Source organism: Pelobates fuscus, chromosome 8 (genome assembly GCF_036172605.1).
Source record: "Pelobates fuscus isolate aPelFus1 chromosome 8, aPelFus1.pri, whole genome shotgun sequence".
Classification (NCBI taxonomy): Eukaryota; Metazoa; Chordata; class Amphibia; order Anura; family Pelobatidae; genus Pelobates; species Pelobates fuscus.
The window spans coordinates 41,423,868-41,568,046 of NC_086324.1; the positions used below are offsets into that span (position 1 = coordinate 41,423,868).

The following is a 144,179-nucleotide window of genomic DNA, read 5'->3' on the forward strand; positions in this document are numbered from 1 at the left end:
TTCTTTTCATGCAGGCTCTGTCAATCATAGCCAGGGGAGGTGTGGCTAGGGCTGCATAAACAAAAACAAAGTGATTTAACTCCTAAATGACAGTGAATTGAGCAGTGAAATTGCAGGGGAATGATCTATACACTAAAACTGCTTTATTTAGCTAAAGTCATTTAAGTGACTATAGTGTTCCTTTAAGCTTGCTGGTCTCTCCGTGTGAGCTGTGCACCACCCCAGCTGCCATGAGCACAGCTCACACAGCCCCCTCCAGCCCCAAGACCAGGGTCATGGCACCCCCCTACCAGGTGGCACCCGGGGCGGTCCGCCCCCTCCGCCCCCCCCTTAGTCCGCCACTGAAGTCACGATTGATGTTTGGGTATGCGACGACGAAGCGCTTAATAGTTCTCACAACCAATCTGCTGGGATTTTGGGAGAGTACGAAGGAACGTACTATGCGAACGGGCTATAATTTACACAACCTTATAGGAGTTTGGAAGTGGGTGAACGAACGTACTATACGAAGTACAATTGGTTTGTTACATCACCCCATCTCGTCTTTCCTCCAAGCTATACATGTTAAGATCCTTTAACCTTTCCTGGTAGGTTTTATCCTGCAATCCATGAACCAGTTTAGTAACTCTTTCCAAAGTATCAATATCCTTCTGAAGATACGGTCTCCAGTACTGCGTACAATACTCCAAGTGACGTCTCACCAGTGTTCTGTACAATGGCATGAGCACTTCCCTCTTTCTACTGCTAATACCTCTCCCTATACAACCAAGCATTCTGCTAGCATTTCCTGCTGCTCTATTACATTGTCTGCCTACCTTTAAGTCATCAGAAATAATCACCCCTAAATCCCTTTCCTCAGATGTTGCAGTTAGGACTCTATCAAATATTCTGTACTCTGCCCTTGGGTTTTTTACATCCAAGATGCATTATCTTGCACTTATCCACATTAAATGTCAGTTGTCACAACTCTGACCATTTTTCTAGTTTACCTAAATCATTTCCCCCTAAATTTGGCTTATCCCTCCTGGAGCATCAACCCTGTTGCAAATCTTTCTATCACCAGCAAGAAGATATACCTTACCAAGACCTTCTGCAATATCACTAATAAAAATATTAAAGAGAATTGGTGGAAAATATCCACAAATGTATATATTCAACACATTTACTTAAATACTTAAATCCTGTGGACTATAGGAATACATTTAATGCAGCTCTGTCACCCCCTCCCCATCCTCGAAATTAAACATTTCACCCCTCCCATCTCCTAAATTGAGCATTTCAGATAAAATCTTTATTTTAGGGAAAGCTGGGGGAATGAGACACATGGGAGACTGGGGGAATGAGACACATGGTGGTTGGGGACACACACAAAGAGACATAGATATGCTGGTGGAAAAAGAGACAAGGTGCTGGGGGAAAGATACACACAGATGGGCTGGGAAGAGGAGGAATAGACACATAAAGGGGCTGGAGAGAGAAAGAGAAACAAAGAGGGGTTGGGGAGAGAAAAAGACACATAGATAGGCTGGGGAAGGGTCAAAAGAGACAGCCATGGCCTGATGAAGGGGTAAAAGAGAATGACATGAACTGAGGATAAAGAGACACAGAGGGATGGGGAGAAAGAGATACAAAAAAGGGGGTAGAAATTCAAGAGAGGAATTAAGTGACACATAGGTGAAGATGCATTTTTGAGGGGGGGGGCGGAAAATGCATCTTTGCCTGTGTATCCAAAAATCCTTGCTGCTCTGACAGTGCTCATGTGGGTCTGTCAGTAAATGGATGCGTCTGTCAGATTGTGTCAAATCCGTGAGTGTATGTGTGTGTATATGTCAGTGTATCTGAGAGTGTGTGCTGGTCCGTGAGTGTGTGTCTGTCAGTCAAAATGTGTGTTAATTAACAGGAAGAGGTGTGGCCTTGGCAGGAAGAGGCGGGTAAAGTTAAATTAGGGGATGCCCAAGATCTGTCATGCCTAGGGCAGCACCATTTCAAAATACACCACTGCCCTGCAGCTGTCATCAGTGATGGCTGGAGGGTTAAATGTGTCTATGGAGGATCTTGCAGGTCCCTGCAGACCTCAATGCTGTACTCTCGCGCATACAGTGAGGGAAAAAAGTATTTGATCCCCTGCTGATTTTGAACGTTTGCTCAATGACAAAGAAATGATTAGTCTATAATTTTAATGGTACGTGTATTTTAACAGTGAGAGACATAATAACAAAAAAAGAAACAATCCAGAAAAACGCATGTCAAAAAAGTTACAAGTTGATTTTAAGTCAATTAATTAAATACGTTTTTGACCCCTTCGACTTAGTACTTGGAGGCAAAACCCAGTTGGCAATCACAGTCTCTTGTAGTTGGCCACTAGGTTTGCACATGCACACATCTAAGGAGGGATTTTGTCCCACTCCTCTTTGCAGATCCTCTACGAGTCACTAAGGTTTCGAGGCTGACGTTTGGCAACCCGAACCTTCAGCTTCCTCCACAGGCAAACTTCAGACGGGCCTGTACATGTGCTTTCTTGAGCAGGGAGACCTTGCGGGCGCTGCAGGATTTCAGTCCTTCACGACGTAGTGTGTTACCAATTGTTTTCTTGGTGACTATGGTCCCAGTTGCCTTGAGATCATTAACAAGATCCTCCTGTGTAGTTCTGGGCTGATTCCTCACCGTTCTCATGATCATTGAAACTCCACGAGGTGAGATCTCGCATAGAGCACCAGACTGTGGGGGACTGACAGTTATTTTGTCTTTCTTCCATTTGCGAATAATTACACCAACCGTTATCACCTTCTCACCAAGCTGCTTGGCGATGGTCTTGTAGCCCATTCCAGCCTTGTGTAGGTCTACAATCTTGTCCCTGGTAGCCAGAAAGCTTGATGATTGATAGGGGATCAAATACTTATTTCACTCATTGACATGGAAATCAATTTATAACTTTTTTGACATGCGTTTTTCTGGATTTTTTTTTGTTATTCTGTCTCTCACTGTTAAAATACACCTACCATTGAAATTATAGACTGATCATTTCCTTGTCAGTGGACAAACGTTCAAAATCAGCAGGGGATCAAATACCTTTTTCCTCACTGTACATTAGAGTACAGAAGTGACCTCAGGGCCAAAGAGAACCATGCAGGACCAAGATGGCAGCACCTGTGAGAGACAGGTTCAGGTAAGTAAACTCACCTTTACCTGGCTCCCCCCTGGCCAGTGGACCCCAGAAGCGATGTCACCATTGGGGGACATTGGGAATTCTGCAAAGTCACCAAACGGTGACACTGCTGCTTTAAGCAGTGCAGAACAGAGTTCCAGGCTGCTTAGGTCACGTGGGCTGAGGGTACAACTAATCTCGGTACATAAGTGCAACTATCTCTGAATGTGTAGTGTTTCAAGCTGAAATGCTGCACATACAGGCTCCTATCACCATGACCAATTCAAAAAGCAGAGGCGATCATGGTTGTCAGAGTAACCCTTCAAAATTTGAATTCCACTTTGAATTTTCACTTTAGTTTTTTTATTTTTAATTGTTTATTTTGTAACTGGATGTGCGTTCCGTCATATGATAGCAGAATAAGGCAGCGCATATTACACCGAACATGTTTCCATACAAAAACAAAGGTACAGAAATAGCATTGACATCTCAAGTGCTCTTTTGGCCAACCTCTGGTTATCACATACAAGTAAAGTACAAATAGAAACAACCAAACAAAAAAACTAACAACGAGATCAGGAGAAAAAAAAAAACAACAAAAAATGAACACACTACCTATTGCAAGACTAGTTCCAAGTTCCAGTCTATCCTACGATCAAATTTAGAATTTTCACTTTAGTAAATAAGTCTTTATGTTTTTACTTCGATTAATTTGGCCTAATCTGTAATTTACTTTGAATTCACTTTGAGTGCTGCCAATCATGCTTTATCATAACTCTGCTAGCATTGTCCAAACAAATGTTTATTCACAAAAGGAGTAAATCTATACTTGAATTGTTGTGTCTGGGTTCACGTACTTTTTCCACCTGCACTGTGAATGTTTACATGGTGTGTTCAATAAAAACATGGAAACATTTAATTCTTGGTGTGTTATTAGTTTAAGCAGACTGTGATTGTCTATTGTTGTGACTTAGATGATGATCAGATCACATTTTATGACCAATTTGTGCAGAAATCCATATCATAGCAAAGGGTTCACATACTTTTTCTTGCAACTGTATATTTATTTTTTGTAAGGAATTCAGAGATTTGCACATTCTTAGCAATATCTGACCTTCCGTATAATACCAACATTTATGCTGCTATTGAGAGCAACAGAGTAAATATTCCTCGTCTATTTACAACAGTCAAAATGAGTCAAACAGTCAAAACAAACAAACAAACAAACAAACACATTTTGCACAAGCACCGCTTACACATAAAATAGAAACCAAATTGTCTGTTTTTGCATAAATTGCTACTTAGTGAGGGCGGCCTATACAATTACGGTGTCTTTTTCCAAATGGAATTTCTCCCTTTAGTGGATAATTCTTAAACTTTAATAACTTAAAATGCAGCTTTATTTATCAATCCACGTGGATTGTCAGGAATTTAAGGGAATTTTAAACTATAGGTGAAAACGATCAAACTGAAAAAAACCCCGAATGTTTTCCAATGTGTCTGTTAATTCTTTTATAAGCTTGTTTCTATGTCTGAACACATTGTAGCCCTTCATTAATATGTATCCCCTGTAATTACAATGGGAGAACAGGCACAAGGTTTTAAATGGACCAGAACGCTGTGCGCACTCCGCGCCCATAGAGGTCGCTGTCCCCTCTCCCGGCAGACAGGCACTTGCTTTCTCAGATGAAGAACGCACTCATTCATACGGTTAACCCATTCACTTCCAGTGCCCCTGCACCAGCCTCTTTCAGCACAGTAGCTTTCAGCGCGTTCACAGTTAATGAACGTCAACATGGCGCATGTTGTTTCTTTGCCCCGCAGCCTGTGATTGGCTGTTGCTGGCAGAGCGTGTCTGCTGGAGGAGGTTTACCCTGAGAGCAGGGCTGAGTGAGAGCAGGACAGTGGGATACACTGACCCTGTGTATTAGGTGCCAGTCCTGATATCAGGGTGTTTGAGCCAAGTTCACCCCACCTCTCCATCCCTGATCCCAAGGACCCACTGCCTGACCCAACATGCGGCTCCTGAGGGTCCTGATGAGGAGCGCCCCTCTTACCAGCAGCAACAGCACCCACAGCCTGGTGGACTTCTACTCCAAGTTCTCCCCGTCCCCCTTGTCCATGAAACAGTTCCTGGATTTCGGTGAGTTGGAGGTCAGGAGGTCCTCAATGGACCCATGGTGGCGGAGGTCCTCTCTGGACCCAGGTTGGAGGGGGTCCTCTCTGGACCCAGGTTGGAGGGGGTCCTCTCTGGACCCAGGTTGGAGGGGGTCCTCTCTGGACCCAGGTTGGAGGGGGTCCTCTCTGGACCCAGGTTGGAGGGGGTCCTCTCTGGACCCAGGTTGGAGGGGGTCCTCTCTGGACCCAGGTTGGAGGGAGCAGGTCTGGTGGCATTGTCCTGCAGGAGATTTTAATATTTATTGCCTCTGGAGAACCCCCTTGACCTGCTTTAGAAGGACCCTAAACAATGTTCGGTAAACCTTGCTAATTCTAGCTGATGTGAACTACCTTTCTTATCATGCACAGCCAACTCTTCTAAATGAATATATATGTATGTGTGTGTGTGTGTGTGTGTGTGTGTGTGTGTGTGATCATCCTAAAAAACACAGTGCACAGCAGCTGGGAGTTGCAAGGGTTTACAGATCCTGCTCTATAATAAACAGAATTAAGAAACATCTAAAAGCAGTAATAAAGCAACAGAGAGGTTTCAGATGCATGTAAGGGTCATCTCTTTTATAGGCCCCATTGAACCTCAATTTTACAAGTTATCCAGTCCATGGAAGAAGAATATAAAAAAACATTTTTATTATTATAATTTTTTTTTATTTTTTATATGTACTGATAAAGGACATCATTTTCCTGGTGGGCCAGGAACATGTTTCTGATTTGTACATATGTTCAAGGTCACCATTAGGCAATAGTTCTATTAAGAGACCATAATACAAGAGGAAAGGCTTCAATGAAGGGGAGAGTAATGGAAATATGGTAAGATCCTATTTAAAGGAAATAAACTGCAGGAGAGCTATGAATCTGTGCAACTCTTTACTAGCCATTTCACAAAAATCCTTGGAGAGCTTGTAATATACAGAGCTGTGTGTTTTGGAAGTCATACAGGATTAATATGTACGAAAGTGAGAGTTCAAATTTAAGGACAGAGTATCCGAACTGAAAGCATAGCTAAGTTGGAGAATGTTTCCAGTTCTGTTAATTTGACATTAAATGCACTTTGACAAATAACACTAATAGTGATAGAATCTGTCTTGGTGCAGTGAATCCCTACAGGCTGTTGATGTTCTTATAATGTTACACTGTGATGTTTATTTACTAAACAATGTATTGTGGTGATTCGAAAGCCGAATTGCAAATTGTAGGCCACAATAGCAAATGAGGATAAACAGATGTATTGAAGAACTTTTCCAATTCACCTGTTCTGGTTTAAATTTGAGACTTGAGTTTCAGTTCACTATTTATGATAATAAACCCTTAAATTGTTGCAAAACCCCCAACAGACAAATTGATTATAAATATTTTTTGTTATTCATAAGATGGGAAGCAATGAAAATGTGTTTGTTTTCTAATACATTAAACAAATCCTTATAAATTTAGTCCAGCTTTTAAATGAAGAATTAAATAAGTTTCTCAGGATTTTGATGTTGCAAAACATTATTGTGCTCTGTACTGAAATGTGCTTGTAAGTCCTATCAATAGAAGGTTGTAAGATGCACTCCTGATAGTAATGTAAATTACATGTGATAATGAGAGACCCTCTGGCAATTTGTTAATCTGCCTGACAAAGTAATTAGGAAGTCACGGTGACTTAATGCAACTGCTAACAGGTAATTTTTTTGTTTTAGAAGAAAAACAGCATTAATCCAAAAACGTATTCCACAGTGTGCTTAATTTCAGTGATGGTCTCCTAAATTAAACAAACCAAAAACATTGGGACCAAGTGCAAATTTTGGTGCAAAGTGCTAAATTTAGTAATTATCTTGGTTTGTTATATTGGTTTCCATGGTGACTGCCTTAGTGACATTATTGGTTTGATCTCTACAAATGTAGCCCCTTGTCATGTATGCATTGGCCTTATTTAAATATGAGTGAGTAGCTTATATGTTTACTGTGCTTATATCATTTTTCTGCCCTACATCTGAGATGTTTTGCAGGAAGTAGAACTTACTTCCTATTGCAAGAATTGCCAATTCATAGTCCTTTTTATGTCCTTGCAAATTAGTATTTTCTGCAGAGCTTATGTTGGCCCACCATACACTATGCCTACATGCTGCTAGGTTGTGCAGCTCAATAGAATACTGTATTTGCATCATACATCAGCCAATACGAGTTGCCAATTTCACATTTCCATTAACCATCTCAGTGCTGTTGCTTATTTGTCGTGCAGGCCTAAAATTCTTCAATCCAGCTCTAGTTTTGTATGTTAACAACTACAGAGTTCTATTGTGGAATGTAGGTCTACATTCCAGGCTGGCACTGTGATCAGTGGTAGATGGGTTAATAATGACCTGCTTTTTGATGGCTGTTACTTAGCAAACATTCGGCTGACCTCTGTTCTTGTAACAGCAGTTGGACTGATTGACCTTGCTTTGACTTGTCTGGCACACTACGTGAGACTTTACCACAAGTCTATTTCCTCCAAGCTCTGTCTAATCACAGGTCAGCTGTTCTTTATCTTAGGCAGTATTTTCTCTTTGTTTATGCCCTTTTCAGGCTATGGAAATTTCATTGTAATGCTAACAAAGGTCAGGGAATATAGTGTGTGCATTTAAATGCAATGGTATTCAACACCTCTAATGCAATCTCAGCATGGAGTTTCTCATACGATGCATGTTAAACACCACCATTTACGATTGTTTTAACTATGTGAACAATAAACAGAATCACATGAATTCCTCCTTTGTTAGACATTTGTAATTCAGAATGCTAATGCTGCTTATAGGACTGTAAATTTCTTCAAATTCTTTGGAGTTCCAGGAAAATTAGTTGTCCAGTAGCACTTGAGGGGTTAAAGGATCACTATAGGGTCAGGAACACAAACATGTATTCCTGACCCACCATCTAGCCCCCCTGGGCCCCTCATGCCTCCATAAATATAGTAAAAATCTTACTGTATTCAAGCCAGAGGCTGTAAATCTGCATGCTCTTAGACTCAGAAAAACAAGCAGTCTGCGGATCCAATCACAGTGCTTCACCATAGGAGTGGCTGAGACTGACAAGGAGGCAGATCAGGGGCAGAGCCAGCATGATTCAAACACAGCCCTGGCCAATCAGCATCTCCTCATAGAGATGAATTGAATCAATGAATCTCCATGAGGAAAGTTCAGTGTCTGCATGCAGAGGGAGGAGAATCACAGGATGCTGTGCACAGTGCTGCCCTGTGATCTGCTGACAGCAAATCTGAGTGGATGGAGGCATAGTATGCCTCCATCAACTCGGAAGTCCCTCTGGTTCACTCTTAGTGACTGCAACTGGAGGTTTTCCTAGCTTTCAATGTAAACACTGTATTTTCTCAGAAAATACAGTGTTTACATGAGAGAGGCTGCAGGGAGCTATCGTTCTCACCTGAACAACCTCATTAACCCCTTAAGGACACATGACGTGTGACATGTCATAATTCCCTTTTATTCCAGAAGTTTGGTCCTTAAGGGGTTAAGCTGAAGTTGTTCAGGTGACTATAGTGTCTTAATACTTCTGACAATATTAGCAATACGTATAAGGCCTACTGAATGATTTGGCTTTCTCAGTTGGAGTGTCCTGCAGGGACATTAATCCCTCCAGCTAAGTGCCCCCTGTAGCTCTGAGGATTGCATTTTAACGATTTCCAAACTAAGGTGTCTGGAATATGCTACCTAATCCTAGTCCTCAAAGGGTTAAACACAGTACATGATTGTATCCCTTTTCTTCTTTTGGTTTTGGTTCATCTGCATCACCCAGAGTCTGGCTTTTAACATCACATGCTGTAGATTAAAATTAGTTTGAGACCATTTGTACACGACTATATGGATATTAACCTTTCCTGCCCTTTGTATAATATAATGTACTTCTGTGATGCAATGGCATATTGTGGTGCTGCCAGGGCAAAATGGCAGTTCATTATGTTAAACTTGGCTACCCCAAATCTTCTTCCCCTCATTATCTTAACATTCGCATTTTAAAAGATGGGGCCTCTGTAAACAAAATACAAAACCTTATGTGTAAAATCATAGTAAAAAAAGCCACCTCTAAACCATGTGATGGCCATACGGTAAATATGTGGTAACTGTAGAATTAATCTGATGCTTTGCCAGCCCTCTTGTAAACTATATCTTTCTGTATAGGCTGTTTAGCACTGTATAACAGGCTTCATCTCAGCATTTCTGTTTGTCATTGTCAATGGGCCTTGTTTACATTTTATGCAAATATAACGTTTACATAAATAAATAAAAAAATACCATAACCTAAGATGTTTAGAATTCGTCATGCCTAATTGTGTTTCTTTCTTTTTCCCCTCCAGGTACTGTGAATGCTTGTGAAAAGACGTCATTTATATTCCTAAGGCAAGAATTGCCTGTAAGATTAGCAAATATAATGAAAGAAATAAACCTGCTTCCAGATAACCTACTGAAAATGCCTTCCATTAAACTGGTAGAAAGCTGGTAAGCTTGCTGCATGCCACTCGCAAAATACAGCACACTCTTCCCAGCCTCAAAAATGTGTTTTGAAACAAAAAAGCGTTAAACCATTTACGCGCCAGAGGAATCAACATATTGCTAGCCCCTAAGGCCGTAAAAAAGATGAACTATTCAGTGATCTAAATGTTTTCAGAAGTTAAATCTGTAACTTAGTAACAATGCTTTCATGTAAACATACTCATGACAAGTGCCTTGTTTCCAGTTACAAGAACACAATGTAACCAACTGTTAGGCAGATCCATATATGTCATGATTTACTTGTCCTACAACACCTTTACACAGAGTATTTTTCAGCCAATATTGCACCTTTCCCACCCCTCCCCTTTTGTATTATAAAATAGGTTACAACTTACCTGGAATCCAGCGCCAGGCGAAGCTTCTAGCACTGGTTTCCACGTCTAACGTCAGGCTGTGTTTTTTCTGTGGTCCAATCCAATACTTCTCATACAGAAGCATTGGGAAGGGGTGTATGGGCAGGAAAGAGTTAGTGCTTTACATAAAAAAACAAAAGCAGAACTTCACAAAACAAAGCAAGACTGGTAAGGATTGCACAGGTGGAAGGAGGGCACATTCTAGCTTTTCCTTACAAGCACTGCCTGCAATGATAGCAGCCTCTAACATCTTTGCACGCTGAAGGCAGATGTAATTCGTGCACCGAATTGACATTCGGTAGCCTGGAATAGAAATGCTGCATATACAGACTCCTACCACCATGACCACTTCTAAAAGCGAAAGTGGTCATGGTTGTTGTAGTAACCCTTTAAAAGGGTTAAAGTGAACACTTTAAGCATCTTAACCAGTTGGGTTTCTTGTAGTGGCCATGTTGCAAAGAGTGTTTTAGTGTTGTCTTAAATTTCAGCTCTATTGTCAATCAAATTATCACGAATATAATTGAGAATTTCACCTCCTTATTTATTGTACAAAATAGATTGGCAAGGGTGGACCATGTGGCTGACCAGGATCTGACCACACTGTTTTTGTTTCGAGTAAACAATGTATTTTTTTTTTTTTTTGGAGTACCCCATTAAACATTCCTGCGCAATGTTAGAATAAAACCTTTCCTTCTTAGAATGAATGCAATATCTTGCCATAGTGTGGGTAATGATCTTCAGAAAATCTTAAGAGATCTCTCCTGATCAAAGCAGTATATAGATAAACCATTCACACAAGTCCTAGTGTTTGCCTTTATAAAGCTATGAAATAGGGAATCGTTTTGCTTAAATCTTTTTAACATGTGTTTGTCCTTGCTATGTAGGAAGTACCGTATTTATCGGCGTATAACACGCACTGGCGTATAACACGCACCTCATTTTTAGAAAGAAATCCCCCCCCCTCATCCCATAGTATTCCCCCCCCCCTCATCCCATAGTATTCCCCCCCCTCATCCCATAGTATTCCCCCCCCTCATCCCATAGTATTCCCCCCCCCTCATCCCATAGTATTCCCCCCCCCTCATCCCATAGTATTCCCCCCCTCATCCCATAGTATTCCCCCCCTCATCCCATAGTATTCCCCCCCCTCATCCCATAGTATTCCCCCCCCTCATCCCATAGTATTCCCCCCTCATCCCATAATATTCCCCCCCCTCATCCCATAGTATTCCCCCCCTCATCCCATAGTATTCCCCCCCCTCATCCCATAGTATTCCCCCCCCTCATCCCATAGTATTCCCCCCCCTCATCCCATAGTATTTCCCCCCCTCATCCCATAGTATTCCCCCCCTCATCCCATAGTATTCCCCCCCTCATCCCATAGTATTCCCCCCCTCATCCCATAGTATTCCCCCCCTCATCCCATAGTATTCCCCCCTCATCCCATAGTATTCCCCCCCCTCATCCCATAGTATTCCCCCCGCTCATCCCATAGTATTCCCCCCGCTCATCCCATAGTATTCCCCCCGCTCATCCCATAGTGTTCCCCCCGCTCATCCCATAGTGTTCCCCCCCTCATCCCATAGTGTTCCCCCCCTCATCCCATAGTGTTCCCCCCCTCATCCCATAGTGTTCCCCCCCTCATCCCATAGTGTTCCCCCCCCTCATCCCATAGTGTTCCCCCCCCCTCATCCCATAGTGTTCCCCCCCCCTCATCCCATAGTGTTCCCCCCCTCATCCCATAGTGTACCCCCCCCTCATCCCATAGTGTTCCCCCCCCTCATCCCATAGTGTTCCCCCCCCTCATCCCATAGTGTTCCCCCCCTCATCCCATAGTGTTCCCCCCCCTCATCCCATAGTGTTCCCCCCCCTCATCCCATAGTGTTCCCCCCCCTCATCCCATAGTGTTCCCCCCCTCATCCCATAGTGTTCCCCCCCTCATCCCATAGTGTTCCCCCCCCTCATCCCATAGTGTTCCCCCCCCTCATCCCATAGTGTTCCCCCCCCTCATCCCATAGTGTTCCCCCCCCTCATCCCATAGTGTTCCCCCCCCTCATCCCATAGTGTTCCCCCCCCTCATCCCATAGTGTTCCCCCCCCTCATCCCATAGTGTTCCCCCCCCTCATCCCATAGTGTTCCCCCCCCCATCCCATAGTGTTCCCCCCCTCATCCCATAGTGTTCCCCCCCCTCATCCCATAGTGTTCCCCCCCCTCATCCCATAGTGTTCCCCCCCCTCATCCCATAGTGTCCCCCCCCCTCATCCCATAGTGTTCCCCCCCCTCATCCCATAGTGTTCCCCCCCCTCATCCCATAGTGTTCCCCCCCCTCATCCCATAGTGTTCCCCCCCCTCATCCCATAGTGTTCCCCCCCCTCATCCCATAGTGTTCCCCCCCCTCATCCCATAGTGTTCCCCCCCCTCATCCCATAGTGTTCCCCCCCCTCATCCCATAGTGTTCCCCCCCCTCATCCCATAGTGTTCCCCCCCCTCATCCCATAGTGTTCCCCCCCCTCATCCCATAGTGTTCCCCCCTCCCCTCCCATAGTGTTCCCCCCTCCCCTCCCATAGTGTTTCCCCCCCTCCCCTCCCATAGTGTTTCCCCCCTCCCCTCCCATAGTGTTTCCCCCCCTCCCCTCCCATAGTGTTTCCCCCCCTCATCCCATAGTGTTCCCCCCCCTCATCCCATAGTGTTCCCCCCCTCATCCCATAGTGTTCCCCCCCCATCCCATAGTGTTCCCCCCCCTCATCCCATAGTGTTCCCCCCCCTCATCCCATAGTGTCCCCCCCCCCTCATCCCATAGTGTTCCCCCCCTCATCCCATAGTGTTCCCCCCTCCCCTCCCATAGTGTTCCCCCCTCCCCTCCCATAGTGTTCCCCCCTCCCCTCCCATAGTGTTCCCCCCTCCCCTCCCATAGTGTTTCCCCCCCTCCCCTCCCATAGTGTTTCCCCCCTCCCCTCCCATAGTGTTTCCCCCCTCCCCTCCCATAGTGTTTCCCCCCCTCCCCTCCCATAGTGTTTCCCCCCCTCCCCTCCCATAGTGTTTCCCCCCTCCCCTCCCATAGTGTTTCCCCCCTCCCCTCCCATAGTGTTTCCCCCCTCCCCTCCCATAGTGTTTCCCCCCTCCCCTCCCCTCCCATAGTGTTTCCCCCCTCCCTCCCCTCCCATAGTGTTTCCCCCCTCCCTCCCCTCCCATAGTGTTTCCCCCCTCCCTCCCCTCCCATAGTGTTTCCCCCCTCCCTCCCCTCCCATAGTGTTTCCCCCCTCCCTCCCCTCCCATAGTGTTTCCCCCCTCCCTCCCCTCCCATAGTGTTTCCCCCCTCCCTCCCCTCCCATAGTGTTTCCCCCCTCCCTCCCCTCCCATAGTGTTTCCCCCCTCCCTCCCCTCCCATAGTGTTTCCCCCCTCCCTCCCCTCCCATAGTGTTTCCCCCCCTCCCCTCCCATAGTGTTTCCCCCCCTCCCCTCCCATAGTGTTTCCCCCCCTCCCCTCCCATAGTGTTTCCCCCCCTCCCCTCCCATAGTGTTTCCCCCCCTCCCCTCCCATAGTGTTTCCCCCCTCCCTCCCCTCCCATAGTGTTTCCCCCCTCCCTCCCCTCCCATAGTGTTTCCCCCCTCCCTCCCCTCCCATAGTGTTTCCCCCCTCCCTCCCCTCCCATAGTGTTTCCCCCCTCCCTCCCCTCCCATAGTGTTTCCCCCCTCCCTCCCCTCCCATAGTGTTTCCCCCCTCCCTCCCCTCCCATAGTGTTTCCCCCCCTCCCTCCCCTCCCATAGTGTTCCCCCCCTCCCTCCCCTCCCATAGTGTTCCCCCCCTCCCTCCCCTCCCATAGTGTTCCCCCCCTCCCTCCCCTCCCATAGTGTTCCCCCCTCCCTCCCCTCCCATAGTGTTCCCCCCTCCCTCCCCTCCCATAGTGTTCCCCCCTCCCTCCCCTCCCATAGTGTTCTCCCCCCTCCCCCTCCCATAGTATTCTCCCCCCTCCCCCTCCCCTCCCATAGTGTACTTTCCTCCCCCCTCCCCCTCCCCTCCCATAGTGTACTTTCCTCCCCCTCCCCTCCCATAGTGTACTTTCCTCCCCCTCCCCTCCCATAGTGTACTTTCCTCCCCTCCCATAATTACTTACCTGTCCTGAAGCGTGGGCCGGCTTCACAGCGCGCACCGCGGTACAGGAACTTTAATTTAAGGTTCCGGTTTCCGGCGGGACTATTGTGCACACTTCCTTTCAGTCCCGCCGGAAACCGGAACCTGAAATTAAAGTTCCTGTACCGCGGTGCGCGCTGTGAAGCCGGCCCACGCTTCAGGACAGGTAAGTAATTATGGGATATCGGTGTATAACACGCACCCACGATTTTCCCCCTTTTTCAGGGGAAAAAAGTGCGTGTTATACGCCGATAAATACGGTAAGTGCCTTTGTGTTTACATACGTTAAACATTTTCAGTCTAAACAAGGTATTTGTATAATTTTGTTTCTTGCAGGTATAGTCAGAGTTTTCAAGAGATTACTGATTTTAAAGACCGAAATCCGGACGAGCCAGAATCAATCCGGGAGTAAGTGAATTTTTTGATTACCATCGTTTAACTAATATTCTGTTAAAGCCAGCACATTTTTGATCATGCATGCATGAAGGAATGAATGTACCGTATATACTCGAGTATAAGCCGACCCGAATATAAGCCGAGGCCCCTAATTTTATCCCAAAAAACTGGGAAAACTTATTGACTCGAGTATAAGACTAGGGTGGGAAATGCAGCAGCTACTGGTACATTTCTAAATAAAATTAGATCCTAAAAAATATATATTAATTGAATATTTATTTACAGTGTGTGTATAATGAATGCAGTGTGTGCGTATGTGTGTGTGTATGAGTGCAGCGTGTGTGTATGAGTGCAGCGTGTGTATGAGTGCAGTGTGTGTGTGCATGAATGCAGTGTGTGTGTGCATGAATGCAGTGTGTGTGTGCATGAATGCAGTGTGTGCAGGGCCGGTGCAAGGATATTTGCCGCCGTAGGCAAAAAAATTTTTTGCCGCCCCCTCCCCCCCCATATGTCCTGACTTCCCCTCCTCCTCCCTCAGTGGTCCTTACCTCCCCCCCCCAGTGGTCCTGACTCACCCCTCCCCCAGTGGTCCTGACTCACCCCTCCCCTAGTGGTCCTTACCCTCCCCTCCCCTAGTGGTCCTTACTTCCCCCTCCCCTCCCATAGTGGTCCTTATCCCACCCCCTCCCTCTCATAGTGGTCCTTATCCCCCTTCTCCCTCCCATAGTGTTCCTTATCCCCCCCATCCCTCCCATAGTGGTCCATATACCCCCCCCTCCCTCCCATAATGGACCTTATACCCCCCCTCCCTCCCATAGTGGTCCTTATCCCACCCCCTCCCATAGTGGTCCTTATACCCCCCCTCCCTCCCATAGTGGTCCTTATACCCCCCTCCCTCCAATAGTGGTCCTTATCCCCCCCCTCCCTCCCATAGTGGTCCTTATCCCCCCCTCCCTCCCATAGTGGTCCTTATACCCCCCCTCCCTCCCATAGTGGTCCTTATACCCCCCTCCCTCCAATAGTGGTCCTTATCCCCCCCCCTCCCTCCCATAGTGGTCCTTATACCCCCCTCCCTCCCATAGTGGTCCTTATACCCCCCTCCCTCCCATAGTGGTCCTTACCCCCCCCCTCCCTCCCATAGTGGTCCTTACCCCCCCCCCCCTCCCTCCCATAGTGGTCCTTATACCCCCCCTCCCTCCCATAGTGGTCCTTACCCCCCCCCCTCCCTCCCATAGTGGTCCTTATACCCCTCCCATAGTGGTCCTTATACCCCTTTTTTTTTATTATTATTAATTTTTTTTTAATTATTTTATTTCTTATTATATTTATATTTTTTTTTTTTTCGTCCCCCCTCCCTGCTTGATACATGGCAGGGAGGGGGGCTCTCCTTCCCTGGTGGTTCAGTGGCAGTTCAGTGGGGGGGAGAGGGGGGCTGGCAGAGCTGTAACTTACCTGTTCTGCAGCTCCTGTCAGCTCTCTCCTCCTCCGCGCCGTCCGTGCAGCTCCTTCTATCAGCTCACACTGTAAGTCTCGCGAGAGCCGCGGCTCTCGCGAGACTTACACTGGGAGCTGACCGAGGTGCTGAACGGACGGCGCGGAGGAGGAGAGAGCTGACAGGAGCTGCAGAACAGGTAAGTTACAGCTCTGCCAGCCCCCCTCTCCCCCGGTCTGTATTATGGCAATGCAAATTGCCATAATACAGACTCTGACTCGAGTATAAGCCGAGTTGGGGTTTTTCAGCCCAAAAAATGGGCTGAAAAACTCGGCTTATACTCGAGTATATACGGTATACAGTAAAAACCAAAGGAAAAAAAAGTTACCTGCGCTCTTCCCAAATCCCTATGCCTATTTAAACAAATGGAGGTTATTTAGTTTCTCCAATGGCCATGAGAGAGTTTAGCCCACCTGCCACATCAAGGCAAGCCTGAGGTGGGCCCTACACTAACCTTTCACCTTGCTTCCTTCGAGCTTTGGCAAAGATCTCTCTAATGATGGATTTGATATGATATGGATGCACAAATTGGTCTGATCATCATCTAAGTCACAACAATAGACAATCACAGTCTGCTTAAACTAATAACACACAAATAATGAAATGTTGCCATGTTTTTATTGAACACACCATGTAAACATTCACAGTGCAGGTGGGAAAAGTATGTGAACCCTTGGATTTAATAACTGGTTGAACCTCCTTTGGCAGCAATAACTTCAACCATACGTTTCCTGTAGTTGCAGATCAGACGTGCACAACGGTCAGGAGTAATTCTTGACCATTCCTCTTTACAGAACTGTTTCAGTTCAACAACATTCTTGGGATGTCTGGTGTGAATCGCTTTCTTGAGGTCATGCCACAGCATCTCAATTGGGTTGAGGTCCGGACTCAGCCACTTCAGAAGGCGTATTTTCGTCTGTTTAAGCCATTCTGTTGTTGATTTACTTCTATGCTTTGGGTCATTGTCCTGTTGCAACACCCATCTTCTGTTGAGCTTCAGCTGGTAGACAGATGGCCGTAAGTTCTCCTGCAAAATGTCTTGATAAACGTGGGAATTAATTTTTCCTTCGATGATAGCAATCCATCCAGGCCCTGACGCAGCAAAGCAGCCCAAAACCATGATGCCCCCACCACCACACTTCACAGTTGGGATGAGGTTTTGATGTTGGTGTGCTGTGCCTCTTTTTCACCACACATAGTGTTGTGTGTTTCTTCCAAACAACTCAACTTTGGTTTCATCTGTCCACAGAATATTTTGTCAGTACTGCTGTGGAACATCCAGGTGCTCTTGTGCAAACTGTAAACGTGCAGCAATGTTTTGTTTGGACAGCAGTGGCTTCCTCTGTGGTATCCTCCCATGAAATCCATTCTTGTTTAGTGTTTTACGTATTGTAGATTCGCTAACAGCGATGTTAGCATTTGCCAGTGACTTTTGTAAGTCTTTAGCTGACACTCTAGGATTCTTCTTCACCTAATTGAGCAGTCTGTGCTATGCTCTTGCAGTCATCTTTACAGGACGGCCACTCCTAGGGAGAGTAGCAGCAGTGCTGAACTTTCTCCATTTATAGACAATTTGTCTTACCGTGGACTGATGAACAGCAAGGCTTTTGGAGATACTTTTATAACCCTTTCCAGCTTTATGCAAGTCAACAATTCTTAATCGTAGGTCTTCTGAGAGCTCTTTTGTGCGAGGCATCATTCACATCAGGCAATGATTCTTGTGAAAAGCAAACCCAGAACTGGTGTGTGTGTGTGTTTTTTTTATAGGGCAGGGCAGCTGTAACCAACACCTCCAATCTCATCTCATTGATTGGACTCCAGTTGGCTGACATCTCACTCTAATTAGCTCTTGGAGATGTCATTAGTCTAGGGCAGGGGTTCTCAACCCAGTCCTCAGGACTACCAGTCCAGGATTTGGGGATTACCTGGGTGTGTCTAAGGTGTTTAGAAAAAGGGGAAAAAAAAAACCACCTTGGAGTCTAGGGGGTCCTTGAGGACAAGGTTGAGAACCCCTGGTCTAGGGGTTCACATACTTTTTCCACCTGCACTCTGAATGTTTACATGGTGTGTTAAATAAAAACATGGCAACATTTCATTATTTGTGTGTTATTAGTTTAAGCAGACTGTGATTGTCTATTGTTGTGACTTAGATGATGATCAGATCACATTTTATGACCAATTTGTGCAGAAATCCATATAATTCCAAAGGGTTCACATACTTTTTCTTGCAACTGTATGTATTGGGGCTGATGTGTACTATGGTCTTGCTGCCGCCCAGGAGTGATGGGAGTTTGAGCGCAGGAACTTGTTTATTTTTTTTGTGTGTAAATTAATGAATAATTAATATGAGTACCCAAGGTTTTATTGCAATGTATTACCATTTGTTTTTGTTGTGTGGTATGACATGGTTTGAAGACTATACCTAGCAGTTGCAGGGCAAGCTTTGGGGACATAGATGAGTGCTCTCACCCGATTTGCTCTGATGGCTGGTTTGTTCTTTTAATCCATTGAAGTCAAAACAAGTAGGATGTTCAGTACACGAGTCCGATTTCTATGCTGCTCTACATTCAAAGAGTGGTTTTATTTTAATTATTTATTTTTAAGTATTTTTTATTTTGTAGTGCATAGGAAGACATATAAGCCGTGATATATATAATGAGAGAATAGACTATAAAGCGTATCATAGAAATGAGTCCTACAACATGAAGTTAGTTATTTATTTAAATGGCGACCGTTTTGGTTTCCAACTTATACCTTAATTTAATATTGTTAGACAAGCTTTCCAAATGATTTTTTACATATGGTATTTTTTTAAAAATTTTTTGTAAATTTATTCCTGGTATTTATAAAGTGCCAACGTATTCCGCAGCGCTGATATGCATTGCAAGAGTTTAATCGTTATCAATGTGTTTACCAGTATTTTGTGTTTTACTTCAGTTTTACAGATACTGTGATAACGGTCCGAAATCGGCACAATGATGTGGTCCCAACGATGGCACAGGGAGTTGTCGAATATAAAGACAGTTTTGGAGCTGATCCAGTAACGTCACAGAATGTCCAGTATTTTTTAGATCGTTTCTTCATGAGTCGCATATCGATTAGAATGCTGCTTAATCAACACAGTACGTATCTGGATACTGTCATTTTATTGAATGAAATTAGAGGGGTACTATAACCAATGGTTCTAAACAGCCATATATTTGTATGTAAATGTATACTTTTCATTTATCCTGTTAGTCACTACAATCCTCCATGTACTTTGTAAACTGCAGTTTTCTCCCCCAATCTGTCCAGTTTATGAGATTCTGCACTCTGTTCTGCTGTTTCCTATACTAAAAGACTGTTTCAAGGTGCAAACATATGCATTTGACGCACACGTAAAGATGTGAGCACGTGGATGGTTCCTAGTGCTGATGATTGTGACAAACAACTGAAGGTTTGGACCTGCTTGAACACCTTGTTTTGTTAATTTTAGTTTTAAATTGATGTATTGTTTTCCTGTTTACATTTCAGCATTGCTCTTTGGTGGGAAAATGAAGGTTAATCCTGCGCATCCAAAATATATTGGCAGCATTGATCCTGCCTGTAACGTTGTTGAAGTTATTAAAGGTACATTTTTTTTATTTTATTAAGATTGGTTCTGTCCCTAGAATATGGTTGGAGGCAAATACATATTAAGAAATAGGAAATGCACAGATTTACAAATCTGCATTTTAAAGAGACGCTATAGTCACCATATCAACTTTAGCTGAATGAAACATGATGTAACTCCAAAATTGCAGAGAATTGAGCAGTGAGACTGCATTGCATAATCTATACACTAAAACTATTTAATTAAGCTAGTGTTGTATTGATGCCAATAGCATCAGCTTTCATAAAAGTGTTTTTGGTCAGAGTAAGCCTTGCTGGCATAGTCCCCCAAAATTAAAACAAACTTTCCTCCGTTTCAGTGTAGAGGAACATACAGGCCCCATAACCACTTCAAATCAGTGAGGTGGCCATGGTGCAACTTAGACACCCTGCAAAAGGAATTGTCACTGACTTGTCAGCTATTTATTTAATATACTAGGTTCATGTTGGGATTTCATTTATGCAAACCACTATTTATTGCTACATAACGCCTAGTTTTTTGGCACTTAATGCTTGTTGTACCTATATATTGTTTTTTTTTTTTTTTTTTTTAAATGGCTCTGTAAAGGCATGGCATAGATTAACATAAATATTTTATATATTGTGGTTGAAAACTAGTGTGACTCTGGGCTAACTGTTTAGATTAAAAAAATATATATATATATCTTTTTTTTTTTTTTTAAATTTGTGTGTGTATGTCTTGTTACTACTTTCAGTTAGAAGAATATGGATGCATCGGTTCCCTGTGCGTTCATTTATGCTTTAAATAAATAAATAAAAAAAACATTAAGCATGAGATTTACCTGGCAACTTTGTAAATTGTCTTTAAATGCCTGACACTTTTCTGGGCATTGATCCATTATTTTTGTGTTTTTGTATGCCTTGCAGTGTTTTATAGACGCCTCCAGCATACTATTTAGAAAGTGCTTTGGAAACCAGAAGAACTGGTGAAAAATATGCACAGTGCTAAATCATCACACATTCAGAAGTTTTAAATTTTTTTATTTTTCTGTAACATTATTACTAGATTTTTTTTAATATAAAGCAATTGATAGGTCTGCAGCCTGAATAATGTAGGACAACTTCTCTGGTTGCAAAAAGATCATGCAAGGTTAATGGGTGTTGCCATAAGTTGGCATTGTGCCAGGACTTGCTGAACTTTGCAGGGTATGCTTCACTGCCAATTGCTGCTGCCAAGCAGAGACATGCCTTCTGTACAACAAACAGTTCGTTCTCTCCTATTACAGGCCTCCATTAAGTTATAATGAGGGCCGGATTAATGTCTCTATGGGGTGCTTTTTCACCAACTTTGTAAGCCGGCGTTGACAATTTTAGTCTAGTTCTATGCATCAACTTGGAAACTCAGTAGCCACATGGCAGTCAGACTGCACCCATTTCTTTCCATGTTACTGACCGCATGTAGCACAATCCGCATGCTGTGTTATGATGAACATCCGGTGAGCAGAGCTTTATGGAATAGACTCATCACTCACATTAATATTTGGATGGCAGAGCTTGCTGCAGAAAGCAACACATACTGTAGGGATGCAGTGGATGCACCAACGTCAAGTGTCTTTTCAAAGTGTTTACAAGTATGATTTGAATTTTCCATGTCAATGTATTCTTTATATAGTCCATTAAAGTGAGATTTGGCTCCAGCCTGGAATGCCCCTTTAATTATTTTAGCTTTTTCAGAGTACCGTGGTTAATCAGTCACAAAGTATAGTACAAATTGCTGCATGGTTCTGGTTGTATCTAGTGTAAAAAAAAAAAAAAAAAAAAAAAAAATTAAATTCCGATTTTTATTATTTTTGTGCTGTAATGCGATTTGACAATTGTGCTTATTTTATTTTTAGATGGATATGAGAATGCTAAACACCTGTGTGACCTGTACTACATGCACTCCCCGCAATTAGAACTAACAGAGTTTAATGGTGAGATATTAATTCTGTGTGTGATACAAAATATGATAAGACGTTTAAGTTAATTAATTTCATATATAACGTAACATGCAATTGTGAAGGACACTAGCGAGTTACTCTCTCCAGAAGGACACCCTTGTTAAATGTTTAAACATGAGAGCCATACCAGTTTAATGTTTACTTTGTCCTTGATTATTAATCTGTTCCATGGCATGTTTTACTGTTTTTAGTATCTGTTTTATTCAATTCGTTTTTTGTGGTTTCTTTTTGCAGCTGAAAATCCAGGACAGACTATCCAAGTGGTGTATGTGCCATCACATCTATACCACATGGTGTTTGAACTTTTCAAGGTAAGTGGAAGTCCCAGAAAGGTGACTATATATTGTCTAATGTCTAGGCTAACCTTGCTTACGCTTTGTGGTGATCATAATGTGTATCCTGTAGTCTGTTAAAATCCATACACTTCTTTTATACTTGCTGGCATAGCTTTAAAGGGACACCGCTCATTGAAGTGGTCTGTGTGCAATGTCCCATGTCACGTAACCCTACAGTGGTAATTATTGCAGTTTCTGAGAAACTGCAATAAATACATTTGCAGGGTGAAGTCGTCCTCTTAGTGGCTGTCTAAACGACGCTGGACATCCTCATGCTCTGCTCGTCGACAGCATTAAATCCAAATGCGAGCATGGCCATTGCCGCGCATGTGCATTAGGTCTCCCCTGCCGGCTGACGTCAGCGGGGGTGGAGCCTGACCCAGAGCCTAGGGACATCGGCGCTGGATTTAATTAAGCAACATGGGATGGGGGGGACACGAGGTAGGGAGGCACTGTAGGATTCTATAGTGCCAGGAAAAAGGGTTTGTATTCCTGGCACTATAGAATCCCTTTAATACTGCCTTACTGGCTGTTAATTGTTAAAAAAAAAAAAAAAAATATGATAAAACAAAAGCCATATATGCAGCAGAGTAAATAAAAGCATCCTTCAGTTTAATTTTATATAAATGTAGCTATAAAGTTGCAGCCTCCCCTCCAGCACTTAGATTCCTGCATGCTACAGCTTGTTATGGGTTAGGGCATCTGTAGGTCATTCACCTGTCTTTCATTTGCTACATCGACCAATCACAGAATAAATTGGCTATCCAATCATGTTGAACAACTTGCACACAAAATGGGGAAATAGACCAATCAGAATAACTTAATTTGCATTAAATACACTCTACATTCAATCAAGGTTATTTTTCCATTCTACCCATAGATGGAATTTTAATTGGGTCTAATAAAATTGTTTATTTTCCAGAATGCTATGAGAGCCACAATTGAGTTCTATGCGGAAAGTGGGAACTACCCACCAGTGAAGGTTCACGTGGCCTTGGGCAATGAAGATTTGACAATTAGGGTAACTATATTTTGGCTAACACTTTAGAGAACTTGTAATGATTTATTTTGTTAATGTAGGGATGACAAACAAATGGAAATATATATATATTAAATTTAAGATGGAAATATAGCACAAATTATAGACCATGTAAAAATAAATGCTTTTTTTTTGTTTGTTTTTTTTAAAGCCTGTTAAAATTAAACTTTCACAAATGCAGAACATTTATTCTATGGCCAAGGTCAGGTGTATTTCACACTGGAAGAGACTTGGCCAGTGGACCGAACAACCATCCCACATGCGGGATTGGTAGTGTGAATGTGACCCTGTATTATCATGCACTCCTGCTAGCTGGAGAACTGATCCCGATCTTGTTCACTTTGACGGACTTTGAATGTAATTATCAAGTTTTTGTATGTTGTTATATTTTCTGTAACTATTGCAATTCTATAAATAAAGAATAAAAAAAAAACACAAAACCACTTTCAAACTGCTCTGACTGCATACTTGGACCATATATTTACAGGATTATACAAATGAGCCATCTTTTCTAATAAATGGCAGTCAAACCTATATTAACAACATTATGAATAAAGCACCTTAAAGCCAAATGTATGGAAAAACAAAAATTTTTAGTGACCATGCAGTCCAATTTGACAATTTACAATATTTTTTTTTTTTTTGTAAAGGACCATTTTTACTTAAATCCAGTATTGATGTATAATTCACACCATGATATCCCTGTAATTGCAATGCTTCATGTGCTATTTATTTTTCTGCAGATGAGTGATCTTGGGGGTGGTGTACCCCTTAGGAAGATTGACCGATTGTTCAACTACATGTACTCTACAGCTCCACTTCCTAGATTTGAGACTTCGCGTGCTACACCACTGGTTAGTTGATATTTATTTTGTTCTAGCTAAATAATTGGCATTTAACACCTATCCTCTAAACCATGGTGTAGTTCTGGTGACTCTATAGTCACCAGAACCACTACAGCTTTATGTAGTGGTTCTGGTGTCTATAACATGTTCCTGCAGGCCCAGCAATATAAACTCTGCCCTTTCAGGACAAAGGCATAATTTACATTGCTGCCTCATAACTCCCCTAGGTGCTGTCACTCAGATGACCAAGAAAGGTGCTGCCTATTTCACTGCTACATGCGTTCAATGTCTCCATGCTCTAAATCGAGATGTTAAACGCTCCCCAATAGAGATGCATTGATTCAAAGCATCTCTATGAGAAGATGTTGGTTGGTGCAGCACAGTGTTTTGCCACATTTTCACAATAGCCTCCAAATGCTTTCCTATGGGAAAGCTTAGGAAAGGCTGAGTGTATCAAGGTTGATGATCTCCACCGTGGAGGTGCGGCAGGATACGGTGAGACCAGTGCGGCGATGGAGGAAGGGTAAATAAAATAGATTTTTAAACTCCCATTTTGAGGAACACTCTAGTGTTCCGTCAATCAGTTTTCTTATCCTCTATATATAAAAAAATACGTGTTTGAGGTAAGAAAAATGTTTACACTTGGAAATCCAGACCTCTATGTTGTAAATGAGTGCCTCTATCTTGGCTCCCTGTCAATAATTGTTAAACTCTGTCCTTTGCACCTGGAAGTCAATCTAGAGAAAGAATGGAACATAGTTTGTATCTCTCCTCATTCTTTACAATGTTGGCTCTGGCCACGTCTTGTCTGATGTCATTTCTAAATCTTTACCAAGTTTAAATGAAAGTGGATCATGTCATGGGTTTTGTTGAATGGTGTAATTTCAGACAAGTGACAGCTCCCTGTAAAGTCAGTGTTTTACTTTTTTAGCCTAAGTAGGCTCTAAGAGATTCATTTATTAAGGGACACAATGCCATCTGATCTCTCCTTACATCTTGTAATAAAAAGGAATTGCTTGGTCATGTTAAGAGAAATGTTTTGGGACTTTGCTCTGTAGTTACTGAAAGCTTAGCATGTGGCCGTATATCTATCTTTCTCTGCTCCCAACAGATCCCATTACTATTTGATCATGTTAAACGTCCGCAGTGACCTTGACATGCACAGAATTGTATCCAGTTTCCAGCTCTTATAAAAGGGATGCATCGCAAGGCGTCATGTTACTATGTCTACCTGAAGGATAGCTAAAGGTTTAATACATAAAAGGGAGTTAACTGTTTAAAATTTGGAGATGGTTTCAAATTCAGTGTTTCATTTCCTAAACACCAATTCCAGCAATTGTATTGAATCTTATACCAGATTGCAGAATTTAAGCTGAACTTGCCAAGAAGTAATCATTAGGTGAATTTTTGTTATTTATTTATTTTTTCTAATTTTTTCCCCTCTCAAATTAGCACTTTATGCCTACATTTCCCAATTCAGTTTTCAACATGCCACAGTTCAGTGTTTAGTGAATAAACCCTTGTTTAAATTCACCATCGTCAAGGCGTGTGTTTACATAACCAACAATAAGTGCATCATGTTTAGCCATCTTAAGGATAAAATACATAGGAGAGGAATGATATCTGATATTTATTGTCCCTGATTAAAAAAAAAAAATGGAATGGAGAAAGAAAATGTCTCCAAGAGAAGGCTAATTATTTTGTAGAGGTCTAAAGATTGGGTATTACACTTTTTTCATTTTTTTTTATTTTATTTTTTTATACGAGGCATGCAGAGAGATAAATATAGCATATTGAGTCCGTGAGAGCCCAAGCAGGAATATCACAATATATTCCTTAAAGGGGACTGATCTTGTTTGTTTTTCTGTCCCAGTATTGATTGTCCGCTTTAGGTAATGCTGAATAACTACCTTATTTAAGACCCTTTGTAGAACGCTGCGGAATCCTATGCCCATCATAATTCATATATTAACAGAATGTAGAACTTAAATTTCTTTTCTTTTTTTTTGTATTTTGACAGGCTGGGTTTGGATATGGCTTGCCTATATCACGTCTTTACGCGCAATATTTTCAAGGAGATTTGAAACTGTATTCTTTGGAGGGCTATGGAACGGATGCTGCAATATACATTAAGGTAAAGTATAACTAGCTAGGAATAATGTACAAAGATTGGGCAAGATTCTCTGCAACTAGAGGGAGTAAACATGGGTTGGGGTGTTCCAGAAGTCTTCTATAACTTAAAGGCACCCAGACCACTTCTGCCCATTGGAGTGGTCTGGGTGCCAACTCCCACTACTCTTAGCCCTGCAAGTGTAATTATTGCAGTTTTTATAAACTGCAATAATTACCTTTGCAGGGTTAACTCCACCTCTGCATTCAGAGGGCACTAACGTGTCCGTAGCACAGGAAACCTGTGCTAGAGCATCGCCGGACATCGTGTGTGTGAGGACCTCCAGCGTCGCTCATTTCCCCATAGGTCTCCCTGGCCGGTGGGCGGGATCAGTCTCGCCCACCAGCCGAGGCAATCACAGGGAGGAGCTGCGGCGGAGGAAGAAGCAGCGACGTGGGACATCGTCGCTGCCTCCTTCAGCAACCGGGGATTGGGGGGAGGGAGAGGGGACCTGCAGTGCCAGGAAAACTGACTGTTTTCCTGGCACTGGAGTTTCCCTTTAATAGCTTTAACTGCCATGGAATTCCATCTCTGTTCATGTTCCTGTTAACTTACATCAAGGACATGCAGTATGTTTTTGTACAGCTCTGTTGGGAGTTGGGGGTGCTGAGAAAGTAAGTATGCTTGATAAAAAGGAGTTAAAGCTTAAAGGAACACTATAGGGTCAGGAACACAAACATGTGTTCCTATCTAGGCCCCCCCTTACTCTTCTAAATATAGTAAAATCTTACATTTATCCTAGTTTGCGTATGCTTTCTCTGCCCTTAACCTGCCTTCTTGGCTGACATCATCAGAAGTGATGATCTCAGCCAATCACAATACTTTCCCATAGGAAATTATTTGATTGACTGAGATTTTCCATTCTGATGCCCTCAACCAAGGAGGTGGGCTGCGGGGCAGAGCCAAACACCGCCCTGACCAATCCGCATCTCCTCATAGAGATTAATTGAATCAATATGAGGAAAGTTCAGTGTCGCCATGCAGAGGGTGAAGACACTGAATGTCAGTGCTGCACACTGCTCCAGGATGCACCTCTAGTAGCCATCTGAGGTGTTCCTAGGCTAATCATGTAAACCCTGCCTTTTCTCTGAAAAGACAGTGTTTACTGTGAAAAGCCTGCAGGGACTGACTATACTCACCAAAAACAACTACATTCAGCTGTAGTTTTTTCTGGTGACTACAGTGTCCCTTTAACAACTGACTGGGGAGCTTCAGGTTGGCAATCCTTGGATCATATATATTATATTTTTGCTTTATTCCAACAGGCTTTATCAACTGATTCAGTGGAGAGACTTCCTGTGTACAATAAATCTGTATGGAAGCATTACAAAACAAACCAAGAAGCAGATGATTGGTGTGTACCTAGTAGTGAGCCCAAAGATATGACTACTTTTCGCAGCAGTTGATTCTTTAAAACTTTGAACCACAACCAGTATCCTCTTTGAACCTGGTGTTTTCATCATGTATCTTTTTTTTTAAAAAAAAATGTGACCCACCGAGTGCAAATGAATACTTCCGCTTATATTTTGCTACATTCATAAATGTATGTGAACACGTCCATTCTTCACACAAATTTCAAATAATAATTATTTTTTCTACTTGCTGGGAGAGCCAGTACCCCCTCTATATTAAGGATGGCCAAAAGATAGTGCTTGAAGTAAAACCAGCACCTCTGTAGCACTTGTGTGACATTGTCACCTTAAATGCTCAAATGCATTCAGTATCTGCACAGAAATGCCATATATGTGATTGTGTACTTGAGCATTTCTTCAGTAGTATCAAACTCATGCGTACATAATTTTTCAGGCCTTGCATGCCAAAATTAAAACTACAGCGATTTTTTTTGTAAAATAAAAGCACAACTGTAGTTAGCTTTAAGTTGACTGTCGAGTTTTGAAAAATAAAAATCTCTGTAGTTCTGCTTTGGGGCTGGCAAAGAATCATGGTAGTTGTAGTTCTGCAATAGCTGGGTATCTATCTTTTGGCTATCTCTTGTCTTGCATCTGTTCCAGTTCTGGAATGGTTCTTGGGAACAAATGTTGAAAAAGGGGCTTCCTGTAACCGGCTAGGTGAAAAAATATAAAAAAATTGATTTTTAAAGTTTTTTTTCTTATTTATACATATCACTGTATGTGTTTGTCAGCATGCACACACATATGATTTGCTTAAATTAGGATATTGGAAATACTAAGCTGTATACATTTTTAGTTGTTAATTTAAAAATTATTTTTCCATAGCTGCATTTTACTTTCATTTGTAAATCTGTAGTTACTTTACGTTGCCTACTTTCTAGTAAGTTATGACCTGTTTCTAAGGCTTCTTAGAAATCTATGATCACCCTGTTTTTAATGATGTAGCATGTTTTATACTACACTAATGCCCCTGTTTTCTTTTATTTAGTGAATACCTCCAAAATACTGTCCTGTTTTTATATATGATGTGTAATATGCATTGTGTGTTTATTTTGTATTTTTTAATTTAATGTAAAAAAAATTCTGTTGTATTTGTTTTAATTCTGATGCCTCAAAATCATATTTTAATGCAGTTAATGTATGATTGAGTGTTAATTATAGCCTGGTGTCTATTTGATACACCCCCACTCCCCCCCCCTCAGATTTTAGAAAGCTAGATAATGAATAGGAAACTCTACAGAGAGGTCTTGCTGGTTTTTGTTTTCAACATATGTACATTACTTTGTACTGTACATATGTTGTCTGAACTGCTGAATTATCATTTATCCATCTAGCAAAAGAGTATTCCTTACTGGCATGTATCTCACGCATCCCCCCCTTGAAATAAAATAAACTCCCCTGTAGTCCAGCACTGAGGACCAAGTTCCCGTTGCAGCCTGATCCTCCTCCTGTTCTGTTGTAGAGACAGGGTTGAAGGAAAGCTTAGCGTGGCACAGATGGGGGACATGCCATCTTTGCATTTTATGCACAGGTTTAACAAGCTTCCTGGAACGCACATTCTGGGCTGGCTTGTGCTGGACTTACATGTTACTGTTGACAATGTTACAAACCCCACAAAAATTTAGGTACCCGCCCTAAGCTTTCATGTATCATGATTGCCCGGCAAAACACATTCAAGGCTACATGACTCACTGATAAACAAGAAAAATATATAGAGCAAATAATAAAAAAAATCTCTATATTTCTTCTGTTCCTTATGATTGTTTGGTTTGTATATGCTATTAAATATTGCAATAATGTTCTCCCACCCCGTGTGTAACACGTATTTGTAAAGTGAAACCTGCAAGTCACACATACTCTGCTTTTAATGAATAAAATTGGGACATTATATTGTAATTGTGTGCAGATGCGTAGACATCTAATTTTATATTTAGAGATATATATAATTACATAGAACTTAATATTTTCTTGTCCAGCCACTGTACTCTGGCTGTCGTCCCATGACACAGTATAAATTGTGTTCTCTGGGATGTTAAGTGGTGCATTGTGTGTTTGTGCTTGTTTAACAGGTGTCCTTACTAACGTTAACTGTAGTGAAAAATGAATTTCAAACTAGACAAAGTATCTGGGTGGGTGCGGAAGCTCTACAAGTTAACTTCCTGGCAACTAACTCACAGTATAAGGTATTATTTATTAAAACCTGAACTGCCAGGCAGCAGAAGTACATTTTTTCTAAATTGGCTGTTTTTGTTCCATAATGTGGGGTTTTGTCAATAAACCCACGTGTGTAATTAAAATTACTAATTTAAAGTGCAATCTTGTAATTTATTTATTCCCACCCATCCCATGACTGATGCATATAAACTGCGAGAGTCCTAAAACTTGATTATATGTTTGGTGTACCCACAATCTGTACACAGGGATTTTCTGATCCTCCAAACTGTTACGTTCTTGTGCATCTTGCAGTTTTTACACATTTGACACGTATGTGTAAGAAGGGGGATGTTCATAGTCTGTGTGCCTTGACCAATCTGGTGTCAAAATGATCTCCGTGAAGTGCCAAAGAGGGGTACTTGTATATCTGACTGTTATAGGCCATTTTTCTGTGCATACAGTTGATTAGTTTCCTTTGAGCCTGGTCGGTGTGGTTTAAATGCCATGCTGTTTGTGTAAATAGTTCTCGTGTGTGTGTGTGTGTGTGTGTCCGTCCGTCCATCCTAAAGATACATTGTATAATTAATGTAAAATAAAGATTTACTCACTTTTTCTCCGTTCCAGCACGGCTTCATGGATGTTACGCTTTGTGTAACTCCCATCCCCCTGGCTGTCCACCTCTGTTCTTCTTTGATTTTCCCTGCCAGGGCAAATCTCATCAGGGACGTCTGAATGGAGTGCTATCACGTGACTGTTCCTATACTCCGCTAGGGAGTTTCCATAGCAACTGCAGCGCATGTGTTGTGTGCGCTATGGGTGGAGAGCGAAGGGACCTCCTGTGTGAGGTCTTTTCTGCTCTCCCTGGTCAGTCAAACTAATTTCAAATAGGATTCTCCTAATCTATACATTTTTACTAGCAAAACAGCTTGAACACAAGATTTTTCTCTATACATTGTTCTAGCAAACAAACTTGAGTTGTGTGAGGCATGACTGGTATATGAGAAATAATTTTGTGATGTCTGTACTAGATTTCACCACTCTATTGGGCCTTCTGCTCAGGACAAAGATGAAATGTTTTCCTTTTTGAAAAATCGCACATTGTATTGATGAAATAACTTGTAGATTTGGTATCATTATTTGCACTAGTTTGGGCTATATAATTAAAATGTAACAAACAAATTAGGTATTTTCCCCAAGTATTTTAATTCTTCCTGCTGCTGCATAAGGTATACTGAAACAATGATTTACCCAGTGTTTACATGTTGTAAATCTATTTGGGAATCACTGGGGAAATATGTAAAAGTATTTTATGAAATAATTTACGCATGCAAAATTACATTCTGAAGTGGACTATTCCCACCTAAGGCTACATTCACATCAGTAGATAATTTCAAATGTTTGTGGCTTTTTTTCTTTTTTTACAGGAAACTGTTTTGGCATGTTGGTGTTTGTATGGTCTCATGTTTATCAGAACGAAAACAAATTAAAGTGTTTGTTAGTGATTCCTGCATTTGCTGCAAATCCCAGCCTTTGCGGCTATTTGCAGTGTTTTCACAAAAGAGAAAAAGAGGAGACTCTCTCGATCAGTGTTACTCACTTTACTTTCTATACTATAGCATTGCTAATACTGTGCCAGAGGCAATTATTAATGGGCAGGCCAAGGATGTCTGGGACTTGTAGTTTGTCAGTGTTCTACTGTAGAACTTAGTGTTTTTTTTTTTTTTTTTTAGTGTGGGCTAATAGAACAAAACTATTAAATAAATTACCAAAAGCACTGCTTCACCCACTTGAACTTCTAAAAAAAAGATTTTCCCATTATGGTGTTAAATTGGAAAGTGTTGGTAGATGTATAATGTGTAGCCATTTCATATTGACTTAATGTTTTTATTTGGAACCTTAAGATGCATATATAGATTTATGAACGTATTTGTGACTGGAGTAACATTTGCACTAAATCTTTGTAATAACTGTAAATAATAAACGTAAATGTTTAACGGCCTCTCTTTCAAAAACGTTTCATTTGGAACTGAGTAGACTTGTATTGGAAACCCTGGTATTTTGTATGTAATCTGCCAGTATTTATATTAAATTTAGGTTATAGAGTTAAGAATTCTTCAATCCTTTTTGTGCAGGGGTGGAGATTATAAATCTGGCTTCTATTTAATGGATATTTTTACTACAATGCAATTTAGAACATTCTGTGTAGCAATCTATGAAACGCAGGTTATGAATTACATCACAGAAGGCTGCTTATTCAGCCAGTTCTCAAAGTGCAAGTTCTGGTCAGTTTGTGGCATTGAATAATTCCATTCTGTAACATTGAGACATTACACAAGCCAGACAAATTGGAAAACATACCAAACTTGTTTTTCAGGTCTGGTATTTTATTTTCCATTCTTCACAGTTCCTGGTCTAGTGAATAATAAAGTACTCCTATTTACTATTATGTTATAAATGGAGTAACAAGATTGATTACTGATTTTCTTAATCCTTGCAAATGAGTTTTTAGTAGCAGAGCAGAACAAGAAGTGCCCGCTGAATATTTATCTCCCCCCCCCCCCCCCTTTTTTTTTTAAGGTAAATGTAATGGTCAGATATTTAGGTGTTCTGCTTTAAAACACAACCTCTACAATGTGGTTTATTGAAAAAATAAAATGCATAAGTTGTAAGTACTGCAGGAATCATTTTATTTTTGAGGTTGCATCAAAGGGAAACAATGTAAATGAATTTTGAAATATATTGAATATTTTAATGCATGCATTGTTAAAAATAATGCTTCTAGAAACATTTGAAATAAAATACAAAAACTAAGCTGTCTTGTGCTTTTATTTCTGACATGTTGCTTTAATGTTAAACTGTTTATAAATCAATTTTAAAGGCACACTAGAGCATTAGAAATAAAACTGATAAGGAACAGTAATGCTTTCAGCTGCGGGGAGGGGGAAGGAGAGTGTGTGTCTTCGTGCTTAGGGTCCTTTAATATATAATATATAGATATATATATATATACAGAAAAGTTAGCACTCACGGTCTGCGGTTAAAAAGTCTTCTTTATTGTGCAAGAGTTAACCCCTTAAGGACACATGACATGTCTGACATGTCATGATTCCCTTTTATTCCAGAAGTTTGGTCCTTAAGGGGTTAAAACATAGTTCCAGGATCAATCATTGATCCTGATGAAAGTCCTGAGAGAGGACTGAAACGTTGATCCTGGAACTATGTTTTAACTCTTGCACAATAAAGAAGACTTTTTAACCTAAGACCGTGAGTGCTACCTTTTCGGTTTATACTTGGATATTTAAAGTCCCATGGTGAGCACCCAGCATTTTTTTCATACATTATATGGACAGCCTGTGTGCAAGGATTTTGCATTGAAATATATATATATATATTAAATTGTTCTCTTCTGTGAGTCACGCTTTTGCAAACTATTAAGCTGGTGTAAAGGTCATGATCTTTTTGAATCTTTAAGAATTGCCCAAAACAAATGTACAAAAAGGGGGGAGGGCAGGCAGGGATGTATTTACCACAAGGCATTTGCCTAGGGTGGCACTTTCAGGGGTGGCGTCAAAAAATGCCACCCCAAGCTCCCAGACAAATACCTTGCTTGACTTGTGTTCTGGGGCTGTCCACCTTACTGTGAGTGTAGCGGTCAGTGTGTGTCTGTGAGTGAGTGAGTGAAAGTCTGTGTGATTTTCAGTGAGAATGGGTGTGCCTGTGAGTGTGTCATTTTATGTGTATCTGAGAGTGTGTGCCTGTCAGTGAGTGTAGCTGACAGTGAAAGTGTGTGTCAAAAAAGTCAGTGGCCTTGAAACAAATTGGGGGGGGTGTCAGATTTAGATTTTGGGGGTGCCTGAATTTAGTTGTGCCTAGGGCAGCACAAATCCAAAATACACCACTGGGGGCAGGTAAAGATTTACTTACCGAAAACTGTCCATCACATTTGCCGCCATCTTCACCTGGCGGGTCCACTTTAGCACCAGTGGCCAGCATCACTACTGAAGACGTGTATGCGCGAGAGTACAGAATTGAGGTCTGTAGAGGATCCCGCGAGATTCTCCACAGATAAAGCCAATTCCCCTTAACCATCAATGGTGATAGCTGAAGTGATTAACACTTCTAAACATTAGGCGGAGCTACCACCGTCTAGAAGTGTCAGGCATAGGAAATATACAGAGACAACCGTCAAGAAGTATTTACTAAAGATTATCTTAAAGCAACAATGCCACCTCCCCTGAAAAATTTTATTAACTGGTGAAAGTACAACACTCCATATAAAACTTAAGACATTTGTAGAAAATGCCAGATTCTCTTTAGGTAACTATAGTGTTCCTTTAAATTACTTTAGCTAAATAAAGCAGTTTTAGTGTATAGATCATTCCCCTGCCATTTAGGAGTTAAATCACTTTGTTTCTGTTTATGCAGCCCTAGCCACACCTCCCCTGGCTATGATTGACAGAGCCTGCATGAAAAAAAAAACTGGTTTCACTTTCAAACAGATGTAATTTACCTTAAATAATTGTATCTCAATCTCTAAATTGAACTTTAATCACACACAGGAGGCTCTTGCAGGGTCTAGCAAGCTATTAACGTAGCAGGGGATAAGAAAATCTTAATTAAACAGAACTTGCAATAAAGAAAGCCTAAATAGGGCTCTCTTTACAGGAAGTGTTTATGGAAGGCTGTGCAAGTCACATGCAGGGAGGTGTGACTAGGGTTCATAAACAAAGGGATTTAACTCCTAATTGGCAGAGGATTAAGCAGTGAGCCTGCAGGGGCATGTTCTATACACCAAAACTGCTTCATTAAGCTAAAGTTGTTCAGGTGACTATAGTGTCCCTTTAAACAATGCAATAAATATTTTTTTAATTCTGCCAAAGTGCATGCAGTAAAATTATATACAGAAAAGACCAGTTCGGCATAACAGTGCAGCTTTGAATGTCTGCAACTTTTGTTTCCAGTTGATTCTCATGACGCCGCAAGTTTTGAGAATCAAGAGAGCACTAACTTATGAACTGCACCCTTAACCCCTTAATGACCAAACTTCTGGAATAAAAGGGAATCATGACATGTCAGACATGTCATGTGTCCTTAAGGGGTTAAAGCATTGGAGTGAATTCCATTTCAGAGAAAGTGTTATTTTCTGGCAGATTCAAGAAGAAACATTTCATAGATTTTACCATTGAGCTAGATATTAATTTGTGCATGTTCGGTGTAATACAATGTTGGTGTGGGGGGAAAAAGGGGGGAGAGAAGAGGAAGTAATGGAGGAAAGGTAAGTTCGGCATGACAGTGCCACTTTAAACAGATGAGATCATGCACAAAGAAAGAAATTAAAGACTAACTTCAGTTGGAAATACAGGCATGTATTTCTAACGTTCATGTTTAACTTCCTGTTAAAAGGAACACTATAGTGTTAGGAATAGAAAGCTGTATTTGTAACACTTTGGTGTCCCTGTTCCTCCACACCTGCTCTGTCTCCACCTCCTCTGACGTCAGTGCGAGGGTGAACCTTATGAATTATTGAATCAATACCTTCCTATTGGGATTTGCCGGACGTCCTCTGTAAAACTGCAGGAAGCGTCTCTAGAGGCTGTCGGGTAGACTGCAGTTTCTCTAAAACGTTAGTATTTCAGCTGCAGTGTTAAGGAGACATAGCCACTGCACCCAGACCACTTAAATTAGATTAAGTCTTGGTGCCTTTAGTGTCTTTTTATATACCACAATGAAAAGTCATAAAATATAATTTATAATTACCTTTAGTCTCAATCCAAAACTGCCACTTTGCCCCAGCTAAGATCATCAGCCACTGAGTGCTACACCATATGGAAGTATTGGGAGGAACTGCACCCGCTCAGAAAAGGCAATATTGAAAATGAATTGCTGAGGTTGCAGTCTCTTGGAACCAGCACCACTACATTAGGCTGAGCTTACAGTGGCCCTTTAGGCCTAAATCCAAATTATTTAAAATGACAATCGTTAAATGTAAATTCAAGCAAACAGCAACTCAGAAAATTGGTCAGTTTTATTATATAAAACACCTTTTCTTTACAAAATCTAAGTGATTTCATGATTTGTTAACAGGACTCGATTTAGTGTAAGCAGACAGTGGAAGGAGGAAATTGGTCCACAATCAACAAAATGCAGAGCCCTCCCCAAACAAGTGTTATTTAAGTTTTCTGTATACACAGATATAACCACTTCCAACAGTTAAAAGTTCATAACATCATACATTTTACAACTATGCTTGCCCTGTACCTAAAAAAATAGCTCCTCTGTAATAAAGACAATAGGTTTATTCACAATATGATGATTTGCTGTGAATTAAAAAAAAAAACTAAATTGCTAAATTTAGACTAAAATAGCAAGACTGTAATTATAACTCCAAAGGAGTTTCTTTTTTTTGTCACTTTCTTTTATTAAAGGCATATAAGTTGGGGTACATAAGAGAAATTGGGGAAAATGTACTAGTGATTTACAGTATAGGGTTGGTACATCAATCAGCAAGATTAAGTTACATTTCCAGAATTGCGATGCCTCATTTTTTTTTAAATTTTTGCTGTTAAACTTTAGTTTGAAAATACAAGCTATGGATCATAAGATCCGGTTGGTAACATGCTAAATTATTATAGTCAGACATTTGGTAACACACGGGTAGACAGTAAGCTGCTCACAAGTTAAAGAAACACTTTGCTCCATGAGATGCATATGATTGATTATCACCATTTTCAATAGGTGGTCTCACCAAGCTAGGTAAACTGCCCTAGGTCACAATTGTAAATAGTACTTTAAGCTAGTGTTGCAGGCTATTCTGGGTTATCTAGCCATCAGATACAAAACAGATAGCAGTTGCCTCAGTTGATGAAAGATTAATTAACTAACATGCACAGATAAAGTAGAGCGATGGATAAGACGAGGAGTGTGGTGTAGTATACGTGCCACAGAGGATCCACAAGTCTCTTACGGGTACATGGGGCATACATTAGAGGCAGGTGCCAGTCTGAGAGTTTATAGTGTATAGTCACCCTACCCCTTGCAGGGGGAATGCATAGTCCAGCACGGCATCCTGGATCCCATATGCCTCCGGTCGCGATGGTCCGCCAGCACCCTGTCTCCATTTGGGTTGGTCTGTACGGGTAAGTCCCGGGTTGACTCGATGTGCCGTGTGTGTGGGTGGAGAAGTGGCCGGCGTTGTCAGGCCGATGATCGATCCCAGACCTGCATTTCTTGGAATACCGCGTGGTAATGGGGATCTTGGTGTTTTGCCCGAGTCTCCGGTTCCACTTTGGGCCTTTTCTGGGCCTCATTGGCAGGTTCTTTCGTGTTGCCGCCGGATGTTGTGAGCGTTGAGACACCGTTGCGGTAGGCAGTTCCAGCGTGGTGGTCTGCATTCTGTTGGTCAGCTTGGCCCAGAATTCCGTGAAGAGTCTGTCCAGTCTGGACTCTAAGTCGAGTTGCTGGCCCCGTGAACACGAGGCATCCGCCATTTTAATTGTGTCTGCATGTTGAGTTTGGCATCTCAGTTCAGGGTTGCAGGCTTTTGTTGCCTGGATATCCTTCACCGGCAAGGGGGAGGGGAGGGGGACACACGTGTCATCAGGGGGACCTTCGTTGAGAGGCATCGCTGCCGGCAGAGGGAGCGGATGCCTCCCCTACGCCGTCCGAGCAGGCCTCAGCTTAACCTCGGGCACACCCCGCGTTGTATACGCTGAGTGTGGTCGTTTTCTCGATTGTGCGTTGCTGTGGTGGTAACCCCATGTCCCTGGGGTAGGTAAACAGGCATTGTGGAGAGTAGTCACTTTAATTTTCACAGATTTTGCCCGTTTGACCCGGAGCTCGTCTGGCATGCAACCGCTCAGCTTGGCCGCTGAGCTCCGCCCCCGAGTTTTTATTTTTTGTGTGTGTGTTTTTTTTTCTTCTCAAAACGGACTGTTTTGGCCTAAATTTTGTCAATTCAGGTTTTTGAATTTACTACAAATCATCATTTAGTTAAGAAACCTCTATGACTAGCATATATAAGACTCCGGAGCTTTACTCACCCTGTATTAGATATAAAAGTCATTTTTCTATAACCACTAGCCGTAAAAAAGAAAAATACATCTGTGTCTCCAATATTTATATAATCAAATCAGTACAAAATTGTAAGTACTCTTTGCAAATATATAAAATGGTTATTCACAAACACTGTTCTGATTCCCACTAGTGACATTTTACTAGTATTACTGCACTGCTTTGTCATTTAAGCCAAAGCACAATCCATTTACATGTCTTGGAGTATTCAAAGCAAAGCATTGGTTTTCCTATAGCCCTTTCATGCTCAGAGATGAGCAGTGCAGCTCTTTCAAATGCATCTCTTGACTCTCTGAAACATACGATAGTGGTTGTTAAATTACAGATAAATCAAACGGGTAAAATGCACAGTAATATTATTTAGATATATATATATATATATATATATATATATATATATAGAGAGAGAGAGAGAGAGAGAGAGAGAGAGAGAGAGAAGAAAAAAAAAGTACTTTCAGCAAAATCTCTAATGCATTCAACAATTGTACTACATCACTTTATCTCTCTTGCACTCAAGAGGTTAAACATTGCAAACAAGTGGCGTACCACAAATACAATTTAGCTGCAGGACTTTGTTCCCTCATATGTACCATAGTTACAACCAACAATTTATATAATGTGATTAGTATAACAGCTATCAAAAAAAAAAAAAAAAAAAATATATATATATATATATATATATATATATATATATATATATATATATATATTTTAACTGCTGCAACTTTACAAAGACTCGCAATGAATATTCCTAGCGGACCCTTCAAGAACCGAAACCTTAGTGTAGCATTAAAAAGGTATCCGAGGTAAAGTGCCCAGAAAGGGAAGGCAATGACATAATGAAGGTTAAGGCTCTTCTAAAATTAGGCAAAGGAAATAAACAAAAACAAACAAAAAAAATCTTGGATCACAGATTGGCCAAACTTGTGATTCTTAGTGTTGCTTATTTTTGGAATATCCACTGCAAGAATGGATGGATAACTTTTGTCTAGTCAGTTGTTGCACTATAGTTCTCATGACGTTCAGCCAGCCAATGTAGCTTTTTAGACCTGTTACAAATCATAGTTCACAACAGAGAGAAAGCCAGATGGTAACTCTACAAAGAGACTTTCACAATGTAATGAAATCATGTTAAGGATTAAATGTTCACCATTCCATTTTCCGATTCAGCAACATTTAGATGACTTGAACACAGTTGAACATTTCATAGTGTTTTGTAGTTGACCTTGCGATGTAACAAGGTCGATGCACATAGCAGCTGTCCATTCTGATTTACAAGCTAGCCATCAAAGTGGTTAAGGTATGGATCATGATAAAAATGATCGCCAATTCCCAGCATAAATCAACATGTAATTTAATGTGACAGAAATCCTTCTAAGAGACCAGTGGTGTCGTCAAGGAAAAATCAGAAAAAAAAAAAAAGTCCTATTAATCCATTCATGCTAAAATTGAAACAAAAAGCACAATCAAGCTATATTAGTGGTTGTAGAACAAGGGTTTGAATGTTTTTAGAATATATAATTCTATAGACGGACAGGTTTTAATGAATCAGTAGAAATATAATTATTTAATATGCTACTGAAATATGATCCTTGGAAATAGATAATCTCTTTTGGTAGCAGATTCTACAGTAATGTAATCCTATAAATGTTACTGTCCAATAGTGTTTAATTGTACACATATATACAGATACAACGTGTGGAAGACTCAGCAGTTTGACTCCACAGTACCAACTACTTTGCCACTACGTTTTTGTATTTCTTTTTTAGAAAACTTCTCCTTTTGTTTTTCCAGTTTTTCTTGTGCTCTTTTGATTTCCTTAATTTTCTTTTTGATTGTGGCTCGATCAGTCTGACTTGAAACACCCAGTGCCTTAGAAAACAAAAAAGAACATTAAAAGTCATCCCAGTATAATCTGTGCCAATCTCCTCTGCGTTTGATAGCGGACAATTAATTAGGTTTTGTTTAATAGAACAATTACTTGTGCTGAATGAACAGATTTCCAAGATCTAGGCCAAAAAATTCAGAATTATAACACTGTCATTTGTCAATTATCTGCAACTCACCCTTGTATACATGGTGTATACTTCAAATCCACTGTCTGTTTTTTTAGTCACTTTTTTTTTTAATTCATTTTGTTTTTAGTAATTTGCAAAATTTAGGCAAACATGAGTAGAATAAAGAATGTTCAAAACAAAAAGTACTGTTCTGTAGCTATAAAACCATATGGGTAAATCAAGAATTCCCTTCTCAGATCACCTCAACGAATTGTTTGCTGAATAAAGGAATGACAGAATAGATCAAACTACCCAACGTTAATTAGCTATGATGCTCTCTTTAACAAATACAATTCAGCAATGCATTGGTGTGTAGCTGTATTTCACCAGCAGGTGGAACTATAACACAGTTTTCCATATGCGTTATAGTTTACGATCTATCTATACATATCTATACCTCATCCAGCTTTAGTTGGACGAGCCAACTATTTATGTATAAAAAGCTCTGTAAAACGAATAAAAATTATGTAAAAAACAAACAAAAAAAAAAACAAACAACAGGGCTTGATCAGGTTTAATATACAAATAGAAGATGGATTCTCTATTTGTTCTCCTAATGTCCAAGGTCACAGATAAGCCTATGTTTGCTAAAACAGTCTTTTTTTTTGTCTGGCTCGATGCAGATTCAACTCCAGAACTGGGACGATTTCCTCAATTATCAAAGATCAACATTTTTGTTGATGTGTTTAACTTATATAGATTTGTTCAAAATATGTAGTTCTTTGTTATAGCTATGTATATTGTTCTTTGAGGAACTCAACACCTAGGATTAAAATCGCTCATACGGATTTGTTGATTTGAGGTCATGTTTCAGGACAAGCCATTGTTGGAGCAAAGCCAGTTCCATATTCTGTTATAGTTATCCGTGCAGTATAAAATGCTGCATATAAAAACAAAAAACAAACAGAAGAAAACCCCACAAACCAAAAATGGAAATGGAAGGAAGGAAAGAAAAAATACAGAAAGCAGAAGAAAAAGAAGAAAGCAGAAGAAAAAAAAGGAAGGAAGAGAAGAATGAAAGAAAAAATAAATACATTCAATTCAAGTATGGCTAATCCAGGCATCCCCTGTGCCCACAATCAAAAACACACTTCTGGTTCTAAGCTAAATTACCATTAATTTAGGTTTTACTTTCTAGAGTTTCATTAATAAATAATTCATTATTTTCTAAATTTCATTTAACTGTACCTTCAATCTGTCACTGTCCAGCAACATTAATTGCTGCCCATCTACGTTTTTGGCTGTAAACTCCGTGATATATTGTTCCATGTTCATTCCTATTAGCCAGTGGCACACTTGTTGAGCAGTCCAGTCACATACAGGTCTATTATGCCACTGATTTTGTTTCCCAGTTGTGCTGGCATCATCATCTAGTGCCTGTAAAGACAACCTAAGTTAGATGCATACAGCATGTTTGGAATTCTCCATAATGGGGGTCACAGCTATTTAGATTAGTGTTTATGGAAACTGGAAGAATTACAGCTAAAGTACCATGAGAAAACAGAATAACAAAATGACAATGTTATACACACAGAAACCTATTATATTAGGCCAAGATATGAATGTATTATGGAATGCTTCCACAAAGCATTTAAAACCACAAAAGCTAGAGATTACTGTAAACAGGCCTGAATATAGTTATGAGGTATGAATGACCAAACAGACAATAATATAAAATGTAAAACATGTAGGATTATCTTGTATTAATGCTTGCAGAGTACTGTAAATGAAACCTACGTAAAGAATTATTATTGCCATTCTGGATACACAAAATTACATGAAACCAATGTTTGTACTTTCTATAGTAAGAACATGCTAGCACTTATTCAAACTCTCAGCCATAAATTCAACAGAGACCAATAGCTTCTGATACAGTGCAACATTGCATACAACATACAACAAGATTTAAACATATTGTAGTGATTATCAACTGATAAAAATGGGTCCTTTTCTATCTAAAAAACTTACAATGAACCCAAAATATTCCAGGACTGGGAATGATCAAGGTAAACTTTCGTTCCAGATCATCTAATGTTTTTTTTCCATAGCTTACACCAGGGCTCGACAAATCCCAGGCACCAGGGAGTTAGACGGCTGTCTCTGCACTTTTTATGCGAATGGCGAGTGAGCTGTGATCTTCCAGCTCTGCTTCTTGATGCTAAAGCTGGAACAGAACATCACTCCTGCCCCGGTATCACCAAGAGTCGCAAAAGGGAGCAGAGCTGGGAGATTACTGCTCTCTTGCCGCCTACAATACACGCAGCCAGCTGCTAGCCCGCCTTTTCACTGTTCCCCGGATGACCACCCACCCAACCACCTCAACTGCCCCCCCCCCCCCACTTTCTCTGTCCTCCAGCCAACCGCCCACTCGACCCAAGGGAAAACAGATCCACTCCAGTTCTCCCAAAGGTAGGGAGGCTGGGTGGAATAGAATTGCATTAAAACGTAATGTGTTTGTGTGTGTCTCAAAGTGTGTGTAATTGTGTGTGTTTAGGTGACCAGCCCCCCTCCGATCACGGGGGAATGGTGTTTATACTTACATTGTTTTTCCACGCCGTATCGGCCTTCCTTTGGCTGACCAAACCTCTATAGCAGAGATAATCTCGCTTGATAGTCTTTGCCAATCCATTGCTTTCGCAAAGGAAAGCACTGAGAAGCTATTGTCCATGCGCTGCAAAATGCAGCGCAAATCATCATCTCCTCATAAAAATGCATTTGATCAATGCATCTCTATAGAGAACATTCAGCACTTCCATGAGCAACTGTTGCTAACAGCAAGGTAACCGGACAAATTTTTCGGCAGAGCGGGCTGATCGGCGTTCTTCTCATTATTTTTGTCGGGCACTGCTCCAAAATCATATGATGAAGGTAAGCACTTATTAATTTTGTATATAATGCACTGTTATGTCCATATGTGTCATGTTTGTATCCTGAAGAAGGCTCCAGATGTGAGCCGAAACGTTGATATTTTTTATTTTATGATGAATTAAAAGTTACATTTTGTACTATACAAAGACCCTGGAGTGCTCTCAGTTCATTTGGATTTCTACTGATTTTGCTGGATAAGCACCAGGCAATATTTGCAGTTTACCAGGAGTGCAAGCATATTGGACATATATATATATCTATATATAAATATAGATATAGATCTTTTTAACTGTAGTATTACTTAAATTATTTAGGTTACGTCCACTAAAATAGTTAAAATCAATTAACTTTAGGGAACTGGAGTGTCCCTTTAAGCTTTTCGTGGAGGTCTATATTTTATTATGCGATTTAAGGTGGAGGTGGGCATACCATAAACCCAACTTGTAACTCAGATAACTTCAGCTAGAAGCCTACCCACTGACATTTATCACACACACCATGGAGCACTCAAACCTCAACCTGAGAAGAGCCAGGTACATACACGAAGTCCCGTACTTTAATTTATATCCAACAGGTCTTCTAGCTAAAACGCTCCAAAACCTAATAATGTAACTTTAATAATCCAGGCTAACATGTATAATAATTTTACAATAGGCAAATGGACAGACCACTTGAATGAGATGGATTTCAAAGTTATTATGCATGTATGGTATACAGAAAAATCAGTAAATTGCGTAAATAAAACTGGAAAGCCACTACTTTATATCAGATTATTTGTTCTGCCACTTCACTGAGAAAACATAAATAAAGACATACAAAATTAAGAAAAAACAAATAAACTTCCACAGCTACAATATCAACACGATACTACAGGATAGATCGGAAACTAAAATATTAAAACACACATACACACTGCACAAAGGCAGAAAAGGCCATGCTGAATACATGCAAGCTAACTCGACACACCATCAATAAACAATTGATTTGTTTTACCATGATACCAAATTCACTAATAATCCAGGGTGTGGCTACACTAAAAATTACAGACTATTTTTGTTTGTTGGCAGGTAGTTCTTATTTTTAGCTTGCAGTTTGATTGTTAGAAAAAAAAAATAAAAAAAATGTAAATGGGTTAAAAAAAAATTAACTATCATAACTAAAAGGGTCTTTACGGTATTTACAAATGATTGAAAAGTATGTGTGGTGTTGGTATTAAGCAGAGTTGGCATGTTTACAGGTTATGGTTTCATGTTAATGTACATTAAACAGTCAACATTTTGGCATGGCTAAGGGTCTAGTCCATGACTGCTTGTCGAAGTGACTGTAATGGAAGGGTTATGTATTTGTGTTAAAACTAAATTATGTTTTTAAGCCACAAGGGGGCAGGCATATCTGTCAGGATTAACACAGCAAAACAGACATGCTTCTGATGAGCTAGTACACAGAACACCAACGAGACACCATGTACACACTGGGAAACTCACCTCATTTGAAGAGAAGGTGAAAGTATGTGAACGCCCTGACAGAGTGGGCTCTGTCACTAACCCTGACAGATCAGAGCATAGCTTGTAACTGTATGAATCATCTATGACAAGTCTACTCTGAAAACAAGTAGAAATAAGACTGTATTAACTATACTCGACAAGATGAGAACATCCAAAATCTGTGTTTGATCCCCAGACGTCTTCATGATTCGTGCGAGTGGGTTTGACATCTGGACTGTGCAGCAGGTAGGTTTGGAACACCAAATAGAAGGTTAGCAGCCAAATTATATTGTTGACGGTTAAAGTCAAACAGCATTGATAAGAAACAACAAGGATATTACTCAAATTGTAGTTGGATAAATAAAAGGATCATGTTCAGAAAACAAAGGCGATAAAACCCATCACCTTTTTTCCCCATGGAAGTGTATTCCTAGAATCAGCATAACAAGCAATCCCATCATTTTTCTTTAACATATATGATTTCCTGTCAGTTTTACAAAGAGTTCCTTCCCTTTGTTTAACAACTTCCTCAAATACAGGTTTGTGTGTGGCATGTTCTAAAACCGTGGGCTAGCACCACATATTTGGCACCATGGGAGCTGTAGTCCACAGCAGCTGGAGTTAGTAAATGCAGTAGTACTTACGCCAAGTAATGTGTTTTTTCTTTAACATTAGTACATTGAAAAGTAATATTTGGAATACAAAATTAAACTTCGTCACAACACAGAGAAACCATTCTTTCCTATTTTTTCCAGCAATATAAACATTTGTAAATGAAGTAGCACAATGGCACTCAATACAGAATCATGTTACTTCTCTTTCCTAAATAGATCTTATTAATTGTACAATGTTTGTGGTATTCACAGACTTGCCACCTAGAATAGTCCTAGAAGAATGCAATGATTATTTCAATTAGCTGCTAAGCTAATAATTATGCAACACGTGAAAATTAGAGGTATGTTTTGCGTGACATTTCTACAAGGATTTTTAAACCAAATGACTTGGTTTCAGTTCACAAATCTACATAGAGATAATTAATGCATGTAGCCAAACAAACAGCAAGAAGTTAGAATTAAATTGCAGTGTGTTAATTAATGTTGAATCCTGTCGAGCATGCGTGAGAGAACTAATATTAGGGCTCTGGCTTTAGTGCAGTGCTTAATACATACAGCAATACATTGCACAAAACCTGTTTAATAATTACATTTTAAAACATTGAAGGGTTAGTCTAAACACCATAACTACAGTAGTTATGGTACATAGAGGATACGGGTGATTCAGAGTTTACATTTTCACATTACTAAGATCAATTCTACAACCTGGTTGGTAAGTAAGAGGCTAGGAAGCACTAGGTTAAATGATTCCAGTACTCTTGACGAATTACCATTACCTATGTTGGATGGAAAAGTTACTGGTAATACAAGAGTGGGGCTAACTATGGGTGCTGAGAAGAGTCTTACCAAACCCAATACAACCCCCCACCATCCAGCTCCCATGGCCTCTTTGCACAATAAGCACTGGAATGAGCTGTTCGCATCATATTTGTCGACCTAGTATTCAACTGCTGGTAACTTTCTGGTTCTGCGTCACTTATGTACGCTCGTGCTTGCACAAGTTTGTATAAATGGAGTGTGTGTGGAACATAATTCAAGACTGAATCGCCATATAAATGATCATGCCCAAACGATTACATGGCACTTCCTTCAATTTTGCATTGAGCAAGAAGATGCATGGTGTTTTGCACTTCGCAAGAAAATTGCAAAGTGTGGTGGCAGAATATGCACGAAGCGCCATTCTAAGACACTATGCCAAAGTAATAAAAAAATTAAATGTCTTGTCCATAAGACACATTATTTTCTTTGCCTTAAGATTCTATCTTTACAACCCATAAGTTACTACCAACGCTTTACATAGTTCCCACCCAACTTGACTTATCTTTTGCATTTCGAAAATCATTTTGTAGAGAAAAGGAAACTATTAAGTTAAAATCGGAATATGTAAATCTATACACATTTCAACCTTAACGTGGTTATTCACTATTGTAAGAATTGTCAGGAATTCAAAGTGAATTTAAAATTTAAGGTTAAAATAGCCAGACTGGCAGCACACAGACTTGGTGAGTATTTTCGCCAACAGCTTTGATGTTTGTAATAATCCCTGTAATAGTTACAAGCAGAGTTATACACTAAAGTTAGAATTGTCAGGAAATCAAAGTGGATTCAAAATTTCAAGCCAACATAGCGGAATTTCCAAGAGTTCTCCAGCCAGATATGCTGTCACTTTGGCTATTTTGGTCTAACATTTGAATAAATAATTTGGTGCCAAGCAATCTGTTTATGCTGTGATATACAAATTTTTGAGGATTTTCAAAACCCCCCCCAAGCTTGATTTACCAATGCAAGGCAGAAGATTGTTACAGATCCTTTGGATGGAACACCAAGTCCACTATTGCATAGCTACATGGCCACACAGAAGCAGAAACACTCGAAGGCAGTGGATGTGTTTATATAGTGCAGATATTTTGCACCAACAGACAAAATTCACTAAGATCTGTTCCATTTTCAATTTGTAAATATTTATTAACACCAAACTGCGTGATTTTCTCTCTACGTTAATGAAATAGCGAGTTATTGCTATTATTTCCTGGATACTATAAGACACTACCGAGAATCTTTACTGTCTCTTGTGTCCTTTCTGTTTTGATGACATCTGCATCCTAGCTGTCCAGTATCCTCCCATGCCTTAGGCGAGGGGAATGTGCAGATACAGATGAAAATGCACTAAGTAGTCTACTATCTCGCAACGTCAACAGGTAGATAAGAGGACATGACCATCTGCAAGTTCCACCAATATGGTAAATTATTTACAGGCAACAGAAAAAAATGACTGGCCATATGTTTAAATTCTTTACGATAAGCACAGCAGATGTTTGTGGATTACATTTCCATAAGTGGTCATAAATGCATTCCACCACCTGCAATGTCCAGATTAGCCATTACTGCTGCATGAATATATATATGCCCTCATGTGCACTCTTCACACATTACTAAAATGTAAGGGACAACTGTAACGGTCAGTATTTGTTAAAAAATAGATACATCTGCCCTGATTTACTGTACATGTACAAAGAGTTTAATGCAGTGTTTCTTTTGTAAAGTTTCACCTTATTTCTACTTTTTTCTTGCCCTTGCTCCACATTATTTTCAGGCCCACTCTGCGGGAAGGTGAAGCTGCCAGATTCTTTGTGGCTCTCTCCAAACCAAGAGAAAGGCATGCAAGTGGGTACCGGTGAATCTGAATCGGACAGGGACTGATTGCCAGCATCCTCAAGAAGATCTCTAGAACCACTATATAAATAGGCAAAAACAGAAATCAAGCAAAGAAATTTATATTACAAAAAAGTCCATTCAGGTAGTTCAATTATTAATGTGATTATCATCAAAACGGTCTTATGACATTTGACACAAATTCTGTGCAGGAAATGGAGAATATTATTGTGCTATCTGATAAATCTTTCAGTACTCAGAACAGTTAAAGAGAGAGAATAAACTGGTAAAGTACTCAGGGCCGGCCTTAGGGGTGTGCGAGCTGTGCGGCCGCACAGGGCGCCATGGACCAGGGGGCACCCTGTGGCTGACACAGCTCGCACTTTCTCCTAGTGACAGCCTGTGAAGGAGAGCTCAGAGCTCTCCCCTAATACAGGCTGCGCTGTGTAGCGTGGCCACGCTCTGCCCCCCTGCCTCTTAATGCTGCCCTCACTGATAGTCCCCAGACTCCCCACTCGGATCTCAGTGAGAGAAAGGGGGCGGGGTTAAACGCCGATCGGAGGCGGAGCTACATGGGAAGCGGGGCGGAGCTACAGGCAGGCGAACCCTCTGGTAAGTTAGGGGAAGCAGGAAGGAGTTACTGTTCCCCCATCTACCACCACACTGCCCCCTGCTCCCCCATCCACCCTAACCGTGCCCCCTGCTCCCCTCTACCCTAACTGTGCCCCCTGCTCCCCACCTACTCTAACTGTGCCCCCTGCTCCCCACCTACTCTAACTGTGCCCCCTGCTCCCCACCTACCCTAACTTTGCCCCCTGATCCCCATTCCCCACCTACTCTAACTGTGCCCCCTGCTCCCCACCTACTCTAACTGTGCCCCCTGCTCCCCCTACCCTAACTGTGCTCCCTGCTCCCTGCTTCCTCCTACCCTAACTGTGCCCCCTGCTTCCCCACCTACCCTAACTGTGCCCCCTGCCCACCACCTACCCTAACTGTGCCCCCTGATCCCCATTCCCCACCTACTCTAACTGTGCCCCCTGCTCCCCCTACCCTAACTGTGCTCCCTGCTCCCTGCTTCCTCCTACCCTAACTGTGCCCCCTGCTTCCCCACCTACCCTAACTGTGCCCCCTGCTTCCCCACCTACCCTAACTGTGCCCCCTGCCCACCACCTACCCTAACTGTGCCCCCTGCCCACCACCTACCCTAACTGTGCCTCCTGCCCACCACCTACCCTAACTGTGCCTCCTGCTCCCCACCTACCCTAACTGTGCCCCCTGCTTCCCCACCTACCCTAACTGTGCCCCCTGCTTCCCCACCTACCCTAACTGTGCCCCCTGCTTCCCCACCTATCCACTGTGCCCTAGCTACCATAACTGTGCCCCTTGCTTCCCCACCTACCCGCTGTGCCCCTTGCTTAACAGCTACCACCATTGTGCCCTCTCTCCCCCAGCTACCACCACTGTGCCCCTCTACCCCAGCTACCACCGCTGTGCCCCCTCGCCCCCAGCAAGCTTATCTGTGCACTGCGCCCCAGCTACCCACTGTGCCCCTTGCTCCCCCACCTACCCGCTGTGCCCCTTGCTCCTCAGCTACCATCACTGTGCTCCAGCTACCACCACTGTGCCCCCACTCTCCCAGCTGCCACCGCTGTGCCTTCTCACCCCCAGCTAGCTTAACTGTGCCCCTGCTTCCCCACCTAGCCTAACTGTGCCCCTGCTTCCCCACCTAGCCTAACTGTGCCCCTGCTTCCCCACCTAGCCTAACTGTGCCCCTGCTTCCCCACCTAGCCTAACTGTGCCCCTGCTTCCCCACCTAGCCTAACTGTGCCCCTGCTTCCCCACCTAGCCTAACTGTGCCCCTGCTTCCCCACCTAGCCTAACTGTGCCCCTGCTTCCCCACCTAGCCTAACTGTGCCCCTGCTTCCCCACCTAGCCTAACTGTGCCCCTGCTTCCCCACCTAGCCTAACTGTGCCCCTGCTTCCCCACCTAGCCTAACTGTGCCCCTGCTTCCCCACCTAGCCTAACTGTGCCCCTGCTTCCCCACCTAGCCTAACTGTGCCCCTGCTTCCCCACCTAGCCTAACTGTGCCCCTGCTTCCCCACCTAGCCTAACTGTGCCCCTGCTCCCCAGCTCCCCAGCTCCCCACAGTGCCCCTGCCCTCCACCTAGCCTAACTGTGCCCCACCTAGCCTAACTGCGCCCCACCTAGCCTAACTGCCCCCCACCTAGCCTAACTGTGCCCCCTGCCCCCCACCTAGCCTAACTGTGCCCCCTGCCCCCCACCTAGCCTAACTGTGCCCCCTGCCCCCCACCTAGTCTAACTGTGCCCCCTGCCCCCCACCTAGCCTAACTGTGCCCCCTGCCCCCCACCTAGCCTAACTGTGCCCCCTGCCCCCCACCTAGCCTAACTGTGCCCCCTGCCCCCCACCTAGCCTAACTGTGCCCCCTGCCCCCCACCTAGCCTAACTGTGCCCCCTGCCCCCCACCTAGCCTAACTGTGCCCCCTGCCCCCCACCTAGCCTAACTGTGCCCCCTGCCCCCCACCTAGCCTATCTGTGCCCCTGCTCCCTACCTACCCACTGTGCCCCCTGCTCCGCCAGCTACCCACTGTGCCCCCTGCTTCCCCACCTAACCTAACTGTGCCCCTGCTCCCCCCGCTGCACACAGTGCCCCTCCTCCCCACCTAGCCTATCAGTGCCCCTGCCCCCCACCTAGCCTATCCGTGCCCCTGCTCCCCCAGCTACCTACAGTTCCCCTTGCTCCCCCAGCTACCACCACTGTGCCCCATCTCCCCCAGCTACTACCACTGTGCCCTTTCTCCCCCAGCTACTACCACTGTGCCCCCTCTCCTCCACCTTCCCACTGTGCCTCTGCTCCCCCAGTTACCCACTGTGACCCTGCTCTCCAACCTACAACTACACTACCACTGCTCCCCCAGTTACCCACTGTGCCCCTGCTCTCCTACCTATCACTACACTACCCCTTCTCCCCCACTGTGCCCCATGTTCCCCCACCCACCACTACTTTACCTCTGCCCCCCCACCTACCAATACACTACCCTTGCTCCCCCAGCTACCACCACTATGCCACCTGGTCCCCCACCTACCACCATTGTGCCCCCTGATCCCCCACCTACCACCACTGTGCCCCCTGATCCCCTTCCTACCACTACACTGCCCCTGCTCCTGCTCCCCCAGCTACCACTACACTACACACCTATTGACACACACAGTACATGGATAAAGGAAGTATGATGGGGGGGGGAGGGGGGGTGGGGGGGGGCCGCTGTGGATTAAAAAATAATGCTGCCTTGTTTAATTTGAAACGGTTTGCAAGAAAGATCTGCAAGGATTTCTTCAGCAAAAATGAAATGGCAACATTACAGAGATAAACTTATATGAATTTCTTCCAGTATTCTAGAACAAGCGTACGATACTACAAGTGTAGAAGCCAAGAAATCCATTTCATTTTCAATTTGTTGGCTGTACTGTTTTACCGGCTATCCAATGAACTTCGAGTCTCTCGATCATGTTTTTTGCCCTTGCCTCCAGACTTCCGCAATCCTCTATATATGTAAAAAAAAATAATTTGGAATGTATAAAAATCAAGTTACCACAGACAGAATCTGTACCTATGTCAATCAAAGCCCTAGTAATTTTAGAAAATAGAACAATATTCCAAAATGCTGAAACACTGCCTATACTAGGGTAGAATAGACATTTTTTTTTTCAATCCTCTAACCTTCATTTTGTGACATTGTCATGGTAACACGTGTCTTTGAAACTCACAGCCCATGTGGATTTTCGGCAAAAAACTAAACAAAACCCATAACAACTAATTATTAAACGGATTTAAAATAAATTTGATTACGTTGTCTTTGAGGGACACTATAGGCACCCAGACTACTTCAGCGCATTGTCCCAGGTCCCTTAACCCTGCAAAATTAATTATTGCATTTTTTTCATAAACTGCAATAATTACCTTTGAAGGTTAACTCCACCTCTAGTGGCTGTCTACTGGACTTTGGGTCGCCTGATGCTAGACGTCCTCACGCTATGCATGAGGACATCCAGCGTCATGTGAAACCCCATAGGAAAGAATTGTGCGTACATACTTTCCTATGGGGGAAATACTAATGCGAGCACCGCTATTGCCGCGCATTCACATTAGGTCTTCCTCACTGGCCAGCGGCGCTGGAGTCAGGTAAATGATGTTGGGCACTATAGGGAGATATAGTACAAGGAAAACAACTTTGTTTTCCTGGCACTAGAGTTTTCCTTCAATAAATGTCTAGTAAATCAAAATACGCTTTTCAGAACACTGTGTTCCAAAAACACATTAACCCCTTAAGGACCAAACGTCTGGAATAAAAGGGAATCATGACATGTCACACATGTCATGTGTCCTTAAGGGGTTAAACTGTTTGATAATAAAATAAATCATTTTAAATAAGTCCAAAAAATTATGCAGATTTGTAAATGTTGAGATAACCAATTAACTACAGCAGATCATACCACGGTCCATAACCAATTAAAATTAATAATCTCTGATATTAACATGTCATTTGCAATGAGCCCTAAGGCGCTAAAAAAAATAGGAAATTTTTGTACCCAAAGTCAGGGAATCTTCGTTTGTGCTTTCCAGTGCTTTCATTGGACTCGCCTGCTTTGTCATCATTTTTCTTCTCATCTGCACAAACAGAATACAAATTATTTAGCAAGGAGGTCTCTTCTGTTGCAGAACGAGAACACTGCGAGCAGCATATCTAAACTTGTGTTTTAAGTTCAGATATGCTGGAGGAAATCACTCCTTAAAGCATTATAGGAAAATATGAGATACAAAATATGAAATATGAATTTCGGTTTTCATACATGACTTAGGAAGAGATTCTTATTTTACAAAAGGTGTCTAAAATAAAAGCTGGGTGATATTTTTGCCACTATTTAACTTTAGATATTTTATTTGATATGATATAATGTTCATGTTGGTGTTAATGTTTTTTACAACATTCAACAGTTATTTTATAAGTCAATTCCAACCCATCACTACACAGTAACCCTCCGCATCACTTAGATTATATCTGTACCAGGAAGGAATGAAGGTAAATTTTTAGGCAGAGGGCAGTAAAAATGCGACCCTTAACTTTTGTGGAACTGCAGTTCTAATAATTGTCTCAGCCATATGCAGCAAACAATTCTAGAAGATACAGTCCATCAAATTCTGGTATTGGCCACAAAATATTGAGGACTGCAGCTCAACGCAGGAAATGCTAGCAAAAAGTGTTCAGAGCATATAAAATATGTTTAAAACGGTTTTTGAATTCTCCATCAATTAATGCAAAAGAGCACACAAGTATGTTAAATCGCACATTCACTATATTAAAGAGAGTTAATACATCTTCTGACAATGAATGGAACATGCATTGATTCCAGAAAGTGCAAACAACTTTTTAAATATCTCAAACAGGTTTATAGCAGCAAAAGAAATGCAGGATACATCAGCATATGTATTGGGACTGTGAAATAAGTGGAAAACAAACAGGAGTTCTTTTTAGAAAAAATAGTAAAATCTAAGTGCATCTCTTAAACCATTGTATTTACAATTATACTACAATGTGGTTGTGCTTCCCCCTGCTTTACAGTCCCAGTCGACCATTTTACTATGAAGAAATAAAGGTACTTTGTTTTAAAAACTTTCCTTGCACTATTTGGGCCTTAATTTATTTTTTTTCATCCAGTTTGACCGGCTCCTGTACTGTTACTTACCTCTCTAGTAAGCCTAGTCCCATGCTCTCTTACACCCATATAAATAAACAAAATTAAATATACCAGTCTATTTGTATTCCTGCAGATGATATGGTTTGAACAACCGAATTTAAATATAACTGAATCACATTAAAGATAATTTTGTGCTCTATGTAGTATGTAATTGCTTTACCTAATGCCTAAGCTTACCTTTGGCGACTTTGCTTTTGCCCTTAGACTCTCTCAGCTTGGTATTTCTAATGTATCCTCCCGGAGAGGTCTGCGCTACCTCTTCCCCTGTGGGAGACTGACTTTTGGTTAGAATGGTTTCAGTGTTAGTCCTGTGTGCTGGGGAGGAGGAAGCGGAAATGGAGGGGTTTGATTCCAGAAGGCTACCTAAACTTTCTGCAGGTTGACACTTTTCAGTCCATTGATCTTCATCCTGAGATACTGGCATAGCCAACTGCTCCTCTGTGTCTTCAGCTTTGTTCTCACAAGAGTTGGCAGTTGCAGTCTGAACCATTTCTTCTGCATCACCCTCCTGTATTGGGATTCAAAATTAGATGAAGGGTAAGCATGACAATAAAACCTATAAATAATTGCCGCCACCTTCATCCCACAAAACTCCAGAGTCGGATTGTTATTTCCTCTGGAAATGTTTTTCTTTGGCCCAAACTTTTCATGTCAGTCATCTCCCTACAAGTTACAATTTAGCCAATAGCCTCTGCTATTATCTTGCTGTGGCACCCTCAACCAGTAATTATAATAAAAAATAAGTCTTGCAGAAAAGCTGTAGTCTCAGGTCTTTTTAACTAATACTTTGCCTCATGACTCACCTTGATGCTAATAATAGTAATCAATGTTTCCATTTACACCTAATAGGCTGCAAAATGAATCCTTAGATAGGACCGTATAGACAAAAGTAATGCAAAGACCATCTATCTATATCTATGTGTGTGTGTATATATTGAAAGACTCTTACTCCGAGTTAGTATACCCCTTATACTTATTGGTATTGGATTTCTAGTGAGCACTTTAGTGCCTGGGTACTTGTAGCTATTTATATGGTTTATTTTCTGCATGTATGCACTTTATATTCGTTAAATATATAAATATTTTTCTATGCAATTCTATAAGGTGTGCCTGGAGTTTATTTCTCTTTGTATGTGGTTTGTGGACCTGCAGGGGTACAGGTTATTTTGTACTCATTGAGCACCCTGCATTTTCATGGCTGCATGTTAGAGAGCACATATTAATCCAAATCTGTAGAGCACCATCTATACTCTGTATGTATATGTGGATATAGTAAGTGAAAGGAGTCCATGCAGAGAGAAGGAAAAAAAACGGGAGAGAAAATGTCAAGAGGTATTACAGAGTAAGAAGTATTATTCCGTGTGTGACCTGAAAAATTTGGATAAGTGTAATTATAAGACTCACCTCTATTTTAATACTATGCCTATCACTAACAAAAGATTCCTTTAGTTTATTCCGTGATGGACGTTGCTTTTTCACTTTAAGTGCAAGCTGAGCTTTCGCCCTGTGGGCACTAGTGTCTAAACGCTGAGTTTCTCCCACACACACATCAAAATCTAAGTGGAAGAGGAGGAAAAATAAATACATTAATACAATCACATTGTGTTACTATGATACCTAGCAGCCAAATGAATAGATCTCTTGGCACATTCAAGTACAATTAAAACCAAAATATAATTGGACGCTGAATCAGACGGACTCCTCTAAGGAAAATTATTTGGCAAATAACATCAAACTGTCCGTTCACATACGGTTACTCTGTATAAATGTTGGGCTCTATAAGTGTTGAAACACAAGTATAATGAAGAGCGGAAATGGTAGCACGAAAGGGAAAGAGATATAAAACCAATGTTTAGTTTTTACCTTCTACTGGATCTTCAAATTCTAAATCTTCTGGAGTTTGTGCCACACTAGGATGGCCCCTCGACAACTCTGAGCAGATTTCATTAATTTCCTCGTTCTTGTTGGATGGTAATCCTTTAAGTTCATACGCATGCAGCCTGTCCTCAAGTGCAGAGATCTGTGACAGTAAATAAGTATCTTTATACAACATCAGTATCACAGTTTTATCATACAAATTAAATGAATACTTCCTACTTTATCCAGGAAAAATAAACTTTGTGTCAGCAAAACAGAAGCTGGTTTTAAGACAGGACAAAATGATCATTTTTGTAAATGACCATCCATGACCAATTATAGCCTTAACACCTAAATGCCGAGCCATAGTTAAATGGACACTGTAGGCACCCAGACCACTTCTGCCCATTGGAGTGGTCTGGGTGCCAACTCCCACTACTCTTAACCCTGCAAGTGTAATCATTGCAGTTTTTTTATGAACTGCAATAATTACCTTGCAGGGTTAACTCCACCTCTAGTGGCTGTCTATTAGACAGCCACTATAGAGCACTTCCGTGTCCCTAGCTCTGTGCTAGAGCGTCGCTGGACTTCCTCACGCTGTGTGAGGACCTCCAGCGTCGCTCACTTCCCCATAGGAAAGCATTGAAAAGCATTTTCAATGCTTTCCTATGGAGAGCTCTAATGCGCATGAGGTTTCCTCAGTCGGCGGGCGGGATCAGTCTTGCCCACCAGCTGACGGAATCACTGGGAGGAGCGGCGGGGAGAAGAAACCACCTCCGAGAGACATCGGCAGGGTCTCAGGTAAGTGACCTGAAGGGGTTTTCACCCCTTCAGCTACCACGGGATGGGTGGTAGGAGGCAGAGGGGACCTGCAGTGCCAGAAAAAAAGGATTGTTTCCCTTTAAGTTTGTATTAAAAGAGGAGAGTTAAACCATTGCCTCCGTTTCTCCACTTCTCTACTTTCAAAGAATGGCCTGGTTTATAACAATGACTAACAGAGAGCCAATATGCAGGCATTCTGTTCCAAGACAGAGCTATATACAACAGTGTGGATTTTTATGTTTAATTATATATTTTCAGACTTAACAAATATATATTTCTTAAAGGGAAAATGTGCCCATGATTGTTAAAATTGTGTTCCTTCACTTTATATTGGTATTAGAAAACACTTAACTTATAGCCCACTAATCTCATCAGGTCACGGGAGATGGCAAATTAATTTACCGGAGTTGGATATCGAAAGTTTTGTTCTACATTGTCTAATACTCTACAGTTATTATCTGCCTCTACAAAACAAGGGATTTGAGAGCTTTACCTTTTTTCACCATGCTTACACCTTGACCAACAGTACAAATTGAAGTTGAAGTCTTCTTCTAACTGTTTGACGTGTGACTGGATAGAAACGGACCTGTTTCACTACTTTAGGTCTTGCGGGCATATTCAGGTATTTTGGAAATCTATTCCAAATGTCTCAACCTTTTTGTACACATCTCCTTTCCACTCACCCGATTTGGTAATTTTGGGAATTTTCATGAGCACCCCACCTAATTCTTGTCATAGCAGTAGTGGCCAGGAAAACCATCCTAAACCATCTAAACCATCAGATTTAAATTATTTCACCAATTGTCCCATTTCATTCTAAATTGCAACACACTTTCCAAATCGACCAGTTGAAAAATTGTGTAACCATAAGGAATGGCGAACCAAAAAACTTTTTCAAAACCTGGCACCCATTTATTAACTCCTTTGACCCCAAAATTAAACAAACTATCCAAAACATCACTTTTCAATATACTAACTGGTACTTACAGCAAACTTTATTGAATAGCCAGTAACTATTATGTTAAATCCAGATTCCAATTGTGACCCAAACCAATAATATCCATCCAGAAGACTTCTCATTATCCTTATAGGGCATTTTATCTTATATTCTCTCACCCTTGCCTCCTGACCTATAAACTGACTTGTTGGCTCAAGTATCCAATGGCATGTCTAAACCTACAGATACAGGCTAATTGTTTTGTTTTAGTTAATATTTGGTTAATGCTACTTAAATTATTACTTGATCTTTTTATTATGTGTTGCTAATGTGCAAGAAGTCAGATTTGAAGCGGCGTTTACTGTATGCTATTCATTTAGTACTTTCGACATGATACTTTATTATTTATATAGCGCCAGCAAAATTCCGTAGCGCTGTACAATGGGATATGCGGTTATTTTTAATGCCTTCTTGATCAAAATACCTCTTTCCTTTGTATGCTCAACCAAAACAACAATTAATAAAATGTTTCAAACTTACAATTATGTTACTTATCCCCAATACTTTACAAAAGTGTAAAATAAAACAAAATATAGAAATCCACACCTCTTTATTATGCAACTGGGTGCCTCCATCTTAGCTCACCATCAATCACTATTATAAACTGACACTGGCACTCAGCAGAGACAGAAGATTAAAAATTTAAAGGGTTTTATTCTTCCTGCTCATTTGCAGTGTTTGTCTTGGTTGTGACTGGAGAGAACTGGATTATGATGTAATCTGCTAAATCTTTAATGTAAATTTAAAAGTATCTCATGAAAAATATCACATGATAAAAAGTGGTTTTCTACTCTATTCAATAGTATACTTCAAGAGAAGTCACAGACCCCTATAAATATAGGGAATAAGTAAATAGAATATAAAAAATAATGGGACACTTTCCATGATGTACAGAAAGCCTTATGGCGGGTGCGCCTGTCACAGCCACTTTGATCCCAAGTATGTGTCCATGCCCCCCATAAGGACCATGGAGGAAGATTTAATACTACAGGGACAGTGAAAAGGGTAAACGTACAGGCAGTCTGAAGACATATTTCAGAATATCTATTTTCTCACCCTTGCATTCAGAGTACCAATTTGTTCTGTATGATGCCTGTCTTTTTGTTTCAGAAGCTCTCTGTGCTCCTCTTCTTTTTTTTCAAATTCTATTTCCCTGAAAGGAAAGCAAAGAAAGAATATAATGTGGTGAGTCATTGTAAGCCAGTGTGCGCTCAAGTCAAACAAAGAATCGTTAACAAAAAAAACTTTTTTTTAGTAATCCCCAAGGAATTCTTAAGTAAAAGATATTACAAAAATGTGTAAAAGAGAGAATCCATGTAACACTTTTACCAATATTAATAAAAAAAAAAAATTAAATACAGCAATCCAGCCAAGTCTCTATTGTAAGAAATGGAAATGCAAAACTGCAATATTGTATAAAACTTTCTATGACTGGGGATAATCTACTTGATAACAGTGTGATAATGATCAAAGCTTTCAGTTGCATTTTACACCACTCAGCTAAAGCAACAATAGCTTACATCCCTCTAGCAGTTATCCTTCCAACCAGCTTTCCGTGCAAGTTATTAGGCGATCAGAAGATCAGAGTAATTAACATCTAGGTGTACCCATGAACTTTGCGTTTTCCCAAGCCATTCTGTCCAATCTACCCAAAAACCAACCCTAAATTTTCACTTCTTACAGAACGTTATAGTATAGCTGGGGGGAAGAGATCAAAGAAAAGTACTTGTGTAAAGATGGGACTCTCTGGGAAAAGAGGGAGTGATAAACCACTTCTGGGAGGGAAAATGGATTCTGGGACATTTAGTTAAGGATTGCAAGAATCAGTTTTTAAAAGGACAACAGCCAAGGAGGTCACCCTCGATCTCTCTTCGTCTCTTTTGGGGAGGACCGCAGCAACCAAAGGTGCCATGGCAAACAGAGAGACTGTCCTAGAATACCAAAGATGAAGGCACAAGGGGAAGATCTTCATTTAACCCCTTAGTGACCGCGGACGTACAGGGTACGCCAGACAAAAAACGGTCCTTAATGAACGTACCAAATACATACACCAGTCAAGCCATAAGACTTGCTTTCCCCACAGAAATCTCACTTTAACAGTGCTCTCATTATTGCAAAGGATTCTGGGAAGGCGTATGTAAATGAGCTCGACAAAGAACCACATTTTTGCCTCATAATTCCACTTGATACATGGATTCCTTGGAGCATGTGTCTGCTGTATACAACACTTTCAAACACAACTCAGGAAGAAGAGCAAAGCCAATGAACCCCTCGTGGATAGCTGTTTGTTAATGCAACTCATCAGCATGAGGTTGGTTACTGGCTTGCAATGGAGGCTTGGCGTTACTTGTAAAGTACATATCAAGAGAGTTATGGTGGGGAAAAAACGTGTGGATGAAAACCCCTTCCACCTTAAGTAAGTGGATAGGTAATACATTGCTAAATACAAACACACACACCAGTCAAGCCATAAGACTTGCTTTTTCCACAGAAATCTCACCTTAACAGTGCTCTTCCTACTGCAAGGGATTCTGGATTTTTGGCTCATAATTCCACTTTATACATGGATTCCTTGGAGGATGTGTCTGCTGTATACAACAGCTATGAAACACAACTCAGGAAGAGTTCTTTGTTGAGCTCGTTTGCATACACCTACCCAGAATCCCTTGCAATAGTGAGAGCACTGTTAAGGTGAGATTTCTGTGGGAAAAGCAAGTCTTATGGCTTGACTGGTGTGTGTATTTGTGGAAGGGGTTTTCACCACACTTTTCCCCCACCACAACTCTGTTGAGATAGATATAGATATATATACACATACATACACACACACACACACACACACCTACCTACCTACGTACGTCCGAGGTTGGGAAGGGGTTAAAATAACATTCCAGGACCATAAAAATCTCAATTACTTCATTAAGGGTATGTAACCTCTCTCACACATAATTTGTAAATGCAAAACTATTAATTGGACAAGAGAATCAGCTAATCGGGCACCCAGTCTGAGGCTTCTTCATTGAACCCTTGGACCACTTCTGGAAGCAAGGTGGTAGAGCAAACGGGTGCCATTCATCAAACTTTGAGATTAAACCATTCAACTCCGTAGGAAAAGATGCGCAGAGGCTAACTTGGCACCATAACAACTTAACATAACTACCAACTGTTCCAGGGAGTACAAATACAAGAAAGCTACTTACTTAAGCTGAAAATCCTTCAGTAGCTTTTTGGCCTTGGCATATTTTTTCTCCAATGCATCATACTGCTCCTGTGTTTCTTTCAAGTGTTCACTAACAGTTTTGCAAAGTCCTTGAGCTTCCAGCCAGTAGGTTTCCAACTTTTTAATTTTTTCCTTGTTTTCGTCAATAGACTGCTGATACTTTATCTTGTTAGCCTCCCAATCCATTTTTTCAGTTTCAGTAGCTTTAATCTTTTTTGGGGGGAGTGGGGATAAAAAAAAAAAGTCCAACATTAACTCCAACCTTCTATGGCAGGTGTAGGCAACCTTTGACACTCCAGGTGTTGTGAATATATTCCCCCTGAAACTTTGACAGCATTAAGAGCATTGTTGGAGATTTAGTCCACAACATCTGCAGTGCCGAAGGTTGCCTACTGAGACATAGTGCTAGAATAGATAGGCAGAGGAAAGAAATGTATACTTCAGAATGCATATATAATTTTTTTAATATACACTTACTTAACTTTCTAAAGAAAACAAGGAAAAAATATATAGACTACTATCAAATTAAGACCAAGTAAGCATTTCACAACTTTAGTACGTCTAGCTACATGGAAACAGTAATTACTAAATTGCTAATATATACCACATCAACCAACAGCAAGATAAAATGTAAAAATGCATACTTACTCGGTCTTTCAGCTTGCTCACTTCTGCAGTAGTAACTGCATGTTTGAGTTGAAGCTAAAGACAAATAAAAAGAGAACAATGACAAAATCACAATATGTACACACAACTTCCTTGACTAGTTCTAATAGATAATAAAAAACAAAAAACAGGAATATACACAGCACAAGTGTACTGAATATAGTGACTGTACCTACTACAATTACTAACTTATATAATGTAATTCACCTGTCTTAATAAAATAAGCTAACAACTCCATTCTGAAGAATGCTTGAAAGGCATGAGAAACAACGCTTTTCAACTTGCTTTTATTACAGTCTGAATGGAAGCATGTTTGCAAATGGTGAGGAAATTGGTGTGTCACTTTTCGCAAACCATTATCTTACAAAAGAAAAAAGTGTAGACAGACACGCAGACATGTAGAGTTTCCAAAAATATATTAAGGAAAACTTTTCTTTTTTTTTAATGAAAACAACCACCACAAAACATTATGTGTTTGATTGCACATTTATAACGATTAAGAACTATAGTTTACCGACAGGGCATTTATTTTCTGTGGCTTATTTTTGTATTTATGTATAATGAGCAATAACAACTTTTGAATTTAAAATGTCACCTCAAAATTAACTTTCAATTGTAACCTGTGTCAGATTAAAAAAGTAACAAAGAGGACTGTATAATATAACACTAACATACCTCTTTAAATTTAAGTGCCAGTTGTGATGAATCCATATCCAAAGCAAAATTAGTTTCCTCACTCTCAGACAACTCAAAAACCTCAACAGAATTTCCACCAAGTAAATGAGTTCCTAGATTGTCTTCATCTTCATCATCATCATCATCATCGTCGTCATCGTCGTCATCTTCATCAAAATCTTCCTGTATGCAAAGTAGAAATGCATGGATAGACTGAACACACAAACTGCCCCACCTTAAACTTAAAAGAACACTCCAAGAACCATAACTATTACAGCTCACTGTCGAGGTTATGGTGCCAGGACTGCAGCAGTACCCTCGCAGAATAAGCACAGTTTAAAAAAAAAAAATTACTTTGAGTTTGACTAGCACCTGCAGCCACAAACCTCTCCTGTACTGAGTCAAGCCCGACAAAGCAGGACTGCACTCATTGACCGTGAGCACTCCGCTGACACTCTCAGCCAATGAGCCAGCTCTGCATAGCAGGGCTTAGCTCAGTGGAAACAACAAAAGCTCTTCGCAGAAGCTTCTGGCTCCAGAAAAGGTAGTGATGGGCGCCCAGATCCGAGATTGCACACGGGCAGCCCTGGCATCCTAACTACTCTACAACTAAAGTGCGTTTTGAGTTTTCCTTTAATTCACAAGGAGGAGGTTAACAATGTACTTAGTCACCATGTCAACTGTCATTCAGAAAACGCTGTATTCTGAATAGCATGTGCCACCGAATATGAATCAAGCACTGGGCTTTCTCCAAGACACAAATACTTCTACTTCAAAATACAGGCATATTAAAACCACTTCATAAAATATGTCTAAGTATGTATGGACGAAGGCTAATAGTACAGACAATTCTATTATAGGTAGTTTGATATTAGTATTGAAGCCCTCTCAAAAAGTGGTGAATTTTTAAAAATATTGTATATTGATATTCTTGGAAGAGTCATGAAAAGTTGTTTTCAGGTTTTCTTCTAGCTGTAGTCAAATATATCAAACTATTTAAAGCTGGCTTTATGAATTTGTGGAGGGGAAGGGAAAATAGTTTTTTTTTTGTTTTTTTTAAACTATTAAAAATATATTTAAAACATTCTGAGTAATACATTGGTGGGCTTAAGTAATCAAGACCTGGCTCAAGTTTAAGAAACTAAAACAGTGATTCCAATATAATCTGATTTTCTCACTGGATCGGCACATTTGTGTTTACATTAAAAAGCCTTCAGGGACAGGCTATGGACATCAGAACAACTACATTAAGCTATAGTTGTTCTGGTGATTAGACAAAAATAGACAAACTGGAAAAATGATCTAGGGTCAGTTATGCTTTCAGTGGCTACCTTGGCATTATGTTTGAAATTCTTTCAAATAACTGAATTGTCACTTTAGTAAATAACCCTGTCATGGTCTTTATAATTGCTGCTCTAAAATTGCATCTAAACATTTAAGGCATCTGAGACGGCATGTTCCATGTTTATTGTTACTATTGTAAAGAATCTTTCTTTCCTTTCTGTAAGTTAAGTCTCCTTTCCTTTGTTTTTTTTTAAATCTATTTTAATTGAAAGAAATTCCCTTCCTGACTAACCCAAACTTCTCTTCTATGTGCTGGTGCTGCTATGTCACACTTGGAAACTTATCACACATTTTCTGGAATACCAATTTACTTCAATGCTACCGGTTGATTTACAATCTTATTTTTCTCTGGTATTTGATAAAGTCCTGCTAACAAACTGGCCCTGTGAGACTGGTTTACTTTGGTGCTGGATATCAGAACATTGTTAACATATATGCACAAAACTATTTTTTTTTTTTTTAAAAGTAAACAATTTCAACAAAGCTCTGGTCTAGCTCTTCATTTTTCCAGTTCAGTTGTGCCTTTATTGAGAACTGGTGGCCAAAAGTGCAGTATAGTTGCAAAACGACAGAAGTAAATAACATTGACTCTTGTTTACCTGCCCAGTACTGCCCTCTGAGTATTGCTGGTTATAGATTTGTTGCTGGCATCTCTCCTGTTCCAAGGTTTCACTTATAAGACGTGCCACTTCACTCTGTGTACCTGGTCTCTCTCTCCCAATAAGAAATCTACAGTAACAAACATAAGCATTCAAATGAACATTTTGTATATTTTTTTTATCTGCGGGTATTGGTATGCAGTAACCCAATCCAACTGTTCTATATATTATCCTATCATCTTGTAACTCAGGTGGAATAGGAGGACATGGTGGGTGTATGCATTATTTTTCATATCTGGAAACAGCTTGCAAAGACTGAAAATTCCCTGTCTACAGCCTTTGCAAGCCCTCCCTCCCCTTATAACCCAGATTTTCTGTGGCTGTCCAATAGCAGGCTTTCCAATGCAGCTCAATGAGAAAGCAGATGCTCTGGGCAAGACACTTTTCACACATAAATCCGTAGTTTGAGGGGCGGAGCTAGCGGCGCAGCGGACAGGGCGCCATTTCCAGCAGCTCTGAGCATCGGGGGCGAAAAAACAACCAAAAGACACGAAAATATTCCTCACCGGGGAAAACGAGTGGCAGACACATAATCCCGACACCCAGCTGACTTCACCGATGCCGTTTATGCAGAAATCGGGCACGAAACGCCGCGCAAAAGGTACTGGGGCCTACCACACACGTGAGCAAACCCTTAACAGGGAATTAACATCGTGGCTTGGGGCAAGCGTATACTCCCCCGACGCTGACTTCTACTCACAGGAAGAAATGGGACGGAGGTCCCAGAAACCAGCCCTGAACAACCCCTTACCGCACAGGGACATTAGCAGCATGCTGCAGACTCCCACACAACAACGGAATCATACCGCCGCGGCAGTCTCACCCGAACAGTCGGAGAACGGAGACGGGGACCATAGCGCCGCCCAGGCGGCCACTGACAGCACGACCATACCAATCGCCGGAGAGGCGACCCCGGCCACAAAACAGGACATTCAGACCATGCTGACTGGCCTCCAGCGAAATCTCCAGCTCATGTGGCAGGCGGATTTAAAAGGACTGGCAACCGAAGTACAAGCGGTATCAGCCCGTACCCACGCTACAGAGCAGGAGGTGCAAGTGCTGCGCCAAGACCTCACATCCTTAAAAGCCACAGTCACTCAGCTGCAAAATGCACAAGCCAATGTCAATAGACAATTGAATGTCATGGAAGACAGAGGCAAACGAAAAAATATAAAAATTAGGGGGGTCCCAGAAGAGGTTCCGCTGGACGAATTGCCCCACTACATAAGACGCCTAGTAGCCTCCCTCCTGCCAAATAAGCAAACCAAACACTTCACATTCGATGGCGTGTATCGCATCGCCAAACCGCGACTAGCACCACAAGCAGCCCCACGAGATGTTATAAATGAGATGTCAGTCCCTCACGGACAAAATAGCTCTGATGACAGCAGTCAGAGGGAAAACACCGTATGACTTCGAGGCACATCGGCTTACTTTTTTCCAGGACTTAAGTAGAGATACCCTGTTGTGGCGGAAGAGCCTACAGCCTGTCACGTCCACCCTCCAGACAGCAGGCATAACATACCGATGGGCGACCCCAAGAACACTATGGGTGACCAAAGGCAACAACCACTACAAGATTTCCCTCCCTGGGAGATGCTCCAGCACTAATGGCCACACTGGGGCTGCCTAACGTCACCGTGGACACTCCTGCTGAACACATTGAGACTGTGCCATGAAACTACGGGCGATTACATACCTAAATTTCAGCTAAAAGGGAGCTTAGCTTCAGAATGCTCTCAAACTGCTTTACCAGTTACTTTATTTGGAATTATTATTTGATGTTATATTATAATGTTTTTAGCCTAGACCCCAACTTGCCAGATGGCCTAGGCCAACACGCCCCGTAAGGACGAGGCGAACACCCAATACGCTGAGCCGACCTGTCCCCCTCCCCCCCTAATGCCCTGGGGTTACAGGGCATAGTAATCACTGGAGCTCTTGCCTTATTTAAAAACATAGCCACAACTTTTATCAGCTGACACTATTGGCTCAGACCTAGGGACACCCAGTAGACCAAGCTCCGTTATACGACTCGACTACACAGCGACAAACCATGGACACCCAGCCCATTCATAGACGCCAAACCTAACAGACAGACTACCCTGACACAGGCTGGGAGCCCATAAGCCAATCCTCTATGCCAATGTCAAGCAACTACCCACCACCGTCACTAGTGGCACAGACGAAACATGCGCTACGACCGACCAGCCCAGTATTCTTCCCCCCGAATCCCCCCCCCCAAAAAATAAAAAAGTGCAGATTACACTTCAACCCGACGTACAGGATACCTGTTATACAAAGGTGGCTTAGACATGTGTTAAGGTGGCAGATTTATCTTTATATTAAGATCGTATTATTAATTAGCATGTTATATGATGGGATTATTACTACTTATAAAAATGATGCTAAAACTGCCAGTGTTACGAACTTGTACAAAATGTTATAATTATGCCTGCATAAGCTGTTGGGGCTAAGGAGGCAACGTTGTTTAATATTGCACAATGAAAATAAAGAATTAAAAAAAAAAAAAAAAATCCGTAGTTTGGACTGCTCTTTGGGACCACAGCACTATTTGTATGAGGGAAATACACAGCATTGTAGGCCCTTCCTGGGTACAATGAGGTCCTAGTGTTGCTATTAGAGTAGGACCTGCCAAAGATAAGGTACTTTGACGTTGTGGCAGGCCTATGCAATGTATGATCATATAATGTAACTAAACCCCCATTATTTTTGCCTAGATTAGGTGTTTTTTAAAAAAAAAACTTAAAAAAAAAAAAAAACTAATAAAATCTGTCAACATTGAAGTTGCGGTTTAGTAGATAGTTGAGTGCGCTGAATCTTGTGTATTGTATAATTTGGCCCCCAGTTGCACCCCATTAATGCATGTTCAGGTGAGTGCAGCCTCCCCCCGTCCTACATTCATGTTTGTTTGAAGCATGGGTCCTTCTGATAAGTTTATAATACCAATGTGATTTTTTTTTTTTTTTTTTTTTTAATGTACATGTTATACATGTGGGAGAATTTTGGCAATTTATCTCCGCTTCGATTTGACACGGTCAGCTTTAAATTGTTTAGGGAATGACAGTGATCGTAAAAAGGCTTGATGCCCAGTAACATAGACCATACATTTATTCAAATTGAAATGTAGTAACTGAATTCAACAGGGAATGAGAATAGTCTGCCAACAGCAACAAATGTGTTCCAGGACTTGCCCTGTTTATGCACTATAGAATTGTAATAATTAGTATATAATTTATATATAAATCTAATAGATAAACAAGCAGCAAGTTTTGGAGGCACACAATCTGTATAACAAAAAAATATGTTTTACTAGTAGAAAAATAGCACGATCAGACACAAACATGACAGTACTTTATACACAATATAATTCCAAGTCACAGAGTGCTAGATATATAGATTTAAAATTTTAATACTCACCCAAAGCACACCTTTTAGACTAGTTTTTGGCCACGATTACCCCCCCTAACAGAACACACTTGTGAAACACATAGAAAATATAACATTTTGTTTACCCACCTGACTGTACCTTTGGTGTTTTTCAGTACTGTGGCAGCAAAAAATTGAGTAACTCCTACTAAGCTTGTACCATCAACCTCGACTATCTGGTCATTGACTTGAATACTGCAAATTAAGAGTGAATAAAATTAAATAACCTAGGATTGAAAAAAAAAAAAAAATCTGAAATATATTTCTATTTCAAAACATACTGCTCTTTCAGCCAAATAATCCAGACAGTAAGTTTGTTCTAAACTGCAAAATATTGGTTTAATCATTAACACAGACTTTAGATCTAGATGATGAAAGAACTATTTACAAAGAAAAAACGTACCGTGTGGTTCTTCATTGGTCAGAATAAATACATTTTATAATAAATACATTGTGAATAAAATGATAGCAATTGCATTACTGCTATCAGCTTATACAGTAGTGCAACTCATACCTAATGAGAAGAAAAGTATCTGAAATATTCCCAAAAACTCCTTATATGGTACTTAAATAAAAGTGCTACACTTACTGTATATTTGTTTTTTCCCACAGCATTGAGTGGAAAGGCAGTGAAATTATTTGCAGCCTGTTCTTCTATGCCAGATAGAAATTATTTTATATTTAGATTAGATTTACTGTATACATTTCCCTACACTGTAAAGCTTCTTTATATCATATTTACAAATGTCTTTGATATCATGTCATATTTAAAACAATCATCTTGGACATCAGGATGTATTAATCTATACTTCTTGATACTCTACATACGAGATGCACCAGTTAATCTGGCCTTACATACCATGCACACAGAATGTGTTTATAGTGCTTTATAAAAAATAAAAAAAATAAAAATAAATAAACTATTTTAATTATTGATGAACTACACTGGGGGCATAACATGACAAACCATATTCTGCAAATGTCTTCCCTTACCATAGAGGTCAAGGAGAATGTAATTTTTATAGAAAAGGAGAGGTGTTTCCACAGGAGACATTCCAACTGCATATTTATAAAAGTTAACAAAATTATCTTCTCTTCTCACTAGATCAACTGATACAGAACAATGTCTTCAAATGTGTCAATGAACTTGGTGGCAGACTGGTTTGGTAGAATTCTGAGTACATTCATATTGTAACTAGTCGGTGGTTATGTCTTAAACCACCAAAGGTCAAAGCAGTTTTCAATATTCAATGTTGCTCTCTCAACCATAAAAGCAAAAAGATACACAATTATCATGTCTAGACTGAAGGATGAGTAACACCACTTCCCCTTCAATGAAAATATGGAGTGATATTTACCTTAGATACAATAGACAGAGAAAACAAAACAGATCAAAACAAAAAGTCAAAGGGAAAAATATTCTAAATACCATGAACACATGTAAGAACTAAAATACTAAGCACAGAGGTTTCTTGCATTGTTTGCCCACTTACCGGCCATCTCTCTGAGCTGCTCCACCTTCAGTAATTGTTTTCACAAAGATTCCCAACTTCTCCAAACCCTGGTCAGCCCCGACCCCCATTCCAATGATACTAATACCAAGTCCACTATCACCTGAATACAGAAAATTTGGTGAGGGGAAACAAAACAAAACAAAATGATTCTTGTAAATCAGTGTGATCTCATAAGTCAGGAAAGAGTTCAGGATACAGTATGTCAAACGTTTCATATCCTCATTGATACACAAATGGATAATTTCCAGATTCTAGAAAGTTGGTAGCCCCAAGTAATTGTTTTTGATAATGGTTTAAAAGTTTAAAATGTACATAGTGTACATATGAGCACTTACTAAGGATAATCAGGGCCAGCTCGTCCATAGACCACTGTGGAACCATGGCTCCAGGCGGCACGACAGGGGCAGCATTTTGCCGCCCGTCATCTAAAATAGGAGTTCCCAACCCTTGGCCTGCACCGCCCCGGGTTGGGAACCTATGTAAAGGTCTATTGGGTGATCCATGCCTGTAGGGCCACCCGATGGACATGTGCAATGAGGGGTCAGGTTGTGCGCTGCAGCGCTTTCACAGCGCGACCGGGCCCCTACTTTCCACAGGGAGAGCTGTGAGGAAGTGACAGTCTCTCATTTCCTCTCAGGTCTCACACACAGACACACACAGACACACACACACACACACACACACACAGACACAGACCGAGCCGCGCGGGAGGAGGGAGCAGTGAGGACGGGGTCGGGCCAGGAGAGAAGGAAACCGCTGGGTGGCGTAATTTTTTTTTATGTGCGTGCGCATCTGACTGTGCGCGCATCTGTCTGCATGCGCTTGTGTAGTGTGCGCATAGCGAGCGCGCACGTGTGTGTGCGTCAATATCTGCATGTGTCCTATTGGGAAAGGAAAACCTACCCTTTTCAATCTCCACAGGGAAAACATCCATTTTTTCCACTCTTTTCTCCAGTTCATACTCTGCGGAGGCTGCAACTGGATCCACCTCTTCATTACGTCTGTCATAATCTTCATTTGAGAATGTAGTGAACACCTTGAAATAATGAGAGATATAAAAATTAAGCTTTAAAACGGTGGGTGATGACGGTTGTCAAATAAGTAACATTTTGCTTCTCATTCAAAGGCTAGGTTCTCTTTAAAACATACATCTGCAAAAACTATCGTAAAATTACTTTAGTAGGTTCAATTAGGAAGACCGGCGCACAGCACCTCACCTTTTAACAGTACAGCATTTCGGGAAACTAACCACACCATCGAGTAATAACATAATGCTGCAACACCAATTTCTTGTGCGAGTCACGTTTTATTCCAGCATTCAAAGTGGATGTGGCAATGTTTTGACAATATTTAAATATTTCTGTGCATTGCGATACAGAACGATTTGATACACAATAAAACATTCCAAGATGTTAGCATGCAGATTCCCCTTTTCAAATAGCAGATTATCTTAAAAAATATATTTTGATAAAGAATATGGTCAGTCAACCTGCTGGGTGAATGTTTAAGCATTCTTTAAATGTATGAACCTATTTGACCAGGCCTGCTGGGTTACATAGTTACATAGTTAGATAGCTGAAAAGAGACTTGCGTCCATCAAGTTCAGCCTTCCTCACACCTGTTTTTTGCTGTTGATCCAAAAGAAAAGAAAAAAACCCAGTTTGAAGCACAATTTTGCAACAAGCTAGGACAAAAAATTCCTTCTTGACCCCAGAATGGCAGTCAGATTTATCCTTGAATCAAGCAGTTATTACCCTACATTGAAAGATTATATCCTTGAATATTCTGTCTTTGCAAGTATGCATCTAGTAGCTGTTTGAACATCTGTATGGACTCTGATAAAACCACTTCTTCAGGCAGAGAATTCCACATCCTGATTGTTCTTACAGTAAAAAAACCTTTCCTTTGCCTTAGACGAAATCTTCTTTCTTCCAGTCTAAACGCATGGCCTCGTGTCCTATGTAAAGTCCGGTTTGTGAATAGATTTCCACACAATGGTTTGAATTGGCCCCGAATATATTTGTATAATGTTATCATATCCCCTCTCAGGCGACGTTTTTCTAAACTAAATAGGTTTAAATTTGTTAACCTTTCTTCATAGCTGATATGTTCCATTCCTTTTATTAATTTTGTAGCCCGCCTCTGCACTTTTTCTAGTGCCATGATATCCTTCTTTAGAACAGGTGCCCAAAATTGCACAGCATATTCAATATGTGGTCTTACCAGTGATTTATAGAGAGGCAAAATGATATTCTCGTCCCGAGAATGAATGCCCTTTTTCATGCATGACAATACCTTACTGGCCTTGGCCACTGCTGATTGACATTGCACATTGTTGCATAGTTTGTTGTCTATAACAATTCCCAAGTCCTTTTCGTGTGTTGTTATCCCTAATTCGCTTCCATTAAGGGTATACGTTGCTTGTGTATTCTTTACGCCGAAGTGCATAACTTTGCATTTTTCAACATTAAATTTCATCTGCCATTTGAGTGCCCAGGGTTGATATCTTAGATGTAATTCAAGAGACTCACACACTACACTTCATCTGGATTGTGAAGATTGCAGACACACTGCACACACACAGAACTACGAAGAAGAGCTGTAACACTAACTGGTTGTGTAAAAGCAACATTTATATTACCAGCAAAAGCAGACCAGGTAACAATGCAAAATACATAAACACAAATGTTTCTTAAATGCTTATTTTGAACAAATCTTAAAAACACACACAGAACAAAAAACGTTAATGATGCCAGTTTGTGTCAATACTAAAGTTGGCAAACTTCAAGGCTGCAAAAAGCAGAATTTTGTTTGTAGCCCGCCGATCAAGCTTGTTTTCAGATTAAGCTGCTGCTGCTTACAGAAAAGGTTAACAGAAAAAAAAACAAAAAAAAAAATGTGTTCCCTACATTTTTGGATTGTGATCACGTTTAAAATACCTATGCAATATCAACCTCGACCGAATAACAAAGCTGGACAGTGATCAACATCTAACTTGGTGCAACAGTCAATGTAAATGAAATTCTTCACTGTAAAATGTTTGTATAGCATGTGATTTTTCAAGCTGTTCAAATATGATTTATGGGAAATAATTAGAACATGTGTCTCAGCATGTAAAGGAAAACAACGAACAAACTAAATCAGTTTCTTTAACATACTTTCAATAAGCAACATGTTAAGGCAAGACAGAAAAAATGCAGAGACATACTATTTGCTTGGACACAGGTTTTCTGATCAAACAAGCTATCAAGTTAACAGAATGGTCTCTTTTCTAGTCTAGGTCTAGTTGAACAAAAATGTTTATTTTCACAGTGGAACATCAAGTGGAATGCGGAAATCCTGTATTGTTTTGCATGTACCTGCCAGATGTGAATTGGAATGATATATTAAGGTTCTTTTAGCACATACACTGCTGCACAGATTCTCCAGTACAGAGACTAATCATTGCACATATAAAAACATGTTAACCCCCATGCCTCTTATGGTTACATCTCAGATATATACGCTGCAACATGTTGAGTGAACAAAGCTAAATTGTCTATTTCATCAAAAGTCTTGTCATAACATTTAATCCAAACAGAATAGTTTTAGTGTCTGGCGCAGACAGAACACTGAACCAGCATTTCCGGGTACAATAACAACTTAATTGGAAGAAGTTGGTATGGTTTGAGATGTTCCAGGCGCTGGCTTCCCTTCAACCCCAGACTCTTAAGTCCATTCCAGATCAAGGCTTCAGTCAGGAAGCCATGGACTGGGAGCAATGGATAGCCTGAGAGTGTGATCTCCACATTTACAAACATACCTTTTTCACTCCGTTTTGTGAGTGAAGCTTTGGACAGGAATACAAGTGAAGAGGAAGAGCTGATAAGTGCTGGATTGAAGAATTTGTGGTTAAACCATTTATTAATGGTTTAACCCAGAAAGTAAGCTTGCACCTCCTCGCATCATAATGACGTGTCTAATTTCAAAACCCAATTCTAAAATCTTACAAATGTTAAACTTTTTTCTCCACCAACTGTTCATATGCAAACTCCCCATCTCTGATAAAAACAAGAGATAAATCTTTCATGGTTCTGCAAAGGGTGTTATACGGATGTCAGTGAGTCATGGGTATGATTTGGCAGACATACACTGTAGAAGAGATATTGCAAATGACAAAGTTCACAGTAATGCAGTTAAATAAAATCTGGATGTTATTTTTGTGTGTCTGAACAATGCAGACATCTAAAACAAAAAAAAATGTATGAATGTTTTAAAACCAAATTTCTAATTAGACTGCCCAGTCAAGGAAGTAGCGGATCCTATTAGTCAGTCAATCGTAGCCAGCTCTTTAACTGTAAAAGAAGTGCAGACCAGGGTTTGGCAGATTTGCAGCTCAGTACTAAATGCCATTTGGGCATTAACATTGCTGGTTCCTTTTATTCACTAATATCCTGCTGTGATTGCTGAAATTTTAAATTGAGCACCTGAATAAAAATGTATCTTTGCTGTTGCACTCAGATCTATGATCAAAACAAATTTCTTTAAACATTTGAAAGTGAAGGAATTATATAAATCACACATTTGAGGCTCCCTTGCCTTTTCCCATGCTGTAAACTTTGCATTCCTTTTTTCCCCCTATAACCTGGATAATTACACAGCTAGTTTAAACCATAATCACTATAGCCTTCTGTAGTGGTTATGAGGTTAGAATCAAAATGATGCTCTTCCCGAGAAAGTAGACAAATATTTAATAAGAATGATTTGACAACTTACCTGGTGTCCGCTGCAGTCTACTCTTGAGATGTATGCTCTTGCAAGGGACTTTTCTAGCCTCCCAAGAGCCAAGTCCTGCAGTATAGAGCTGGCTCAGTGACTGAGAACATCAGCTGAGTACACTCAGCCAATGATGGCAGGCCTGCATAGTCAAACTTTTCTCAGTGTTTGAGCTTCTGTCTAAAGAGGAGGCGGCAACAAGCTCCCCGCTGACTTTAGGTAAGTTGTCAAACCATTACTAAATAATGACATTAGGGTAAGCAGACCTGTGAGTACTGGAGCCAAAATGTCAATGTGCAATGATGCTTAGGACCTACAATGTCACTGAAACAATCACTTTATGGATGTCAAGGATAGCTTTATAACTGCCTCTTTACATTCCAAGACCTAGATTATTTTATACAAAATAGGCTTATGCATTGCAATTAAAGAGCTGTTTTCCAATTAACTTATATGAGAAAATGCTGTACAATTACAAGGGATACACATATGCCAGCTAAAGGAAGCTAGCTCTATATTGGGAGAAAATACAGACAACCAAGGAACATTTCAATGACAACAAATGTTCCTACATCAGAGGCTTAGACAAGTGACAATTACTTGCAATCTTATCAGAGAAGTATGCAACACGTACAGCATATTTGTATAGGTGTACGGACTTTACCATTATTCGCCTGATATCAACCACAATTTAATTGCCAATGGCCTGGTGAAACTGCACTTAGTCTATTGCAGCTGCCCTAGATAGCTCAAACATGGCTATTATAAATCTGCCCCTTTCTCCATTTGCTGCATATTGTAACCTTAAATGTATTTTAACACTGTCAAACTCAACACGTTTCTCTGCATACCTAAAATGTGCCAGTTCACATCACACTTTCTCTGAAACACAAATTACATGTATGTACTTCCTGTCAAATAAGCATCACGTATTCCAGTAACAGTTTCACATGCTCAGCCTCAAAGAATCCTAGAGGATTTTACAAAACAGAGGAATAAAACACAAGGTGTGACAACAAAAAGCATGCTACCGGGGGGCGGAGCCAAGCAGCAGAGCAGAGAAGTCGCATGGCGCTGAAGCTCCGGCGATTAAAGCCTGATATCACCTTACTTACCTTGTTAAACCCGTCCAAACTAGCTGCAAAACGGGAGACAGGAGAGCCACTATGGGACGAAAGTCCAAAAAACAAACACGATCCGCCGAAACAAAACCTCTGCATCGGAGCTATGTGGAAGCAGGCCCACGGAGCTAATAGGCCCAAGATGGCCGACCACGCGGAGACACACTCCGAAATGTCGGATGACTACTCCCTGGGGGACGACACACCCGACTCACGCGTGTCCACAACGCCCGCAGCCGGGCCTACGAACCCAGATACCGCACCGGTAACGACAGGGGTACTTAAAGCCCTACTAGCGGACTTGCAGTCCACAATTCAAACGGATATGGCCACCCTCCGCGCAGACCTTCACGGCATAACGGGAAGACTGGATGCCATGGAAGGCACCTCTGCAGCGCACACGACCCACCTTGTCTCCATACAGCAGGAGATCGGTGGTCTGCGAAATAAAAATGAGGAATTCGAACGGAGGTATGCCGCCATGGAGGACACACGACGGGCAGCCAATTTAAAGGTCCGGGGAGTGCCGGACGAAATCCCGACGGACAAACTACCGCACCTTGTACGCAGGCTCCTGACGAATCTGCTGTCTCCGAAACAGGCCAAAGCCATATGCCTGGAAAGCAGCTTTAGAGCCACAAAACCGGCCAGAGCCCCAGCAATGGCCTCCCGCGATTTGATAATCAGTTTCCAACAGAGGAAGGATAAAGCGATGCCCATGGCAGCAGTTAAAAACTGTACCCCATACAAATTCGAAGAAATGTCCCTCACATTTTTTGCGGACCTTACTGGCGGCACTTTGGCCTGGAGGAAATCTCTGACACCATTTACCACCCTTCTCAGGCAAAAGAGTATACCGTATAGGTGGCGCTTCAATTGCTCCCTGCTCATCCTGAAGGGGGAGGCTAAGCACAAAATCTACGACCTACAAAGCGCACAAGATTTATTACCCACGCTGGGACTGCCTCGAGATGCTTTGCCCTGCACAGCACCTGCAGAATCTTCCGGACTGCGACACAACTGGGACCCTGAAAGAGTCACCGCCTTTGTACCACGACAGCCCAGACAAGGACCCTCCGACACAGTCGCTACATGAAGGCCTTCAGAAAAGAGGCAGTGGTGACCAACTATTACCGGGACTGTTTTACCGTAAAGATATGATAATATAACACCTCAGTTAATGTTTAATGTTTCACTGCTCCTTTGCATGTACCTATTATTTAGTTCTTATATATACTGTAAGTTCTCTGCTCGACCTGCTAACCTCGTTGGCCGTAGCATATGTCTCAACAGAATACCCCCGTCGACGCTGAACACTTAAGGGAGAACACTCAATAGCTAGCCATATAAAGACGGTCACACACTAGGAATTTCAGCTGCGTACACACAGGCACATCCACTGAGCAACCGATTGTAACAAGCAAGTGCACAACATGCAGCTTTGCCCATTCACCCCTAATATGCACTACCACCTCCAGCGAAAGCAACACTATACGACCAACTTTAACCAACATTAACCACAGAGGCGCAGACTCAGCCACCACGGACGACTCACTCATAGAGACCCATTTACGCCTATACACACGCTAAGTAACACCTAAGACACACAACATCATATAAAAATTGTGCAATGTTCATGACGCCATGTATGCTAATTTACCTGTAAATATGTTAGCACCAGCTGTTGTGGCGGTGCAGACGCAATGTATATTATATGCACGCATAAAATAAAGAATTAAAAAAAAAAGCATGCTACCAACATTTGATAATGGTTGTTGTTATTTTGGCCTGTTGATGAGTCATAGTAATGGATCATTATAACAGTTTGCATTCATAACCTTAAAAAAGTACGTAAAATATGCAGGTTGTAAATCAAGGGAATATAGTGTTCCTAAGCCCTTACTGAAAAATGGCATTTCCTGTCAAAAATCAATCTATATGCAGTATATATTGCAGTAATAAATGTTACACTGAGAACCTTCAAGTGATAATAATAGCAGCCTATTATATAGCCTGTATGTTTATAAAAAAAAAACCTATGTCACGCATTTAATGGTTTCCTGTGTTGGATGAAGTGTTCTCCAAATACTTATTAATCTGTCAGTAAGACTGAAGTGGTCACGCCGTATGTTTATACATTCACTAGATTCTGTTACTATGCATACTGACAGTTTTTTTGCTTGTGTCCAGCAAGAATCCTATACAAGCTCAGGAGGACATCATCTTTATTAAGCTCCTTGAATTGTTCATGGTGCAAGGAGATCCCCATCTTGACATCCTATGGATTTGCTGCAAATGTAGGCATTTCAAAAGTGCGGTTTTACTTTTTTTTTGTTTTGTTTTGTTTTTTATCCGGCTCAATATTTAATATCTCTTCCAGAAGAAATTAAATGTATTTGGTGTCAAAGTCAGCCTAGAACATGCATTAAAAAAACAAAACAGGGGGCGGAGCCTGACTGCAGGAGAGAACAGTCGCATGCACTGATCGCTCCAAGCACCAAACGGAGAAAACACGACTGCAATACCCCCTCATCCCCTCACAAACGACTTAATCGTACCCCAACACCAAATGGGGCGAAAGGGGGAAAAAAACATACCGAATAAGCCTACCTCGGGGCTCACGATTGGGGAGTTATGGAGTCAAGCACGAGGTGCAAGCGGCTCCAGCATCGCGGCACAACATGGCGGCTGTTCGGATTTCTCAGAAGAACTGTCGGAAGACATGGATGAGGAGGACCAGCCGTCTCCCACCGCAACAAGGCAGGTGAAACAAAAAGGCGCAGAAGCGGACTCAGAGCCGGTAACCACGGCGGTGCTGAAAGCACTGCTGGCAGACCTGCAGCAACATATCAACGATGATGTTGCAGCGCTACGCGTGGACCTGAAAGGCTTGACAGGCCGCATTACAATTCTGGAGGGATCCACTCAATCCCACGCACTGAACATAGCCACGCTGCAACAGACTGTGCAGAACCTACAAATGCAAAACCGGCGATATGAGCGTCGCCTTGCGACCCAGGAGGACTCCAGGCGATGGTATAACAAAGATTAGAGGGGTCCCTGAAGAAGTATCAGCAACCGAGCTGCCAAAAGTCACGGGAGACATCTTCTCCGCACTAATGCCGCACAAACAAGGCAAAATTACCCCGGAGGAGGTCTTCAGGGTCCCCAAGCCAACGAGGGCCCCTGCCACCGCCACGAGAGACGTAATAGCGTCCTTCCGAACCGGCAGGGGTAAAACCCCTTTCCACTATGAGACCATGAAACTTACCTTCTTTGCAGACCTGTCCAGCGGCACCCTGGCATGGCGATGGTCACTACGCCCTCTCACCTCTATACTCCAACAACGCAAAATTGAATACCGATGGTGGTCCTCCAGAACCCTGTTAGTACAACAGGGGGCGAACACGCACATGATACGAGACATACAGGAGGCTTCGGCCCTACTGCGGACCCTCGGCCTGCCGCACGACTCGCTCTCCCAGGAGGGACCATTCAATAATGCCACACCGACCCACACATGGAATCCGGCCAAGGTGACCCCATTCATACCACAAGGATCCACGCCGGACTCATTCGCAGTGGTCACCACTTAAGGCCAACACCCGACATCACCCAAAGGGTCCCCGGCTGTCAGGGGAATGCAACAAGCGCCTACCGCGACCACCAACAGTGTACCCTTGTTAGCCGCGGCACTCCGGGACCACAGAATGCGGGAACGGGATCGCAGCTACCACACACCATCGAGCTCCCATAAGACTTTGAATACGGACATTGATACCCAGGCAGCTACCCAGACCCAGAGACTGCATCCTCGGCCGGTAGCACAACCCCGAAGAGACTATGCTCACACGGCCTTCTGGACTATGGGTAAAGGTGCCATTGACACTGCCGAATCCAGTTACCGGTAGTCCAATGAACAGACCAGTCTAGTAGGGCAGATATTATCCAGGCTTAGACTAAGTTATGAGGCTACCTAATTTGACAATACGAATGATGATTAACATCACACACGCCATCTTATATACTTGTTTTGCCATTTAGTTGCCATCTCGTTCACTTTTATGCGCCCTTCGCCAGATCGCTGCACAATACACTAATGTTCCAAGTGCAATATGGGTATATACCCTACACATTGGCCCACCGAACACCCTATATAACAGCCTGTCAATCTCAACATCGAACTCTTGAGGCACATATATCCTACCAAAAGCATGCTGCACTTTAATGGCCTCAAGCGCCACAAGTGACCCTATACTGACGGGTTGCTCTCTGTAAGGGCACGGATGAGCCCTAGTTAACAGTCACTAGCTGTTTACTTACTAACCTAACCTCAGCTATTGTCATGCCTTAACTGTACCTACGAGCACCCAGGGCAGGGTTATGACTGCTGCCTTACTCTCCATAATTAAACACTCAGTAGAGCAAAATACCAAACCGAAGTATTGACTGCGGTTGTGGCCCAGCCTACTGGTACCAAGCAGAACAATGCTGCTTAACCCCTTCAGGACGGGTGACGGACGAGGTAAAATTAACCCCAGATCGCCGCGATCGCGGGGTTAATGGTGCTCCGGTCTGCCTCTGCATTAGAGGCAGACCAGGAGCACCGGATCGGGCTGTCCCAGCACATGTGCCCACTCTGACAACATGTCAGAGCGAGCACATGTGCTGTGTATACTCACCTTCCGCCTCCCTGCACTTCCGGGTTCACTGTGAAGTGCAGGGAGACGGATCAGTGCTGATCCTGCCCCCTGTGTAAAAAAAAATAGTTTTAATAAAATCCCACCCCCCTATACCCATTTTAATACAAAATTAACCCCTTCCCTGCCAATTGATCACTGATTACAGTGATCAATTGGCAGGGATTACATTTTACTGTCATCTGATTTTATTTTTTAACCCCTGAGGGTTAATGATTATTTTTTTTTTTTTTTTAACCCTCAGGGGTTACATTTATTTTATTAATTAATTTAAGAATTTTAAAATTATATATTTAGCTAACTGGGGTGGGTGGAAGTTAGTGGGGAATTTGGAGTTTAAAAAAGTTTTAAAATAAGCTTTAAAAAGTTAAAAATCACTTTAAAAAAAAAAAGTTTTAATAACGTTTTAAAAAAGACCTTTACCCAGTCCAAATAAAAATTAACCCCTTCCCTGCCTTTCGATCACTGCCTACAGCGATCAAAATACAGATCACAGTATTATACTGTGATCTAATTTGTTTTAACCCCTGAGGATTAACTTTTATTTATTTATTAACTCTCAGGGGTTCAATTTATTTAAATATTTTATAATTATATATTTTGCTAGCTGGGGTGGGTGGGAGTTATGGGCAAATGGGGAATTTACGGTTAGTGCTGCTTACTGCTAGGTAGGGGTTAACGGTAAAAAAAAAGCTTAGAAAAATGTTAAATCTGTAAAAAAAAAAGTTAAGAAAGTTTAGAAAGTTTTAAAAAAATAATAAGCAAAACAAAAGTTTTCAAACTAGTTTTAAAAAGTTAAAGTTTAAAAAAGTAAAAAAATACATTACAAAAAACTAGAGAAAAACTGATCCCACGCTAAATAGTATGTGTTTGGGGGGAAGTTTCAATAACCAACCATCTAAGCTACTCCTAAATGGAACATGAACACAGCGTAAAACTTCAAAGTTAGAAAAAAACTGAATGGCTGCGTCTCAAATGTGCCCCTTCAACATTCACATATACCTGGCAAAGGTACATACGGCTGTACTCAGACAACATAGCTGAGCAACATACAAAGTATTTTACAGTCGTAGCACACATAAGGTTTGCAAAATATACTGTGCAAACTCACTGTGTGTCAAAAAGGCAGAAAAAAACGCTTATTACCACTACACTTGGTACAAGCTAGCGGAAAAATGATCCCACGCTAAGGTTCAAAATATGCCTTTTGAAATACCCTGGCATGTGTTCTTTAAGAAATGGTATGCCTTTATGGTGTTGTAATATGTAGCCTGCTCAAGTGCTCCAAAGTGGAACACGGACACATCAAAACTCTCCATGAAAATTCACACTTAAAAACGTAAACTTGTCACGTCTCTTTTACAGCACTGTAACTTCACAAAATATTGCCAAAGACATACAATGGGGGTGTCATTTTACTCAGAAGACTTAGCTGAGCATAATTTGGGAGGTTTGAACTTAGTGGCACATATGAAATATACAAAACGCCCAGCAAAAATGTAATCCGTATGTAAAAAATGCACAAAATTATTTTTTACCACATACTTTGGCATATTTTGGTGAAAAAATGGGGGCATGTTAAGGCACAATATGCACCATATGAGATACCCTGGAGTGTCTACTTTTACAAATGGTAGGCCTGTGTTTTTTTTTTTTCAACAGTCAAACTGTTTTAATACCCCAAATGGAAGCATAGGCTCATTAAATGCGTCTCTCAAAATTCTACTGTGAATACTGAAAAGGACAGGTCTCATATATGGCACTGTAGCTTCACGAAATAGTGCCAAAGACATGCAAAGGGGGTGTCATTTTACTCAGCAGGTGTAACTGAACACAAAATAAAACTTTGTAAAGGAATAGCACATACCAACTTTACAAAATACACATGAGAAGTTCTTTGTTATAAGTTTGTGTGCCAAAAACAAAAAAACCCACAATTTTTCTCCAATATTTAGCAGAGGTTGGCGGTGAAATGACTACGTAGAAAGTGTCAAAACAACCTTAGGTAAATAGCCTGTGATGTCTACTTTATATAAATATATACTTTTGTGTGGCAATTTTGTTTTCTTTTATGGCTATTAAGCTTACAAGACAAACATACCAAATTCTAAAATTGCTCCACATTAAAAGTTTATTTTACTCCTTGTGCTTTGTGACCTGTAACTACCAAAAAAAACCTGAAAATCCCAGACACATTATATATTCTGTAAATCAGAACAACTAAATGAATTTATTTTTAATTGCTTTCTTTAACCTGCACTAATTATGTACACATTATTATTGCAAAAACTGTATTTTTCTGTATTTTTTGGATAATAAATAAGCATATATATTTATATATATATATGTGTGTGTTATATCAAATTAAAGCCATTTCTGTCCTTTAAAAAACAGTATATATAATATATATACTGTAAACAGTATATAATATGTGCAATAAACGAGAGAGATGCAAATTGCAGTTGAACGCAAACAGCAAGAAAATGCAAACATTGCTTGTGTCAGCGTAAGACAAGCTTCTGAAGCTGTGTCCTTAAGGGGTTAAAAGATGTCATAGTTATTGTTGTGATTTGTTTTTATTGGTTTTTGTATGTTTGGTTAACCACTGGCTGGCCGCCTTTACCTGAATGTACTTAAATTCATTTAAATGCCTGTAACGCAGCCTACCCTAGCAACATTAGACCACCATGTTAATTATTGGTGACTCCAATGCCCAGTATCCTACCAGCCACGAGAGTATTCTGCTTTTATCCTAGCACTGGGCCTGGCACCTCAGAACTGCTAGAAACCATCACCCGCTCAACCTGCGCCAGATAAAACTGACCTAAAATAGATACTAGCATTGCATGTTAGACTCTATTTACATTTACATTACCCATTTAAACTATGATTTTTGTTGTTATTATATCTAAGGCCTGGTTACCTCACCATGACGTGACCTACCTAACGCTAACTCTAAGGCACTAATCGTACTCGCCCACATAACCCAAGCCATTACTATAATATAATCTAACTTTGTCCTTCATTATCAAAATATGCGGATAACCTACTGCTCTATCACACTAGTATAGCACTGTTCCTCATGGCACATACTTGTTAAAATCCTACTCGATTATACGCATTTGTCTACCTATTTTTCTTTTTTAATGTTATTATTTTGTTAAACTTGTTAGTAATAATATGTAAAGCCAAATTACAAAAATGTGCATGTTATCTATATACCACATATATGTCGATCACTATATGAAAATCGCGCTTGTGAGAGCTAATGTGGCTGTACAAGCACTGTTGCAATCTCCTATGCACAACAAAAATAAAGAATTTATAAAAAAAAACAAAAAAAAAACGCACATGTATTTTTCATTCCTCAAGGTCCCTAATAACAATGTGCTAGCATAGAAAGCCATTATTTTACATCAATAGTTATGTACAATGTACAGCCTTATGGCCACTAAAAGAGTGGTGTGTAGATTTCATAGAATTTAATAAAGACTAGCTTGTTATAACAGAATTTTACCAACCATGATCTTCAAGGGGTTAATAATTTAATAATCATCCAACTGGGTAGCCTGTTTATCTGAATGTTTTTGTTTAGTTTTCTTAATTCTTACATTATATAATCACTGTTTTACACCAATTTATCGAGCTGTCTAACATATCTGAAGTTTGGCGTATACGATTCCAATTTATCCACGTTACCACTTCCTTACTCACAATGTAGAGCACCCTCCTATATCTGTTTATTTACCAAAGGTTAGGCTTTCACCCAAAGTACAAATAGCTTTGGATGATTTACTAAATTATTTCATAGGCAGTTTTCTATTCTCAAGCAAATATACGCATGAATTCTTTGTTTTCTGCAGTATTATGGATGCACACAACTTCTATGTTTTTTGTACATTTGTAGTGTATAGTATGTATAACATACTAAAAGTAAAAAAAAAAGTGGACAATACTAATACTCATTTTTATTCAGTTATTTCAGCCATAACAACCCACGACCAGTGCATCAAATAGTGCACATAGCCACAATCTCCACAGACTTTTCCAGGGCTGCAACTCTTCTGTGGAACTCCCTTCCCTTCTCCACTCATCCAAAAAAATCATTGAAAACTCACTTCAAGAAAGCATATCAATTAAACTGTTAGCAGGTTTTCATCCCCCACCCTCCATGACTCCTCTCCTGCAACTGTCAAAAATTACCTACTAAGCCCTCAATTAATACTTTTCTAACAACCTACTTTGAACCCCAACTTTTACCCTCTGTGTTACTATACCCCACTATACCCCACTCCCCCTAGAATGTAAGCTCCTGGAGCAGGGCCCTCCACCCCTCTATTCCTGTACGTTCAGTTATCTGGTTACAATTACATGTCTGTTAGTCCACCCATTGTACAGCGCTACAGAATCTGGTGGCGCTATATAAATAATAATAAAAATTAGCAAGGCTTCAAATCTGAAGCCCTATGCAACTAGCCAGACCTTCAAATGTTCCTCTCTAGTCGCTACTATAAGCTGTAGCATACTCACCAGGACTACATTTTTCAAATTTTCACTAAATGGCTAGTGGAAAGTTTAAAGGTCTAGGAGCGATGCATACAGAGTCAGACTACTGTTCAGAGCTCAATGTGTCACGAGTATCAAGATCCCTCCTTTTTATGTCAGTGTTGTCCAATTTCTATCCTAGAGTGTTCCAAGTAATTTTCTATGAGCTGCTTTTTTCCTGATTTTTCCTCCTCACAATAACAAGTCAACCTCTGATACTATTCCAAACTCTTAAACATCCACACAAGAAGTTATGATTATGAGAAAAGGTCAGTAGGAGAGCTACACACAAGTCTAAGAAGATAGTGAACCACATGTTGGCCATAGTTTTGTAAAGCCTGCTGCAATGTAATTGTGGAACAATGAAAAGTGTGATGAATGTGACGGTCTGAGTGACGACTCTGTAATTGGTACTTGTTAGGAGAAAGTCAGCATTTAGTGGGAAATTGATGGCGATCAAACAGTTTTTCAGGATTCATACTAGACCTCTATGTCCAGTGAATGAACACCTCAATTCTAGCGCACCATGACAACGCAGATGATTCCATGCAGATATTTGCAGAAACAGCTAGGAAAATATTTTTTATGTTCAAAGCAACATCTGTGCAGAATATGGTTGGCAAGACTACATGGAGGAACTAGACAGTCCTAAACAACTCTGGGCAATTAGATGTAGCTTAAAAGAACACAAATGTATACCTGACACAATAGTGTTTTTTCTAACGCTGTGCCGGTCTTGCAGCAGCTAACCCTGCCCGGTCTCCATAGCAGAGATAAAATTTGACGATCTCCACTAATCCAATGCTTTGCGATAGGAAAGCACCAAGAGGGTATTGCGCATGCAAAGCAAAACGACACACTGTCCAATCAGCCTTTCCCCATAGAGATGCATTGAATGCAGACACTAAAGGCCAGTGCTGCACACTGTGAAGCAGTGGCTGTAAACACTGCCTTTCCTCTGAAAACTCTGGTTACATGAAAAGGCCTGCATGGACATACTATAGACACAAGAACCACTACATTAAAGGATCACTATAGGGTCAGGAACACAAACATGTATTCCTGACCCTATAGTGCAAAAGCCACCATATAGCCCCCTGGGCCCCTCATGCCTCCATAAATATAGTAAAAATATTACTGTATTCAAGCCTGAAGCTGTAACTCTGCATGCTGTTAGACTCCGAAAAACAAACAGTCTGCTGACATCATTAGAAGTGGTAGCCTGATCCAATCACAATGCATCCCCATAGGATTGGCTGAGACTGACAAAGAGGCAGATCAGGGGCAGAGCCAGCATGATTCAAACACAGCCCTGGCAAATCAGCATCTCATCATAGAGATTAATTAAATCAATGGATCTCTATGAGGAAAGTTCAGTGTCTGCATGCAGAGGGAGGAGACACTGAATGTTTGGATGCATTTTAGGCAGCCATGACCCAGGAAGGATCTCTAACAGCCATCTAATGAGTGGCCAGTGAAGTTATCACTAGGCTGTAATGTAAACACTACATTTTCTCTGAAAAGACAGTGTTTACAGCAAAAAGCCTGATGGTAATGATTCTACTCACCAGAACAAATTCAATAAGCTGTAGTTGTTATGGTGACTATAGTGTCCCTTTAAGTTAAGGTTCTAGTGACTATAGTGTCCCTTTCAAGTCAATGTTCCAATTTGTTTCAGCTAGAGATTGACATTAAAGGGACACTATAGTCACCTGAACAACTTCAGCTTAATGAGGTTGTTCAGATGAGAACTATAGCTCCCTGCAGCCTCTCATGTAAAAACTATTTTCTCAGAAAATACAGTGTTTACATTGAAAGCTAAGAACACCTCCAGTTGCAGAGACTGCCACCAGAGGGACTTCTGCGTTAATGGAGGCATATTATGCCTCCATCCACTCAGATCTGCTGTGCACGAGCATCCTGTGATTTAGTATCTCCTCCCATTGCATGCAGACACTGAACTTTCCTCAGAGATTCATTGATTCAATTCATCTCTATGAGGAGATGCTAATTGGCCAGGGCTGTGTTTGAATCATGCTGGCTCTGCCCCTGATCTGCCTCCTTGTCAGTCTCTTCCTATGGGGAAGCACTGTGATTGGATCAGGCTATCACATGTCAGCAGACTGCTTGTTTTTCCTGAGTCTTACAGCATGCAGTTATACAGCTTCTGGCAAACTGTTTGACAGCAACAGTAAAATTAATCATTTCACACAAAGAGCTGCATTCCAACAGGTTATTGGCGCGATTTGATATGCATGCTTGGCAGTAGAATGTGAACAACAGTTTCAAGCACAACGCCCAAGTGATCTTGGTATAGTATTTGTAGTGCCCTAGCTATAGAATCTCTTATCCTATTCAGTACGCCAACTCAAAGAGACCATTTGCTGATATTTTATGGATATAAATTAGAGCAGTGACCTTTATGCAAGGGTAGTAATAGGAAAAACAAAAATGATCTAGCATGAACATTTGGAATGAAAGGGTGGTTGATAAATGATTTCTGTTCTCCAAAGTAACATAGGCTTCATATGTTAGGATCGTCATCATATATACAAGTTTGTGTAATGCGACGCAATGAGCTTATCTTGCTCAACTCTTGATCTGTCTAGATCTATCTTTATAGTAAATATGCTGGTGCCTCTCAGTAGATGACCAACATTTAAAAACAATTATTAAATGTAAAAGGAGAACATTACTAAATATATAGTAACTAATAAAATACACTTTATTCAGTTACTCTTTCATATAAATTATCAAAATCACCACAAGTTTGTTAACAGACCAAAAAAAAAAAATTAACTATGTAGTATGCAAAAAGGCTACAATATAAAAAGGAGTAAATAAATAATACTCCCGATAAGAGAGATAAAAGCCAGGGATTACAAAAATCTCCAGCCAGGAGAAGTGTCCAATAAGAATGTCCCAATATGGTTATCAGTGTAGCAAGCTAAATCTGCAGAAATACCTGTTGTAGTTCTAGTAAAGTGGTCTCCTGCAGAAGTGGAATGTCAGAGGAATGCTTCACCTGCTTAGAGAGGAGTTCCCAATCAAGGCAAGGACACAGATGTATTTAACCCCTTAAGGACACATGACATGTCTGACATGTCATGATTCCCTTTTATTCCAGAAGTTTGGTCCTTAAGGGGTTAAATAAATAAAATGGAAAAGACAAAACCACAGAGTTGCCGTCAAAGTTAAGTAATGTTTGTATTTTAACATTTTACATGGCATGGAATATAAAACGAATCTCTATGTTATTAAGGATTCACTTTAAGGGGACACTATGGTCACTAAAACAACTTTAGCTTAAAGGGACACTGTAGGCACCCAGACCACTTCAGCTCATTGAAGTGGTCTGGGTGCTATGTCCCTTTTGCACCTAGTGCTGCAATGTTTATTTACATTAGAGCTCGAAGTCTACCCTCAGTGGCTGTCTACCAGAGAGACACTAGAGGGATTCCAGAATCGTAACTGATTTTTGGTTAGTTATCCGACACTGGTTCACACTCTGCATGAGGACCTCCAGCGTCAGATTTCCCCCCATAGGAAAGCATTGAATAATAGCGCTGAGTTCAGGTAAGTAAATAAAGTAAATAAATAAAATGTAACCCTTTATTTACCGTTAGGAGGGGACACGAGGGAGGGGGGAGGCCGAGGGATCGGTAGTGCCAGGAATACAGCTTTATATTCCTGGCACTACAGTATCCCTTTAATGACTAATGGGACACTAGTCACCAAAACAACTTTAGCTTAATGAAGCAGTTTTAGTGTATAGATAATGCTCCTGCAGTCTGCCATTTAGACATTAAATCACTTTGTTTACACAGCCCTAATTACTCATGTAACATCCACAGACTTCCTAAACACTTCCTGTAAATTGAGAACTTGTACTTTTTATATCGCACAATCTGTTTAACTTAGAATTTCTAATTTCCTGCACGGTTAACAGTTTGTGTGTGATTAAAGTACAATTCACAGAACAGGAGATAGAAACTTCTAAAGCAAGTTAGCATCTGATGGAAAAAAAATTACCCTTACATACAGTGGTGGTGTGGCTAGAGCTGCATGAACAGGAACAAAAGTGATTTAACTCCTAAATAGAGAATTGAGATGTGAGACTTCAGTGAGATTATCTATACACAAAAATTGCTTCATTAAGCTAAAGTTGTTTTGGTTACTATAGTGTATCTTTAAAGAGACACTATAGGCACCCAGTCAACTTCATCTCATTGAAGTGGTCTGGGTGCAGTGTCCCCAGTCTCCTTTAGTCCTACAATGTAATGCATTTGTCCTACTAGATATGCTTCCTACCAATGCTGGATGTCCTCACTCTCTACAAGAGTCAATTCCGGGGTCAGAGGAAACCCACAAAGGAAAGCATTGAGGCATTGCTTTCCAATGGGTATGGCCTAGGGCGTGTGTGGCATTGCTGCGTAAATGTATTTGGTCCCCCTAAACGGATGACATCAGAGGAGGCAGATTTTGTCGCTGGAATCAGGTAAGTGAATAAAAGGGTACTTTAATAGTTTACAACTCTGGGAGGGGGCCGCGGGGGAAGAGGAACACGTTTGTTTTAGGAATAATTTTTTGTATTCCTAAAACTAAAGTGTTCATTTAAGTTTATCTCTTGTAATAACATGAAGCCCTTAATAGTGGAATACACATTCTCCTCAATAATAGAAACAATATACGGTACTGTAGGAATACAAATGAGCATTCCGCACGCTATATCACCCTGTTAATTAGCTTAAAAGCAGTATTAATCCCTTTTTCTCCTATGATGATCTCGGCCAATGGAATGCTTTCCCATAGGAAAGGACTGGGAGGCTAGGGCACATCCACAGTAATCAGATTGTATCTATGAGACCATCTGATTGAAATTGATTTTATTCTTCTATTTCATAGGAAGCTCAACTAGTGGCTCTCTAAGTGAAGTGGTCTGGGTGTCTATAGTGTCCCTTTAAATGCTAAGAAACTATGTTATGTAAAAAAATACTAGGTCTCAGTTTGTCCAACTGAAAGTTATAACACAATAATTACATTCCTTTTAGACACGACATACTGTGGTCCTGGTTGAGTAATTTACTGTCACTGAACTCTAAAATACGGCTTGTGTTTTCGAGAAAGAATGTAGTTGGTTGCTAAGGAATACCTCAGCTATGGGCACACAATGCCTCTTTTCTTTTTGAAAGCCTCTTAGCAAGAAAAGCTAAGCAAATACCAAATGACATGCTCTTCGTCCAGCCAGTATGCTACTGCAAGTACAGAAATTAGATCTAATTGGGTAGAGGAAAAAACAAAAAAAGCACACTATAAAAAAAACAGCCCAGATGTCCTCCAAAATCTTTACTGAAATAGAGCAGGAAAATGCAGCACGAGATGGGAATACAAATAAACACACAAAAAAAGGTTCCAGGTCCACATGCTAACATTCAAACACTTGGAATCAATAGGGCCAGTTTACTGTTTAGTACAGTGGATTCCCTGGGCTTGGAACTCTAAGCTGGAGCTTCAAGCTATTTTAAGTGTTCCCCATAGTTGGGACAGACCCTATACAACAGCCTAAAACACATTGGTGGTGGTGGGGGAGTCAAAGTGTTGCTGATACTTTTCTTTATAATATTTATTTAAAATAGTTGTTAAAATTTAATAACTTGAGTATTTTTTTTCATCAGTTTTCTTGCACCGTTTCATTTTTTAAAATTTGTGCCAATTTTTGGTCAACACAACAGCTTTATGGATTTTTCCACCACTTTTCTCACAGAAAATTGCAGAATCTGTCACTATAAGTTTGGCAGTCTTACGAAATGTACGTTTTGGAGATATCTGGTGGGACTTACTGAGAAGAAAACCATCAATGTTTATATCACTTAAATTAATAAGCTCAAAAAGAATACAATCTAGTACAGCCCCTCAAGAATAGCCATCTTTCCAGGGAACATCAACTCATATGCCCAAACTCAGTGTTTAAAACATGCCAAGCCTGTTCCCTCCATATACCTGTCCAAAATGTTTAAAGGGACACTACAGTCACCAGAACAACTACAGCTTATTGCATTTGTTCTGGTGAGTAGCATCATACCCTTCAGGCTTTTTTTTTTTTTTAAGTAAACACTGTCTTTTAAGAGAAAATGCAGTGTTTACATTACAGCCTAGGGATAACTCCACTGGCCATTCAGAGTCTCCACCCTGTGCATGCAGACACTGAACGTTCCCCATAGAGCTGCACTGATTCCATACATCTCTTTGAGGAGATGCTGATTGACCTGGGCTGTGTTTGGCTCTGCCCCGATCAGCATCCTTGACAGTCTCAGCCAATCCTATGGGAAAGCATTGTGATTGGCTTAGATAACCACTTCAGGGGGGTGGGGGGAGAGGCAAGGTGATGGTTTTAACACTATAGGGTCAGGAATACATGTTTATGTTACTGACCTTATAGTGTTCCTTTAATGCCACTCTGGGCGAGTGTGTGAGTTTTCCTGTGGTGGAATGGGCTCATCTCAGTGTTTTGAGTTTACTCCACTTTGATTTCAGTAGGGCCTTCGTTTAATGTGTAGCTCAGCACAAGTAAATATACACAATAATTTAGACAAACTGAAACCAAAATTTGGTTGGGGCCTTGTTCAAAGAAGTTTACAGTGCCACACCTCTCCTCTACTGGTATGCTAAGTGGAGGAGAATGAATAGGGTCTAAAAAAACTTGCTTAACCTTTGTCAGTACGGATGTTTCTCACAGCAAAGGCATATACAGTTACACATCAGCTTACACATTTTGCCGCTATGATAAAAAGCTGTAGACCAAGATCTACGGGGAGACACTTTAAATAAAAAATTTCATTTTAGAATGTAGACATTTTTTCAAAATTGAACAATCGCCGTAGGAGGCCATGCAACCTCGATGACGTCAAAGTTGCTGGAGAGGAAAGAAGCGCAGAGGAAGTCTCAGCACTGGAAAAAAGGTGAGTAAAACCATAATTACATTTTATAGCAAACATGGGCGAAAGGGGGGCACTACACTTGATAAGGGCAGGTTTGTATTCTTAACACTATAGTGTTCCTTTAATAATAAAAATAATAGAACCCACTGGTAAATCCAAAACTAAAGTACCTCTTTAGTTTTTAGCACCCAGACCCCTATTCGGAAGCATTGGATTGGCTGAGATCATGAGTCTTTATGAGGGAAGTGGACTGGCCATAGTGAGACCTGCATAGCAAGGCAGTAAAGGCAAGTAAAACTACCTATCCTGACAAGATGAAGGGGGGGGGGGGGGGGGGGAGGAGACGCCTAAATAGGTAAGGGAGCCCTATTTGTTTCTATTCCTAGTGTTATAGTGTTCCTTTAATCTACCAACTTTTTTGCATTACAAAAAAAAAAAAGCTTCTATTTTTATTCATACATTTATGTTTACATAGTACTTATTAACCATCAAGTGCTGCAAGAACTAGAACTCAGATCATTAAATAATTCAGAGTGGGTAGTAGACTCTTCAGTTAGCTAGCACCTGGAGGTTGGGGAGGTACTGGCAATGTTTAGAAAATGAGATTATTCCACAGAAGGGCACCTGTTTATAGCCAAAAGAGCAAAAACGTAATTTATTAGTGTGTCACTAGTATTGCGCTGTAAAAACCCTCCCCATTATCTAAAGGTACCAAGATAAATTTTAAGCTAGCCAGTGATACGGAATGGTGCTATGAATAAACAAAACCTTAAAACGGATGTAAACCGGTCATTGTGTACTTATTTTACCAGTAAAACTATACAGCACATATTCTATGCTAGTTCTTCTGTACTGAGTTTTATGTACACGGGTCATATTATTAGCAATGTCTCTAAAACATCACTATTGAATTCCACATATAATTGATTCTGTATCAGATACAGGACATTTGTTTGTTTGCGTTTAGGCATACTGTTAGTCCAGCTGCTCTACTCTGCTTGTCTTAAACATACATATCACAGGGTAATGTTAAATTGGACAGTTTGTTCACTTTGTTTTGAGTGGGGGTGCATGTAATGCTGGAATGAGATTAGATCTCAAGAACAGACAGGAAGTGTCACCAATACTTGTCAGTTTACCATCCACACATAAAGAAGTGAAATAATGTCATGTAGCGTCAGCCTGGAAATAGTTAAAGGTCAGAAGAGATTAAAGAAACACCAATTTTAAAAGTAAAGCTATTACTTGTAATGTTAGATGTCCTCCTAAATAGGTTCAGATTTAGGCTACCTGCCGTTGTAAAAAAAAAAAAAAAAAAAAAAAAAAAAAAAAAACCCTCCATTAAGATATTTTTAATTAAATATTAATTTTGACGGTGTTGGAATTTCACTGAATTAGGGACTTTTTTTGTCTCCGTATATATCATATATATCCTCTCCCTGACACTTCTAGACACTCGGTGGAGCTACAGCAGTCTAGAATTGTTAATCTCTCATCAGTGACAGCTCAAGGGAATTCACAAAAATTGAAATACACAGGCAACAGGGTAACAAAGGTAAGTTTATTCGTGGGTTCACCACCTCACAAGAAAATTAGTGCGATGTTTCGGCTCAGCAGAGCCTTAATCATGCAAACTGCTAAGCCAGAACATTGCACTAATTCTCTTGTGAGGTGGGGAGACTACAAATAAACTTACCGTATTTACTCGAATATAAGTCGAGTTTTTCGGCACATTTTTTGTGCTGAAAAACCCCAACTCGACTTATACTCGAGTCAATGTCTGTATTATGGCAACTTACCGTACATTGCCATAATACAGACAAGGGGCTGTGTAGGAGGGGGCTGGCAGGAAGCGTTTACTTACCTCTCCTGCAAGCTCCCTTCTCCTCCTCGCCGGTCCGGTCAGCTCCCAGTGTAAGTCTCGCGAGAGCCGCGGGGTCATAGCGCGGCCACGAGACTTACACTGGGACTTGCAGAGGGAGTTGACCGGACCGGCGCGGAGGAGAAGGGAGCTGCAGGAGAGGTAAGCAACAGCTCTCTGACAGCTCCCCTCCACTGAACTGCCAATGCCAATGGACCACCAGGGAGTGAGGGGAAATAAATATAAATAATAATAAAATACAAAATAATTTAACAAATTTTTTTTTTAAATTATAATAAAAATGCCCACCCACCAAGGCTCTGCATCACACACACACTGCATTCATTATACACACACACTGTAAATAAATATTCAATTAATATAATTTTTTTAGGATCTAATTTTATTTAGAAATTTACCAGTAGCTGCTGCATTTCCCACCCTAGTCTTATACTCGAGTCAATACGTTTTCCCAGTTTTTGGGGGTAAAATTAGGGGCCTCGGCTTATATTCGGGTCGGCTTATACTCTAGTACAGGGGTAGGCAACCTACGGCACTAGTGCCATGCACGGCACTCGAGGTGTCTTTGCACGGCACTCAAGGCTGCTAGAGTCAAACAGGCTCTGGCCTATCAGGAGTCCCAGTAAAACTTCAGATATCTGCTAATCCGAAAAGGTGGTGAAGGACAATCCTCAATTTATGCATTGCAGGACGTAGAGGTAGTGATCTCAGATCACTTCCTCCCAGCACTTGTGAATAGGAAGCCACTCTGTAGTAGAGCAGCTCGCAGTTGCTGTTGCAGCTCCTGTCCTTGACATGTACCTGGCCAGACTAGTCCCCACTGGAACCCAGGGAAGCCACCCACACTGCTAGATATACACAGAAATGCAGAATAACCCTCCCCTCATACAAATAATACGGACAGCTCACACACAATTGAAACACCACTAACAATCCACATACATGCACACAACCCCACATGCAATACCTCAAACAACCCCCACACACTACCAAACACACACTTTGACATATCCATCCATCCATACACACACACACACAATTCCACAAGCAGCACCCATACACAGCTTACATTCATATGTATCATACACAATACCATAAACTACTCATGAACATAAACAATATAATAGCTCATATACGCAGGGCCTTCTTTAACGCGGGGCAAACTGGGCAGCTGCACCGTGAGCCCTGCTGGCCTCAACTATTTCTAACCCTCTGGCTGGTAATCTGCACACTAAGGAGGCCCACCGGGTGGCCCATGCACAAAGGACAACCCCTGCTGGGCTTCTGTCAGCAGGGACCCGGTCACACGCTGAGGTGCTTTAACAGCGCGAGCGGGCCCCTTGCTTTTCGGCAGCAGGCTGGGAGGAAGTGACGGCCACGCATCACTTCCTCCCACAAAGAGAGGAGCGCGCAGGAAAAAAGATTAGGCAGATTGGAGGGGGGCTGGCCAAGAGCTCTAGACCCCAACTCCCAACACCCTCAGCCACCAGCAGGAAAGGTAGGAAACTGGAGGGTGAGTTTTAAAGTGTGTGTGTCTGTGTCAGCATGTCTGTGTCAGCATGTCTGTGTCAGCATGTCTGTGTCAGCATGTCTGTGTCAGCATGTCTGTGTCAGCATGTCTGTGTCAGCATGTCTGTGTCAGCATGTCTGTGTCAGCATGTCTGTGTCAGCATGTCTGTGTCAGCATGTCTGTGTCAGCATGTCTGTGTCAGCATGTCTGTGTCAGTATGTTTGTATGACAGCATGTCTGTGTGTGTGTCAGTATATCTGTGTGTGTGTCAGTATATCTGTGTGTGTGTCAGTATATCTGTGTGTGTGTGTGTGTGCTTGCAATCACGCCAACACCACATACAAACATATTCCACAAAAACACACAAAAACTGCTTAGTGCTAAATACAGACCTGCAAACATGAGTAAATGGTAGAGCCCCAGCTGTCAATTCTATTCTGGAGTTGCACGACAGATGGGGATCTACCTTTTAATCAACCGTGCAACAGGGAGACCGCCAAGAATTCTTGCACCTCTCTACTTTAGGTCCGCCACTGTGTTGAGGTGGAGGACGTGATTGCATGCCTGGGAAGGGGGGACAGGGTCCAGGGGGCCCTAAGCAAATGCTTTGCCCAGGGTCCAGTCATTATTATAGACAGCCCTGCATATATACGCACAAATACAACGATACAAAGCAATTACAGTAAAAATAACACAAGCAGAATACGGCAGCATACACACCTCGATTTATAAAAAAATAGGACCGGCACGCTACGGGACATCACAATCCTATATCGGCACAGTGCTGCTAAAAGGTTGCCTACCCCTGCTCTAGTATATACGGTACCTTCATTATCCTGGAGTGTTACCTGTGTATTATAACTTTTGTGAGTACACTGGTGGATTCAGCGGTGTCCATCCGTTACACAGAGCACCTCCCTGGTGAAAGGCCGGAGTATGAGAGTTTAGAAAAATCCCTAGACAGTGACAGTGCCGCTAAAGTAATATTTTGAAAAGCTAAACTCTTCCTTTTTAATAAAGGTTATTTTTTCTTTTTCTTTAAACTGTACCTTAAAGTCAGCAATATAGGTTTTTCAAATTATAACCTTAAAGAAAAGTTAGTTGGACCCAGTGCACTTGACTTTGTTTATGTATTATATGAAACAGGATCAGAGCCAAAGTCAGACAAAAGACACACTGTCATCTGTTATCCAATACAGACCAAGCCCCAGATCTGTAGGAGAGAAAGCACAGAATAGGACTATTGAATCACACTGCTAGTGGTTGCAAGCTTCCGTTTCACTTTGAAAAACAAATGGGACAGGCCTATGGACTTCACAACCAACTTTAAATCAAAACAAAAATAGACTAAAATGCAACTACTATTTCTCTGACACTGCTATGTTTACAGCTCCAGGGTTAACACTAGATGGACCTGGCATCCAGACCACTTCATGAAGGAATATGGTGTCATTCCGGCCCCAGGCATCACAGTGAGCAGAGAGTAGCTGCATGGTAGATTACTGCTCCCTCACACATGGGAAGAGCGAGCAGACTCACTGGACCCCAAGGAAAGTCCACTCAGCTCTCCCAAAAGGTAGGGAGGCTGGTTGGATTAAAATAAAACAAAAATTGAAAAAAAATTGTGAGTATTTGAGAAAGTGTATGTGTATGCAGTAGATATGGTAATGAACCCAAGGTTTGCACATAAAAAAAAAAAAACACACTTTATTCATGCATTGAAGAAATACATCAAGTAACTGACAGAAAAAAGTGCATAGAACAGTGGATACCAAATCAATAGTACCAGTACCACAACAGTAATAAAGTGCTAATTACTGACCAAGAGCAGGAGAAATGCAAACCCTGACATTTCGGCCCTTAAGCCTTCCTCTGGGAGACCTCTCACTGACTGATCCATGATCCCACTTATATATCCTGTAAACAAATAAACCGTGTGGTAAGCTGGATATGGGGAGGTGCTTTCCGTTAGTGTAATGATGTCTAGGATCTTCTGTATGTTGCTGGAGGATACCTCCAGGTGTCAGTGACGTCATTACACCACCACATCATACCACAATACTTCTCACCCATTTTCAGGGTGTATGCGCGTGTGTGTGTGTGTGTGTGTGCGCGCGTGTGTGTAAAAAAACTTTAGCTGGCTCCTAGATTCCAAACAAATTTGTCAAGCCCTGATGTAATGCACGTTATAAAAAATAATGCAGGTCATAGTTAAAAGGGTAGATAGACTTGAGAAAGGCGCCTCATCATATCTTGCTGTATGCCCACATCTACTTGCAAGGTTTTTTCTCCTATTCTACAGCACAGTAGATTAGTAGAATGATTTAAACAAAAGGATAAAAACATTTAAAAAAAAAATAAAAAAAAATCGAACAGCTTTTTTTACATGATAACACAAGCTATTACAAGCAGTACATAACCCAGCAGCCCTTTTTTTTTTTTTTTTAATAAACTGTCTCCCTCCCATAGGGATCTGGGACAGAACCCCCAGGCAGTTGCCATTTTGTAGACAATCATTTGCAAGATAATAAATCAATTACACAGCCTGTTTTCTGTCCTGAATGAAATTATGTTTGTTGTAGCGCTGTAATCAGCTGAATTCCTGAACACAACCCATATCTTAAAGTGCACTGTGTGAAGTGTGTCTAGAAAAGTAGCTAACATTCAACAGGAAGTCATGTGCATTGTAAAAAAACAAAACCACTTTACTGGATCCAAAGTGAACTCCGTCCATAGCAGATAATATAGGAAATCCTGCATTATCCATTATAATTAACACCTTCATGTCAAACCAACACAATAAAGCAAGAAACACTTAGAGAGATATACACACATACACATATTATCTCTCTCTCTCTCTCTATCTCTCTCTATCTCTCTCTATCTCTCTCTATCTCTCTCTCTATCTCTCTCTATCTCTCTCTATCTCTCTCTATCTCTCTCTATCTCTCTCTATCTCTCTCTATCTCTCTCTATCTCTCTCTATCTCTCTCTATCTATCTCTATCTATCTCTATCTATCTCTATCTATCTCTATCTATCTCTATCTATCTCTATCTATCTCTATCTATCTCTATCTATCTCTATCTATCTCTATCTATCTCTATCTATCTCTATCTATCTCTATATATCTCTATATATCTCTATATATCTCTATATATCTCTATATATCTCTATATATCTCTATATATCTCTATATATCTCTATATATCTCTATATATCTCTATATATCTCTATATATCTCTATATATCTCTATATATCTCTATATATCTCTATATATATATACACACGTAATACTAGAAAAATTAGAACATCGTGCAAAAGTTCATTTATTTCAGTAATGCAACATAAAAGGGGAAATATATGAGATAGATGCATTACATGCAAAGCAAGATAGTTCAAGCCGTGATTTGTCATAAGTGCGATGATTGTGGCTTACAGCTGATGAAAACCACAAATCCACCATCTCAGTAAATTAGAATATTGTGAAAAGGTGCAATATTCTAGGCTCACAGTGTCCAACTCTAATCAGCTAAGTAAGCCATAACACCTGCAAAGGGGTTCTGAGCCTTTAAATGGTCTCTCAGTCTGGTTCAGTAGGAATCACAATCATGGGGAAGACTGCTGACCTGACAGTTGTACAGAAAACCATCATTGACACCTTCCATAAGGAGGGAAAGCCTCAAAAGGTAATTGCGAAGGAAGTTGGATGTACCCAAAGTGCTGTATCAAAGCACATTAATAGAAAAATTATGTGGAAGGGAAAAGTGTGGAAGAAAAAAGGTGCACAAGCAGCAGGGATGACCGCAGCCTGGAGAGGATTGTCAGGAAAAGGCCATTTAACCCCTTAAGGACACATGACATGTGTGACATGTCATGATTCCCTTTTATTCCAGAAGCTTGGTCCTTAAGGGGTTAAATGTGTTGGGGACTTTCACAAGTGGTTTTATCAGAGTCCATACAGATGTTCAAACAGCTACTAGATGCATACTTGCAAAAACAGAATATTCAAGGATATAATCTTTCAATGTAGGGTAATAACTGCTTGATCCAAGGATATATCTGACTGCCATTCTGGGGTCAAGAAGGAATTATTTTCCTAGCTTGTTGCAAAATTGTGCTTCAAACTGTTTTTTTTTTTTCCTTCTTTGGGATCAACAGCAATAAAACAAATGTGAGGAGGTTGAACTTGATGGACGCAAGTCTCTTTTCAGCTATGTAACAAGGAGTTGACTGAGGCTGGAGCCAGTGCATCAAGAGCCACCACACACAGACGGATCCTGGACATGGGCTTCAGATGTCGTATTCCTCTTATCAAGCCGCTCCTGAACGACAAAACGTCAGAAGCGTCTTACCTGGGCTAAAGAAAAACAGACCTGGTCTGTTGCTCAGTGGTCCAAAGTCCTCTTTTCTGATTAGAGCAACTTTTGCATCTCATTTGGAAACCAAGGACCCAGAGTCTGGAAGAAGGATGGAGGGGCACACACTGCAAGATAAGTCCAGTGTGAAGTTTCCACAGGCTGTGTTGATTTGGGGAGCCATGTCATCTGCTGGTGTTGGTCCACTGTGCTTCATTAAGTCCAGGGTCAACGCAGCCATCTACCAGGAGATTTTGGAGCACTTCATGCTTCCTTCCGCAGACTAGCTTTATGGGGATGCTGACTTCATTTTCCAGCAGGACTTGGCACCTGCCCACACTGCCAAAAGCACCAAAGCCTGGTTCAATGACCGTGGGATTACTGTGCTTGATTGGCCAGCAAACTCGCCTGACCTGAACCCCATAGAGAATCTATGGGGCATTGCCAAGAGAAAGATGAGAGACATGAGACCGAACAATGCAGAAGAGCTGAAGGTCGCTATTGAAGCATCCTGGTCTTCCATAACACCTCAGCAGTGCCACAGGCTGATAGCTTCCATGCCACGCCGCATTGAGGCAGTAATTGCTGCAAAAGAGGCCCAAACCAAGTACTGAGTCCATATGCATGCTTATACTTTTCAGAGGTCTGATATTGTTCTACATACACTCCTTGTTTTATTGCCCACATCACTGGCTATTCGCTCAAATCAAATCTACAAAAATTAAACACAAAGGGCAATTGAAATAATGGAGCTGGACCCTAAACAATTTACCTTAGAAACTACACGTCATTCTTCCTGTAGAAATGTTTATGCTGTGTGCCTGGTATGTCACTCGCCCTAAGTTACTAAGATTCGAGCATATAAGATGTGTTTTACAGTGTGTTGAAGAATGTGTTGAAGTTTCTTTTTTCAACTCAAAACAGAAGTTGTATAGAGTTAGACCGTTGTCACAATGCAATGGTATAAATAATCAATAAGCTAAAGCTGACAGCGCATGGCTTACATCGGGGTATCAGAAAATATACTTTTGTATTTTTATGTGCATTCCTATTGAAAGAACCATTGGGTCATGATCACATGTGGTCATGTTCACATTTTAAGCAGAAAAATGGATAAATATACCACAAAACATAAGTATTGTATATGCAAAAAATATATAATTACAAGGTCCACAGTCATTGACAGCTTCACACTGCATATACCGAGTTATTGTGCAATCACAGGCTTCTCTATAAGAATTATAATACATACGTAGGAGCTTTTTGGGGGGTTAGTACTACCAGCACCACTGACTCCAGGGGGATGAGGGGAGGAGACACACAAGTTCACATTTAGGACTTCAGCCGGTAGGTATTGCACTTCTCAAAATGACCAGCCAATCCTTGGTATACCAGAGTATTCTTATAGGTTTTTTTTGTTTGTTTTTGTTTTTTTAAGTTATAGGGAAGGTCAACTGTCTTTACAAAAATATAGGCTACAAAATTAAATACCAGGGATATTATACACCTATTTCCTCGACACCACTCGAATAAAAAATAACTAAACTAAATTACTCTTTTATATAAACCATACGCTAGAAGTTTTTATGTTTTTTTTTTTATTGCAGTCCTCTTCAAGTGCTTTATGAGGAAAATTCACAGAAAACTTTAGTATCCAATAGGTGTTTGGCACAGAGTTTTAACGCGTCAATATGTCATAATTTCCCAAAGCAGCCTGCAAACATACTGTAATTTCATGATTTTTTTTATAAACCTCATTCTGGTCAGTATACAGTAACCATAGAATTGTGTTTTTAAAATGCTATTCAACCACATTCTTTTTAGTTTACAGCGGGTTCCTGGGCACGGCCATACATCCGGATTACTTAAAAACTAAGGCCACTCCTATAGTCAATGCTGGCTCAGCTGAATGTATGGTATACATTGTGAGAGACAAATCAATGCAATAGGGCAGGGCAACCTCATCTACTCCAGAATGAGGTTAGAAGAAGACCGCATCAAGGGAGAAAAGATCAACAGCAACTAGAAAGGCAGCTTGCCTATCTCTGGAACATGCCAACATTTTGCTATATTCCAGGGATACGCAAACTGCCTTTCTAGTTGCTGTTCAACTTTTCTCCCTTGATGCGGTCTTCTTCTAACCTCATTCTGGAGTAATGATATTTGCCATCACAAAGCAGTTATTACTGCAGATTGTGCACTTTCATTACTACTTTGAACAAAAAGTTACAATATACGTATAAGTTAGAGTTTCTGTAATAGAGTCTGTTAAAAACCCCAATACTCATTAAATGTTTTACAGGGAGACACTGATTTAACAGAGCCTGCTCCGTGCTCCCTCCTCGTCCTACACCAACAAGACTCTGCACTTAAGGTTGGCACTACCTTGATTTATTGTGGTTTTGTTATTCACGGAGCCTTTTGCCTAGTTTTAGGTTTATATTGTAAACACAAATCTATGAACAAGGTCAGCAATATTTTAGGAATACTTCTGGCACCATAACCAATACAATGCTCTGTGGTGTTTTTACATTTAAAAAAAAAATAATAATAATACTACTGATGTGTTGCATTATATTTTATACTTGTTATTAAAAGAACACTGTAATCCTAACACTATAGTGTCCTAGTCACAATTTATGTGAACGGTCCACCACGGTCAGGTTTTTCCATCAGCTAATTTCTAGGTCTTCTGAGGTCTACACTGACAAATAAAAAGATTATACAAATGACAATATGTAAACAATATTAGGAGAGCAAAAAAAACTTCAAAGTGGAAATCGTAAGCTTTTGTTGCAATATCATAAAGCCACACAAAGCTCCTCTGACTTACAGTTTCTCAATATACAATTAAAAGCATAGTTCTCAGCTTTTTACAAGCATTCACATGGTTTGTTCTTTTTTTTTATCAGCACCCTTTTCTTAGTTAATAAAAGGGTGTTGTGTTGCGAGGGAAGAACAAAGTGATCAAACAAAAATAAACTAGTTGATGGTGCTAAAAGGACTTTCCTGAAACAAATTTCTAAAGTTTATTTATTCCTGGTATTTATAAAGCACCAACAGATTCCGCAACACTGTACCATTAGTGGAGGACGTACAATATACACAGACAAATACAAAAGGTAGAGAGTGCCCTGCCCGTAAGCTGATATCTAGCCATTGAAGCTCTTATATACAAAGTGCTTAGCTAGATAGCTTGTGCGCTTACAATCTAAAAGATAGGATAACATTGTGGAAAAGTAACGAACAAAATTAAATAAAAAATAGACAAATTTAATTTATTAACAGCACAGTTTAAAGGACCACTATAGGCACCCAGACCACTTCAGCTCAATGAAGTGGTGTGGGTGACAGTTCCCTCTAGTTTTAACCCTGCAGCTGAAAACAGTTTCAGAGAAACTGCTATGTTTACACTGAGGGTTAATCCAGCTTGTAGTGGCTGTCTCAATGACAGCCACTAGAGGCGCTTCCGTGATTTTCACGGTGAAAATCAGTGAGAATACACTGGACGTCCATAGGAAAGCATTGAGTAATGGGTGGTTTGATCACTTTAGACAACTCTTTACAGGAAGTGTTTAGGAAGGCTGTGCAAGTCATATGCAGGGAGGAGTGACTAGGGTTCATAAACAAAGGGATTTAACTCCTAAATGACAGAGAATTGAGCAGTGAGGCTGGAGGGGCATGTTCTATACACCAAAACTGTTTAATTAAGCTTAAGTTGTTTTGGTGACTATAGTGTCCTTTTAAGATACCTAGGCTACTAGCCAGGCCTTAAAAGTTACTACACAGAATGTAATAAGTGGGGGGACTGATAAACATTCAAACTGTATGCCAATGAAGTGTTATTGTTTTCTAATACAGGGATTCAAGCCCCATTCTACCCATAGGCAATACTGGAGTCCTCTGTGAAGCACATAGCCTTTCACCAGGCAACGCCAGTTATGTTCTTGATAAACTCTTCCTCCATTCCATTCAAGTGCAATCTTTCTACCCACAGGAGTCACTATAGTTCTCTTAGATCCTAAGGGGTTGACTGAGGGAGGCGTGTCCTGCAGAAGGAAGGGCTAACCTGTTAAAAGCCCTGTGGATAACACACACTCTCTTTGAATTTCCTCTCCTCACCCTCTCTTATCTTACTCTCAGCTGATGATCAATGGAGTGGTAACTGTATCATGTGTCTATGTCGGTTTCACTATATTAATTTAGTTAACTTTCCATTCAATCAATGACTAGATTTGGTAGCAACATATACTAGCCTATTTCAAATGTATAGTTTACTTATTTGATTAGCCTGTATTAATAAATATTATTGAATTGCCAAAAGCAAGGAGTGTGGACTGACTTTACACTCTGTTTTTAAGTTATTTTTTCTTATTAATTCCATACGTTTACGCCAATTGGTGAGTAAAGTTTACTTCACAGACTCAAAAGACAACACTACAAATGCTGTTGCGAGGAAGAGTCAGTGAATACAAACTGAAATGCAAGGAGGCTTAGTAGAGTACATTGCATGCTGAAGTGAATTGCTACTCTTTTTTCAAGTACTGTATATGAGAAGCCCTCCAAGAACGCTGCATTTTAGGAGAGTAAACCAGCGTTTGGACTTTAACAGAGGATTCCGGCTTTTAGAGAAGTGACGTCTCATGATGGACAAGAGCAACTTTTTTTTTTTTTTTAAAGGTGTTCAATAAAAAATATTTTTACACTATGGAACTTAATTTGTTTTTCAGATCAAGTGACGCACCAGAGTTGTTTAGACCCCACTCCAGGGCATGACAAATCCCAGGCATCTTGGATTTGTCAGCCTCTTCCCTCCGAGTTGGACGTCCGGCTCAGGCAGAGTGGAGGTGGCCAGCTTGGAAGAATGGAACTGGGCAGCGAGGGGGGCTACAGCTACTGAGTCTACTGCGCATGCATGGCAAAATGCTGCACCAATTAGTATTTCCTCCGAGTTGCATTAAATCAATGCATCTCTATTGGAAAAGTTTAGCGCCTCTACGCAGAGCTCTATCAAGTGCATCCTTATTAACAGAGGTGGATGACACCTAGTTCTCTTATTTAGGAAGGTAACATGCTTGGACAAATGGTCTTAAGCAGGGCTAAGCATATGGCATAACTATGACTGAACTCCATAAACACACAAAATAACATTACAGAACTCTACTAGCCGGACTTCTCAGGTGCCGTAAAAACAAAAAGATAACATAATGCAGACAGGACAGGCTATCCATATAGCAATTTATGTCTGGAAATAAATGTAAGCAACATTTCTATAGTATATTATATCCCAAAATGTAATATTGTTCTAGGGAAATAGAAAAAAAGTGTTAATTGCAATAGAATCCACAAAATACAGCATACTCCAGACATGAGAAAACCACACAATCAGCGCCAAGTAATTCAAATATTCATTAATAACCTCAGAGTAGCACAGCTCTTTATAATGAGGATTTAAGTTACAAAGCTTTTTTAGATAGAGGACAGACCTCAGGTCAGTGGCAGATACTATTATCATTTATACAAGGCCAACACATTCTACAGAGCTTTACAATTTTACAAAGAGGAAATAAAACAGCAGGCAATTGACAACCAAAACAGTGTCTACAAAAGCAGGAGATGGAGAGTGTCCTGCTCAAATAAGCTGTAGATCTATATTAAATTTGGTGAACTCCAAAAGGTTAATGGGGTCAGGAAACTAGGATAGTCATGTCTAACATCAATGAGATGATCATAACATTGTTACTGCTGAAATATTTCCAGTGAATAAGATGCATATAAAATAATTCACAAAAAATTGATGAGTGCTAGAAACCAAAGCAGTTATTTTTCAAAACAATGCAAAAAACTATGCCGAAACCCCCCCCACAAACAAAAACTTTGCAGGGCATTGTGAATGTAAAGTTAGTACAATTTGGAGTGTGCTTTTAGTGCTAAAACTTATTTAGATCCTCTTCCAATAGTGGATACCACAAGTTTACAAAACTCAAAATTTATTTTTTTTCTATGCTGTCCACCAATAGCGGCAAAGAATACAAAACAGTAAGAAAAAAATGGCATACGTAGTGATAAGACACTCCCATACCAAGTCCCAGTATAATAGTCAGCACCTCCCTACACATTTCCTCTTTCTCTGCTGCTCCACTGTCAGTTAAAGAACCACTATAGGCACCCAGACCACTTCAGCTCAATGAAGTGGTCTGGGTGCCAGGTCCCTCTAGTTTTAACCCTGCAGCTGAAAAACACAGCAGTTTCAGAGAAACTGCCTTGTTTACACCAAGGTTTAATCCAGCCTCTAGTGGCTGTCTCACTGACAGCCACTACAGGCTGCTTCTGCGATTCTCACTGGGAAAATCACAGTGAGAAGACGCTGACGTCCATAGGAAAGCATTGAGAAATGTTTTCCTCTGGGCGGTTTGAATGCATGCGCAGCTCTTGCCACGTGGACATTGGCAGGAGAAGGAGAGTTCCCCAGTGCCCGACACTGGAGAAAGGTAAGTGGCAGAAGGGGTTTTAACCAGCGGGAGGTGGGCCATGAGGGTGGGGTGGACCTAAGGACTACATAGTGCCAGGAAAACAAGTTTGTTTTCCTGGCACTATAGTGGTCCTTTAAGTACCATTTATTTTGTCTCTTGAGACTTTGGTTGTACAATTTTTTTGTATACTTGTGATTATATGTCTGGGGATTTTAGTTTAACTTAGCCTTTGGGTTTACCTTGTAATAACTGTATGTTTACCCGTTTTATTATGTATTTACTTGGTTCTGTGCTCAGGGTCGGAGACCAGCTGCGGGGTTTTCTCCCTCCTCTAATTTGGGGGTGTTCCCCTGGTCTAGGACTTTCTCTGACGTTACTTGCGGAGGTGCTTGGGTCTTGCCTTTTCGGTCTCCCCTGTCCGCAGTACCGGGTCCTGGGGCCAATTTGGCACCTTTTTTGGAGTTACTCTTCGTGCCATTGTGGTATCTGACGTTCGGAAGTTCGCACGCGAACACCCTTTCGCCTGTTTTACTCAGTGTGTTCATTCGGCCATTAACGTTATTCGTTCGCGGGTTCTTTCGGTGACTGTTTCCTTCATTTTTCCCTGACAGCATTCCTATTAAGTTAACTTTTCTGTGTTAGAATATTTTGTGGGTCTTAGCTCAATTTAGATATGCCTAAGGTGCCTGTATGCCCTCTACCCCTGTGGGGTTCACGCGCACTCATTAGCGCTCCAGAGGTCTGTGACAGACGCCATCATGCCCGCGGTGGGCACCATGTCCTTGGCCTTGTCCCAAACAATATCCCAAGCGTAAATGACCAGCCCCTCAGGCACAGGGACCACGGATCCCTCGACACGCACCCCGCCTCATGAGTTGGACTCCCTTGAGACTGAACCAAGAAAGGCTAGCCATAAATCTAGGCATATCTCTCCATCTGCCTCCAAATACAATATGACTGGCGTATCTCAGGGCGCCCCTGAAAGCGTGTCAAATCCACGCAAAACAGCCTTTCCGCACCAGGCAGTGAAAATGTGTGAAAGCACAGAATAAGAGTGAGTCAGACTCAGAAATCGGGTCTAGTGAAGAGGCTGGACTTGAGTCCAATAGTGACTCTGAGAATGAAGGGGACTGTGGTCTTGATCTTCTTACCTCCGCCATGGCAAGGATGACAGGAGGCGACCCTGGGGCTGATCCTCCTGCGGCTGCAGGGACTGCCCTCATGGACCGGATGGGCGAGCAATTGTTCGACCTGGATGCCCATCACAACTCGAGGTCAGTCGAGTGGCTCCCGGCGGACCATACGTCCAGCTACCTGGAAAATTGGGTGCGGCGCCCCCTTAGCAAGGCGGTACGTAATAAGCTCAGAGCTAAGTGCCCTAGAACGGTGGTGCCTAACAAGGTGTGATAAACCCCAAAAGTGGACCCCAAGATCAATCAGCGCCCCAACTTCCATGAGGCAAAGACCCGATCTCCCTTCTTCCGATCCCGTGGTCGACCATGGCGGTCAAGGGGATTAAGGAGGAGGTTCCGGTGGCAGACGACCCTACGGTAAGCTTGACTCTTCCACATGTTTCTTCTCCTGTGTAAGGGGCAGACTCCGTCTTTTTTCCCAGCATGGGCATCTCATCTCATCTCATCTCATCTCATCAGACACATGGGTTCTAGACACGATTTCACTTAGAACTAGTGGTAACACCTAGTCACATCCCTACTCCTTGACCGATCTGTTTTTCACCTTCGGGATCGTAGGTTAATCAATGAGGAATTGTCGGCCTTGCGTGCAAAAGAGGTTATAGAGTTGCCGCCTCTAAGCCCGCCAGGAGTCATCAGCAATGTCTTCCTGGTAGAGAAAAAGGGTGGCCAAATGTGCCTGATTATCAACCTGCGCCTGCTCAATACCAGGGTACGCCATCGGCATTTCAAGATGGAGGGCATCCATCTTCTCAGGGATTTACTCCTGCACGGGGATTGGCTGGCGAATGCTAGACCTGAGTGTCTGTGCACGCGACTTCCAGGGACATCCTACTCTTCCGCTGGCAGGGGGTGGGGGGGGGGGGGTGGAGAAGCATATGGCACATCACCTGTCTTCCGTTTGGTCTCTCTTCGGTGCCTTGGTGCTTCACCAAGCTGCTACGTTCAGCTATGGCCTGGCTCTGCAATCGGGGTGTTCGCCTTATTTATCTGAATGATATTCTGATCATGGTTCAGGATCGCTCTGTCCTCCTGTGGCATCTGCGATGGACGGTGGATCTGCTAACCCGACTGGGTTTTCTCAGCAACTGGGAGAAATCTTGCCTAACACCATACAGACAAATTGAATTCTTGGACTTCCTTTTGAACTCTGAGGAGGACTCCTTGAGCCTAGCTACGTCAAAGGTTCGGACTATCCACAAGGAACTTCGCAGGGCACTTACCCGACCACATCTTACGCTGTGTCACTTGGCAAGACTCATCGGACTGTTGGCATCGCCGATCCAGGCGGTGTTCCCGGCTCCTCTTCACTATCGAGTTCTCCAGCGGTTGAAGATTGCACAGCTTCGCGAAGGAGCATCATATGTGCACCTGATATCACTGGACAGGGAAACGAAAGACAAATTGCGTTGGTGGATTCACAATCTATGTGCGTGGAACAGCCATAGATTGTGAATCCACCAACGCCATATTCGGATCTTAGCCGAGTTCACCATAAACTTTGATGCAAGCTTCCATGGCTGGGGCGGCTACTGTGAAGGGGTGTCCACAGGAGGGCGCTGATCAGAGATCGAATTTGGAATGCACATCAATGCTCTGGAGCTTCTAGCGGAATCCTTTGCGATTCGGAGTTTCGCCTAGTGGACCGCCAATGCCTGCATTCGCCTACGTATGGACAACATATCAGCAGTTCAATAGGTCAACCACATGGGCAGCACCCAGTCGGCACTGTTGGCTCGCTTCGCTACGGACTTCAAGGAGTTTTGTCTAACATGGACAAAGGATTTGTCAGAGTTCATTGTTAGCTGGTTGGTCTCCGACTGGATTTAAAGGCAGTTGTTATTGTGCGGTTGTACCAATTCCTCGGTTCCTGTTTGATGTTTGTTTATTGTGGTCGCATCTCCAAAGAAAGAGGAAATGTGTAGGGAGGTGCTGACTATTATACGGAGACCTGGTATGGGAGTGGCTTATCACTATGTATGCCGCTATTGGTGGACAGTTAAGAAAGGGATATGCAATAGGAGCCTCCGTGTTTTTAATAAAATCATGACTTTTCGTCTTGTAATAGAAAAATCATGTAATGAATAGCAAGTCAAAGCAGGCACATATGGAACTGATGCAAGGTCCTGGTGACTGATTTATGCCATGTTTTAACCAAAATTGATATTAAATCGTGCATAACATATACATTGAATAGTCAAGTTTCAGCAATGTTCCATGACAGAAAATTTCAATCACTCTCACTCTTTACTGTCATGGAGACCAAACCAAAAACATATACACAGTCTAAGATTTACATACACAAATCAGTGCACATAATTCTAGGTTTAAAGATATAGACTGACTAAACATATACATATTCTATGAATATACATCTATTTACTTACTAGATATAACAATGCAAATGTTATATTTAAAAAGCAAAGACAACATTAATAATGCTAAGCTTAAGTCTATACATACAATCTTCAGATTGTCTTTAGTTTATAATGCATCCAATAATTATGTACTGCATTTTCCTTAGGTTTAAGGAGTATAACCCAAATAGCGTAGAGACCATACAATTTGCGCAAGGCTTATACATGTAACACAACATTTAAGATTTCTATTAATCACTTCAGCTGTAATTAACAGTATTAAAGGAACACTATAGTCACCTAAATTACTTTAGCTAAATAAAGCAGTTTTAGTGTATAGATCATTCCCCTGCAATTTCACAACTCCCCTGGCTATGATTGACAGAGCCTGCATGAAAAACAAACTGGTTTCACTTTCAAACAGATGTAATTTACCTTAAATAATTGTATCTCAATCTCTAAATTGAACTTTAATCACATACAGGAGGCTCTTACAGGGTCTAGCAAGCTATTAACATAGGGGATAAGAAAATCTTAATTAAACAGAACTTGCAATAAAGAAAGCCTAAATAGGGCTCTCTTTACAGGAAGTGTTTATGGAAGGCTGTGCAAGTCACATGCAGGGAGGTGTGACTAGGGTTCATAAACAAAGGGATTTAACTCCTAAATGGCAGAGGATTGAGCAGTGAGGCTGCAGGGGTATGTTCTATAAACCAAAACTGCTTCATTAAGCTAAAGTTGTTCAGGTGACTATAGTGTCACTTTAAGGGATCTCATTGTACTAGAACACGTAAGACACACAAGGTAGTCCTGATGCTTGGAGAATCTCTGGTTTGATACATGCACTGGAATAAAATATTTTTCCCAATGACAACAACAGATACCAGACCACAGAGGCACTTCAACTGCTTTAGTAGGAAATGAAAATTACAGGTATAAAAACCTTGTATGGTATACTTTCCCTTTGAGGCAAGGTTTCAGCTGAAGCAGGTAGTGGTTTTAAATAGATCTGCCTAGCAATCATAACATTTCCCTGCAGCAATGGTATTTTTCAGTCAATGATTTCCACACATATGGTATTTTTGCGCAACATTACTGAAGGTTATGTCTCGGCTGACCAGTCTTTATACATACGGCTTCAATTTGTAACTGAAAAAAAAAAAATTGCTCACAGTACAATTACACTTTGTCACAACACAGATTTACAGTTGCCTGTACTTTGCAGAGCACTTCACATAATATAACAACGTTTCTTTCCTCCATGAGTAAAATTTTTGGTAAAGAAATCATTTTGATTTACATGCTAAACTGAATCTACTAAATACGGTGAACAGTACACACACACACACACAAGTCCTAATGTATTTATCCACAACCCATATCATGTGTCTCTTAAAATAATTTTATAAAAATATAACAATACATTTTTCAATTTCAACAAACACTGGGAAAATGCACAATGGCTCACCTTCAAAATTAGATATTGCCCCGAACTGTTTCCAAGTCCTAGCAACTCAAAAACTATCATAAATTGATAATAAAACTATTCTCCGGAGCAGGAAGTTTTGAATGGCATCTTCCAAGTGTGGATGCCGTAACTTATACTCCTTCAATACAACAGGGTTTGACAAATTTGTATGAAATCTAGGAGCCAGCTAAAAAAGTTAGTAGCCAGGTTTTTCAATGCCAAAAATAAAAATGTTAAGGGACACTAGTCACCAGAAACACTACCGCTTAATGTAGTTATTCTGAAGTCTATATCCTGTCTCTGAACACTTTTAAATGTAAACACTGACTTTTCAGACATTGCTGCCTGGTGACACCTCTAGTGACAGTCACGTAGACGGCCTCTAGAAGTGCTTCCCAGGCCAGCGCTTCACACTGTGTGGCACCTACGTTAATGATCCCTATAGAGATGCATTGATTCAATACATCTCTATGAGGAGAAGTTGATTGGTGCATTGGCATTTTGCTGTGCATGTTAAATACTTTCCTATTGGGAAGCATTGAATTGGCTGAGATCGTTAATATTGATGATCTCCGCCATGGAGGTTGGGGCCAGCTGCGGCATCACCAGCACGGCGTGGGAAAAAAGGTGAGCAAAAACACCTTTCCCATGTGACTGGAGGGAAACAGGTCACTTAAACATACACACACACACACTCACAAATCATAACTTTTTTAATTTTAAATCCACCTAGCCTCCCTACCTTTGGGAGAGCTGGAGTGAATCAGCTTTCCCTGGGGTTCAGTGGGGCTGCTGCCATCTCCCTGCTCACCTCCCTCTCGCGCACGGTTTAGTTAACCGAAGTGACGTCATAACATGGCTCCCGGCATCACTGGAGGGCGCGCGAGGGAGCAGAGCAGGGAGATTTCAGCTCCCTCGCCGCGGCACTAAGTCAGCCGACCACCCCCTCCCTCAGCTCTCCATGAGCCACCCGCCTTCCTCTTTCAGCTTTCCATTAGCCGGCCGGCAGCCGGTCACTTCGGGGGGCTTAACAGGCTCACAAACCCCAGGTGCCAGGACAAATTTCCTGGTCGCCGCAATACAACAAGCTCGTCTTATATATTACCTAAAGAAATTACAAATGAGAAAAAAAAAGGGATATGTACAAAACAAATCCACATCTGGACACTTCTAGCTAATTTGGATAACACTTATTTAAAATTGTGATTATTCCACAGCGCTACGGAATTTGCTAGCGCTATACAAATAATAAAATAATAATGTGTCAACATTCTAAGTGTTCTGAATTGAAGAGCTAAACAGCAACTGCTGGTCTACAAACAGGAAACATAATTCTAGGTTTTTTTGTTTCATAGTTAAATGGTAGTGTTTAGTATAAAGTTTTATTTTAAGGCATTTGAATGACCTAAGCCATGAATGCAGTTAAAATATGGATACAATTAATATGAGTAACAGTTGTGTTGTAATCTAGATAGAACAAACACTCTAAATCTCACACAGTTCTCTGCTATTGATGCAAAATATTATATCCTCCAGTATTTGAGGGGGGAATGGGGTGTATACAGTGGTTATGGTGCCTAGACAGCTCCTCCTCCTGACAGCCCAGCGCCAACTGGAGGTATGATTAAGCAGAGATTACCCACTTCCTTTTCATACAAACAGATAATTATAATAGAGTGAAATCTGTCAACTGCCATTCAAAGCCAATCACTGCCACCCACTGATGCTCAAGCTAATGTTTCAATTGCCCAAGGAGCACAGAGGGTGTGGGCTACTGAGGACTCTCCTTCAACCCATTAAAATTGTTTTAGACTGAATGGAAGGACAGCTAACAATCCAGATAAAACAATTGAATGAGCTGAAACAGTTACAGTGCCTGCAGTGTCCTTTTAAGTGAGCACTGTATAGCTGATTATGATGCTATGATTCTGTCACACAGTTTTTGTATGATTTGGAGTGTCCAGATCCATAACCCAGCCCCTCCACAGCCAAATAGATAATGTGGAAATTACAGGTCTGTATTACCTGTAGAAAGGTAGCCAACCTTTGATGGATAGTAAAAAAATAAAATAGATATATCTATCTATATCTATCTATCTATCTGCATCTCGCAACACAGAAAATAATTTTTAGTATATACACACACCTTTACCAGTATTCTCATAGTTCTTAAAACCTTACTATAAAACAAAAAGGGCAAGTAAAATAGTTACCATGGAGACTCTGTGCCAGCATAAAATGTGCGTGGTTAAAGAATACAATGTTCTTTGCAATCACAGAATTCATATTATCAACATTTGTCAGTAGCTCACACACTCACAAGTGAGAAAATGAAATATTTCTCACTGCAAAAACTATGAATTTGCTTAAATTTTAAACATTTTTTTTCCCCCCTTTAACTTTTGCACCAATGACAAAAAATTAAATATTAAAAATACAGTGCAGCCACATAAAGCTCTGCGGGCTGTTTCGTTTGTACCAGATCAATGAGGTTCCTTTTGATGCAATACAGATTACAGGCCTTAATGCAGGTAGTATGTGATAGGTAAGGATGCAGGCTGTATTACAACTTTCAAACAAGGAAACCAACAACCCATCACTAAATGTGATAACCAGTTACATTTCTAACTTACCTACTTTAACTTTAGTTTTTAATTACAACTTCCCAGCTTGTTTCCATTATAATCTATTCATATATTTGTCTCTGAGGAACTCCTTCATTACAAAATTAGTTGCTAGGCTATCATGACAAAGGGAGTTTCCCTAAAGCCTTGTCAAAAAGGGGTTAACCTGTGTTCACATGAGTACATATGAGAGAGATATAAAAAAAAAAAAAAAAAAAAAAATAGATTTCTCACAGCTGGTAGCCTTGAGTATTTACATCCATAAACTGCATTAAACAATATACAGATAGTTATGAACTACAAGAATAGGTTGGTAATCTGGAAACCCTAATTACAAATAATAATTCTGACAAGATAAGAGAAACCAATCATGGACTCATCTGAGGTAGAAGGGGAGTCATCCTGGTATCCTACATACATATAGTAAAATATTTCTATTATATCCTGCTTCAATATAACTAAACAATAAGCATTCTTTAATAAAGGGACACTATAGTCACCTGAACAACTTTAGCTTAATGAAGCAGTTTTGGTGTATAGAACATGCCCCTGCAGCCTCACTGCTCAATCATCTGCCATTTAGGAGTTAAATCCCTTTGTTTATGAACCCTAGTCACACCTCCCTGCATGTGACTTGCACAGCCTTCCATAAACACTTCCTGTAAAGAAAGCCCTATTTAGGCTTTCTTTATTGCAAGTTCTGTTTAATTAAGATTTTCTTATCCCCTGCTATGTTAATAGCTTGCTAGACCCTGCAAGAGCCTCCTGTATGTGATTAAAGTTGATTTTAGAGATTGAGATACAATTATTTAAGGTAAATGACATCTGTTTGAAAGTGAAACCAGATTTTTCTTCATGTTGGCTCTGTCAATCATAGCCAGGGGAGGTGTGGCTAGGGCTGCATAAACAGAAACAAAGTGATTTAACTCCTAAATGACAGTGAATTGAGCAGTGAAATTGCAGGGGAATGATCTATACACTAAAACTGCTTTATTTAGCTAAAGTAATTTAGGGGACTATAGTGTTCCTTTAAAGCCTAAAACAATAACATTGTTGCACCAAGAAATATTTCACACATGGATTAATGCTAGGAATCAAACAAACAAAAAATAGATGTTAAATTATTCCAATAAAAAGTTCATGCAGTGTGGAGAAAAAAAAAAAAAAAAAACGTTTTGTTTGCTCTTCAAGGCAATAAATAAAATATAATACATAATACAAAGTTCTGCATATACCTTAATTGGAGCAGTAGAAAACTTGACCTTTCGGTTGGGCTCCGGGTTCTCATCTTCAGAAAGACCAGATAGTTCTTCATAATCGCTACAGACTTCATAATCCTCATCTTCAGTGGCAAACGCTTCTTTGCTTTCACCTATGCAATTCTCTGTTTCTGTGTCTCTGTCATCGTCAAAAGCAGCATTTTCAATCCCATACACATTTGTGGAATATTGAACTGTATTTTTGTTTTTATCAATGGGTTCCTCAAATTCACTCTCATCATCCTCTTCACTATCCACAGTCTCTACATCATCAAGTGGTTTCCTGGGGATGTCCTCTGATGTTGTGATAGCAAGGTCTTCAGAACCTGCCTCACTTTGTTGCTTCACACCATTTTCAAACTTTTGGACAGAATCCAACTGTTTCTGGTCAAGTGTCTTTAGGTCATCAAACACATCATCTTTCAAATCTTCACCATCACTCTCAGACGATTCATTTTGTAAGACTACCAGTTCTGCTCTCACCATTTCAGTTTGTGATTTTTCAGTTACAGAACTCTTAGAATCAGATGAGTTGTTAAATATGCTATTGTTATTCTTAAGAGACGTTATGTCATCTCCAATTACAGCATTTGAACAGCGTGATTTACTCTCCAAGGACAAGGTCTCTTCTGACCTTTGGTCATGAGTAGAAATGTGTTTGGTCCCAACATTATTATTCAGTTTCTTGGCTGACAAAGTATTTATGCTGTTTTCTGCTGGTGGCAAACTTGAATTCTCAGCATCGCTCAAACAGTCATCTGCCTTGGACAAGTCTTTGTTTTCCTCGCCATCACTGTCACCAAGAAAACTATCCAGCCTCCTGGAGATTGGTCCTGCACTGACAGAGGAAGAAGTGGAGGATGATCTGTGACTTAATACATTTGTCTCTTGGGATTCTCTATTCTTAGAAGATGTAGGAGATGTGGCAATACTTGTCATGGAAGATACACTAGATGGGCTGCGATCAGAAGAAGCACTTTCTAATTCAAAAGAGCCATGTCTTCGTTCAATCCTGGACACCTTTTCTTCCTTGGTGGGAGATGATCTGTCAAATGTAGATTGACGGTTGAGGTTTCTTTCAAACAGCTTCCTGGTTTCTGAAAACTTTTCAGCCAAGGATGCCTTGTCCAAATCCACTTCCTCATTTGTCTTGACCACCTTCTCGGGAGATGGCAGTTCAGGACTTGCATTTAAGGCATTGATCTTTTGTACACTTTCACTAGAATTGTTTGTCACAGGGGAAACAGAATCTGTTTTAATTAGTTTAGTCTCCACAGTATTTTCATTGGGACATGAACTCATTTGCATGAACATATTTTTGATCTTGTGGACACGGTTACCATATGAGGCACGTCCTCTTGTTTCACCTGGAGATCCATTGGTATTCAGCTTCAGAGACACTGGCTTAGGTGAAATTTCAGGTTTTACACCATCAAATGAACACTTAATGGCATGGAAATCAGACTTGTATGCATTTCTGTGTGGAGAAGCACTTCTAAGTGTCCTCTCCCCTTTCCCTTCGGTTTTCATCATTTTTATGTCACTAATTATGTAGTCTTCAGGAAAATAATTCACTGTCACTCCTGGTAACATGGACAACAGAAATCATAAGAATGATTTCTCCTCTGAGTTCATGGGAAACCCCAAGTAAGGAGTCACCCCACCACATTCAGTCTGTATAATTCCATTGCCACAAGACAACCATCTGCTGTAAGAAAGAAAAAAAATTATACAGGGAACAAAGTATCTTCCACAAGTTCTGAACATGTAAATGCAAGTTTATGAAGAACCACTTTCAAAGTTCCAATGGATTTCTCATGTATTTACTGTGAGGTTTTTTTGCAACTCGCTGCATGTTTTAAGGAATTATTGCTAGATCTGGCATTGTAATAGAAACTCTTAGAAAGCATACAATGACAATTTCCCACTGATCTAACTAAAGTTTACAGTGCAATAAACGCTTAAGGATTAAATGTAAAAAAAAAATATGTATTTAAGGACCTTTAAAGACCCAGTAAAATACCTGTAGGTGGTGAGTAACTGCAGAAGACTTTGTAACGCAGAGTTAGAACACTCCAACCTACTCTGTAAACCAGAAGTGGCAATGATGTGGTCCTCGCAGCTATTTAAGTATGCTTAAAGGATCACTATAGTGTCAGGAAAACAAACGTGTTTTCCTGACACTATATAATCCTTAGGTCCCCCCACACCCGCTGGGCTGAAGGGGTTAAAACCCATTCAGCCACTTACCTTTATCCAGCGCCGGGCTCCTTCGGCGCTGGTGACCTCTCCTCCCCCTCCGACGTCAGCTCCCGAGTGGAGCCGAAAGCACATGCGCAGCCAGAGCCGCGCGCTTTAAAGATGCCCATAGGAAAGCATTTCTCAATGCTTTCCTATGAATGTTATGCGTGCTCAATGCGATTTTCACATTGAGCGTCGTCAAGAAGACAGCCACTAGAGGCTGGATTAACCCTGCAATGTAAACATAGCAGTTTCTCTGAAAAACTGCTATGTTTAAACCTCAAGGGTTAAAACCTGGGGGATCTGGCACCCAGATCACTTCATTGAGCTGAAGTGGTCTGGGTGACTATAGTGGTCCTTTAATCCTGGCAAAGCAGAATGTGAGTTGCAATTCTAACTATATAAAGGGTCCAATTACTTTTTTTTATTATTATTATCATTAGTCTGTTAATATGGTACATTCGATTTTTCCAGACTGTACAGCATTGTGGAATAGATTGACTCTTTACAAATGTCAGTAATAATAATAATAATAATAATTACAACTAGAAGAAAGTCATGATAGCGTCCTTTCTGCCAAGGTCCTGAGGCAAATGAGGTTTCCACTAATAGATCAATTCAAAATGTTTTAATAAAAAGCATACACTCTGCCCTACCTCAGGAAAGTTTGACTTCCACATAAAGTCTAGCCCACCAGAAACAGCCCCATTCAGCACAAAACTGTCAAGATTACCCTTATAATACAATAAGCAGTCTTTTTTTTCGCTTATGAAAATAAATATATGTATTTAAAATTAAAGATCATATTTGAACTCTTAATGATCTCGTGAAAGTCATGCCAAGCTTCACTGTAAAAGGCTATTCTAGGTTTTACAGGGACAGTAAATATATAACAAGCACTTGTGTCTGTCCCTGGACGTCTTTCTTTCCATTCCTCTCACATGCTCCTGGGCTCCTTTTTTTATTCTTTTGGATTGATAATCACTCAGGAGACTGCTGGGTGATTCTCAATCCAAAAGAATAAAAAATTAAAATAAAAGCCCAGGAGCATGTGAGAGGAATGGAAAGATAGGAGCCCAGAGCCCTGGAGCATGTGAATGGAAAGAAAGGAACCTAGGTCCCGGAGGAACAGAAAGACCATACTTCTTAGCAGAGACTAGCAATGGGCCATCTGCCCATTGTTACTCTCACCTGGCCCATTTCCATACTTTAGTCTCTTTGATGGCCCACTTTTTTTCCTTTCCTGGTTGCTGGCCCCTGCTCCCATGTATATGTCATCTCTCTGGCCACTGGCCCTTGTCCCTGCTCTCCTGTCTCTGCTCCACTGGTCACTTTTGTTGGCCATTATTGTCACTGCGCTTCTGTTTCCTGGCCCTTGACCCTTTTGTTGGCCATAGTTCCTACCATACTGGATCCCCCCCTGTCCCTGATCTCCACGACCCCCCCTCTCCCTGGTTCCTGCTCTCTCCAGGACCCCCCTGGTCCCTGCTCTCTCCAGGACCCCCCTCGGTCCCTGCTCTCTCCAGGACCCCCCCCCCCGTCCCTGCTCTCTCCAGGACCCCCCCCCCGTCCCTGCTCTCTCCAGGACCCCCCCCGGTCCCTGCTCTCTCCAGGACCCCCCCCCGGTCCCTGCTCTCTCCAGGAACCCCCCCCCCCCTGGTCCCTGCTCTCTCCAGGAACCCCCCCCCCCCTGGTCCCTGCTCTCTCCAGGACCCACCCCTGGTCCCTGCTCTCTCCAGGACCCCCCCCCCCCCGGTCCCTGCTCTCTCCAGGACCCCCCCCGTCCCTGCTCTCTCCAGGACCCCCCCCTGGTCCCTGCTCTCTCCAGGACCCCCCCCTGGTCCCTGCTCTCTCCAGGACCCCCCCCCCCCGGTCCCTGCTCTCTCCAGGACCCCCCCCCCCCCCGTCCCTGCTCTCTCCAGGACCCCCCCCTGGTCCCTGCTCTCTCCAGGACCCCCCCCTGGTCCCTGCTCTCTCCAGGACCCCCCCCTGGTCCCTGCTCTCTCCAGGACCCCCCCCTGGTCCCTGCTCTCTCCAGGACCCCCCCCCTGGTCCCTGCTCTCTCCAGGACCCCCCCCTGGTCCCTGCTCTCTCCAGGACCCCCCCCCCCCGGTCCCTGCTCTCTCCAGGACCCCCCCTGGTCCCTGCTCTCTCCAGGACCCCCCCTGGTCCCTGCTCTCTCCAGGACCCCCCCCCCCCCCCCCGGTCCCTGCTCTCTCCAGGACCCCCCCTGGTCCCTGCTCTCTCCAGGACCCCCCCCTGGTCCCTGCTCTCTCCAGGACCCCCCCCTGGTCCCTGCTCTCTCCAGGACCCCCCCTGGTCCCTGCTCTCTCCAGGAGCCCCCCTGGTCCCTGCTCTCTCCAGGAGCCCCCCTGGTCCCTGCTCTCTCCAGGAGCCCCCCTGGTCCCTGTTCTCCTGTCCTCCCACACAAAGAGCCGGAGCTGGCCGGCCTCGTGATGAAGTTTGTGAAGTACCTGAAGTTTCCGTGTGGCCGGCTCGGGCTGTCCCTCCTTCTCCCAGCCGCCGCACAGTCTCCGGGAAGAGCCAACAAGTGGCGAGTATTGATTAAGCCGCTCTCAGCCGCCGTGCCGCCATCACTTTTCCCTCCTCCCACTCGCCTCCCCCGGGATCCGTCTCCTTCTTCTACTTCTTTTTTTTTTTCTCCCTCCTCCTCTCCCTCTTCCCAAATAACTCACTCCCCGAGGCGCGAGCTGGCAGCGGGCAGGGCGGGGGCGCGCGCGCTCCCCCCTTTACTGTCCCCAGCCAATCAGAAGGGCCGCCGCTACTGCCGCGCGCGACCTCTCCCCATTTGCTTCTCAGACAAGTTCGGGTCTGCCGTTGAGGCGCGCGCTCGCGCTCGCGCTCGCCAGGAGGGATACTGCGAGCGGAATACTTCACCGCGCCGCCGCGAGGACAAGCGCTGGGGCTTCCCAGAGCGCGCTCCCGCCACGGTGTCTCTCCTTCTTTAGCCAGCAGGCACCGCGCGGGCACGAGCACGCATGGAGTGTCTGCCTGTGTGGGCGCGCCCAAAGATCTTACCTCAGTTAGTCTGTAGAAGTTCTTTGGTCGTAACAATAATAGACTCCCCAGCAGGCTTCCTCTGTGCCAGTATGTCTGACCAGAGTCTCAGGCTGCTGCCAGTAATCAGAGTTTTGGGATTGTTCACTAAGATCCAGAAAACTAGAAAAGTAAATGTTGGAAAAAAATAAATAAAATAAGAATTTGACCAAAAAATACAATTCAAGCACTATTAAAAAAAATGTTCATATATCCATCAAAAGTATAAAAATAAGGATCTGGGAAGAGAAATCCAACCAGAGGAACGAAAAAAACAAAAAACTTTAATCTTGCAAATTTACTGCACCTCCCCCCCCCCCCCTAAAAATGTATATGAATTTTTATATATATATATATATATATATATATATATATTTCCAATAGAGAAGTTGACAGCTTAAGCTAATGACAGCACTCTAAATCACTCCAAAATATTGGATTAAGGCACTCAATAATATCACGCCAAACTGCAAACCATATTATATGTTAACCTTGATGTATAGTAATAAGTATACATATAGTATACTATTCACCAAGGTATCATTGTACGTTGCTCAAACTGCAACTCAGAACCAAATACGAGAACAGAGGTCAGGTTCTGTGTGATGTGCGTTGTGGGTGTTAATTTCAATTCAAGTGCATTAAAGGAACACTTCAGGTACCATAACAACATAATTGGAATTAAGTTGTTATGGTGCCAAGAGGTCATCAGGCTCTTTTCTTAACTGCAGGGTTTAAACCGTTCTTGAACGGTTTTACCCAAAAGGTTGCCCCCAACTCCGGATCTCCAATTCCTCCAGTAGCATCTAGCTTTTCATATTGACTTTTAGCAAACGCCAAGTTCCGCAGGGGACGCCGCTGACTGGCTTGAGGGGTCAGCTGATGCTCTAAACCTATCAGTAGCTCCCTGTTCATAAAAAAAATACGTACCCTGCCCAGCAACACTCAATGCTTCCTGAAAGTCAGTTACCTTGCTTTTCTTAGCTATTGTTTTTGGTTATGTGTAATTGCTCTATGCAAAATGATAAAACTAATGTAATTGCTACATACAATATAATTAATCAAGCACCATACTCGCACAGTTATTTATTAAACTAGGAATTTTAGTTAACTTTATTTCAAAATAATGCAGGAATATTATATATACTATATTGTATGCTATATTCTTTTTTTTTTTTTTTGGGAGGGCTTATAACCAAGTGTTCAGCAGTGAAAGGTTTAAAAGAAATGCTTCAATCCTCGGTACCCAAATAGTTTCTATGGTTACACGAAAAGCCCGTACAGCATGACATAAGAATAACTTTATGTAAAAAAAAAAAAAGTAATCATGAATGCGTGGGAAATAAAAGTTCATTATAGAGTAATAATAAGGAAACGTGTGATAAACTGTCAGAGTTCTTAAAGTAAACTGTTAAAGGAACATGCAGGATATACCCTCCCCCACACACCCCTCCCTCATTTTTAATATACAACATAGAAAAGGCAATAAGGACATGCACAATTAATATAAAATATAACAAATTAGTCTCCTTTGGTATGCTGCATTGTTGTTGCACCATTTAAATTGTATAAATACAACAATTTGATGCAAATATATTTTCATCTACTGCCTGAAGCCATGAACAAGTGGTTTTGTCCAGCAGACGGGAGATACACACAACAAAACTGTACTGTACCTTGATTTACAAGTGAATATTGTTCACCAGGATCTAGAAAATAAATGGGTGTGGGTGTTCTTTGTGGTTTAATGCATTGGGTGGGCCTGTCATTTTTCAAAGTATTGCTCTGAAATAATTCTACATAATTTTTGAATTGATTTTGTTTTAAAGATGTCTCTGGGAGGGAACACAAGATCAGAAAAAGAATGTATCATTTATGATGGGAGTGAGGATGCGGCTATACAGTAAAGCTATACAGTAAAATGTCGAGGGTGGGGTTACAACTCACGCCAGGTCTTCTGTGAACATTGTAGCAGGTTGTTTTATTGTTAAAATTTTGGAGGACATGTGACATTCAGCTTCTTGGAATGTGATACCATGAAATTTCGACCTTTTAAGTATAATGTGGAATATGCAAAATCCTGTTTTGTTGTATACCACCTATGGAAAACTGAAGAACAATACTAGAGATTATTAGTAGTTGTGAAAGTAGAAATTTAAAGTTTTCATTTGTATCTCAATTTAAAAAATGACCATTAACCTGTTCATTTATTGTTTGCTTCATTTAGTTTTAACTCAAATTCCAAATTTACAATCTTCATAAATTTACAAAACCATTATTGGTGGACATGGAAGAGCCATTTGTCAGGAATTTATCCTTGGTTGAATTCTTAGCTGCCAAAACATGAATTAAATAAAAGAAATAAAAAAAAAAAAGAAATGAGGGGCTCTATTAACAGTTTGACAACTTACCTGATGAACTCCGGGAGATGGTCACTTCCTCCCTTGAGAGCCAGAAGTTAAGACCTCTAAAGTGGCTTGATTACTTGCATTGGGAAGGAGAGTGTAAAGGCACTTGTGACACCATAACAACTACAGCCTACCTAAAAGGTTATTGAGCTTAGAGTGTTTATTTAAAGGGAACCTCTAGGCACCATTACAACTTAATTGGAATGAAGTTGGCATTGTTCAAGGAGGTCCCTGGCAACAAGTTATGATTAGGGGTTAAACTGTTCACAAAGAAAACCCTAAAGTCTTCTCTCCAGCACCATTTAGCTCTGCCCCGTGCCACTGATTAGCGGAGAGCATCAGCTGATGCCTAAGATCCTCTAAGCCGACCAGCTGATGCTCTAAGTAAATGTGTACGGTTCTCATGCCGTTCTGTAAATGGGGAGCTACTGATTGGCTTAGAGTGTCAGATAACTCTCTCAGCCAATCAGCGGAGCCCCTGTCCGAGACAGACCAAGACTTTCTGTTTGAAGAATTGTAGAGAAGTGGTAGGACAAAGGGTGGGGAAAAACAGCGCTGGAGAGAAGACTTTGAGCAGTTTAACCCCCTAAAGGTCATAAGCACTACATAATTTGTTGGCACTTTATAAATAATAATAACCCACAAAGGTAAGCTTCCGCTAGAACCTCCTGGTATACTGGCAACTTCATTCTGATGAAGTTGTTATGGTGTCCAGCGTGTTGCTTTATGTCTGGTGTATTGAACTCCACATAACTGTAATGCTTTAGTATATTAGTTATGCAATTTATTTCCTCATGCAAGTGAAATTTATATCCCATGAATTACTAGGAGCTGAACCTGAATCTCTACTGTACATCGAAAAAAGTTGTGTTAAACAGGAACAAGAGAATCTTTTCTTATGAATGAGAGAGATTAAGTGAGAAGACGCTGTTGTACACATCACAGAAGGGAAACTTATATTTAAAGGGAAGGCTATAGATCTTGATAAAAGGCTAGCTAGTGCAGACTGGCAGGGAAGCGTAAAGTCAGTGGAGGGAGTGGTGGGATTAACAAGGTGTTCTGGGAGGTATCTGCTGAACGTTCTTCAAATGTAATAGCCAGGATTTGTAATAGCCCTAAAGGGACACTCCAAGCGCCATAAACACTACAGTTAATGCACTGGTTTCGGAGAAAAGATCCTGTACCTGCAGTCTCTCCCTTAAAAATACTGCCTTTCCTTTAAAAAAGGCAGTGTACATACATGTATCCATAAGCACACCTCGAATGGCTGCAAGTTGCAACTCAACAGTGATGCAGTCTAATATCTTTGCAAGACCAATGTTCTCTTCTCCACGCTTAGCATTGGAATGCCAAATGCTCCCAATAGAGATGCATTGAAGTACAGCTTTTGTTTCAAATGTGCAGCAGGCCCCCCCAATGATTCTATTTGGTGAACCACTGGATTAGCTGAAATTATCAGTCATGATGATCTCAGTCAGGGTGGGGTGTGGGCCACAGCGAGACCAGCGCAGTGTGGGATTCTAGGTGAGTTAAATGTATTTACGTTACTCAAAAACCCTACTTCTATATCGGCAGCAAAAACACTTAAAGGGATACTTTAGTGTTAGGAATACAAAGCTGTATTCCTAACACTATAACTGCCTTTGCCTCCCTCCACTGCATGTTAAGGGTTAAAAAAAACTTTTTTTACTTACCTGATCCCAGCGCCGATGCACCTCCTTTGACGTCATCCGACATGGAAGGACTAATGCGCATGCAAGGAGATCGCTGCAAGTGCATTAGGCCCTCCCTATGGGAAAGCTTTGAATCAATGATTCAATCTGGGCATTTAACTGACGCTGAAGAGAGTAAGGACATCCAGTTTTAAGGGACCTGAGATCCCAGAGGCGCCTTTAGTGGCTGTCTGGTAGAGCTGGAACTGAAATGTAAACACTGCAGTATCTCTGAAACTGCTTGCATTGCAGGACTAAGGACAATAGTTATACTGCACCCAGAACACTTCAATGATCTGAAGTCGTCTGGGTGCCTATAGTGTCCCTTTAACTTTTGAAATACATGCAGTGGGACCTCGGTTTACAAACTCCTCGGTTAACATAATTTTCGATTTACAAATGAAAATCCATTGAAAATAATGCCTCGGTTTACAAATTTATTTCGCAATACAAAGCGAGTTTTCCCAGGATGCATTGCACCTGGGAGCTTTATAGCACCGCCCCCTGCATGCTGGAGCCAGTGGGTCGTTTGCATGCCTTTTATTGTGTGTTCTGCATTGTGGGTTGCTTTCCATGCCAGCTCATTTTGGCTTTTTTCTGACCTCCAGAACGGATTAATTGGTTTTCAGTGCATTCCTATGGGAAACTGCGTTTCGGTTTACAAATGTTTCACAATAAGAAACGTCCCATAAAACGCATTAAATTTGTAAACCGAGGTCCCACTGTATTTCTATTTCTAACATGAGTGTCTCTCTAAGTGTTTATTTGCAAATGTGAGAGGTTTGATTAACAAAATGTGTTTGCTAGAGTCATTGGCGAAATATAATACTACGTTCATTACAGAAACTTATTCAGCTGAAATGCATAATTGGGCAAGTGATTGAAATAGTTTTATTCTATGTAGGAGGATCACAGTAAAAGGAAGATGTATATGTATTTTGTCTACTAGGTTTTATTATTATATTTGTAAAGTGCCAACAAATTCTGCAGCGCTGTACCATAGGTGAACTAGCAAACAAGAAGTTGCAACAAGTCAAGTTGCACAAACAGGAACAGAAGGTGCTGAGGGCCCTGTTCAAGAAAGCTTGCATTCTAACTGTTAATACATGTATTAAATAAAAAGTAATTGGTTTATGATGACACTGTTAATAATGTTGAAGAAATGTGCTTAGGAGCAAAGAGTTTATTTTAATGAGAATAATCAGCAGTTAACAAAGCTGCACATCTATGTTAGGCATTAATCCTGGGAAATTATATTATACCCAGACACTTATTGGGATATTGGTTTAGATAAAGAGACATGTTTTTTACTGTGTACGATTTAAATTAGTAGATGAACCAACCGGAATTGATACCTGTATTTCTGGATCTAGTAATAACGTGCTGTTTTCAAAGTAACGAAGCATTTTGAAATAGTGATAATAAAATAGTATTGTTTCAGGCAGTCTGTGAGCTCTTTGTATTTTGTGATTGCAGCATTACAAGGAGATCGCCCTCTCTACTGTTTATCATCATGATCTGCCTGCCAGTCTCACAGTGACTGGAGCTGGGCTGTGCATGTACATCATTTACAGCAGGGGAGCATTCAGGAAGACCCAGCCGGAGACTGGTGATCTTGTTAATGACACCACCAGTAGATGGCTGAAACTGGTCTAATTCATCAATGTAATTTAAAAGACTGTGTGAGCTCTCATTTTAAGTTCTGCACACAGCTTATTAGTCAGTGTGGGGCACTAAATATTGAGTGATGCTTGGATTCCCCAGTACCAGCAAAGATATAGCCCTACATAAAAGGCATAACAGTAGAGGGCATATTTTAGTTATTAAGCAGTTAAACTAATAATGGGCATAGAATAAGGAAACACATGTAAAATAAACAGATTACAATCACTTTGGCTTAGTGGAAATGTCAGTGAAGAATTAAAAATAGGAAAATTGGACATAATAGATCAGCAGCACCACTTAGAAAAAATATTCTAAGTACGTTTATGACAAAACATTTTAAGAATAAAAACTCACTGAAATCTAAAATGGGTCGAAATATTAGATGTTAGTGAGTAAGTGGTATTGATAGAGGCTTTAACAATCTCTTCCTCGTTAGTATATAGCAAGAATGAACTAAGAGGTATAGATTTACATATCAATGCTACAAAACCCTTACAGCCGATATGTGATTGTCTAACACAAGAGAAAGAACAATAGCAATTAAATAAAGTTAGGATAGATAAGGAACAGATGGTATACACCCACAGATAGTTAGGGAGCTTTATTATAGTAATATCTAAGCCATTATAGGTAATGGTTTAGGATTCATTCTTTTCTCGAATTGTGCTAAAGGAGTGTTATTGTAGGGGATCAAAATCTCAGCTGTAAAATTACAGATCTAAGAGCTTAATTTCTGTGGGGGTGAAATTATTTCAAGGGTTACTAAGGGATAATATTCAAACATGCATATTCAAGAACAAAATGCTATTAGTAGGAGTCAGCATGGTTTTATTCAGCATAAAGAACCGACAAGTGCAACTGTTTTTATACTGTTAAGTGAGTAAAAGTATAAATCACGATATTGCCATGCAGATAATCTACTTTCATTTTAGGAACGCATTGACACAACAGTTCGACACAATCAGTTATTGTACAAATTGAGAGATTTGAGAGAATGTTTATACTTGGATGGAAAATCCGTTTAAATATTGAGTGCAGGTAGTTGTTTTGGAAAAAAAAAATCTCAGTTTGGACAAAAGTGATAGGTGGAGTATCTGTGTATCTATTATGGAATTACTTCACTTAAAGGGACACTATAGTCACCTGAACAACATCAGCTTAATGAAGTAGTTTTGGTGTATAGAACATGCCCCTGCAGCCTCACTGCTCAATCCTCTGCCATTTAGGAGTTAAATCCCTTTGTTTATGAACCCTAGTCACACCTCCCTGCATGTGACTTGCACAGCCTTCCATAAACACTTCCTGTAAAGAGAGCCCTATTTAGGCTTTCTTTATTGCAAGTTCTGTTTAATTAAGATGTTCTTATCCCCTGCTATGTTAATAGCTTGCTAGACCCTGTAAGAGCCTCCTGTATGTGATTAAAGTTTTATTTAGAGATTGAGATACAATTATTTAAGGTAAATTACATCTGTTTGAAAGTGAAACCAGTTTTTTTTTTCATGCAGGCTCTGTCAATCATAGCCAGGGGAGGTGTGGCTAGGGCTGCATAAACAGAAACAAAGTGATTTAACTCCTAAATGACAGTGAATTAAGCAGTGAAATTGCAGGGGAATGATCTATACACTAAAACTGCTTTATTTAGCTAAAGTAATTTAGGTGACTATAGTGTTCCTTTAATAATTAGCTTGTAACGACATCAGAACTCAATTGTCAATGTTTTGTAGATATCACAATATTGGGTAAAGGAATACATTCTGAACATCCTACCAAGAGGTTTGTATAACACATACAAATAGGCAGGAATGTGACAAACGATCTTCAGTGTATATAAAGGAAATGTAAGGTTAAGAAATTTTGATGGAAAATAAACATTCGGTTTTAAATTGGGTTGATTTATCAATTGTCAGTGTTATTTATCCTTAAATAAGAAGTACTTTGTGGTAATGATGGGAAACTTTGCACAATGCCAGTCAGTAGTTGCAAAGATCAGAAAGGTACCACTTTTGTGAAACGCTATAAAATGTGAATTTGTTCTCAATATATATATATAAATGGTCTCACGTTTAATATGATGACATTACACAAAAACGCAAACACCAAATTATTAAATTATTATAATATTATATTATTATATTATTTTTTACTTACAGCAGTAAAAAGGGCTATTCACAGTAAAGATATTCATGACATTGTTGATTTCTCTAACTCACAAGTTTGTATCATACTGAGTAGATATCTTTAAACGGGGCTGGGTTATGTTTTTATGTTTTTTGGGCAATACTGGAAAAATCAAGTTGTTTTTTTTATTCTTCTTCTGAATCAGAGCTGTGGGAAAGATGGAAAGCGGATGGAATCTTTTTATTATATATTAGCGAGTTACTAAGTATTAATCTTTTGTTTGTGGCTCACACGGTTCCCTACATTATAAGCCATGCCAGTTTATTTAAGTGCTTGCATTTCGCATTGACCAATATTCTCGGAAGCTGATAAAGCTATCTGGGAGTTTTGGATGCTGGAATTCCACATCAGCTGTTGGCCTATCGTTTAGCTACTACCTTCGAAGTGGAGAAATAGCAGGGAAGAGGTGGGGAGTGAATCATTTTGAGAATAGTATCATTTCTTTGTTACACAAAACTGCGTGGGAAGTTGGTGAGGAGTTATTAACATTACAGAAAAATGAAATTAAAACAATAAGGAAATCACTTGTGTATCTCAGGTCATGTTGACCTTTTCAACCAAAATATGAGATGGGAGGCAAGATAATTAGAGGTTTTACAGTATAAAATTCTAAATCTCCAGTTTAAATTTTAACAACTTGTTAATAATAAAGGGATGTTCTATTTTATCTATGTGTATTTTCTTCATGTGTATTGATTTAGCAATCCTTCTCTGGAATACCAACTCCCTTTTTATACAAGCACCAACATGTACTATATACTAACTCACTACAGGGCAAATATTAAATTGTCTAGATACATAAGAGATGGAGTGATTTCTAATCAGATTGATAGTCAAAAACAATCTCCCCAACAAAACAAACCCAATAATGGATGGAGTGAGCCATGAGAGGAATTAGCATCCAAGGTTACAGAGGCTAAGCATAGAATAATAAAAACGAACTATATTAAAACCAACAACGTTTAGATTTAGCAGCAGTAGGGGAGTAGACCCAGAAAGTCTAAATCTGTTGAGTGAAGCAAATTTTGGCTGAATATTGAAATGTAATTTCTCCACCAAAAGATTTCATCCCTATATTTACCTTACCTTTTGTGTCACTATACCCCACTCCCTTTAGCATGTAAGCTTATTGAGCAGGGCCCTCAACCCCTCTGTTCCTGTGCATTCATTATTCTGGTTGCAATTACGTGTCTGTTAGTCCACCCATTGTACAGCGCTACGGAATTTTGCTGGCGCTATATAAATAATAAAATAATAATACATATTTTGTAGAATTTACAGTGTGATTTCTGTGCTGTTAATCTCCTCCTATAGATTATATTTAGATAAAGACACTTGTCTTTTTTCGGCTTTTCATTTCACCATATAAACTTGCTCATTGGCTATTACTTCATGATGGTAGATCGTTTTATATAATAGCACACCACCAGTTCTTTTAAAGATATAGAGAAATAATAGGAGCACTGGAAGATTAGCTCTGATTTGTGGAATACTGTTATTAGTGGCATATAATCAATATCATTATTGACTCCCTCTGCCTTCTAATTGCCGAATTATTTTTTTATACAATGAACACAAATGCTTCAATGACACCAATTCTGCCCCATGTGTTTTTCAGCCGCTATTGTGTCTCTTCCGTAATAAAGCGGTAATGTATGATAAACAAGTAATGCATAAAAAAGATATTCTCCTTTCAATGTCCTTTATTTTTCAACAACATAGTGTCTGCTGCTTTTACATTGACTTGTGCAAAGACCAGGGAATGGCTATCATATCTCAGCCTATTCTGGTGTTTCTGTTTATTTCAATCAGAGTTCTCTAGGTATCCTATAAACCCCTTCTCCACACCGTCATACATTTTATCATGGCTGAGAAAGAGCTTTACCCTGTCTGTCAGTGAAATCACAAGAAAAATGAGTGGGGCTAAAGAGAGACACAGAAAGGGATGGAGAGGGCTAAAGGCAGACACAAGTAGATAAAGCTAAATACAGACATCTGAGCGGGTGAGGAGATATTTCAACTCCTGGTGGCCAGTAATTTAGGACTGTCTCTGTGCAGGAGTATATAATATATACAGTGGGAAATTAATGCACTGAAATGTTCTTTGTGGTTTTTATTCACTTGTATGGCTGCTTCTCTAACTGCTATCTGTGAGAAGCTTTGATTGCATTTACTTCCACATACGCAGCTTGTAATTAAATTTTCCATAGAACCCCTATGGTAGAGGGTATGATCCCCATAATTGCTGCACAATGGGATCATATTTTTCTATGATGCTCTGTCGATGCATTTTTGTATCTTTGTTGCCTAGGGTGCTCTTCTTATTGAGTAATGCAGTAATAAATACACTTACATTGTTCCCAGCAAATCATTGTCCTCCGTGTTGATACTGACAATGTGTAAATGTCAAATTAACAGTTAGGCTGTAGTCAGTACGGGTTATGGATACTGGGGAAAGCCCAGTTTTTATAAAACCTCTCCAAACGGCTTAATTAGACATCTATAGCAAAACATATACATTTAAAGGGACACTATAGGCACCCAGACCACTTAATCTCATTGGTCTGGCTGCAGTGTCCCTGTCCCCTTAACCCCGCAATCTAAAGCATTGCAGTTTCAGAGAAACGGTCATGTTTATATTTCAGGATTTAGGCTGTCTCCCAGGCACTCCTGGCACCATAACCAGCAATTGTGATGGAGCTTTGAGTGTTCCATAAAAGTAACAGTAGTTGTGGTTCTTATAGTGACCCTTTAAGGCTGGATATCTTCCATTTGACCACCCACAATTTAAAAAAAAACACCTGCAGGAGATATTGAACTAATTCTCTCATTTATACTTGAATCTTTGCAATCCAGATGCAAATAAGTCTGTTTTAAGAGTCCAACCACTCTGAAAACTTCCGTACAGTTGCAATTCTTTCATTAAATGCTATACTGTTTTCTGTGTGCTACAGGAAATACACTCACATTGTACTCTTAACAATGGCATTAGACGTTTAGCTGGGCAAACAGAACCTGCATGAATCTACAAGAGTGGTTTGTTCACATTCTTTCTGGCAATCTATCAGCATATTATGCACACATAATGAATTTGTCATTATTTACCGAATATCTTAGAGGACTGCACTGTTTAATCCTGGATAGTGGACATTAAAACATTGGAAATACATTTTTACTGAATAATTTGCAATTACATTCTTAACTGATGGCCAGTCGTTTCATTATTTTGTTTTAAAATTGAATTCTAATGTATAAAATGACCAAGGACAAAACAAATTATACCCAGAGTCACAGCTGCCAAAAAAGTTGTCAATGACTTTTAAAGTACAATACTTAAAATAAACTTGGAGAGTAAATCAGTACAATATCTTCAGCCTAACATGGTAGGCCACAACGGATGATTTGGAAAAATTCTTCAAGTTTACTGTTTTCACCATGCCTATTTTGGGCAAAAATATGAAATTCGCTTTGAATTGATTTATAATTCACTGCATTCCATACTTTAGCAACTCTAAGAGTGCACCATTCAACCAGTGTAAGCACATGTCTGTGTAAGTCTGGATTCTGCAGAAATGGACAGTCCCAGTGCTCCCATTGGTCTAATTTCTTCCACGTTGTTGTGCTCTCTACTCAGGTACGTAATCAGTCTGTTCGGGTTGGAGAACTTGGCAGATAAAGCGTACAAATAGTTTCTTAGGTTCTGTTGATCAATGTAAAGTTTTTTTTCTGGTTAGTTTGCTTTAAGTAGTGACACAGTGATATTGCGGCATGCATAGCCAGATTATTGTTGCCCAGGGCCCTAGGCAAAATGCAAGATTGGGACCCCTTCTAGAGTCCTTGGCTCTATTTCTGTGAATGATGTGTGAGATCATGTCCAATACATAATGTAAAACAGTGCCTCCTGAATGCCCCATATTTGGGGTTAATTTTACAGCACAACGTCTATGTTGTGGCAATGCTGCAGGTGCAGGATTTTAATGCATTGGGATGAAGAGTAAATGCCTTATGCATTGATGTTTGAACAACAGGTGTGGGTTTTATAAATACAGGTTCATGTATTACTCTGATCTTGGTTTACAAGGTGATTCATAGAACACGGACAGATTTAGGGTGGACATAGGGCATGGTATAGGGATAGTTGTAGGATAGGCTTATGTCAATATATGTGGTAAGGGATATACAATTTACACTTGAGCTGAAGACCCTGTTTTTTTTTTTGCCTCCTATCAATTCTCTTATGGTGAAAAAGTTTTTGTTTTCCAATTTGCCATTGTGAGTAGAATGTGCATGAATTGGTGGGATGCCACAAAACCCATCAAGTTACTGGACACCATGTGCTAAAGTCTATTCGTGTCTTTTCAAAATTCTGTTCTGAATGATTCATACATTTATTACCCAGAATGCATTGAGAGTTCATGCTGTGTTACTGGAGAACCAATCTACATGGCTGTTGGAGCTTTCTAAAAGCTAAAACGATAATTTTGGGCAAACAAAGGAATGCTGTAATTACTGGAATAATCCAGGTTTCAGGTGCCTGTTTACCTGTCAGTTACATAACTCATCGTTATCATATTGACATAGACCGCAACAAGTTATAGCAACGGCATATTAAATGAGAATATAGATACTGCTCTGTAAAAGCAATACAATACCTGTGTTATCTAGCAACCCTGGGATTAAATGCACAAGAAGCGGAAACGGCATTTTTAAAAAGTCTTCCTGAGAACTACTCCACCCTGTAATGCCATGACCTAGATTATTTACAATTCTTAATCTCCGTATTTTGTTCTTGGCTAAATTAAACATCTTCTTCTTTCTTTCTTTCTTTCTTTTTTTTTTTAACTTTTGCAGCTGCTAGGAAAAGCCAGCTGCTTTGCTCGCGCATACTCTGAGTAAGACAGGAAAGGATGCATGAAGAATACAGCTTCGATTTGCTTCTCTCCATTGACTCTGTCTTCTGTATTTTTTTTAACAGATGGGTTTTAAAGGGATTCTGTCGTGCATAAAATTACAGAGTTCCATTTTAATAGACAGATCTGTACATTGTGCTAACTGCATAGATACTACATTTATGGATGTGCATATATAATAATAATAATAATAATAATAAAGTATTTTAAGTAGTGTGTTTTTCCTGATTAGTTTTCATTTCTTTTTAGTTAATTTGCACAGTAACTCAAATAAACTCCCATTATACTTCCCTTCACTAAATCACTGGTCCTGACTCCAAGACGAATAAACATCTCTCATGAAGGTACTGCCAGTCCTTCTGCCTTGCAGATCTACTAAAAAGATGCTATCTTTTTTATTGCATGCCTGTGCCCTAATGTACACAAAACTGAATTATAGCAATCAGGAGAGGAGGCATCTAAACTAAATGTATTTCAGTCTACAGTAGCAACTTGATATGCTCCCTTTTAGCAAGGCAACTGTATTAACTGTATATGTGATTTTTCCAATCCACATGCCATAATAACAGGGCCGGACTGGGATAAAAATTCGGCCTGGGCATTTTTTTATCAGAGCGGCCCACTAAGAAGGGGCGGGGCAGAGAGGGTGTGTTTTGTCGTCACTAACGACAAACACGCCCCCTTCTCAAAGTGCAGGCCAGGGCAGACCATGCGCAGAGCTCTGCTAAAGATCTCTAGCATGAGAAAAAAGCCCTGTATTTGTTCTGCACAGTGCAAGCAAATTTAATAACATGCTTGCACTGTGTTTCCTTGCAACTTGTCTCTGGTGTCTCTATAAAAGGATACCAGGAGACAAAAATGCCAGGAAAGAGTATTGTGCTGTGTTTGGAGCCTGCTTGTGGGATTGTGTGTGTGTGTGTGTGTATAGAGTGAGCTGATTGTGGTGTGGTATTGTGTAATAAGGTCGGTTTTAGTCATGTTGTGTTTGTGGTGTAATGTAATGCATATGTGGCTAGGGGCTGTAGAGAATGTGTGTATAGGGGATGTAGCAAGTGTGTGCATACAGGCTATAGTGTGTGTGTGTGGGTGTGTGTATATATGTGATGTAGTGTTTGTAGAGAGTGTGTGTTTAGGGGTGTAGTATGCGTTTGCTTACAAGGAATCTAGTGTGTGTATAGGGGATCCAGAGTGTGTATGTCAGGAATGTAGTGTGTGTGTGCGTGTATATATATATATATATATATATTTATATATATATGTGTGTGTGTGTTTGGAAGTATTGTGTATGTGTGTGGTGCAGTGTGTTGGGGAGGTTCTGTGTGTATGTGAGGGGTGCAGTATGTGTGTATGATGGATGCTGTGTATGATGTGTGTGAGGGTGCTGTGTGAGAGTGCTGTGTATGATGTGTTTTGTGATAGTGCTGTGTATGATGTGTTTTGTGATAGTGCTGAGTGTGATGTGTGTGAGTCCTGAGTGTGATAGTGCTGTGGATGATGTGTGTGAGTGCTGAGGGTAATGCGTGTGAGAGTGCCGAGTGTGATAGTGCTGTGGATGATGTGTGAGAGTGCTGTGTGTGATGTGTTTTGTGATAGTGCTGAGTGTGATGTGTGATGTGTGTGATGTGTTTTGTGATGAGTGCTGTGTGTGAGAGTGCTGTGTGTGAGAGTGCTGTGTGTGAGAGTGCTGAGTGTGATAGTGCTGTGGATGATGTGCGTGAGTGCTGAGTGTGATGTGTGTGAGAGTGCTGTGTATGATGTGTTTTGTGATAGTGCTGAGTGTGATGTGTGTGTGTGAGTCCTGAGTGTGATGTGTGTGAGAGTGCTGAGTGTGATGTGCGTGAGTGCTGAGTGTGATGTGTGTGATAGTGCTGTGTATGATGTGTTTTGTGATAGTGCTGAGTGTGATGTGTTTTGTGATAGTGCTGAGTGTGATGTGTGTGTGAGTCCTGAGTGTGAGAGTGCTGAGTGTGATAGTGCTGTGGATGATGTGTGTGAGTGCTGAGTGTGATGTGTGTGAGAGGGCTGTGTGTGAAAGTGCTGTGATGGGTTTGAGAGTGCTGTGTGTGATGGTAGTGAGAATGATGGGAGTGAGTGCTGTGTGTGATGGGAGTGAGAGTGATGAGAGTGAGAGTGCTGTGTGTGAGAGTGCTGAGTGTGATAGTGCTGTGGATGATGTGCGTGAGTGCTGAGTGTGATGTGTATAAAAGAAATATCTACAGGCAAATAGTAGGCGCTATATATTTAGTGATAGTGAATACAATTATTTATTTATTCCAAGTGAAACAATCTTAAAAAAGCTGCACCTTAACGTGTAAAATAGCTCAGAAAAACACCACTATACAATTGCAAGAAAAATAAGGTGCGCTATGACTTTAAATAACTTAATAGTGTACAATACAATAATAATTCTCAATATTATTGTTGAAAGTGCATGTGCAATGTGCAACACGTGAAAAAAAATGGGGTAGCAAATCCACACTCACAATTTTAACGCCACTGGCGTGGATCACCCCTCAGGGCTATGCAAATATGTAAAACAAACACAAAAAGACAGAGATCATAGGGTAATATGTCTTTAAAACTCAAAGTATATGTAAGGGGAAATATTCACACTTACAAAAGTAGAGCAGTAAAAGTCTGCTCTAACTATGATGGCAGAAGTCCTCTTATCTCAGGACTCAGAGACCTTTAGTATTCAGGACAGCAGACAAATCCTTCTGAAGCACTTTATTTGAAAAGAATTTTAAAAGGTAATTCACACAAAGTGATAAAATGTATAAAAAAATAGCTTCTAAGTCACCAGTCCAAATGATTCTCCTCATCCAGCGGTCACGATATGTGCTGTTTGTATCCGCCGGTTGATAGATATTACCACCTCGAGTCAATACTTCACTCCAGGTATCGCACAAATACCTGCAGCTTCCTTTTAACACAGGTGTGGGTGACACCAGAAGCAGAGTGTGATGTGTGTGAGAGTGCTGTGTGTGAAAGTGCTGTGATGGGTTTGAGAGTGCTGTGTGTATTGGTAGTGAGAATGATGGGAGTGAGTGCTGTGTGTGATGGGAGTGAGAGTGATGGGAGTGAGAGTCCTGTGTGTGATGGGAGTGAGAGTGCTGTGTGTGATGGGAGTGATAGTGCTGTGTGTGAATGTTAGAAGGGATTGAGTGTTGGGGGGGTAAAATTAAATGTAGCATTATGCCCCCCCCCCCTTCTTAACTGTAGCCTGGGAGGTGGGGGGGGGACCGGCACGGTGGTGAGTGAGGGGGGGGGACCGGCACTCTGCCATCCATCCCTGGTGGATCCCTGGTGGTCCAGTGGGTGAGTGAACTCTAGCCTGCGACGCGCCGGATCTCGCGAGAGGAACCCAGCGGAGCTGCAAGATAGAGCTCCGCCGGGTCCTCTCCCTCCCTCCCCAGCCGCATGTCTCTCCAAGGGGGCCGGTGAGGGAGATCTTTGATCTCCTCACCAGCCCTTCATTGAAAACAGCGGGGCCGGCGCTCGGATAGTGCCGGCCCTGCATAGACCGGCAGGGGAGATCCTGGGACCTTCCCCTGCCGGCCTCGGCCCATGGCCACCGCGGCCCACCGGGCATTTGCCCGGTGTGCCCGATGGCCAGTCCGGGCCTGCATAATAATACTTACATTCGGATGGAATTTTGGGAATCTATATTCTCACAAATACCAGCACATTCTTTACTCCAAAAAATGTTTGATCATTGTTTTTCACATATTAACTTTTCCTTTTTTGACCCTGGAATTATTATAAAACAATACTATTACATAGCATATTCTACTCTCTACTAATACACACATCCCCATAATATTTCTGTAAAAGATGAATTAAGAAATGAAATGCATGCAAATATTTTATTTTTTCAAATATATGTTTGTGGTCTGATACAATAAGCAGAGTTATAGAATGGGGGTGAAAGTCATTTATGGTGTGCCAGAACTGACGTTTGGGTGGGTCTGTAAAAGAGGGCCCACCAAGATGAATGGCTTTATAAAGGGGGTGGTGAATAGACTGAACCGGGCAGTCTCAGCCCAAAGGAAGGGAAGGTCTGTGTATTTATAAGCTGGGTAACGCCTCCCACAACTACAGACTTTGACTACCAGCTCAGTCTTCTCATTGGTGGTTGGATACAATAAGCCGAGTTATAGTAATGGTGGTGTAGGTCAGTTGTGGTGTGCCGGAACCGACGTTCGGGTAGGCCTGTAAAAGACGGCAAAAAGTTTAACATCGCCAGAGCACTGAGAGCGAAACGACAGAAAAGCTGGATACACTCCATACAGTACGACAACGAGGCCCACAAGACCCCCAAGACAATCGCAGAAGCCTTCAGGAGATACTACGCCGCGCTCTATCAACTTCCACCAAGAAGTGGTCACGCGGATGGGGATTCCCCAAATGTGCAGGAGAGACAGCGGGAATATGTGACGCGCCACATCACTTCCAAACTGTCTGCGGAAGAGACAGCAGCCCTAGAGGAACCCATCTCCACGGAGGAAATACTTGGGGCGATTAAGTTAGCCAAAAAAGGGAAGAGCCCGGGCCCGGACGGGTACACTGTCAAATACTACAGGACGTACGCACCAGTCCTGGCACCGCACCTCACGGCAGCACTCAACTCGATCAGAACAGGAGGCTACTTGGAACCTAACACACTCATGGCGCACGTGGTGGTGCTGCCAAAAGAGGGGAAGGACGGGAAGAACTGCGCCAGCTATAGACCGATCTCCCTGTTGAACGCCGACCTAAAACTTTTTACGAAGATTCTAGCGCTTCGCATCCAGCCACATCTGCCGGAACTGATACACCCGGATCAGGTAGGATTCGTCCGAAACCGTGAGGCACGGGATAACACAGTGAAAGTGATCAATCTGGTGCATGCAGCACAACGGCGACCTACCCCGGCGCTTCTGATATCGACGGACGCGGAAAAGGCGTTCGACAGGGTAGATTGGTCCTTCCTCATGGAAACGCTGACGCAAGTAGGCTTCGGACCATATATGATGGCCTGGATTGGGGCCCTTTACAGAAACCCGGCGGCACGAGTCCTAGTGAATGGGGTACTGTCCCAACCATTCGATATACGGAATGGAACTCGCCAGGGATGCCCCCTGTCGCCCCTATTATTCGTCCTCAGCTTGGAACCGTTCCTCAATGCGATACGAGCCAATGCCAGTATACGGGGAATAGGAGGGACGTGGGGAGAAAGCAAAGTCTCGGCGTATGCCGATGACCTCCTCTTCACGATTACGGAACCGCAGTCATCTCTCCAGGAGATCATGAAAGAATTTGGAATATACCACAGCTACTCAAACTTGCAGATAAATTACATCAAATCGGAAATCCTGAACATAGGATGCGACCCCTGCACGGAAAGGAGGATTCGCTCTGCGTTTCCCTTTCAATGTTGCACAGAGGCCCTCGGATACCTGGGGGTACGCATACCGGGAAGGCTATCGGAACTGTTCAAGCTCAACTTCACACCACTCATGGACAGGATCCAAAGGGACCTCCAACAATGGAAGCTTCCACATATCACGTGGCTGGGGAGGATAAATGTTCTGAAAATGAACGCCCTGCCAAGGCTCTTATACCTCCTACAAACGCTACCGGTGGACATCCCGAGGGAGTTCCTAGTTAAGGCCCGCAGAGCGTTTGTCCAATACGTATGGGCAGGGAAGCAGGCGCGCCTGAATCACGGAATCCTGACCCGGACAAAGATGAGGGGGGGTCTGGGACTACCGGATCTGACGAAATATAGATGGGCGGTACACCTACAGAGAATCGTGGAATGGACCCAGGCCCCCTCGGGAAAGCTCTGGATAGCGATAGAGGGGAGCTTCTCGTCGACCCCACTGACAGCGCTACCATGGGTGCCGAAAGGGGCGGAGGGAACGATACCGCAAGACCACCCGACTATAAAAGCCACGATAGCCATCTGGAAGACACTGGCCCGGGGAAAGAACCTAGCGCCAGAGATATCCCCACTGTACCCCATAGCTGGGAACCCGCTCTTTCCACCGGCAGCATCACCGCAGTTTCTAACAGCGCTGGGACTACCGAAGACATGTAGACTTCAACACGTAAATACAGAACGCGGATTGAAACCCCTAGCAGAACTGCCAGCCCCGGAACCCCAAGGATTCCTGACCCAATACCGGTACCACCAACTGAAGAGTCTCATGAACTCCATCCCAAACCCGGGGTCGGCGAACAGGCCATTGACGGCCTATGAAACAATGTGTGACCAAGAGACCCTCCCGTACCACTGCATCTCGGCCCTATACCAAATGATCCTCCCAGACGGAGGAGGTAACTCATTACCATACTACACCAGATACTGGGAGAAAGACATAGGTTACCCCCTGACGGAGGACCAATGGCAACAAGTATTCGAAAACACTCATAAATCCTCGATTAGTACGAAATATCAAGAGTCAGGGTATAAACTACTGAGTCATTGGTATAGGACCCCGGAAAGACTCACGAACGCAGGATGTCAATGCGAACCAGAATGCTGGAGATGCGGGAGGGAACTTGGCACCCAATTCCACATATGGTGGAAATGCCAGAACATCCAGCACTTCTGGGAACAGGTTCATAGAGCCGTCATCGAGATAACGGAGGCAGACATTGAACTAAAACCCGAGGTATACTTACTGCATGTCACGGACATCCCACCTGCGAGATACAAGAAAACAGTGCTCCCGCACCTGATCAACGCGGCGCGCAGCCTAATCCCCAACCATTGGAAAAAATCAACTGTCCCAACTCTGAGGGACTGGATCAAAAGAGTGGAAGACATTCGAGAAATCGAGGAGCTCATCATGACTGAGGCAGATAAGGCCCAAAAATACCACCAGATCTGGTTTCACTGGACGAAGTGGTTAGCAGGAGCGGATGGCATAGAGGGACGAGGGCCCACGGGAGCGGACCCGGAGCGGCGGGACGGGGGGGGACCGCCCAACTCTCCAGCTTCTAACCAGGGTTTCCCGGCCTATGGGGTCTCCCTACCCCTCACCCATGGGCGAGCATAGGGGGAGAGGGGGACGCGCCGGACTGATGAGACCTCCTAACAGGGACACACCCGAAAGAAACAGAGAAGCACACACACCACCAGATGGACAACATGACCGCTAGTTCCAGACAGACAAACGATCAGACTATGCTCCCTACAAGAGGGCTGAGGGGAGGAAGGGGACCGCAGAAACAGCAGGGGGGGCGAAAAACAGACACCTAGGGGAACTCAGACTTGCGTGGAATAGAACGCGGCAGACGGGGGACCAGGGGGAATTTCGCCCAAACCCACTTACAGAAAAGGAACAGGACTAGTCCACTCCATACGAAAGGAGAAGGGAGGTGAAAGTAGGGAGAGACGTAGGTGATGCCTTCCTGTCCGGATGGCATCTAAGTTACCATTACAGGTTACAAAGTTGATCAGACCTACAGGAATCAATAAAAACTTAGAAGCATTAAAAAGTAACGCACAAATAACCCTGGAGGAACTTAGCGGGAATGGAGGGGGAGGGGGGGAGAGAGGAGGGAGAGCCTGCTGTTATTGGGGGAAGTAAACCCAGGGAGCCAGGGCCGATGGCCCGCACACATTAACACTGAAACTTGCAAGGGCTCGGAACTGGAGGGGGGGGGGGAAGGGGGGAGGGGAGGAAAAGACATAAGATTCGAGTCCACACTAGGACAGCACCTAGCTTAGCATTAGGGCAAGGACCTTACCCGAGGAAAAGCGGGGGTAGGGGGGGAACAAAGGAGCAAAAACACCCACAGGGGTGACATAGCAATGCACACACATACCCATTGACACGAAAAACACATAAAGAGTAGGAAAGCGTATCTAACGGAGGACACCAATATCCCAATCCACCGCAGCAATATGAAATGAAATAGAAAGCATGAGACATAAGCTGTAGGATGCAAGAAACACTGTGAGCATATTTGTACCAATATGAACGCCTGTTACAATTAAGCGCCTACAGAAGACAACTTCACCACACTGAGATAACACATAATCACCATACGGGAAAAGGATAAACACACACCATGAAGTTAATGTATGCATTACTTACGCTTAACGTACATATACCTGCTTTTAGTTACTAGGGCCTGCGAGGCCGCATTGTTAATTTTTGAGATGGAGACCTGCGAGTCTCATTTATGCTATGACTCCATGCTGTTACAAAACTCTAATAAAGCATTTGAAATACAAAAAGTTTAACAGTTTAATACTGAATACGGGTTGACATTGCATAACCAATATTTAAATGCATGTCTTAATTCTCTCTCAGGTTGAGGGATATATCTGGCATATGCAGATGACTCTATTGTCCCAGCCATTAGATGATATGTACTGGGATATTACTAGAGGTAGTAGGAACAGTGCATATTCTTTTAGAAATACCTGAAAATGTTAAAGGTTGTATTTGAGTAACTTTAAGGTATTGCATGCTAGTTTAAGGTTAAGGTGGCAATAAATATGTAAACGCCGCCATGGAATCGAATGTTTACTGAAAATGGCCAGAGCCCAGCGCATGAACAGGTGGCATTGGCAGAGAGTGTTGCATGTGCCAGAAACCTACTTGGCCATGTGATAAGCTAATTTAGCATTAAATCCTGGAATGTAGGAGTTTGGTAGGTCCTTTGGCCACCGTGGGAAGAGTTCATAAGAATACAATACATTTTGATCGAGTCACAGCATCACAGAGTCCAATCTTATTTGCTCATGCTTACAAAAATATAATGTTTATTTGCAGAAATTATGAAGATTATAAACTAATTCTGATATTATTTATCAAATAATCAATTCAAACATAACCAAATTGTAAAATGATTCAGTCAATTATATTGAAGAACGTAAGTTCCAGTACTGTTTTATAATAGTGAATTAAACTGTTCTGGCACACTGCTAGATAGATTTATCTACCGGTATTTTATTTTCAAGACACACTTTTCACTCAGTACATGTCACTGCTGAGAGCCCTTTCAAAATACCTTACTAAGTTTAAAAATATCTTAAGTAAGTAAGTAATACCTTATTAATGCAAAAAATGGAATAGTGTGGCACCCAAAGGTTTCTGATAGATGCCTTTCTCAAGAAGTCTCAAGGGGTGAGTCTTGCCAAAACTTTGGGTTTCTATTCTCCACTTCATTTTTTTATTTTGTAAATATATTGGATATAATAATCTTTTAAGCTTTAGGACTATGTAAGCATTCTATATGTTCATTTGGAATATATGGTGTGTCATTAGTTTGTGACTATGCTATGTCACTATAAATAAATATTGTTTTTTATGCACCTATATTATTATCCCTGTTCTATTGGGAATATAGACCGTTCCCTGTATCACCCTGGGGAACATCCACCAGACTAGGTATTCAGCATTATATCACAAATGGAAAAGTACCGGTATATTAAGTGATGTCCATAAAGGAACACTCAAAGCACTCTGTAGTGGTTAAGGTGCCAGGAGTGTTCTGACACCCTTCCCTTCTATTGCAAGCTATCAAACTCAACAGTTTGACTTGCTACCTGGGGTCCTTAAGGCACCTCTCCTTGCCTCTACTACTAATGCTGGAGCCGGAAACTTCTAAGCAGGAGACCTGTGAAGTGTAGTGGTGATGGTGCTTGAAGCATTCCATTAAGTTTACACTGCATATGCATACACACACAGGCACAGACTTGGAGTTGTCTCTGATAAAATAAGACTAGTTTTCTAAATGTGTTACATGTTTGGAGAAGCTCTATCTTGCTTGTCTCTGCTTTTGCTTCAGAATATTTGTACCAGAACGATTTCTTCTTATGTTTATCTTGTTGAATAATTTTAAAGATAATTAATAAACAATTTAAATTCCCCAAAAATATTCCACAAAGAATGCACCCATTGGAAAAGTTTTATATTTAACAGGCAGATAAGGATATGAGACTCATTGATAGTGCTCTCAGCAAAGATTAAAATGTCTAATTGAAAATACTGCTCTGTTGCAGGGTCCCTGGGGACAACTTTAAGAACAATTAAGTCACACTGCGCAAGTTATACAGTTCCCTTTTGGGAGACATTGTATGGAACTCTGCTGGTAATTGATACCTTCATCGACTAAGTGACTTGTATTAGTGTTTAGACTTCCAGAATATTTTTTTTTTATTACGTCTGACCTATGCACATATTGTGGAATTGCCTAAATTTATAAAAATAATTAACTATGGAGCAATGTGCCAAATACATCTTGTGGGGTGATCCCCGTATGCACTGTTTAGTACCTACGAAAAGTGGTACAAGGAACAACAGCTGGTGAACCTGCGTCAGGGTCATGGGTGCCAAAGGTTCATTGATTCACATGGGGAGGGACGGCTAGCCCATCTGGTTCGATCAAGGAGAGAGGTACTGTAATTTAAATTGTTGAAAAACTTAATGCTGGCCATGATCGAAAGTTTTCAGAACACACGTGCATCAGAGTCAGACCAGTCAGAGTGTTCATGACCCCTGTCCATTGATAAAAGTGCCTTTGATAGGGATATGAGCATCAGAACTGGACCATGGAGCAAGGGAAGAAAGTTGGCTGGTCTAATAAATCATGTTTTCTTTTAGACCAGGTGGATGGGCAGCTGCTTGTGCATCCTTTACAGAGATGATAGCAGGATGGGAAGAAGGCAGGTTGGCTGAGGCAGTGTTATACTCGGGGCAATGTTCTTCTTGGAACCCTTGGGTACTGGCATTCATATTGATGTTACATTGTAACATCGCTCAAAAGAGACATGCATCCATCAAGTTCAGCCTTTCTCACCGTTGTTTTTTGCTGTTGATCCAAATAAAGGAAAAAACTGTTTGAATTGCTTCCAATTTTGCAACAAACTAGGATAAAATTAAGTCACACTGCGCAAGTTATACAGTTCCCTTTTGGGAGACATTGTATGGAACTCTGCTGGTAATTGATACCTTCATCGACTAAGTGACTTGTATTAGTGTTTAGACTTCCAGAATATTTTTTTTTTATTACGTCTGACCTATGCACATATTGTGGAATTGCCTACATTTATAAAAATAATTAACTATGGAGCAATGTGCCAAATACATCTTGTGGGGTGATCCCCGTATGCACTGTTTAGTACCTACGAAAAGTGGTACAAGGAACAACAGCTGGTGAACCTGCGTCAGGGTCATGGGTGCCAAAGGTTCATTGATTCACATGGGGAGGGACGGCTAGCCCATCTGGTTCGATCAAGGAGAGAGGTACTGTAATTTAAATTGTTGAAAAACTTAATGCTGGCCATGATCGAAAGTTTTCAGAACACACGTGCATCAGAGTCAGACCAGTCAGAGTGTTCATGACCCCTGTCCATTGATAAAAGTGCCTTTAATAGGGATATGAGCATCAGAACTGGACCATGGAGCAAGGGAAGAACGTTGGCTAGTCTAATAAATCATGTTTTCTTTTAGACCAGGTGGATGGGCAGCTGCTTGTGCATCCTTTACAGAGATGATAGCAGGATGGGAAGAAGGCAAGTTGGCTGAGGCAGTGTTATACTCGGGGCAATGTTCTTCTTGGAACCCTTGGGTACTGGCATTCATATTGATGTTACATTGTAACATCGCTCAAAAGAGACATGCATCCATCAAGTTCAGCCTTTCTCACCGTTGTTTTTTGCTGTTGATCCAAATAAAGGAAAAAACTGTTTGAATTGCTTCCAATTTTGCAACAAACTAGGATAAAATTCCTTCTTCACCCCCAGAATTCCTTCTTCACCCCCAGAATAGCAGTCAGATATCTGCTTGGATCGAGAAGCTATTACATAGAATATATAATAAAAAATTATATCCCTGCATATTATATTTTTGCAAGTATTTATCCAATTGCTGTTTAAACATCTTTATAGACTATTAGAACCACCTCTTCAGGCAAAGAATTCCACATCCGTATTGTTCTTACTGTAAACAAACCCTTTCCTTTGCCTCAGACTAGATCTCCTTTCTTCCAGACTAAATAAGTGTCCTATGTAAGATTTCTAGACAATGGTTTGTATTGGCCCCGTATAGATTCTATAATACTATCATATACCCCCTGAGGAGCTGTTTTTTTTTCCAAACTAAAGAGAGTAAACCTTTCTTCATAACTAAAATATTTCATTAATTTTATCAATTTGGTAGCCCAACTCTGCACTTTTTCTAGTGCCATAATTTCCTTCTTTAGAACAGGTGCCCAAAATTGCACGGCATATTCAAGGTGTGGTCTTACCAGTAATATTTAAATAGGCAATATTATATTTACATCCCAAAAATTAATGCCCCTATTTATACACGCTAAAACTTTACTGGC

At 41.2% G+C, this 144,179-nt stretch overlaps 2 protein-coding genes across 2 annotated transcripts; one reads left to right on the top strand and one right to left on the bottom strand.

Moving 5' to 3' along the window:
• The first annotated feature begins 4,966 nt into the window (after positions 1-4,966).
• PDK1 (pyruvate dehydrogenase kinase 1) lies at positions 4,967-28,458 on the top strand. The gene is made up of 11 exons (XM_063429730.1): positions 4,967-5,288; positions 9,651-9,792; positions 14,669-14,740; positions 19,158-19,342; positions 19,734-19,829; positions 21,707-21,784; positions 22,046-22,122; positions 23,069-23,167; positions 23,929-24,039; positions 26,051-26,164; positions 27,466-28,458. Exons 1-11 carry the CDS (start codon positions 5,162-5,164, stop codon positions 27,604-27,606), a joined length of 1,242 nt encoding a protein of 413 aa, XP_063285800.1. The 5' UTR covers positions 4,967-5,161; the 3' UTR covers positions 27,607-28,458.
• A 10,087-nt stretch (positions 28,459-38,545) lies between these two features.
• LOC134571467 (neurabin-1-like) lies at positions 38,546-118,641 on the bottom strand. The gene is made up of 18 exons (XM_063429731.1): positions 118,391-118,641; positions 113,652-115,383; positions 69,396-69,528; positions 68,472-68,592; positions 67,069-67,173; positions 63,469-63,598; positions 61,526-61,708; positions 60,833-60,886; positions 60,165-60,394; positions 58,021-58,117; positions 55,152-55,308; positions 54,693-54,844; positions 53,466-53,796; positions 52,122-52,200; positions 51,008-51,076; positions 47,409-47,592; positions 41,082-41,270; positions 38,546-39,708 (listed from the first exon to the last, which is right to left on the bottom strand). Exons 2-18 carry the CDS (start codon positions 115,266-115,268, stop codon positions 39,544-39,546), a joined length of 3,996 nt encoding a protein of 1,331 aa, XP_063285801.1. The 5' UTR covers positions 115,269-115,383; positions 118,391-118,641; the 3' UTR covers positions 38,546-39,543.
• Between the last annotated feature and the right edge of the window lie 25,538 nt (positions 118,642-144,179).

Bases quoted from the DNA above. Each gene is read 5' to 3' on its own strand.
- LOC134571467 (XM_063429731.1), bottom strand. From the start codon at position 115,268: ATGTTACCAGGAGTGACAGTGAATTATTTTCCTGAAGACTACATAATT. The intron at 67,174-68,471 runs GTAAGTGGGCAA...CTTAATTTGCAG, and splicing joins GCAGCTCAGAGAGATGGCCG to TATTCAAGTCAATGACCAGA. The intron at 51,077-52,121 runs GTACAAAAATTT...TTACATATATAG, and splicing joins CGAAGATTCCCTGACTTTGG to AGGATTGCGGAAGTCTGGAG.
- PDK1 (XM_063429730.1), top strand. From the start codon at position 5,162: ATGCGGCTCCTGAGGGTCCTGATGAGGAGCGCCCCTCTTACCAGCAGC. The intron at 19,830-21,706 runs GTACATTTTTTT...TTTTATTTTTAG, and splicing joins CGTTGTTGAAGTTATTAAAG to ATGGATATGAGAATGCTAAA. The intron at 21,785-22,045 runs GTGAGATATTAA...TTCTTTTTGCAG, and splicing joins AGAACTAACAGAGTTTAATG to CTGAAAATCCAGGACAGACT.